Consider the following 134,413-nt stretch of genomic DNA (forward strand, 5'->3'; position numbering starts at 1 on the left):
AAAGTGCAGAAGTAATATTACAATTATCAATTAGAGTTGTAGAATTCCGGATGACTACTAGAGATAGGTAACTCCTTCCTCATCCATGTCTTTCACACGATCTAATGATCAGATGGATTATTGCAGATCAGATCTGATAATCTGCTAAAATAGATAAAATATCTATATCTGGTTAATCTGATAGTCCTGTTCTGGAACAAGTGTAGTTTCCAGACCATGTTTAAAAAGGATCCCATATAAAAGACACTGAGATGGTTCCATTGTATTAACATACAGTTCCATGCTAGAGTGTCCCTATATTTTTTCCCCTTTGGAAATTGTCTTTTTTTCATCTATTCCTTCCCTTTTATGCAGAATCCACACCATCTTATTGTTACTCTCTTGCAGTTTCATTTCTCTAAATATTTTTCCTTTGTTGTTTCAGTCTTTATTTGTAGCAATCTTTTTGTGATAAGATACAGCTGCAGCTGCAACCTATGCTGAGATTTTCAAGGCTCATGTCATTGTGATTTCAAATCAAGCACTTCTTATTTTCAAGTTCACAGCCCATGCATTATTTGCTGCTGATCCTAGTAAGGTGAACTAGTGGTGATTTGCCCCTGAAAAGTCTTTTTATTGTCACAATGTCAGTGGCAGTTATGGTGGTGGCAGCTGCTTTAATTACTGACTTATTTTCCTTTCCCCCTTTTTAATGGCAAAATAGTGTCATAAAAACAGTAAATAACTATCTTAAAGGAAAACAGTGAGAGGAAATGATTAATTTCGCCTCCCTGCTAGGAAGAAAATCTGGATGAGACAATTTGCAGGTGGCAAATGAGAGGCTATTTCTCATTCATTCTCTAATTCTCACCTGATCAAGGGAAGAAATAAAAAAAGGACTGAATCACAAACAAGAAGCTTTCATTTAGCATTTGAAAGGATATTTACTGAATAGAAGGGCATTTACTGAGAAGACATTAAGAATCTTAGGTGGTTAGAGGGAAGCAAGGCTGGATAAAATTGAAGAGATTAAGAGCTGTATAAGCCATCCATTTAGATTCTACTTGGACCTAAGTGGGAAAAATTGCACAGACTGCTAGTAAAACTGAAGGTAGAAAGCCACAGTGCAAAATGCTTGAACAATATCTGAAGTTGTGATGTTACACAGTTAACTGAATGAGTACTTGTTACAGGTCTTCCCATTTTTTTTCCAGCACAATGGCAGTGTTTCTAAGAGTATTTATCATACAGTGCAATTTCAAATCTGAATTTCCCCCCAACTCTGACTACGTGAACTTTGAATGGAAACCTCTTGAAATAAATGTGAAACGCCCACTTACAAGTCTAAGGAGCTTGGTTCTTAAAGCAGCAAAATCTATACAGAAAAACCAAGCTTTCCTAAAAATACATTTTCAAGGCTGTTTCAAAATATTTCTGACTGAGACAAAAAACAAAATGTTGCTTTCTCTCTCATTTCACAAAAGCAACTGCTGTGGTAGCTGAATCTTAGTTCAATCCTGAGGATAGGAAGATATTCTTTAATGTATCATATTTGAAGGTAGCAGATGCAGTTGAGTTGCAGGAGTTGAGTATGAATTTGCCTGTCACATCTTGTTCAGACATCAGCTATCTGCTTCTAATGCGGTGTTTCTCAAAGTTGGCTACTTTAAGATACATGGACCAGGGGTGAAATCCAGCAGGTTCTGACAAGTTCTGGAGAACCGGGAATGGAAATTTTGAGCAGTTCGGAGAACAGGTATTGGAAATTTTGAGTAGTTCAGAGAACCGGCAAATACCACTCCTGGCTGGCCCCAGAGTGAGGAGGAAATGGGGATTTTGCAGTATCCTTCCCCTGGAGTGGGGTGGGAATGGAGATTTTGCAGTATCCTTCCCCTGCCATGACCACCAAGCCACACCCACCAAGCCATGCCCACAGAGCCAGTAGTAAAAAAAATTGGATTTCACCCTGATGTGGACAATGCTAGCTGGGGAATTCTGGGAGTTGAAATCTTCATATCTTGACTTAAAAGTTGCCAGGGTTGAGAAACACTGCTCTAATGAATGAAATGCTTTGATAGCCAAATAATTATAAAAATAAAAGCCAGTCATTCAGAATATTATGATTCCCCATCTTAAAGTATATACTCTGGAGGTCTGATGTGTAATTTTACTGATTGGTAAAATCAGTAAAATCAAATGGTTTGATGGTGGCCTCATACCTGGCCCACAATTGTATAGAGAAGCTATGTATGTACAGTGTGAACATTCTTTTTTACAATATTGTCTTTTTAGAAGATATTGAGCCCAGACAGTTTTCTGCCTCTTGGTTTATTTTATTTTTTTGTCACAAACTGAATCTGAAAATACTTTCCATTTCCTTCAGTTTCCAGTCTAGCAGCAAATATTCGGTCACTTTAAATACGCATTTTAAATAAAATATCTACATTGGAAATAGTAAACATATATATTAGACCTTGGTGCTCTCTGAGCTTGTTTGCTTGCAGATGATTCATTACCAACTAGGTAACATCATCAGTGCTGGTAAGAGTGGGATTTGTTCTCTGTTTATGTACATATGCTAGGCAGGGAAACTAAAAGTGACATGAGAAATTGTACAAAGTAGTTTCTTAATAGACAGAATCTTGCCAGACTAAATCGCATTCTGCATAAATATCTGATAAGTGATGTGAAGAATTAGGGAGGATCCTTTCTATGTCTCTTCCTGCATAGCAATGATTCAAGGCTGATGTGTCTCTTTGATCCTCCCTCCCATAACTAAGCACCAGATTCCACCACACTATATACTTATAGAATATAGAAATGTATAGCTATATACCTATACACATGTATATTCACAGTAGTTTTCCCAGTCAGTGTTGGTGGGGATGTGGTTTTCTCCTTGGTGATTTCTTAATCAGGGTATTATTTTTTGCTTGATTGTTTGTCTGGAATTAATCTATGTTTATCTAGGTGTTGATTGCTGAAGGCATACCCTCTACAATTCCAACCAGCTCCTCAGAGATTAAAATCAAGGAAAAGCTTCCTTAGATCGCAGGAAGAATTTGATAAATTTAAAAGTGGGGTGGACTTATGGAAAGCTACAAAAGATCAATACTGGATGAATCCTGCAGAGGAGCTGGCACCTGGCCATGAAGAAAACTGGGAAGTTTGGCAATCACTAAATAGACTGTGGATAGGTACAGCAAGATCAAGAGATATCTTGAATAAATGGGGTTACTTGGTGACTTCTGCCTACTGTGAATGTGCAGGCCTGCAGACAGACTACTACACACATGTACACCTGACCCCTTGAGGACCTTATGACCACACAACAGAATGCAATCAAAGTTGCATGCTTCTGGGCAAGCACTACTTTAGGCTTTTATATATTTTAAATTTTATGTTTGTATGTTTGTATTTATACTTAACACATAAAATTTAATAATGTGCTTCTAACACAAATAAATAATACATAAATAAATTGCTGAGGTTGATATGTTTTTGTGTTTTTTGTATGCAACAGGAATAAGGAAATATATATATATATATGTATGTATGTATTTCTCTTTAGCCAGAAGGAAAAAAAAGCCCAGAAACTAGTGAATTCTGATTTCACTGAACTAGGGCTGCATAATATCTTAGTTTACGTAGGTAGAACCTGGCTAAAGAGAAATACACATAAAACCTACGAAAAATAAAGGAAAAACAAACAAATATATATATGTTAGTTTTCTTTTAAATATTATATATGATACGTTTTTCTATTTTATGATTTCTTGATTTTTTTAAATTGATAAGTATAATGTTTGGAGTCAGGCAACCTCTAAATTGTATATAACAAAGAAACACCATAAGGTATTTGTTCCTTTCTTCAAAGGACTGCTCTATTTAGTTATTTGACATCTTTAATTGAGGTGAGGATGTGGAGAGATAGTATCATGAATTCACTCCAATCTAGCCAAAGGTCTCAGACAAGTAACCAGAGAGAGCTACAGTATTTCCATGTGGTCAGCTAAATTGTCCATATTTCTGGGGGAGGGAGGTGCTAACTTCTCTGCCAGCCAGGAGGAGAGAAAATGACCTAGATAGGACCTACAAAAATGGAGTCTCTCTAGGCATCTCATTTCCGTGGCTATTTTTATTGTGAGCGTCTGTAGCTAGGGGACGAGGGTGGGGGAGAGGCAGAAACTGGTAGAAATGGACAAACCCCATACCTGTTTTTTCCTAGTAGAAGAATGTGAGAAAGGATCCAGTCTCTGAGCCTTCTCTATGGCAGTTGGGAGGACCTTAAAGAGGATATTGTCTCAAAGCATTTACCAATAGGCCAATTTGATTCACTCTTTTCTTATCCTTTACTCTGAAAGATACTTTTGGATTTAGAATAGAATAGAATAGAATAGAATAGAATAGAATAGAATAGAATAGAATAGAATAGAAGAATTGGAAGGGACCTTGGAGGTCTTCTAGTCCAACCCCCTGTTTAGGCAGAAAATCCTATACCATTTTAGACAAATGGTTATCCAATCTCTTTAGACTTAAATAGGGCTGAACACAATTGGGACATCTTTGATAGTGCCAGTGCATGGAAGTGAGATAAAAAAAAGTTGGGAAAAATGAAATATCTTCATCACTTGTGTCATGTCAACTTCTATAAAGGCATAAAAACATTTCCTATTACATATTTCTATCCATTTCTATTCAGTTTCTAGTTTCATTTTTTTGTCTGCATTCATGATTCCCACTCTGTCAAATATTAGTTACTTTTACTAAAAGAAGAATGTGCTTCATTGGCATAACCACATTTTTCACCTTTATTAGAATTGTGCCGCTTTGAAACTCTTTAAATAAAGTATGGACTTTATTTCAGCAGTTCATGTAGGTTGGTGAGATTAGAGAAAGGGGCTCTTAAATTTAACCACAACCACGTTTGCTGAGTAGTAGAAAAAAATCATCTCACTATTAACCCTATTATGTTTTTATGATTACCTAGTTATGAAGTGCCAGTGTTTGCAACTGGTTGTGGATTGCAGGAAGAGCATTTGCTTATTGGTTTTCAAATTTTGTAGTAAGAGAGCAGGGAATTCCTCATAAGCAACCAAGCAGTTTCCTGATGAAAAGAAATGATAATCATGCTTTTTCGAAAGGCTTGTCTACCATTCTTGATCTTTTCCATTACATGTATTTCAAATCTCCCTGCTATTCATTGTGAGGATTTCTCTTCATTCTGTTACCTTGACGAAGATGCATTCATAAAACTGCATTTTCTGAAATAGAAACTGGATTCACATTCTATGCTAAACGTAAGTATCTCTTACAAGCCATGGGGATGTCCTGCACATCATCATGCTATTGCAGGTGTGTCAAACTCACGGCTGTGGGCCAGATCCAGCCCTTGGAGTGCTTAGATCTTGCCTGCGGGGCTGCCCTGGAAACAGCGGACTGGCCCGCAGTGCCTCTGCCAGCAAAAACGGAGTTCAGCAGGGCCACATTCTCTGTTTTCGGCTGCAACAGCCTCCTGCAGCACTCTGCCAGCGAAAACAGAGCTCCTGAGGGATGCGCTCGGCCCTCCCAGACTCTGTTTTCCCTGGCAGAGTGCTAGTAAAACAAACTACTAGCAAAAGTGGCATTTGATCCCGAGTGATGTGAGCTGGCGATGCCCACCCTGGCGAAGCCCACTTCAGCCCCCCAAGGTCAAACACAACCCTTATGCGGCCCTCAATGAAATCGAGTTTGACATCCCTGTGCTATTGTATAATTAATGTGAGTTTAGTAATTGGCATCATTTTCTTGAGATTTTAACATGCATGATGTTACTTGCGCTGCCCCCTCACCCATATGGTAAGTTATAATATGATTTTGTTGGTTTTGACTTAGTGTGTTGTAGAATCCCAGCCTTTGTGATTAGAAAACTATGCCTTATAACTTCAGCTGTGCTCACATGATATTTTTAAGTCAAGATTTATTTGATCGTTGGTTTATTAAAAAAACAACAACCCATAGTTAGCTGCGTTCATACAACATACTAAGTCAAACCAAGCACTATCTCATTATTGCTTGCTTTTGTGTGTAAACCCAATCAATTACGACTTGCTCACTAAACTGATTAAACAAACCTGTCAGTATAAAACAGTATTATATGTCTCATTTATGTGAAGGCGACATTGGAGAGACATCTTTGGATTCTCCTGGTTTATTGCTTTCTGTTTAGTTTTTATTGGCTTTTATAATTTTAACTGCTTTGACGTTTTAGGCTGTAAATTGATGGAAGTCATTTTTGTTAAATCTGGTAGTATAGAAACAAAATACTCTGAAGGTCATTTTATCCAGTTTATTTCAGATTCTGTATCTTGACAAAAAGAAACATTCCATATAATAATGTGTTATAACTAACTTTAAGGCCTGGTATGTATATTCATGCCATACCATAATGCAATGTAGTTGTCCTGTCTTGCAGAGTGAATACACCTATTGAAACGTTATTTATGATTTAGAATTTTGTCTGAAGGCGTTGATTTATTTAAAATATTTATTCATATTAACTGTATATCCTCCCTAAAGGTGCTTATAGCAGTGTCCATGGAGAAAATAAAAAACCCTCAAAATGGCAGCCACAACCATGTGAATGAAACTCTGCATGTTTTACATGCATGACAATCGTGGCATGGTTGTGGCTGCCATTTTGAGGGGTTTTTTTTAACCCCCTTTTGAAAAACAAGCCATCTTAGTGGCTTACAAAAAATAATTGTAATATGTTCAATAAACCAGGGTTAAAGGGGTAGTATAAGGTATGAGTCCAGTCCACCTGCAGCATTCAGCATATAAAAGCTCTTTTCCTAGCCTAAAAACACAAAGACCTCTGACAAGCATTAGCATTCTGCAGTAAAGTCAGGCTGCTGAGCGGCCAACATCACTGACACTGCCAGCCTTGCTCTTCTTCTTTTCCCTTGCAAATTCTTCACATTTTATCAAATTTTTCTATAGTGGAGAGATAAAATAAACGATGAATGTATATTTCTAAAAATGAATGCATGTTCCCATGCTGCTTTAAAACATTTATAAAGAGGTAGACAATACATGGCTAAGATTCAATATTGTCAGCATTTTGGGACTTTCGTTTATATCCAAGTACATGTGTGAGATAAATGGTGAAGTTGGATTGGCAATCCTGTAACAAAATATTCCCCAGTGTTGTTAAAAGCTACTTTTTTATTTATCTTGCTCAAATAACATACATTTTGACCAGCATATTTACTTTAGTTCATAGCCTCAGAGTTGTGTTTTGGGTCTGTACTGGCAGAGAAGGCCTGAAGCAAATAATCTATCTAGCCTTGCTACAGAACTAACTTTATGAAGAAACAACAAAAACAACAAGACGCTCTGACTTCATGTGATCAGCACTTAATTCATCAGACTGCCGTGTGACCAGTGTTTGAGATGCCATGGAGTGCATACATGCTTTTCAAGATTTAAATTTAAAAAGATAGAACGTATTTCATCTTGGCCTTTTGGCTGGGCCTATAACCATATCTTGGCAAGAACAATTGTTGTGCTTTATTACATGTTACACAAGAACTAACTGATTTTAAAAACAAGAATTATGATGATATCCTTCTTATAGAAGTATTATTCTGTGTTTCATGCATGCATGGTATCAGGTTGCTCCAATAAAATAGTCATCCCATATGGTAGCCAAAAGATTACAAATATATAGGTTGAATTTGGTGGCTTTAAAGGCAGAGGGCTAAATCTTTGTTATGAGGGTCAAAAGTAGAAAGGTGAGAATGATGACTGTGTGTGCAGTGAGATTCAGAAAAATATTCCCGTTGTTGTAATCAAAATTTCATTATTCTAATATCCCTCTCATGATTAATTGCTTATTTATGACTTTTTGTTTCCATTACAGTTTTATACAAAAATGCAATTTTTCCTAGGTGTTCTGTTTAATACGTTTGTTGTTAGTATTCAGCTAAGTTCCTCAACAGTAATTTTGAATCCCATGTTTGTGGACATAAAAATCTCATATATAACATACAAAATTCTTGCTTAGGCCTATTTTTTTCCTTCCAAGAAGACCTGGGAAGGAATGGGATATATGTCCAGAATTAGTAGACCATGAATGACCAAGTTTCTTCATAGTCCAAATGGCTGGATTTACATGAGGTTTTAAAGCACTTTCTAACACAGGGGTCCCCAAATCCAGGCCACAGCCCACTACCGGGCCTTGACCTGTTCAGAAACAGGCCGCGGAAGTCAGGGGTGGGTTCTACTTTCCTTTACTACCGGTTCACAATGGGATCGTGCGCACGCATATTTTGCGTGCGCGCATGTTCAGATCGCTTCTGATGACGTTGGGGTCAGTGGGTGGAGCCTCCCGCCGGTTTTACTACTGGTTCTATAGAATCGGTCCGAATCGGGGGCAACCCACCACTGGCGGAAGTGGTGGGCAAGTGCAAGGTGGATGCATGTGCCCACCGCTTGAGCAAATGGAGCTGTACGTGTGCGCGCACTTGCCCGCCACTCACACAGAACCATCCTCTCTCCTTCCCCTCAAGCCAGTCCATCATATCTTGTGTGAACCCAGTTAAAGGAGTCTGGGGAATGAATTTGAAGCAATGTATGTTTTAGGGATTTTTACATATAGTACTAAGTACAGGTAGTCTTCGATTTACAACTATTAGTTTAGTGACTGAAGTTACAATGGCCCTGAAAAAAAGTGACTTATGACTGTTTTTCACACTTACAACCATTGCAGCATCCCCATGGTCATGTGATCAAAATCCGGATCAAAATTCGGCAACTGACTCATATTTATGATGGTTGCAGTGTTCTGGGGTCACGTGATCACCTTTTGCGACCTTCTGATAAGCAAAGTCAATAAGGAAGTCATATTCACTCAACAACAGTATTACTAACTTAACTGCAGTGATTCACTTAACTGTGGCAAGAAAGCTCATAAAATGGGGCAAAATTGACTTAACAACTGTCTTGTTTAGCAATGGAAATTTTGGGCTCAATTATGACCATGAGTCAAGACTACCTATATGCCTTTTTGCAAAGGTTATTAATATGTGGCATCATGCACTAAAATGAATAGATTTTTAAATTTTTTACAATAATTTAAATATGAGTTTATTTGTGTGCACACATTCACATAATTTGGCAATGTGTTAAATATATTTCTTAATGACAAACATTTAAACGTACAGTTATTATATAGAGATAGTTTTTCATACTTTCAACATTCTGGCATTTCTGTTTATGCTTTTTAAATCAGATACAGTAGTGACAGTCTGCACTGATATAATCTTTGATGAGAAGATTAATAATAACTCTGATTCTGCTGTGTCTAGAAATAAATCATGCTATTAAAACTCCACCCATTATTTCTAGGAAACAGTGTTTTGATCCTTTTTTCTTTGATGCTACGGAGTAATTCAGATTTCAGATCTAATAAATAACTTATTACATGGAAAATTTAGATGGAAGGTAGGATTTATACTTTGGATCAAATAGTAGGTGAAAATGTTATTTTTTATCCTTTTCCACTATAAAGGACAAATATTATTTGCCTGGTATGGCACAGTATAGTAATTGTACATCTACTACAACTAATTCTTGATTTATAACAATTCATTTAGTGACCATTTGAAGTTACAATGGCACTGAAAAAAGTGATTTATGACTATTTTTCACACTTATGACCATTGCAGCATCCCCATGGTCACGTGATTTACATTCAGACACTTGACAACTAGTTCATATTTATGACGGTTGCAGTGTCCTGGGGTCACGAGATCCCCTTTTGCGACCTTCTGACAAGCAAAATCAATTGGGAAGCCAGAATCACTTAACAACCATGTTACTAATTTAACCACCGCAGTGATTCACTTACCAACTGGCAAGAAAAGTCATAAAATGGGGCAAAACGTACTTAACAAATTTCTCACTTAGCAACATAAATTCTGGGCTCCTTTGTGATGGTAAGTTGAGGACTATCTGATATTGCTATCCCAGTTTGGACATGTCATTTTCAACCTCAGAAACATCTAATCTACCTCAATTGATGATGAAATCCAATGGTACAACATTTCGTACAAATTACTCTTTATAAAATTCTGTTGGCATCCAATCATTTTAGTATGAAAAGTTTAATGGCAAAATGGAATAGAGAGTTAGATTCTGTTTTGTCTAGACTCTAGACAATGAGAACAGTTAATTTTAATAGCAAGAATTGAAGAAGATCTTAGAATGTGTCTTACTTAACAAAAATAGTGTTTTGAATTTATTGGGCACTGCCTATGTAGAAAAGACACATGAAAAGTGTTCTTTGAAGATGCAGTGAAATTGATGTTTCTTTTAAACATCTTGATAGTGTACTATTAGAGTTCCATTTTGGGAGGAAGTTATTACATATATAACCTTTGAAACAAGGTTTAGCATTTTCACATGTTTAGATTTTACTGCATGAAAACTGACATCTGAACAAAAAAAAAAAGTGGATTCTCCATGCTGAATTCATAGATAAAACAATTATTCTTCAGCCCAAGAAAGACATGAACCCAAGTACACAATGGATTGTAGAGTCAATGTCATTCATACGTGTTTGAGTTGCCGTTTGGGGGAAAATAGGGACTATTATGTTCATTTGCGGCCTTGAGTTAATTATAAAGTAATAAAGACAGGATAAAAAAAAAATCTAAGAAAGAAATAAAGAGTGTAATTAAATATGGCTAGGACTTTTTATGTAGTTCAGGAATACGTGCTCCATTTTTTTTTTATTTGTCTGGTTTTTGTTTTTCTTGCTTTTTTCTTTCTAACTTTATGGGACTGTTTGCTTTTCTTCCTCTTTTTTGGGGGGGGAGGGGAGGGGGTGGAAGGTATCCAATCAATACAAGCAAAATAAATAAATAAATAATGCAATCCACCGCTCCAAACTGCGGGAGAGGGAGTTCAAGGCTGCCTTGCCCCTCCGACGTTTTCCCCTCTTGTTTGCTCTTCCACGGGTTTCCATTCTATCGCTATTGCTCCCGACGCACCTTTGAAGATGGTGATCTTGGCGGATCGGAGCGGCGACGCGGTGAGGGGGAAGGGGAAAAAAAGAAGAAGAAAAAAAAACAACCCACCCAAGATTACGGCTATCGCCCGCCTGCCTGCCTGCCTGCCTGCCTTTCCCAGAGTCTGAGACATAAAAGCGAAGGGAAGAAAAGCCACTCCGGCGGCGGCAGCAGCGGCAGCAGCAGCAACAGCGGCAGCAGCAGCAGTTTCCCCTTTCCCCAGCCCTGACTCTACGGGCGCATGCTCACTTGCGCCCGCAGCCCTGGACCATATTTGTCAGGACTACTCGAGAGACGGAGAAAAAAAATAAAGAGAGAGAGAGAGAGAGGATTTGGGGGGGTAAGGAAGCGGCTGGTTCGGATCCGATTGCTAACCCATTAACTGCAATTGCACAATGCTCAGGATGGCTTTAAAAAATTGCTTCCGTTCCTTCGCTGGGGATGAAAGTTGAGAGAGAGAGAGAGAGGGAGAAGGAGATAAAGGAAGGCAAGCGCACCTCCTCTACCTCCCTCATGAAACGGGCGGTTTTTTTTATTATTATTATTATTCTTATTCTTATTTAAGGAATTGGGAGGGAAGGCTCCCCTCCCTTCCACACACCAAGCGAAGGAAATGGAAGTAATCTGGGGAAAGTGGCCAGATGACTCTGAAGTGGCCGAGGAGTGGGTGGGTGGGTCGCGGGGAGGGGGGGGGAAATCTTTCCTAAAATCCTAAGTGCGTGAGAGTGAAAGAGGAACAAAAGAGCGAGCGAAGGAAGAGGGTGCCTTCGCCTTCTGCGCCCCCCCCCTCCTCCTTCCCCGCCCGGGCTCTGCTTTTTCCCCCGCCCGAATTCTTGACGGGCATCGGGAGCGGAAGGGGGCAGAAGTGGCCGGGAAATAAGGAATCGGGCAATCCACACTCGCCCACATATTGATGTTGTAGGGGTGGGTGAGCGATTTGCGGCGTCCTGCCCTACCGCTGGTGAGCCGGGGCCAGGGAATTCTTGACACTTCCCCAGGAATGCCGGGGAGGGGGGGAGGGGAAAAAAGGGGGTGCCGCCACAAAGATTTGGGGTGTCGGGCGAGAGGGGACGGACGGGGATCCTGCATCCCAGCGCTCACTCTGTTTTGTTTCAGGGGATCCCTCGGGAGAGAGAGAGAGAGAGAGGATAATGGCTTGGGAAGGAAGCACCCAGGTTCGGCTTGCCCGTGGGATATACCGGTTGAATGTGTAGCATGTGTTGTGTCTCCTTTTGCAGAAGGGAGGGAAGGGGGAGGGAGGGAGGAGAAAAAAAAAAAAAGGCCTGTTCCGATCAGCGCGTAGCAGCCGCCGCCGCCGCCGCCGCCAGCTTCGGAAGGGAGGATTTGTCCGCGAATTAGGGGGTAATTTCGCTTCCTTGTCTCCCTTGTGCAGCTTATGGACTTTGTGGCGTTGGGAGTGCGCGCGTGGCGGTGCACCCGTGTGCGCGTGTCTCGGGCTATAGAAATATAATACCGAGCTCCCCAATTCCGCCATTTTGGGCAAACTTTGCACACGCACGCACACACCACACGCGCAGAGAGAGAGAGAGAGAGAGAGACGCGCCTAGCAGTTTGTAGTGAGAGGGAGGCGCGCGCGGGAGCGCGCGCGCGGAGCGGGCGTGTGGGGGGGGGGGAGGAGAGGGAAAGCCTCTTGATTCCTGTGCATGTCTTTCGCTAAGTGTAAACATGTGTATATGTGTGTGTGGTGGGGAGCGGGGCTCTTCCCGAGGGAGAAGAGTGCAATTCGAAGGTTGTCAGCAAACACACACACACACACACACAAACCCGGCCGGTGAAAGATACGGCGGATCGCTGCGTAATTTTCGAGGCAGCGGGAAGATGCCTCGTGTGAATTCCGCTTTGCCACTCGCACCTGGGTGCCCCTCGCGCTCTCCAACTTTGCTTGCCCGCCTCGCCTTTAAAAGCGTCTGCGCTTCCTGGGAAGCCTATGAATGAAGCGGGAGCCGGAGACTCGCGTTGCACACTTGTTCGCCGCTCGTTGCGGGGGTGAGTGGGTGGGTGGGTGGCTTTCCTTCTGAAGCTCGCTGCGAGGGTGTGAGAGAACCCGGGCCCGATGTGGGGCGCGCAAGGATAAGAGAAAATAACAGAAATGCGTGCGTCTTTATGCGTGGGCGCTCCTGCGGCCCCTTCTGTTTTCTTCCTAGTCGCTTATATGGCAAGAGGAGGGAGGAGGGTGACGGGAAAAGTTTGAAAGGAGTCAGCGGTCCCCAGAGGGAAGACCCCTCTGTCCGCCCTCTTTTCCCGGCCTCAGGTTTGAGGCCAGGCTAAGGAGACCGGGGAGTGCGAGCCGTCTCCCGGAGGGGGAATTTGGAGTCCGCCCAGGAGAAGCCTGTATCAAGTGAGGGGGGGGGAGAGAAAAAAGCCTTGACCCCCTTTTTTCTCCTTGGAGTCGAAGAGGGACCTGGGTTCCCCCCCTCCCCACTCCCCAGGATGTGGGGAACGTGGAAGGGTGTTTCCAAAATGAGGAGGGGACAAAGGGCTTCTTGAGCTTGCTCTCGGCAGCCTCCCCTTCCCGGTTTCCGTCGCAGCCGCCGTAAGAAAAACGGGACTCGATTAACAAACAAGAGCCTTTCATTATGCAACTTCCTCAGTCCAGCGCCCGGTTTCTCTCCTCTCACTCCTGCCCCGCGTACACCTTTTTCTCCCCCCCCCCCCACATACTTTTCGCCCGCCGTGCAACAATCGAGTCTCCCTTTCGGGCATTTCCCTGAAGATGGGAAGGAGGCCGATCGTAAAAAGTTATTTCGGGCGTCCCAGGGCGAGCTGATCCGAGCTACTTTTCATTTCTAAGGAGAGGGAGGGAAGGAAGACAGATCCCGCTGCAGCCTGAAGGTAGGCTTGCGCGGGTGTGGGTGGGTGGAGGAAGACACTTGGGGAAGATGCAGGCAAAAGACGACTCTTTTTCGACTTTCCCCCTCCCCCCGCCGCTCTTAATTTTAGAAAAAGTCGGGGTGGGGGGAGGATCTGACGGGCTGATCGCAATATTTCTTCAGGAAAGTTTCAAGTGCAGCAAAAATGTAGTTCAAAACTGGCCAAGGAGGGACCCCTACTGGTCAGACGTAGGCATTCACCTTGGGGAGCAAAGTTCAAATTTAATCCTCAAGTTTTTACAGACTGTTTTTTTTCGCTGGGTATGAACCGGCAGAGAACTAGGCAAACAGTTTGAAAAGCATGTCTTTATCTTCTCTTCCTAACTCTTGTTTCCACAGTTTCTGTTTTGTATTTCAAGTATTAAAAGTAAGGAAGAGTGATTGCTATTTAAGAACTTGCAACTGCTAAAGGCTTAACAGGTAAATTTATTTTGCAGTTAGATACAATTGTAGCTACCAGCTTCTATTCTCTATTTAGGTTCCTTGTTAGTACTGGTCAATTTCACCCTTGTTTCTAATGCTAATAGTGATAGAAGACACCCCTAAAACAGTTTTGTTTTGTTCATTAATATAAATTTAGGCAATATTATGAGATGCTCATTGCAAATGCACAAAGTTATTTATCAATTGAAATTTAGATTTCCTTATAAAAGTTGGAAGTACGGTAAAAGTTATGTCTTCTGTATAGTTTGAAAGTGGCATTGGTAGAAATGCTGAAACTAAAAGCTGGTTTGGCAAAAAGCTTAGGCAATGAAATTCTGTAAGGTAGAAAATTAAAAAATTGATGGAATATTTGTGACAAATCTAATCGTGTGGATTGTAACTCTTTAAAAGGCCTATTCTATGGATATAATGCGAAGAAGCTGTTCTCAGGCCATTTCCCTAGTAACTTAGTACCTTCAAGCACCATTCCAGCTATCTTTGACATAATATAAAGCCTGTTTATACTGAGGATACTGACTTTACTCAACTAGTTGATTAAAGCTAGCTGTTTAGATGGTGTTGAAATGAAGAAATTTTGTGAGATTGTTGTAAAATGCCAGAATCATAAAAAACATTTAGTCTCTGTTCTTCCTATAATATTATTCACCATCCTTCCAGTTGTTCATTTTACTAAACAGAGTTTGTTTCATTCTATTTGGGCATTTCCAGTAATTGTACATGTGAAAAATCTGATGGGATAGTGGAAAATGGGGCCACTGAATGAATATTCCCAGGAGATGGCACTACAGACCTGCTGCTTGCCCCTTGGCCATTATGGGATTCTGGCCTTTATGCTTTTAGCATCTTTTTAAAGCTGATTTAGGAGGTCACTTGGTTCATGTCACTATAGCTGATCATGCCTAGGTCTAGTCTTCTTTCAACCAATGCTCTGTTGACCACTGAAATCTTGAAAATGCTAAATGGACTATTGAAGATGAGTTCAGGTGAGACTATTATTTCCATTGATAGACCAAAAAGAGATTGAAGGAACATTTTGCTTTAGTTGGAAAGGTTCTACGTAGTTCATGCTTTGGGAAGGAAGGAATGATTGTTGTGTCTACCAATGCCATGGTTGGTGCAGAAGTTGAAGAAGAAAATTGAGGCTGACAAGGGTTGATTTTAGCAATATAGGGGTCCATGGCACAATACTGTAATCTTTTGTGACGCTGCGGTTGATGAGTTACATAAAGTGCAGTTACTATCAATATATAATTCCTATTGCAACCAATTATATGAACATGACTAGTTTAAATTTTGCTTCATATTCTATTGTATATTTCATTGTGAAGAAATCTAGTTAGTGGGGACATAAAAGAAGGCCTTTTCAATGGCTGCAATTAATTTGTGGAGTTATGTCTGTAAAGAGTACAGATTGCCTCATTTTTGTTTGGTTTTGTGTGTATGCCTAAGGATTTCCTCTTTTCAGTGATTCAGTGATTTCAGATATGATTAGTTCTACTCTTTGATAATGATTATTTTTTTTGCTGTTGTTTTTTGGGAGGATATTTTAAACACCTTTAAACTGAATATTGTCTTGGGAGCTTTTTGGTGAAAAAGGGCAAGTCTTAAATAATTAATAAATTAATATAAAATGTTTGAAACATTTCAAATTTGGTTATTAGAAGGCCTTTTTTAACAAATTTCTCCAGATGCATTTATTTATTTAAATTTATATGCTACTCTAAGCCAAACAATGCTATAAGCAGCTAATGATCCAGAGTTAGTAATCTCCTCATTTTTCACCTATTCATTCTTAATTGGGAGAGATAGCCTTTCAATTGTAAGGATGGTATATTCTCATGAGGATGATACAATATAGGGAGATTTCCTTCCTCTTATTTCCATGAGATGCATTTTAGCTCATTGTAACTCTTGACAGTGCTGGGAATATTGCTAGTCCCTGACAAGTAGTATGACTTAATTTACTCTCCATTTAGCTCATTACTAAATCAATTAAATAAATTACATTAGGATAGCTTTTTCACATAGACCGATGTATGTATTAGGAAGTTTCATGGCATAGTTGTTATTTTAAAATTTGTTTCATTGAATCACTCTGATTCAAACAGTACATTTCAACAGTATATTAAGTTGCGATCAGTTTTGGAAACGAGATTACTTGAATGCAAGATAGTGTTTATTATGTTTTATTTAAGAGCTTGGCCTTGAGCTGTTCTTGAGTTGAAATGAACAGGCTTCTCCTGATGCATGTTGACAAAAACAGTTTTCTGATTGATAATAAGAATGTATTTCTTTCTACACATTGCTTATTTTACCTTCTCAGAATAGTCTGAATAGTGCTATTGCAAAACATATGTATTGATTAATGTTGAAAGGTTAAGCAATACTATCTCATTTAAAACTTGAGGAACAAGCTAATTGGCTGTAGAACAAATCTGTAAGTGTAAGTAATTCGGTAAATTAGATGCTTAAGAACAAAATAACTAATGCCAGAATTATTTTATCAATTTATTTCCAAATAAACTGTCTTTAGAATGAATTTATAAGATTTATGCTGAACACCAGACCAATGTAGCAGAATGGGATAACTAACTGAAGGATTCTATACGTAACAGTGTGATTCCATAGCATAATATATGATCTATGAAAAAAAATGTTATTTTTTTTATTAGTCATATTTCTATGCCGCCCACTCTCCGAGGACTCTGGGCGGCTTACACAAAGACAGTATACTAAATAGCATATTGCCCCTAACAATCTGGGTCCTTGATTGTTCATTGAGGATCTTTTGTTTTTTCTTTTTCCAAATGTGAATTTTCAGTCTTGTGATTGCTGTTACATACTGTCCTAAACTCCTGTCCATAGCTTGAGGGACTATCTAGTTAACTGTATTTTTGCGCTAGGATGAATTGGATTGTGTATTAGCTGGCTTGCTGAACTGAAATTGTTATTGCAGCGGAGACCTTTGTTCAGCTTCAGAATCAAATATATTTCTGCTACAGTATAAGTGCTATGAAAATGTTTTTATGAATCCGTAGTTAATTTCTGATTTGATTATTGTTAGTTATCCATAGTATGCTATAAGCAAATCTATTCATCTCCCCCCCCCTTTATCTTAACAATATATATAAACAAAGGAAAGAGAAGAGATTAGCCAATACTCTTCTCTACAACTCAGAGGAGTTCCTTGATTACCTAACACAAACCTTAGGCATGCAGGATACAGTGAAAAGAAAATGAATGGCATTTATACTGAAGCCAAATATACTGAAGGCTCTGAGGGCTGGAAGTATTCCAGACTAAAATGGGGCAGCTTGCACTGTTGACATGCTTTCAGGTGAAAGAGTTATATCTGTGAGTGACAGCTTCTCAGTTGACTATCTAGGACCAAAAGTTTTGGATTGTGTGTACAGCGTGATTCTGTGCAGACTGCTTTGAAAGTAAATACAGGTAATCCTCCAGTTACAACAATTCATTTAATCATCGTTCAAAGTTACAATGGCGCTGAAACAAGTGACTTATGACCATTTCTCACAGTTACAACCTTTGTAGCATCCCCATGATCATGTGATTAAAATTCAGATGCTTGGCAACTGGTTCATACTTGGAACCGTTGCTGTATCCTGGAGTCACGTGATCTCCTTTTGCGATCTTCTGACAAGCAAAGTCAATGGGGAAGCCTGATTCACTTAACCACCAAGTTATTAACTGATCAACTGCAATTATTCACTTAACAACTGTGGCAGGAAAGGTCGTAAAATGAGTCAGAACTCGCTTAACAAATGTCTCAATTAACAACAGAAATTTTGGGCTCAGTTGTGGTCGTAAGTCGAGGATTACATGTACCACTGAATGACATTCATCTTATTGCTAAACAAATAGTTGTAAGCGCTTGCCTAAAATAGATTGCCAAAAATAATGAAACTAATTATGACTATGCGCCATCAACTTCTGCGACGATGTACTGGTAGATCCCTTTTCTCCAGGATGATTGTTCCCAATCTGGTCTTTCTAACCTTCCAACAGCGTACACATTGCTGCTGTAATTGAGTTCTCTTGCTTGCCCTCTTGTTCATGTTCATTCTGCCTTTCCCAGATTTAGAGAGAGACAAGAAAATTAGGTCTCTGCCTAATGTGTCCAAATATGATAATTTGAGCCTGTTCATTTGTGCCTCAAGTCAGAACCCTGGGTTGATTTGTTTAATGATTCATCTGTTTGTTTTGTTGACTTCACCGCAGTTTCAAAACATCAATACTGTTTCTTCAAAGTCCAACTTTCATAGAGTGTCCCACGCAAAACCTCTGCCTGCACAGTTCTAATCTTTATAGGTATAGACCTAGGTCAGCTACACTGTGTATAATATATCACATCAAAAAAGTAACTCCAAAGCATGGTTAAAAGTACTTTATTATATTGCCAATAGTAACAAAATCTCTGTGCTTTATTTCTGCAATCCCCAATCCCCTGCAGTGCTGTGAAACGGAGGAGGTTTTGTTAGAGTTGTTTCCTTCTTTCTTCAGATTGTTATGGACTTGAGCTTTTTGCCTCATTCCATTAGGAACAGATCAGGATTGAACGGTTTGAAGATTGAAGATCAAGTACGGTTGAGCCAGTACAGGAACTGGCTTTGTCTAGTTTAATGAGAAGAAGAACTAGGGGAGACATGATAGCAATGTTCCAAATATCTCAGGGGCTGCCACAAAGAAGAGGGTGTCAAGCTATTCTCCAAAGCACCTGAAGGCAGGACAAGAAGCAATGGGTGGAAACTAATCAAGGAGAGAAGCAGCCTAGAACTAAGGAGAAATTTCCTGACAGTTAGAACAATTAATCAGTGGAACAACTTGCCTCCAGAAGTTGTGAGTACTCCAACACTGGAAGTTTTTAAGAAGAGATTGGATAACCATTTGTCTGAAGTGGTGTAGGGTTTCCTGCCTAAGCAAGGGCTGGACTAGAAGACCTCCAAAGTACCTTCCAACTCTGTTATTCTATTTCTTTTTTTCAAGCAATCAAGGTAATAGACATTACCACATGTTATGGCAATAATTTCCAGATACTATGGTAGATATGCCCTTTGTGAAGGATCATCTTTACTTTCTACATCATCATGATATCTCTTTTTCAAGGCCATTGAACATCTGAGGCTTATTTCTTGACTGCTGGGTCTTTGATTGTTGACAGTCAGCCTGAAAAGCAGGAGCTATCTATACTTCATCATTAGTTCTGGCTGCTTATATCTGTTCTCTATTAGTTTGATCTTTTTACTGTGTGATTTTAGCCCCATGTTTTCACTTTGCTCCTTGACTTTCAGTACTAGATCCGGCAGTTCCTTTACAGCTATGAGCATAGTACAGTTTAATGTTAAGTCATGCTCTTCTTTTTTGAGTCCAGCCTCCATCAGGTTGAATAAACAGGGGGAGAACTCATAGCCTTGTCTCACTCCTTTTCTGATCTGGAGCCAGGTCGTATTGCCATTTTCCATCTGGAGTCAGGCTTCCTATCCTACATACAGGGTTTTACACAATGATAATGAGATGTTCTGGGACTCCCATACACACATACACATCTATAGACATTCTAAAGCTTGACATGGTTGACACAAAGGCCTTTCTATAATCAGTGAAGCACATAATTGACTTATTTTTTCTTTTTCTTTTATTGAATTCTGAGTTATCCCAGTCTGAATCAGCAATCATATCTTTTATTCCTTGCCTTTTCTAAAGCCAGCTTGAACATCTGGCACTTCCCTTCCCATTTAGGACTTTAATCTGCATTGAATGATCCTGAGCATTATTTTACTAACATGTGACACTAAGGAATATTGTATGACAGTCTGCACACACTTTTAAATCTATCTTTTATATTGGTGCCTTCAGATGTCTTCAGATCTTTTAGCTGTTATATTGTTCTACAGATTTGCTTCCATAGTTCGAATAGAATTTTACAGATTCTTCTTTTGTGACTTGCCACAAATTTCTACTCCGTCAATTCCTGTAGTCTTATGACAGTAATTATTATCTAACTGATCAAATTTCATTTTCTAGTACTAGAGGTTATTGTAAATACTGTAGGGATTATCTGCTAAGGTATTTGGGAGGTGGATATTTCTATTGTACAGAATGTCAGTATATTTGTTACACTTTTGCTTTGTCTTGTTTGAATCAGTTACTATCTGTCCTATCCTATAGCATACAATTTGAAGTTGGAATTCTTTCTGAGATCAGAGATAGTTTGGAAGACACCCCCCCATCTATTTCCATCCTTGATGTTTTTATAGATGCCATTGTAATGCTGCATGTTGTCTCTTCCAATAACTCTCTGAAATTTCTTTGTCTTTCTTGGCTTGGACTTCTTTCTTCATCTTAGCAATGTCCACCCTTTATTCCTGAAATCTAGTTTTCTGTTCTGTTCTTTGGCAGTCTCTTTTTCACATCTATCCTTATCAATTTCGTTGATTTCATTCCATAATTTTGGTCCCCTCTCTACCCCTGTAGTGATAAAATGAAGGACAAAGGCCTATGGTTGAAAGGTTGATTGAATTAAAACTCTTATTTATTGCTGATTATCTTGAATTAAGAAGAAAGGAATAATTCTACGAGAAATCTGCAAGACAATCAATACTGGGAGGTTTTTTTTATAATTGCCTGTGGACTAAGCAGACAGTATAAAAACCTGACTTTTGAACCAGCCTGTAAGGGAAGGAAAAATAAAAGAGATGAGATTTTTTTTATCCATCTAAAGTTGAGATCATTCAAGGGAAACTAGTAGTTGGGAGTCCAGCTCTGAGCTTTCATCCTTCTGGCAAGCTTTTCTTTATGCCAGGAAACTTTTCTGAGCAATCAGAAAAGCTATATCTCTGTAACAGACTGGACTTGAGCCTGGCGAGTTTGACCATGAAGTGGGCAGTTGGACTTGCAATTAAACTTAAAGAAGGTAATTGGGCCATGGAGGATTAAAGTTAGGTCTTCCTATAAATTACTATTTTAGCCCTGAGAAACACAATGGGATTATACAGCCTTGTTGCTTGCAGTTTTTTTTGCTAAATTTCTATAACAATGAGAAAACCAGATTATTTTTGTCCAAATATTTAATTATACAATCAATTATATTATAATATATGTATCTTCCCATAGTGGAACAGGTCACGAAGTTGTCATGTGCCAGTTGTCACTTGAAGCAAAAATGACCAGGCTCAAATTATTCTACTTCAGACACATTACGCTAACATCTAAGACCTAATAAGGCTCTAAATTGGAAAGAGAAGAGGACAATCAGCAGTAAAATAAATGAACTCGGTTACAATGGTGATGGATACATAGTTTGAAAATCTGAAGAATCGGTTAGTGGATTGTCATGGAGGAAATCTATGTACAGGTAGCCCTTGATTTATAACCACAGTGGAGCCCTAAATTTTTGTTGCTAAGTGAAACAGTTAAGTGAGGTTTGCCCTATTTTACAGCCTTTCTTGCCATAGTTATTAAGCGAGTCGCTGTAGTTAAGTTAGTATCAGTGTTGTTAAGTGAATCTGGCTCCCCCATTGACTTACCTTGTCAGAAAGTTGCGAAAGGTGATCACATGACCCCGGAACAGTGCAGTCATTGTAACTATGAGTCACAGTAGTCAAGTGTCTGAATTTTGGTCAGGTGACCATGGGGATATTGCGACAGTCATAAGTGTGGAAAAATGGTCATAACTTACTTTTTTCAGTGCCGTTGTAAACTTCGAATGGTCACTAAATGAACTGTTATAAGTTGAAGATTACCTGTATTTAGGTGGTTGCTAACAGTCAACACTGACTGGATAACACATAATTTACTTGTATGGAAGTTGTTTTTAACTCAGTGGTTCTTTTGATGAACAGGTTGCTAGAGCAATTAGTTAATTTTATATCTTTGTTTTCAGTTCAAGCCCAGTCATTTCTTGGAGATAAAATTGTGCCACGGCAACGCAATTTTTTTGTATGTGTGCATACACATACATACTTGTATGTGGAATTGCACTGGAAAACAGTGTGAAATTGCGACTAAGTGTAACTATTGCTATGAATCCCCTTATGTGAATAACATTTCGCAAATATGTTTGAGTGATTTTTGTTATACACAGGGCAGATAACCAACATAGTTCTAGACTTAATTCAGGTTATTGGTGTAATCCTATACAGGTAGTCCTTGATGTACAACCACAATGAAACTCAACATTTCCACTGCTAAACAAGACGGTTGTTAAGTGAGTTGTGCCCCATTTTATGACCCTTTTTGCCACAAGTGAATCATGTGGTTCTTAAGTGAATCTGGCTTCCCCCATTGACTTTGCTTGTCGGAAGTCGGTTGGAAAGGTTACAAATGGTGACCACATGATCCTGGGATTCTGTAGCCATTATAAATAATGTCTGTTGCCAAGCATCCAAATTTTGATCACGTGACCACAGGGATGGTGCAGTGGTCGTAAGTATGAAAACTGGTGTTAAGTCACTGTTTTCAGTCCTGTTGTAATTTTGAACAGTCACTAAACAAATGGTTGTAAATCAAGGACTACCTGTAATGTCTTTCATCATCTGGTTCTCAAATATTTTGAAGAATAACTATCACTCTTGTTTTACTTGTCTTCTTAAACTTACCTTCCAGTCTTATCTTTAGGCAAAATAAAATAGTGGTGAGCAAATGGCTTTCATCTCAATCAGTTCATGGCCTTGGATCAGATCCAGATTCTACACTATATTGGCCCTATGGAGGATGTACTTTGGCTTGACCCTTTAATTCAGCTGTTTACTGATTTTAGGGGTGTGTTTTTATTCATACATTTTTATTGACTTACATTGTTTACTTACAATGCTTTTATTCTATGACAGTCCTGGGAACCTTCAAGACCAGGAGTGTCAAACTCAAGGCCCAGGGCCCAGATCTGGCCCGCTGGAGCTTAGATCTGGCCCGCAGGGCCACCTTGAAAACATTGAAGGACCAGCCTGCAGTGCCTCTGCCAGCAAAAATGGAGTTCAGGAGGACCGCCCGCCACCTTCCCGAGCTCTGTTTTCGCTGGCAGATCGCTGCAGGAGGCCGTCGCAGCCAAAAATGGAGCTCGGGACTGAGGGGTCCCAGTGCTCTGGGAGCTTAAGGGCCAGGCTGGGTGCTTGCCCACTGCTTCCTAGGGCTCTGAACAGTCTGCGCCGCCATCCAGGGTCCTCCACATGGCCTGAGAGGGAGAGGGAGGCTCCTCTGGAGGACAAGGGTTTGGCACTGTCCCTGGTCTTGCCTTCCTCCGCTGGAGACAGTGGATTCCCCCAGCCCCGCCCAGGCCACCAGAGCCCCCCCCCCCACATGAGTGACATTGAGCTGGCCACGCTCACCCTGGCCATGCCCACCCGGTCCCCTGAGGCCAAACACAACCCTAATGTGGCCCTCAATGAAATTGAGTTTGACACCCCTGTTCAAGACAGTTAGGGAATAGATTAAATACAGTTTTAGCCAAGGAATCCTTTAGATGGTGATGCTAACAAAATTCTTCACCTATTCTGTGTAGCAAGTATTAAATAATATGCTTGACCGTATCAGAGACATATTATCTAGTAAGCGAGATTTGCTTTCATACATAAGGATGGCACTGTCTCTCCACTTTTCTGCCTTGATCTTGAAGATATGGCTAGTCCAGTGTGCCATAATTGATCTGATTCACACCACTGAGGTTTTGTTTCAGATGGTCTTTTTCTTTAAGCTTAAATATTTAATGTTTAAGTATTTAAACATTATGTTTAAGTATTTAAACTCTAAGACATAATAGCACTGGCTGAAATTGATGAGATCTTGGCTAATGAGGATGGCTTTTCAGTCATTGGAACCCTATTCCTTGGTAATAACACTATATTGCCGTATCTCACTTGGGAATCTCATTCTTTTCATACTGAGTTTTTGAAGTTGGCATATTAAAACAACCTTACCCATTGGGGAAGACGCATTGGACTATGAGTCCCAGAATTCCCACTTCATTGTTAATGAGCCTTGCTGGTACAGTGGTCTAAGCACCCTGTTATTAACACAGCTGCCTGCAATTTACTGCTGGTTTGAATCTCTCCAAGGCTCAAGGTTGACTCAGCCTTCCATCCTTTCTAAGGTAGGTGAAATGAGGACCCAGTTTGTGGGGGCAATAAGCTGACTTTGTATAAATATACAAAAGTATGAAGGCTATTGCTTAATGCATTGTAAGCCGCCCTGAGTCTCCGGAGAAGGGCGGCATATAAATCAAATTTTTTAAAAAAATTGATACGGAATTTCTCTTTGTTTTCTGGATACTTCTAAACAAATGGCACCAGAATTCTGCATTTGCAATCATGCTTAGCTCACCTGTTCAGGACACAAGTAACTTGTTTACTGTAATCATTTGCATCCATAATTAATGCAACTATATAACTTAGCAAGAAATGCCAATTTGGTGCATGATCTTTAAAGAGCAAATGCTTTGGTTGACAAATCTATTTCATTATTTTATATTTGTGGGATACTTATTATTTACTGTATCTGTATTTACTCATCTGAGCATACGACAGCAGCCAAATTATGTAATTTATTATCTTTAACATTTTTGTAGTTTGTAATATTTTAGAATATGTGTCCCTTACAGATATTTCTTTCATTTACTCAATGTTTTATACATATGTTTTTGGAATGAAGCTTGGCAACTATTTAGCGCATCACAAAATTCAGATGACTCCCATACCACAATGTAAGAATAAAACGAAAGTACAATTTAAAATCAAAATGGAACCAACATGGATAGTTTAGGTAGGCCATATGGTTCATTGGGGGCACCATTATGTCCCATGGACAGCAGTATGTCCCATGACCTACTTCCCTTGGTACTTATTACTTTATATTGAAATTTTGAAGAGCATCAAAAGGGACATAAATATGGTACATGTTTTTGATTATTGTATTTAAGCACATTTGATTTTAGGTATGCCTGTGTATCTTTAAACAGCGGGGGGGGGGGGAGTAGGTGATAGAGAGCATCTGTAATGGCCAGAAACAGTGACACTATTATCTCATTCACAATGAAAACAACTTGCATAGCTTTTAAGAATTGTTGATTTTGAACTACTGGACTTTAAGTGTTGCAGGAAGTTATTATGAGCCCTGATGGTGTAGTGGTTAGAATGTAGTATTGTAGCCTGACTCTGCCCACAGCCTGAAGTTTGAACCTGATGGGGCTGAAAGTTGACTCGGCCTTCCATCTTTCCAAGGTCACTAAAATGAGAACCCAGATTGTTGGGGGCAATATGCCAACATTATAAACTGCCCCAAGAGTGCTGTAAAGCACTAAGGGACAGTATATAAGTCTAAGTGCTATTGATACTTTATTGCTATTATATATAGTATATACAGAAATGATACTAAACTGAAGAATGATTTTTTTAAAAAATAAATATTTTACAGTAGGCATTTGTTAGAACATAATTGGGTTGGATGCACATACTGTATATATGGATTCACCTTCTGCTGTTTATACCTGTAATTATACAGAGTGCGTTCCTCATCTTAAAGCCTGGGCCCAAAATTTGAGAACATAGAAGGGAATTAGGGTACCACAGATTTTCAAGGCAGGAACTAATTCTTATTCACATCCACTTATGATATTGATCCAGACTATTAGGTCAAACTGTTTCTATGCACTGTATTAGCCATTATGATACAGACCTAAAACACCAATCACAGAAAAGTGATTGGGAGAGCGAGCTTTTGTGTGTTAATAGTTTGGCTGGATGTCATATTTTGTCTGTTGGTAATGAAAGAAATGTGAAAGGTCATTAACTTAAATGATTTGTTCTTGTGAATTATTGATATCTTTTTGGAACAATATTTTAATGTATATATGTTTTTAATTAGAGGGAAAATAGGAGGGAGGAATACTATATTAGATAAGTTTGTGTGTGTGTGTGTGTGTGTGAGAGAGAGAGAGAGATTGTAGATGGATGGGATAAAAATGTAATAATCTCTTAATATTACAGATGTTAATTTTATGTGGAATACTCTTAGTTTCTTTTGGGTTGTTAGTCTAAAACTAGTGTTATACATGCACCTGTACGTGAGATAAAAAACACTTTGAAAACAGAATCTTGGACTGACAGTATTTTGATCTGATGCAGTTTTTTTTCTCTAGATATTAAGGTTTATTTTCCTGCAAGTGTCGTTAGTTTCCCTACTGTAAGAGCCAATTGATATTGTTTTGAAGGGTGATAGATCCTTTTTTTTTTTTTTTTTTGGCAAATTGCTTCATGGAGGTAAATCTGGTCAATCATATAATTAATTATGACAAGTTCTATAATTTAGAGTTAGTTTTAATTTTAAATGTTCGAAATCATGGCACGCTGAAGTTTTCAAGATCATTGCTTTTGTGATCATACAACAGAATAAATATTTGACTATGATTTGGATTGTAAACATCAATAAACATTTAATTTGGTTTATGTAATTATCATAAATACCTTCAATTTTGAAACTGTATCCTAGATTTTAAAAAACCTATATTTTTGTACTTGTTGAAACCAATGAATTCATTATAATGATGAGTTCATAGCTAAAGGATATGTCCTGTTAAATTCTTGGTGAAATCTTTCTTACAAGGAAGAAATATTGTATCTCAGTTCATTATCTATATCTAAATCTATATCTTTTGGATCTGACTGAAATAAAAATAAAATAGATTAAATCTATATTTATGTCTCTTGTTCTTACAACATCTGAAATTATAAATTAAGCAGTTGCATAATTAGTATCCTCTACTTACGAGGCAAAAGTTAAAATGGAGATTTTGGAATTAAGAATATTGGCTAGGATTGATGATGTTTTTTAAAAAAATTCTTTTAAATATTTTTATAGCACTTCTCATGCCAAGCATCTGCCAGCTTTCTGTGCATTAAAATACTGTGTTTGCAATAAAACTCATAAAACCATTTAAAAATTTATACTTTGTAAAGTATATAAAGCTATTATTGTAGCAGTGTTATTAGAAGGCATCAAATGCCAGGGTAAATGTTTTTATCGTTTAAAAAATATCCCCAAATAATATTAGGTAGGTTCAGGACTTCTGGGGAAGAAACAGCAAAACGAAGAGAGAACGGAGCCAATGACTATGGCAAAATGAAGAGCTGGTGAGTGAACCAGCTCTTCAGAATATTTTTACAGTCGGGGAGATGACTTGGGATTGCACAAAAGTGTTCCTTATGAGGAATAAACTGCAAAAGAGCGATCAATTTTGAAAAATTACAAATGGACTAAGTTGACATGGATTTGAAATAAAACTTTGGAATTAATTATATGAGTGCTTCTCATGGGGAAAAAGCTATTGTTTTGAATTCTTTAAAAAAAAGATGGAACTTTCAAAGTTAGATGCACGCAGGGGAACTAAAGATAAGTAAAGATTACAATAAAGGACGAGAATATTTAAATTTGGTTTACTAAAACAGAATGGAGCAAAATACTTCAACGTTGGATGTATTGTGAGATATTGGAAATAATGGACCCAGAAGTTAATTTCAAGAGTATTTGCCATTGCAAACAAACAGTGTTTTAAAAAAAGTCATGAAAGAAAAAGTTTTACTGGACAAGTAAATGACAGGTTATAACTATGATATAGGAAAGATTCTGCAGTGGATATACAAACCAGGTGATATCTTAAAAATTAAAAATTAATAACAAACCTAAAGAGTGATCTAGATAACTTTCCAAAATTGGATTTCCAATAGAGACTAGTTATAGTTTTGAAGAGTTTTGTGAGAAAGCATATAGAAAAAATAAAAATAAGTCAACTTCGAAGACATTAAAGATCAAAATTGTAAAAAAGTAAAACAAAGGAATATAAAGCAGTTTATTTGATCAAGCTTGAAATAGATACGTTATCTCTGGTAACTGTTAAGGGACTTTGGCTCATCAGGACTGAACAACCAGGTTTTAAGGATTTCTTTACAGATAAGGGATGAAATATAGTAAGAAGAGATTTCCTGTTTTACTTTAAGATAAAGTGATAAGTTACTAAAATGTTTATATTTGTGATAAAGGGAGAATTTCTTTCTTTTCTTTTTCTTTCTTTTCTATTCTTTATATTTCTTAATTTTTGGCACTTTCTATTTTTTCTTTTTATTCTTTTTCTTAGTTTGCATTTTTTCTTTTTAATTGAAATGTTTAATAAAATTATAATTAAAAAATAATAACAATAGCTTGGTCCACTAGGCTGTTTACAATTCTTTATGTGTTTTATTAAGTTGTTTCTTATAATGAGCCGTGGTGGTACAGTGGTTAGAATGCAGTATTGTAGGCTAATTCACTGTTCACTTCCAGGAGTTCGATCTTGACTGGCTGAAGGTTGACTCAGGCTTCCATCCTTCCGAGGTCGGTAAAATGAGGGCTTAGATTGTTGGGGGCTATATACTGACTCTGGAAACTGCTCAGAATGGGCTGTAAAGCACTGTAAAGTGATATATAAGTCTAAATGCTATTGCTATTCATAATACTTGGTTTCCGGCTTTTAAAAAAAATCAGATTCCTTGATAAATTAGCAGTTTTTATATCAGTAAAGTTGGAAATTAATTTTAATTGTTATATTGAATCATTCTGCGTAATGATCAAGGTAGTTTTTTTATATCTTGAAAATATACACATGGATATGATTTATTGGGTTAGGGATTTTCTGTTTCCACTGTGAGTTGTATTGTGTTGGGGGTGTGTGCACTGAGGGAGCTCCACCAATCCCATTGTACATATGTTGTGCAGTGACAATAAAGGTTATTATTATTATAATGTTAAGGTCTTTATTCTAGCAGTGATAGGTAAATTTAACTTTTGGATAATTTCCATTAAACTCAGTGGGGCTTACTTCTGAGTAAGTATGCATGTTCTATCTTCTTTGCATTATGTTTTGACAGTCTCTGTGAATACAGACTTTTCCCAGGCACTCAATTGGATTAGTATCCAAGATGGTGAAGAATCTTAGTCAACTGAGAAGTTTCAAACTGTGACATTTTCCTGGCTTCTAAAGGGGTTTTGTGAATTTTGGAATCATGTAAAACTTGTTATTAAATAATATCGAACAGATGATTTTTTTTTTAAAAAAATCTGATAATGCAGTTTTTAGATAAAAAAATATGAAATTGAATTAAAGATATAACCTTCCTGGTTTATTTTACAGGGAATCCACCATGAATGAACCAGCTTGTAGTGGAAATGGGCAAGATTTTGATGTATTTAGTGTAATGGACTGGAAGGATGGAATTGGTACCTTGCCTGGAAGTGATTTGAAGGTACTGTAATTGCAGAGATGTACAATGCTTTATTAAAAGGTGTGATTATTTTAATTAGAGAACAAAAAAGTATGTTTAATTGTAAAATATTACGTAACAGTAAAATAACAGTAAAGGGAACAGTGCATAATATAAAAAAAGCAAACAAATCATCTAGTAAAAACAAGAACAGCATATTAAACTTAAGTCTTAACTTTAGCATCTTAATTTCAAAGTGTTAAAAGTAACAAGCTTTGGAAAGAAACTCGTCTGATAGTTGGACTATCCCCACACAACTACAACTGTCCCAGCATATCTACTGCAGCATCCTGGACTCATATGATCTCCATTTGCAACTTTCCCAGTCTGCTTCCGACAAGCAAAGTCAAATGCGGGAAGCTAGATTTGCGTCATGACCATCACTTAACAATTGCAGTGATTTGCTAACTAACTGTGGCAAAAGTCATAAAATTGGGTGTGATGATTCATCTAATAACTGTCTTGCTTAGCCATGGAAATTCTGTGGTTGTAAGTTAAGGACTCCCTGTAAGGATGTCACATTCAAAACAAATTGAACACCATTTCTTATTCCTTCAAATCATCACAGTTTCTCAACTGTGAATGATTTTCAGCTTATATAGTTGAGTTTGCTTCCTGGAGTTTTATTAAGATGTTGCATAATATGGAGCACAAAGAAGGCTCTGTGACTTTCTCATCCATTGGACAATACAAAAGCTGCATGAATTCCTAATTCTTGACCCTTGTAGCTGATCTCAAAAGATAGCATGGATTCTTTAAAAAAAAAAAACTTTTATGAAATTTCTATACATATTAGTTAAGGATATTGAAAACTGGTAGAATTGAGGCAAATTGCCCATGAGGTATCCCTTCCTTCTTGCCATTTATTTTATATAATTTAGCTGCTTTAAGTGCTCTCTATTTAGAAAGCATTATATGAGATTAATTAAGATATTTTCATCAACAGCATCATCTTTCAATCATATCACACAGAAATTTGTGTGATATTAGTCAGCACTTCAATAAAGGAGGTTAAAATCTGGAAGATACTGTTTTGAAAATTTTTGATAGCTTCTTTGTGTGTGAATTTTCTCCCTTTCCTCCAGTGATGGAAGATGATTTTGATTTTGTACTGGCTTCAGGTTGTTCTTTCTCCTTCCTCTAATTAGATAATTGTGCTAGTACTTCTGATACAAAAATGAATATTCCTCTCTTTGATTTATGCTTTGATTTATGCCTCTCTTCCGTTTTATGCTTTAGAAGCATTTCTAGTATGTTAAAATAAAATCAAAATTGTATCTTTCTAATAAATTCCTATAATAAAATATACATTGGAAAGTGCACATCTATGCATCTATGAACCACCTCATAGAAAGTTTGCTGGCCCAGTAACATGAGCATGATTTTTTAAGATTGAATTGCAATTATATGCAAGCTCCAACCAAACCATAAAGACATTCATTGTTATTTCATGGATTAAGGAACTGTTATATGAATGAAAATATTGAACAGGTACTCATTGGGAAAATGATGATAAATGGGATTGTAAAATGACATGGTTGTAAAACACAATGTCACATGACTGCTGACTTTTGACAGCAATTCTGAAGTTCCAGTTGCAGTCGTTAGGTGAATCCTGCATGGTCATGAGATGTGATGTCACGGGATTGCTATTTGCAGTCTCCTGCCAGCTTTCTAACTGATTTTGTTCATTGGAAGATGGCAGTAAAGGTTGCAAAAGGTGATCATGTGACCAGGGGACACTTGCAACCCTTGAAATTGAAAGCCAGTTGCCAAGGAATTGAATCACAGTCACATGACTGCAACATTGAGTCATGTGGCTGCAACATTGAGGATTGGCCATAGATCTCATTTAGTGTCATCATAATTTCTAATGGTTGCTGAACAAATGATAGTTAACTGAGGGCTAAACCCTAGAAGTCACATCTCTGTATGCTGATATAAAGAATCATCTCCAATAAACACTGCAAAGAGAGTAACTTGTCAAATGTATCTTTTGATCACAAACAGTAATAAAGAAATACATTTGTTTCATATTTATCTGGGGGTATATACAAAGATATAGTGCTTAAAACAATTCCAGTGAATAGCTGGATAGAGATTTGATTCCAAATTGTCTCCTCAGCTCTAATTCTACTTCTAGACTGCTGTACAACATTTCCATGCTCAGCGTTCAGAATGTTTAATTGAGGGAAATGAAATGTGTCCTATTAAGTTTTCAAGGATCATGCTGTTTTGCCTCTGGTGCTTTCATCTTCTCTCCTTCCATTTCTTGTTCTCTTCTTTCTAAGCTGAAACTTAAGTTTAGTGTTAGTCCTTTTGAATTTCTGAACAAATAAAGAGGATGTTTCACATCTATGTTTTATTCTTTTAAGTAAGATGTAGGTGTGTGTTTGAGAAAAAAGCTTGGGCTCACCAGCTTCTTCCTGTTCAGAAAGGGCACATTTTAAAGACAGATTTTAACTTTCTGTTCTTTGTTGCCTTCCTTGTGCTGTGGAAATGACTTCTTCCTTCTATCTGCTTGCTTACATTTTGGAAAGGGGCTTTCTAACTAAAATGACTTGGGGTTTCCATTGGAAAAGGGATCAATGCAGCTATAATGCCAGAAGATTTTGTTATTAATTTATTATTTCTCCAAGTTGTTTTAAAACGTGACCAAGTCTAAATGTAGACCAAATGCACATTTTTTTTCTCGGAACACCCCTCCCACACATTCAATGCATAGAAAATATCTTACTTAAGCATTAGAATTTTTTGATTTTTCTACAGCACCTACAGTTTGTCATTGCTCATTCTTCTCTGGCTCCAGAATTTGTATTCAACTTCTTCTTCCCACCTAAATACACTTCGTACTTTACTCATACTGTACTAATCATGCACAACGCCTCTCTTATATTAATATCAGGTTTCTTTAACTAGGAAGATGTGGGAGAAACTCTCCTGCTTTCGAATAACAATAGTTTGGGAAAATCTTATTAGTAATGATATTAGATGAAAGATGTTACCCCTTGTTCAGCGGTAAAGGTATCATTACTTACAATACTCAAGGAAGTGGATCAATTTTATTTGGATTGCCCCACATTGCAAAATGCCAGGGCAGTTTTCAGGATAGAACTTTAAAAATGAATAGTTTGGAGAGGATCTTTTTTTTTAAAGCTTTCTATCAAAGCTAGAGGCTCTTTTATTTTGAATATTTTATTTATACATTTTTATAAACAAAAAGTTCAATGTCTACATGAACATTGTGTTGTCTGAGTACAGTTAATTTTGAGAAATAGTAATAATAGTAACAATCTTCATAACAGTCACATATTTGCTTATCCATTTCAATAGACCTTCCTTATATAATTAATCATTCTCTTTAAAATTCCAACTTCTGTTTCTGTTAGTTAGCCATTGATAAAATGAATCCCATGTTTAAAAATATTCTGTTTCTTCTTTCTCCTTAATTTTAAGTGTTAATCTATCCATTTCTACACATGCTAGTATTTTTTTTAAATTACACTTTCTTCTGTAGTTTGGAGAGGATCTTAAGGCAATTCTATGAACTTTAAATCCTTAACTTGATTCACAACAGATTGCTTTTGATAATTGAAATAGTGAATTAAGATTTGTATTAAGTGAGAAGGCTTAGAATCACACCAACAACAATCCTAGTTGGTATATGCAAATTTTTCCTAACCACAAAAGAAAAGAGATCAAACAGAGGGTCATTCCAGAAAAAATATTTATTAGTAGTACATTAAAATACAGGTCCCTTGAATTATCTAAAGCAATTCACACTGCACTATTGTTTTTCTTATTTTTAGTATAAAAGGGTGGATTATTTTTAGAAAGCAATTTCATACATGAGCCATTTTTTACAAGTGAAGACTGCCTGCAAGAAAATTGGTCTTTCATTCATTATTCAGATTTGTTTCAAACATTGTATGTTACAAAATATTTCAACATCCAAACTTGTTTACTAAAACATTCAGACAAAATGAAATAAAAATGCTGCAGCAGCCTGGCATTTAATGCAATAAGTAACTTTCATCTGCCGTGGAGTTTCAAGGCTTGGGACTTTTCCATTTGTCAAGCAAAGCAGTATGTTCAAATCAGAAACACTTCAGCATATTAAAATCGCTGTAAACTGTGTAGAGAACTTAAAAGTTGATACCTTCCAAACTGAAGGGCATATATAAAAGTGAAGGACCCTGCTTTTCTGAATCACTCTGATGAGTACATACAATCACCTTTGGATTCAAGTGCTCCAATCAAATTGGATAAGCTGCAATAATTTAAAATTGCTTCCTGGTGAAGTAGCAGTATGTGGAACACTTTTTTAAAAAAAATAATTGTGCTTGTGTGTTTTTCAAGTGCCCTGTTTTCAAAGTGACGTTACAAGTATGCCTGGTACATTGTTATTGCTAACTAAACAAGTGAATGCATCTATTTTAAAAAGCATTCTGAAAATAGATATAGCTGAGCCTGGGAATACATTCAGAAAGGATGTGTGCCAGAACCTAATGGCCAAATAGAGCTAGCCAGGAATAAATCTATTATCAAATCTGGTTTGTAACAGTCTGAAAGTGCCTTAAATTATTCCATTTCCTTACTTGGAATCTGTATTCCATTTACAAGCAGTTCCCATTGTCATTGTGTGATGCAGGGGTGTCAGAGATTTAAGGCTTGGAGGTGCTATTTTGATTATATGTAGAACCTAAGGTGGCAAACAGGAACCAGCTGCAAAAAACAATGCCCTTAGAATGCTGACCCCCAGAGGATTCTGCCCCTCAAAGCAAATATCGGAGGATGGATCCTCTTCAGGATCACAGCAGGAGAGAAAATAATTAAATTCTCCCATCTATTTCTGCAGCTGTCTTAATCCACTCTCCCAGCTGCTGCTATTTCCATTTTTAACCACCTGCATGTTAAGTGCAGTTGTCACAGATATGCCTTGCTTTGAGAGTCCACTTTCAAAGTAATTTTTGCACATGAACAGAAGCAGGTAAAGGCACCAGTTTGAGGACGACTAGCCTCTTATCCATGCTTTGCAACTCACAAAGCAAGACTTCTCTTTATGAAACACTGAAATGGAGTGGGTCTGCTTTCCATATCCCTAGAAACACACATTTAATTTCATTTGGATCTGTCTTAAGAGCATAAAGTCAATGCAAGTAGAAATTTATCAGGAAAGCAATAAAATTTGGCACAATAGTGAAGAAACATATCAAAAATGTTTATGTAATCTAGCATTGGCTGAAATGACACTAATACCAAACCAATTTTTATATCTACGATGTTGATATTATGCGTAACATGAGCGAATAGCACATAAAAGATTTTCAAACTTTTTGAATACCGTTCATTCTTGAACTACATAAAAGTGTTAGTATGTATGTACAGAGCAGAAAATAGCCTCTAGCTCTAAGGCAGGGGTGTCAAACTTGATGTCACTGAGGGCTGCATCCAGGTTGTGTTTGACCTAAGGGGGCCAGGGTGGGTGTAGCTAGTTCAATGTCACTCATGTCGGGAGCACCTGTGGGCACCTCCCAAGCTCCATTTTCGGCTGTGATGGCCTCCTGCAACCCTCTACCAGCGAAACGGATCTTGGGAGGGACGCGGGTGGCCCTCCCGAGCTTCGTTTTTGCTGACACAGGCCGGTTCTTCAGCCCTGCGGGCCAAATTTAAGCACCCTCCCAGGCCGGATCTGGCCCCTGGGCCTTGAGTTTGACACTCCTGCTCTAAGGTTTTTATTATCAAAAATTCACTGCAGGGGAAACAAAAGGGAAAGGAAAGGGTAGCAGAGACAGGAGTTTACAGTATGTACTTGTCTTTGAAAAAGTGCTGGTACAGTATCTTGAAAAATTGTTGTATTTTTTGTTGTTGAAAAATGAAACTGCATAAAACCATTCAGTCCCATTCAGAAAGTTCATTTTCAAAGGTATTTTCAATGGAATTATACGTGACCACTAGATGGTACTGGCATTCTACTCTTTTTTTCTTTCAATAGCCTTCCTTAATTTTACTACCATTTAATTATATAGCTTTGTTTATTTTATGTTCATACTTTCTGTAATTTTCCCCAACACTTTCATCTTTGATATGCGTGCTATCCTGAGAATTCTGGTCCTTGTTCAGTCTAAAATTGAAACAAACGTTTAAAGAATAAATAGAAAACAGCTCAGGAATACGTTCACTGAGACAGATGCACTCAGGGATAAGCAGGCTTTGCCTATTATTTCAATTCATGTGGATGAGACTGTTATTTTTAAAATTCAAAAGATAATATAAAAATTAGATACCGAATGGGGTACAGCAACATAGATGAATCAGTCAGTACCTCCATTAATTTTGCTTGCGGGAAGACAGCTTGTAAGTTGCAAATGGCAATCAAATCTCACTACTCAAGGTTGATTCAGCCTTCCATCCTTCCGAAGTGGGTTAAATGAGGACCTAGATTGTTGGGGCAATATGTTGACTCTGTAAACCGCTTAGAGAGGGCTGTAAAAGCACTATGAAGTGGTATATAAACCTAAGTGCTATTGCTATTGCTATGGAACACCAGAATGCTACAACCATTGTAAATATGTACCAGTTGCCAAGTGTCTGAATTTTGAACATGTGACCATAAGGATGCAGCAATAGAAGTAAGGGTGAGAATCAATTGTAAGTCACTGTTTTCAGTGCTGTTGAAATTTGACTGGTTGGTAAACAATGGCTATAAGTCAAAGACTGTCTGTATATGTAGCAATATAAAAGCTACTTCTTATTTTATTGTCTAAAATCAAATCCATTGGCAATTAAAATAAGTAATGAGATAATTAAGGAGCCAATATGATGAAGAATAAATATCACTTTTTGTGTGTGTGTGTATTTGTGTAAAATATACAAATTATAATTGATGCTAAAACTTTTCATATTATTTTTTCACATTTTAAAATCAGTTTTGTGTGAATGAATTTGGAGCTCTGGAAGTGATCACTGATGTAACAGAGATGGAAAGTGTTAAGAAGGCTACAGCTACCACAACTTGGATGGTGCCAACTGTCCAAGAAGGTCAGTACGGTTATTTTAATTTTGTTTCTTGGCATCACAATTTCATATGGATATCAGTATGTCTAGCTGTCGTAAGCAAGGTTATAATTTTTGTTGTGCATACATTTTAAATAAGAGGTGGCATCTGAGCAGAATTGTTCTACAAATACTCTAAAATTTGTGTTAAAGAATGAATCACGATGTTAGTGTAATTTCCCACTTTTAAAACAGTTTGGGGTAGCAAGTAATGGGGGGGGGGAAGGGGGAAGTGAAGCTCGAGACCAGAGATATGCATTTGGTGCAGGACTGTCTTAATGCGTGGGCCTGATGGGTACTTGCCCGTGGGTCCCACGAGCATAGGGTTCCCATACTAATCTGTGTGTGTTAACCCTTCAATGCACCTTGTATCGTATAAATACAGCAACATATTTATTACATTTTACTGCATTTTTTATTAATACTAACATGAAAATATATGTTTAATTTTATTGACCATTTACATTTTTATTCCTGTGAGTAGTTGTTGTATGGGCCCCAGTAAACTGCTTTGCCTGGGGCCCATAATGATGTTAAAACGGCCCTAATTTGGCATAATCCAAGCATTCTTCCTAAAAAAACCCCATGCTGTTCTACCTTCCCTGCTATTGCCACAAGGGAAAGAAAGGACTAGACCTGTTTGTCTGCTAGATGGGCCCCCAATCTTGATCAAGTGCTTGCTCTCGTAGCCTGGAAACAATAGTCATGTTAAATGCAGTTAAAACATTCACATAAACGTTGGTGCTAAATCAACAGGATTTTTATTAAAAATTAAAAAAAGTTACTGTTAACGGATTTTGCTTAGAAGAAGGTTGTAGCTTCTGCTTTCTTGTAATATACAACACTCTCTCTTCGCTCACAGAATCACATTTTGTCTCTTGAAGTTAAGCCATAATCCGAAGACTGAACTAAAAATAAAAGTGGCACCAGATAAAAGGATCAGAGAAGGCAGTTCCATAGATTGTTTAAAGTTTTTGTGGTTCCTATATATTTGTCTGTGGTGAAGCTAAAACACAATCATCTTCTTCTTAAGCCCATGGAAAACTAATAAGAACCAATTAAGAACTAGGTGATAGGATTCTAGATATTTCAGAAAAGATCTGCTGCTGAATTAAATTGTGTTCTGGGCTGAACAGTTTCTAGCCTCAGGGATGTATAAGGCTGTGTGGGAAGCCCTGGAAATGGTATTGTAAGCCCCAAAGTGGCCTTAACTCAATTTAGGAAAAAAGACAAATTACTGTAGTTGACTTAAGCTCTGCCCACTCATTTCCCTGCTCACTATGGTTTCACCCTCCCCCAAATTTTATATTTGATTCCCCAATAACGAGAAGATTGCCCATTCCTGCTCTAAATGCTGGATATATACAGCCTTATGCTTCCAGGAAAAGGAGCTTATCTTTCATTTATGAAAGAGACCAGGTTCAGCAAAATCTTACCAATAGAGAAAGTCTAAAGGAGATTTAATTTGTGAATTCTCTTGTTGCCTTGCGGCCGTCATGCTGCTCCACAGTCCTCTGGAGCATCTCTGCAGGAAAATGGCAAATTCATCAAAAATCACTTGTCCTTATTTCTCTTGTGAGTTCCAGTGAGCAGAATTTTGCTCATCTGGGATCCAGTCCAATAGCTTTTATATATTGAAATCTGTTTGATAGAATATTTTTTCCAAAGTTCTTAAGCTTGCAAACCACTTGATATAAGTTGTAATTTAAATGTTGGCTAGTAAGAACTTAAGAAGTGTCTTACTGGATTAGACAGTTGGTCAATCTGTGTAATTCATCTATCTGTCTTCTCAGTGGCCAACCAGTTACACAAGAAAGAATTCTTCCGTGAATTTGGCCAACCCTTTTTTGAATCCAGCTAAGTTGGTAGCCACTATTATATCTCATAGCTCCAAATTCCAAAGTTTAATTATTGATGGTGTAAAAATACTTTGTTTTGTCTTGCTGGATTCTTCCAAGATTCAGTTTCATAAACATCTGCGTCTAGTATTTTGGGAAGGGAAAAACAGCTTCTCCTTATCCATATCATGTACAGTTTTGTACATCTTATTCATGTCCTCTTTTGTTGGCTTTCTTTCTAAAATAAACATCCCCCAAACTTGCAACAGTTCCTTGTAAGATGCAGTCCTTTGATCAACTTACCGGTAGTTTCTTTCCTCTGAACTTTCTCTAGTTCCACTATTTTTAAGATGTGGTAACCAAAACTACACACTATAATCTAGATGTGGCTGCAACATTGATTTATATAAGATCTTTATTTATTTATTAATCTGTTTCTTTATATATTAAAGTTTTATGCCACCCATCTCCACTGTAAGACAACTTTGGAACTATTAAAACTATACAGATTAAAAAATTTAAACTACACAAAAACCAAAACTATGGTTTTATGATATTGGCTTCTCTACTTTCAGTACAAATTCTTATTATCCTTGACATGCAGTTGACTTTTACAGCAAATGCACACTCTATTGAAATCTTTATTGAATTGTTCACCATCATTCAGAGAAATAAACTTGTTGTTGAATAAATGGTTTAGATGAAGCCTGTAAGATTTTGCTAAAGTGTCAGCACTGATAGCTTGTGGGAAGCCTGTGCACAACTGATAAATGTGCATTAGTAATTAAAGAGGTGCAGGAGGTTGAACTCAAAAGCAAAAAGATGCTTTGCAGCATGAAAGTTCTAACGCATCAGCTAAATATGTTTTCTGTCTATAGATTGTTCTACAGCTGCAAAAGCAGCCACACAATCCTGGGTAAAGATATAGCTGCTTTAAGGAATGGCAGACATGTGCTAGATGTGTTTCCCAGCTGAAACTCTTGGTCATTTTGTTTGACATAATTCATTAATATCTTTTTTTCCCCACCTGTATGTCATCCTGAGAATTCACTGCTTTCTTTCTTCTGTGTAGCATTCTCAGAAAAAACAGAAGTACCACCAAAATTGAAGGAAACCACAAAGGCAGATGGGCTTCATTTTTGTGAAAATTGTTTTCAGTCTGGAACATCGGTGGAGTTTGTAGCTGGAGAAAGAAATTGCAGCCAAAAATGTGCCCATCTGTTTAAAAACAAGTAAGAGTTAATATAATACATATAACACAATATCATGGCAAGTACAAATTCTGTTGTCGCCTAAGGGAACACTGGATAAAAATACTTGCTGAGCTGTCAGCTGATTTTTTAAAAATGGAATTATGTTGTATTATTGTTGCTAATTACTGCTGGGTTTGTGAAGCAAAGGAGAAAAAGTACGGGGATATTAGAGACAGGTGCCATCAGGCAATCCTCTATAGTAGTTGCAGGTGAAACCATCCACCCTTAACAAATTACAGGGTTAGAACAAAGGTGATCTCACAAGAATTCAAACATGTATTTATTAAGAATGCTTCTGTGTGACTTCTATAATGCCATTTGGGGATATTGTACATAGGTAGAGCTTTTGATACCGCATTATTGACCCCTATTCAGTTATATAAAACAAGGCAAATGCTTTTGCAATTATTTAAATAAGTTTATAAATAAAAGAATCCTCAAGAGCTTGAAACAGTATTGACCTTACACATCTCAGAGAAGCCATATTTTTCTCGGTAATTACCACTGTTGGTTTGTGAGCATAATATAAATCTGCCAGAATAGTCATGCGTTTGATTACCATTCAGTATAATTCATAGCTAAGTGTCAACAGGATGCAGTCTTGGGTGCAATCTTGTGTACATTAGGGCAGTCATATTCTTTGAAAGAGAACAGGAGCATAAGATATTCAGAAGCAGTCTTAAAAGAAGCAGCTGAAGTAAACCTGCAAAAGAAAAACACATGGCTGTCAAAGATAGCTGCTTCATTCACATTCCTGAGTGCTATAAGAATTTGAACAGTTCTGATACATATCTATTAAAAAATAAATCCCAGTAAGTTTGACTTCTAGTTAAAGATTGCAGCACCAGTATTTATTCATAGAATTTTACTTAGTATATGAGCATATGATAAAAAAAGTTTGCATTATTCACTTTGATTTTATAAAAGTTCAATTTAAATGTAATCCAGTATATTGGAATTTATGGCAGGAAAGTCATGTATTTTTGTTCAGGACCATGCATTAACTTAAAAAGGGAAAGACTGTATATTTTCTGTTTTCTTCTCTGTTAGTAATAGTGTAGTTCAATTTATCACTAATGCAAATAATTATTGCACCGTTGCTTTTACTGTGCTCATTTGAGAAATTTATTTTACTGTCTTACATACTGATCTCTTCAAACTTTCAATGGATGGCAGTCTTTCTATTATTCCACTTGACAGCATTCAAATTTGCTATTTCTTTTCTTTTAAAATGCCCTTTTAAAGTATGCGCTTTGAGGAGAAATAGGAAAGGAAAGTTTTGAAAGATGCAAAGTCTTGTTTTGTGAATCATAACTTTTTCCTTGTGATAATTAATGCAATTTAATTCTCCTTCTAGGGAATCAAAGGAGGAAAAAGATGTGTCAGAATGCAGTGACGAAGACTATTCTAAGGGCATTCAAAAGAGAAAAAGCAAACTGCCATCCAAAGGAGAGGTTATTGAAGAAAAAGATAAAGAAACAGTTAGTATTTTTCAGTTCTAGATTAGACCATTTCTTGTAGTTTTAGTACTGTTCAGTAGTCCCTGCTTGTAAAACTTGTGCATTTTAAGCCTGTTGCCAATCATAATTTGTTCAGTGGTTGATTGAACAAACCATAAATGGAGTGGTACATTTAAATTTAAATTTAACTGATTTGCCCCAATCTCATGAGATTTCTGGACTATGTGATATTTCAGCAGTCTCAAATAACTCCCCTTCCCCGAATTTTATAAACTTGATTTTTTATTAGAAATCTTATAAGATATAAGAATATTGAAATCTTGTAAAATTCAGCAATATCATGGCATTCCAATTATTTGATTGATAGAGAAACAATCATTTAATTTTGTTATTGACAAATGTTGTGAATGCCCAATTAGATGTTGGGAGTTGGGGTTGGGCTGGTGTTAAAGAAATATATACCATTCTTCTGACTGTTGCATTTATTTTCATGTAGATAGAATGAGAATAGTAAATTATATATCTGGTCTACAGTGTAGTCATTTTCTTAAAGAGTCTTACAGAGAGCCTATTGCTATTCTTCTCTTTTGTATTGAGAGAATAATTAGGAAAGTCCTGTATTGTAGTTCACTGTTAATATTGCAAATCAAAATTGATTCATACATCTTGTTTCAGGTGTACTTAAGTTGTTCATAATACTATCTTCCTAGTTTAATCAAACACCACTCTGCAGGTTGGAACTTCATTCTCCATTGATTTTTACATGAACTGAATTCATATTTAAATATTCAAAATACTGTCAGAACAGGAAGTTCTTTGTTTGATAATCATAAATGATAATTATGCCAGTCACAATATTTAATTTTGCAATTTAGGAAGAGAACTCTGAAGGAAGAATACTGAGAGTATCTCAAAGAGCCACACGGAAAAGGAAACGAGAGGTGGCAATTTTAAAACAAAGTAAGTTTCATTTTTCATTTTTTTCATTTTATTAAATTTGTATACCGCCCTACTCCCGAAGGACTCAGGGCGGTGAACAGCCATGAAATAAAACATATAGATACAAAATTTAAAATAGAGATAAAACTAATTAAATAAATTTGGCTGAACCATTTTAAAACCCCAATAAATTAAAACCAAATTTAAAATTCCATTTAAAAAGAGGAAAAGTTTAGGTCAGGCCAGCTTGATGGAATAAGAACGTCTTAAGCGCGTGACGGAAGGTATGCAGAAGTTGATTTATAATACTTTATAATACTTAGCAGAATAAAGTTTTCCTTCAGTTCCTCAAAAAACTTAAAATATGTCTTGAGGTAAATGGATGGATTAAGTGTACAATCATAAGTGAGCAACCATATTATATGAATCTGTGAATTTTACATATTTATACTGTTTGCAAATATATTCTGGTCATTGATTTTTCATAATGCCATAATGAGCATTCCCATTGTATGTTTGGTTGATAAAATTGACGTAGCCCCCACCTTCTGGAACATCATTCCCCCCCCGCCTCGCCCCTGAGGTGAAATTGAACCCAATTCTGTTAGTTTTCCAGCAAGCTCTTAAAACAAGGGAGGGCAACTATGGTAACTTTATGACCTGTGGACTTCAACTCCCCTGATGGCTTAGAAATTCTGGGAGTTGAAGTCCACTGAAGTCCACAAGTTGTAAAAGTTGTCATAATTGTCCAACCCTGCCTTCCAACCTAGCTTTATCAACTAGCTTAGTGATGCTATGATACAGTGGAGCCTCTTAGATGGTTATATGACAGTTAATGGATTCACTCTGTTTTATGTCATTGCTTTTTTAAATTTGATTTATTTTGTTTTTATTTTAATTTAAATTGATTGTTTTCAATCAGTTTTTATACATTCTTAATTATTAGGTATGCTGCCCAGAGTCACTAAAGTTGGATAGATGGCTATACAAATATTAAATTAATTAATTAAAAGAATATACTATTATATTTAGTCAATGGTATCACTTTATTATAATAACTATGCTGTACATAGCAAAACATTCAGTACTTTGTAAAAGCAAAAATTGAACAGCATCGCCCTTCAAGTGCTTACATTTTATTGTTTTATTAAAAGCTTCAAATATTCTGTCTCTAATGTTTCCCATTCCATAGGAAAGTTTAAAGTAGAAGTATAAATGAAATTAAGATTATTCTCTTTCCTGAACACTGATGGGGATTTCTATTCCACATAGGTGAAATTGTTCAACTAATTTTTGGGAACCTGTAGAAAATTAAGTGTTAAATACTTTAAAAAGTGACAAATCCAAAATATTAACTAAGTAGTAAAATGCTATTACTGTGGAGTCAGTTTCCTAAAAGAGTGAATATGCTTCTTTAAGGAAAATAATAAGATTAGGCAGTTTTAGTTACCTGTAAACTGATCTATAATTTTCACCTTGATGGAAATCATCTATTATTCCTGCTGTCTTAATTAACAGCAAGCTGTTGTTGTGCTGTTCACACAAATACAGATAGTCCTGGATTTACAACCACAATTGAGCCCAAAATTTCTGTTGGTTTGACACTTGTTAAGTGAGTTTTCCCCATTTTAAGACCTTTCTTGCCACAGTTATTAAGTGAATCACCACAGCTGACAAGTTAGTAACAGGGTTGTTAAGTGAATATGGCATCCCCATTGATTTTGTTTGTCAAAAGGTTGCAAAAGTTGATCACCTGACCTTGGAACACAGTGAAGGTCATTACTGTGAGTCAGTTGCCAAACGTCTGAATTTTGATCTCATGATCATGGGGATGCTACAAAGGTGAGTGAAAACTGCATAAGTCACTTTTTTTAGTGCCGTTGTAACTTTGAATGGTCACTAAATGAAGTACTGTAAGTCAAGGTGTCAGGGTTCCAAGTAACGGGAACATAGGAAATCAAGGCAGGGTTCCTCAAAAGTATAGATTTATTAGGCATGTCATAATTTTATGATTACCTGTTTGGTAACTTTGCTTTACTAGTTTTGAAGTATATAGGATGATGTTACCATATTTACCCAATAGTAATACAAGATTTTTCACCATAGATTATTATCTATGAATGGGGCAGGGAAGAGAATCATCCTATACTTGGTGATAAGATGCTTTTCAGGAGTTTGAAAGCAAAACATGGACAGTTACCTGAGTAACTGAGCTTACACATGTCTTCTGAGAATAGATTTTATTTTCTAATTGTTTGATTTCTAATTTCAGCTTTAATGTCAAAGGGAAAGAAAGCATGGAGTTGGTCTTCATATTTGGAAGAAGAAAAGGCTACAGCAGCACCTCCTAAGATTTTTAAAGAGGTAAGCTCTCCTGTAAAATCCTAATTAATTGGTTTGAATATACTTTGCTAGATAATTGTCTTAAATAAAGGTGAATTTAAAATTTTGACATGACTGATAAGGTTATGTTAGTCCCCTTACTTACGAAAGGCAGTTCACAGATGTTACTATGTTTATATGTAATAACTGATGTAGAGGAGATCATCCCAGGTGTTGTTTTGTTATAGGTAACCCGCATATAAGTGGGCAGGTTTTCATAGTGACACCATAGTTCTGGAGTTCTAGTTGTATTGTATTTAACTCTTCTAAACATTTTGTAACAGCAGCTGAAAACCTGTTTTTTTCCCAGCAGGCTTTAAATGTTGATGTTGATTTAGCTAAGCAAGCTGTTGTCTCCGTTTAAAACCATTATGCATAATGTTTGAATTGTTATTTCATACTTCCTTATATTTTTGTACTGATCGATGTATTTAAAATTATTTCTGTGTGCAACTAAGTGCCCAATTCCAAAACATTGCAATAAGAATTCATTGGTGTTATTACTGCTGGCAGCCTGAAGTTAGAAGCTAGGTGTATGCATTTGTGCTTGGTTTTGGTTTGTACACTGGTGAAGATAAGTTTTTAACTTATTTTAACCTGTTTTCCCTACCCCAAATTCTGAGATAGGTTAGCTATGTCCATTTGGAATACATTGTTCCTTTTTTAATAGTTTTTTTTGGTTCACCCATTATGTTTATTCTCTTTTGCTTTATTTTAGCAATTGTGTGGGGTTTTTTAAACGCATGCAGCTTAGAGTCAGTAATGAGTTGGAGGAGGGGCTTATATATCTAAATTATGCATTTAAAAAAAATTGGAGCGCATAGTGTGAACAATCCTGAATAGAAAAGAAACATTTCAATAGTTGTAATAGTTAGATAATAGTTAATGACTTTTTAAATGGACATTATATAGAATATTTTTGTATAGACTAAAATAAAGATTGTGTCAGAAAATCAATAAACATAAATCTCATAATTTTATAGTTAAAGAATTCTCGATTATATCATTTTGGCATTCAAAAACAATACTCTTTATATGCAACATTTCTCTGCCTCTTTTTTTTCATACTGTATCCATTCCCAGTATTCTTCTAATGCATATATAGATGCTGTTATTATTATACATACAATTTTGGTTCTGTGAAAATAGTAATTTATTATGGAGCAAATTTAGTAAGAATTACAAGAAGGACTGTACAACCATAGCAATAGCAATACTTTAAGTTGAATGCATGTGGATCCTGTGTATTTTGACAGGATCAATGGTTACAGCCTTGATAACCAGAAACCTTTGGTGAGAAGCTTCAATTGAGGTAGCTGTACATCAATAATTTGATGGAAGTAATCCTAATTAACCACAGTTAATGCCATTAAAATAGACAAAAAGGAGTGGTGAGACTTGGGCTCCTAGGAAAGGATTAACAGAAAGTTGTATATAATCTTGTGGGCACCTCCCCTGCCTCCACCCACAGACACACATAGACACACATTGTTTCTTAATTGTGATTTCTTTTGCCTGGACCATTGACTTGTTTTGCTATATGTCAGTCAGTTTCAAAGAGCGAAACAATAATGCCTGTCGGAAATTTGCAAGTCCATTCATTCTTACACTCATTTTAGTACAAGCAGTAATGCAAAATTCTGCTTGTAAAATTCTTTAAAGTAAATTGATTTTTGCATGGTTATATCTTCATTCGATAACTAGAAAAATCATTGTGGAAGAAGCAGCTACTTTTCACAATTTATTTCAGCATTTATTTAACTTCATATAAGAAATTTTGCAAAATCTTAGTATTAAAATTAGCTTTAGCACTGTGGTAGAAAAACTTCGGCAATAAATACCAATCACTGGAGAGGATCCAAAGAGTCATTTATTTTTCAAAGCTAGCAGGTTACTACTGGCAGTCATTAGAGTTTTTTTTTTTACCCAGATGAACCAAGAATAAGAACTACTAGGTTACATAAGTCTTAAAGAGAATGTTGATCACAGACAATTTGACAATGTGTATACATTAATAGGAGGTGCCAGTAGAATTATTTTACAATGGTTAAAGAAAATGATAACAGAAAGGAAGACATGAGTATCTTTCATTGTATGAAAACATAGAGATGCATTTTTTGAAAGGCAGCTTACTTATATATATGGCTTATACGAAATCTTTTAATTATTATTCCGGCAAGCAGTTCCTGGGCTTTGCTGCAGAGAGAGATAAGGAAACACAGCTCTACTCATCCTTGTATTTACTATCTCTGCTTAAGGCACAAACTTTAAAATCAATTAGAAACTAAAAAGCATAACTGACACAGTAAAGAAAACCCCATTCTTAAAGGTCATGCAGACATATATGCAATATTGTATTGCATAATGAAGCATATGATGACATAATTACTTAACCTAAGTTCAAAATATAACTCGCACAGCAGGAATGTAAAAGATGAGAGAGGCAGAGCCATTAATCCGGAAATATATTAACATATTTATTACTTAGGAAATGCATAATGTACTTTATCCTGAAGATTTTGATCTAGTCCGTATAGTTGCTTTTTTTTTTTTTTTTTAAATGGAGGTGGGGAAAAAAGTTTCATTAGCTGGTATCAGTGTGGAAGATCTGGATTTTCTTCTTAACGGAGAAAAATAAGATATCTATCTTGGCGTATTTTAGAAATACTTATGTTAAATAAAACTTGACATTTTACTTCTAGTACCAGTCCTTCCCATACAACAAAAATGGATTCAAAGTTGGAATGAAACTAGAAGGAGTGGATCCTGAGCATCAGTCAATGTACTGTGTGCTTACAATAGCAGAGGTGAGTGCCAGAATGATAAAACAATAAACTTGATTTTAGCAATATTATCTATACATTTCTCTGTATTAAAAACAAGTTATAGCAGGCAGTGAGAAAATAACACCATCCCATCATTTAGAGCCAGGTAACAGAATTATAAGCTATAAATAAGAATGTAAGAAGAGCTTTGTTGCAAAGTCATACTTTCTGGCATTTCTGTAAAGCCTTTTAATTATTCTAAGTTTCTAAATTTATCTAAATTTGTAACCAGTACATCTTTTATTAAATGTTGTATGATTCAACATACAGATTATGCAATCTAAAGTTTGTTTGAGAATTGTTCCCCTATTCAATAATTGACTCTTAAGGCCCATGAGGAGATGCACTTCTACTCATATGTATATTTTTATATACTCTGATTTTAGATTTGTGGCTATAGAATTAAACTTCATTTTGATGAATACCCAGATTGTTATGATTTTTGGCTGAATGCTGATTCTTCAGATATTCACCCTGTTGGGTGGTGTGAGAAAACTGGGCATAAACTTCATCCACCAAAAGGTACTATGTTATACATAAACAATTTATGACCTTTTTTTAAAAATTGTGTTAAGGCAGCATAGGTAGACTTTTATAGTGAGAGACTTAGGAATCTACAAGTAAAATTGTATACTGGCTATAGTAAAAAAAAGTGGTACATATTTTCTTTTCATGTTTTCTTACATTATAAAATATAAGTGAATTCTGAAAAATTTAAATTCCAGGATCTGAAAATGTCGACTGTATATTTTTTATGTTCAAAGACAGAAATTATCCTTTGACCAATGCTTTAATGATTGAACAGCTAACAAATGAATTACACAGTACTCTCAAAAGAAAGCTTCCTGATGAAGTTTTAATAACTACATCAGTTTAACATTAGGATGCTTGATGAGGATATCATTAGTTCCAAAAAGGTATAAACTTAAATATTTGTCTCTTCCTTAGAAGGAAGAAGAAAAAAGAAATAATACATAGTTGAAAGCATTGCATCTTCATTATTATCAATGTGCATCAGATTCTGGTTTGTGCCTACCCTGAATCTGTAGCAGATGAGATTTTGGAGAAAGTCTTCCCCTGCTGCACATGCTCACAGACAAAATTCTGGTATCAACTTCTCAGAACATTCAAAAGTTACCAAAAAGAATCTTTGTCCACTGATGCTTAGGCAATCCATAGATGGGATAAGAAGACCGAAAAGCTAAAGGATACCAGGACACAAAAGAATTACTGTTCAGAAAAATAAATGGGTTGAAATCATCTTTTATCAATGTCTTCTGCTGTTCTTGGGCCCATGGTGCCCTAGTTAATTAGATCAGTGTATCCTTTTTCTTACAGTACTGCTGTCTACTCTTATGTAAGCTTTCTGATTCCAAAGGTCTCGAACCAACCTCAGAGGGTAGCATAAGGGACCTCTCTGTGTTACATGGAGTGGAATTTTTCTGATCAGTTGATGAGATTCAGGGGAACGTTGATCACATTTATCTCTTTTCTCTTCTCTGAGTCCATCCATATTCCTTCATAAATACATGAACACTGATCAAAATAAAATCTGGTTATATTACCAGGTTAATGATTATTTTCCTTACAAATATTTATGTGCTTCCCAGCCAGCAGGACAATTAGCAGAAAAGTATTTGAAGTCAAATCAATCTCCTTCAAAGGAAAGGGAAAAAGACTTTTATTTTCTGTATTACTTTGTGTTGAGAAATATGGAGGAATATGATCTGTTTTGGATCTTCAAAATATTTGTTCACTTCAAAAGTGAACAATTGCATCCAGTTCAAATCAAACCTTTATAATCAATGCACAACATGTGTACAATGAGATAAAATGAGCCTCCCTTGGTGCAGCCCTCCTGTAACATGGAATACATCTTAATAACTCAATAAGTAAAAGAAAAAGAAATCCCTAAACTCAAATAAGTAATAATTAGCACACATTCCCATATACACATATGTATATAACATTATATTATATTACACTGGTATGAACATGTTGAACGTTGCGCTGGCCCTACAAATCTATCATATTAAACCTAATTGTGCTGTTATGTTGTGTTCAGAAGTCTGATGGCCCATGGATAAAAGCTATTTTTCAGCCTATTCATTCAGCTGGCTATACTCCTATATCTCCTGGCCGATGGTAGGAGAGTAAAGAAGTGCTGACCAGGATGTGAATCCTCCCTGAGGATTTTCCTCACTCTGCTAAGGCAATTTCGTCCAATGAGGTCAGAAGGCAGCCCATGATTTTTTCTGCTGTGCTCATCACCCTCTGTAATGCTTTTCTGTCTGCGGATGTCAAGCCAGCATATCATACCGTAGCACAATATGTGAGAACGCTTGCTATTGTAGACCGATAAAAGGAAGTCAGTTGTTGTTCCACTTGATTTTTTTGCAAGACCCTAAAGAAATGGAGTCTCTGTTGAGTCTTCCTGACCACCTGGAACATGTTATTTTTCCAGGTAAGATCTTGGCTAAGGTGGACTCCCAGGAATTTGAAAGAGGAGACCCTCTCCACACAGCCCCCTCTTTATGTAGAGTGGTTGTAGGACAGGTTCCTCTCTTTGCTTCCAGAAGTCTAGCACCATCTCTTTTGTCTTGCTGGTGTTTAGATGCAAGTTGTTTTCTGAGCACCATGTAGATAACTTCTGGACTTCTTCTCTGTATGCTAATTTGTTTCCTCCTGTAATAAGACCCAATGCGGTGGTATCATCTACAAACTTTATTACCACGTTAGATGGATCAGAAGATATGCAGTCATATGTGTACAACTAGTACAGGTAGGGACTGAGCACACAGCCTTGAGGAGAGCCAGTGTTGAGTTTCAGGGAGGAGGATGTGAAAGACCCAGCCCTCACTGTTTGTGACCGGTCCATCAGAAAGTCTTTAATCCAATCATAGGTGAGAGAGGGGAAATTCAAGTCAGTCAACTTTTCGAAGAGAATGCCTGGCAAAATGGTGTTAAAAGCCAAGCTATAGTCTATGAAAAGCATTCTGACGTAGTTGCCAGTTTTCTCTAGATGACTCACTACAGAATGTAGGGCAGTAGCAATGGCATCACCTATCGACCTATTTCCTCTGTAGGCAAATTGATATTGGTCAAAGTTTGATGGAAGGCAAGACCTGAGGTGTTGAAGAACCAGTCTCTCAAAGCATTTCATCACTACAGACGTTAGTGCAATGGGTTTGTAATCCTTCAGGCTGTTTATTGCTGTTTTCTTCAGGACTGGAATGATAGTGGCTGCTTTCAGACATGATGGAACACTGGCATTTTGCAGGGACATGTTAAAAATCCTTGTTAGGACCTCTGATAGTTGGTCAGCACAGGTTTTTAGCACTAATCCCCAGCACCCCATCTGGACCTGCAGCTTTATTGGAATTCACAGTCTTCAATACAGCTCTCACTTGGTGTTCATGCAGGGTGAGTGGCTGGGAGTTGGAGGGCCAGCAGGCTGGGGCTACAGGGTTAGGTCTCTTGACCTCATAGCAGGCGAAGAAGGTGTTCAACTCCTCTACCAACGAGGCATCGGAGTTTTTTTTTTATTATTTTTTTTTTATTAATTTAATTTGTATACCGCCCTTCTCCCAGAAGGGACTCAGGGCGGTGAACAGCCAAAATTAAAAAACATACAAATGCAAAAGTTAAGATAATTAAAAGAATTAAATCATTGGCTACCCAAATTTAAAACCCCAAATCCATAAAATTTAAAATCCCAATTAAAAAACCATTTAGGCTAGGCCGGCTTGATGAAATAAAAACGTCTTCAGGACTTTACGGAAGGTCCGGAGGTCCGGGATCAATTGTATTCCAGGAGGCAGCTCATTCCACAGGGCGGGTGCCCCCACAGAGAAGGCTCGCCCCCTGGGGGCCGCCAGCCGACATTGCCTGACCGACGGCACCCCGAGGAGGCCCTCTCTGTGAGAGCGTATTGGCCGGTGGGAGGTTATCGGTAGCAGCAGGCGGTCTCGCAAATACCCTGGCCCTAAGCCATGGAGCGCTTTAAAGATGAGAACCAACACCTTAAAGCGCACCCGGAAGACCACCGGGAGCCAATGCAGCTCGCGCAGGAGAGGTGTTACGTGGGAGCGCCACGTCGCTCCCATAATCACCCGCGCAGCCGCATTCTGCACCAGCTGGAGCCTCCGGGTGCTCCTCAGGGGGAGCCCCATGTAGAGAGCGTTACAGTAGTCCAGGCGTGACGTAACCAAGGCATGAGTGACTGTGCACAAGGAGTCCCGATCCAGAAAGGGGCGCAACTGGCGTATCAGGCGAACCTGATAAAAAGCCCCCCTGGCCACGGCCGTCATATGCTCTTCTAAAGACAGCTGTGTGTCCAGGAGGACGCCCAAGTTGCGAGCCCCCTCTGTGGGGGTCAGTGACTCGCCCCCAATAGCCAGCGATGGCACCAGCTGGCTATACCGGGACGCCGGCATCCACAGCCACTCGGTCTTGGAAGGGTTGAGCCGAAGCCTGTTCCTCCCCATCCAGACCCGCACGGCCTCCAGACACTGGGACATCACTTCGAGGGCATCATTGGGGTGGTCTGGGGTGGAAATGTACAGCTGAGTGTCATCAGCGTACAGATGGCATCGCACCCCAAAACCACGGATGATCTCACCCAGCGGCTTCACATAAATGTTGAACAGGAGCGGCGAGAGGACCGACCCTTGCGGCACCCCGCAAGCAAGGCGCCTCGAGGTCGACCTCTGCCCCCCTGCCAACACAGACTGCGACCGGTCAGAGAGATAGGAGGAGAACCACCGCAACACGGTGCCTCCCACCCCCAGTCCCTCCAGCCGGCGCAGCATGATACTATGGTCGATGGTATCAAAAACTGCTGAGAGGTCTAACAGGACCAGAACAGAGGAACAACCCCTGTCCCGAGCCCTCCAGAGATCATCCACCAATGCGACCAATGCCGTCTCCGTGCTGTACCCAGGCCTGAAGCTGGACTGGCACGGATCTAGATAGACGGTTTCATCCAGGAACTGTGGGAGCTGTCGCGCAACCACACTCTCCACAACCTTCGCAACAAAGCGAAGGTTGGAGACCGGACGATAGCTTGCCAAAATGGCCGGGTCCAGAGAAGGCTTCTTGAGGAGGGGCCTCACCACCGCCTCTTTCAAGGCGGGAGGCAAGAAACCCTCTCTCAGAGAAGCATTTATGATCCTCTGGAGCCAGCCTCGTGTTACCTCCCGGGTGGCCAGTACCAGCCAGGAGGGGCACGGGTCCAATAAACATGTGGTTGCGTTTAATCTCCCCAGGATGTTGACTGTCTTCATCACATTGCCCTTATAGTTGGTTAGGTGCTGCAGTCCCTGCCACACCTGCCTCACGTTGTTGTCTGCTAGATGGTTCTTTATCTTTCGTTTATATTTTTGTTTAGCTACCTTGATGCCTCTCTGTAGATTTGCCCTGGCCTTAAAGATGGCATTCTGGACTCTCAGAAGTATCTGTACCTCTGCTGACATACAGGGTTTACAATTCCCATAGAGTCTGATGCACTTGTTCACTGTTACATTATCTGGGCACATTTTGATATATGAGAGTACAATGTCAGTGTATTCATGCAATTCTAGGGGTTAAAATATGCTCCACTCAGTGGTTTCAAAGCAATCCTGTAACTGACTGAGTTCACCCTCTGGCCAGATTTTAACAGTTTTCATGAATGGCTGTGTTCTTTTCCTAAGAGGGACGTACTTTGGGCATAACAGCAGAGAGAGATGGTCGGACATGCCCAGGTGGGAGAGGGGAATTGCTCTGTATGCCTGTTTTAAGTTTGAGTACATAGGGTCTAAAGTGATCTTCCCTCTGGTTGGGCACTGCACATACTGCACAAACTTAGGAAGAACAGTCTTTAGACAAGCTTGGTTAAAGCTTGGTTCAGAAATTCCAAATAATGGTTCTACAGAATATCTTGGCATTATTCCATTAATAGGAGTGTTTTGTTTCCATAGATCTCAAAGATGTGATGTTCAACCTCACTCAGGGATTCACCTTCATTTCCCTCCCAAATAGTCACCACAGATTGGTCAGTGAACTGTACCATTGTAATATTTTGGCCATAGAATTGCCAAGAGTCATCTCTATATTAGCTGCCCATTTTTTTTCACTATTCTGAACATCATCTAAGCTTTTGAATCCAATTCTTTGCAATCAGATCTTACAGGTTGAGTTGAAGAGTATCATTATGGTGTGTTCAACATCAACAAGCAAAGGAATACTGCTATGCTTTGTAATTTGAGAATTACCTAACATTTTTTTTCCTTTTCTGATTCATGTTGAGATGGATCTTCTAAACTGTGATCATAAAAGACTCATTTAATGAATGCTTTATCACGGAATGACTCTCTTCAATTTTTAGCACCCAATTCTAGCATTGTTAGCAATTCTATTTTCTTGTGCTACTGCAAGAGATATTTTCTGAGGTATATTTCTATTATTGATATAATCCCCTGTTCCTGCTTGGTATTGCTTTCATTTTAACAGAAAAATATTTGTGTGTATCTGTATACATACAAATTCTGTATAAATAACACACACACACGGGTTTTTTTTGGTGGCACTCTTCTCTTTGTATAGATCCTATGTTTTATCTCAAGAAGGTAGGCCTGCCTTGTGACCTCATCTTGCTCCCTAAAGTAGCATCTGACTTTTGCCTCAGTGAAACTATTCTCTTTCTCTCTTATTCTATACTGAAGTTGGAATTGAATTGTTCTTTTCACTTCTGTTTGTCACATCTTGGCTTTTTGTGTACTCACAGTAACTTCCCACACAACATTGTACTTATTTTTTTTACTCTAGGAAAAAGAAAGATTTCTACTTCCTCTTAGCAATTTGATCACTGGATTAGGGACACCAGTGATTAACTGGCAACCCTCTTGCTTGTTAATGTTTATGGAGTCACTATTATCCATCCTGGTTGGAGAGTGAGGCATGGGCCCCTTACTTACAGCAAAGTAAGGTTTGCTGTACAGTTGCTTATCTGTAACTGCCATCCCTAAAAAATACTCTGGATTCACAGCATGCTTGAACCATCCTTTCTGCAGGAATATTCATGGATATTCCTAAACCCAGTATTGGATGGGAACGCAGATGTCTCTGTGCAGATTTCCACCAACATTTTTATAGTTGTAGAAGGTTCTAGAGAAGGCTGCAGCACAGGAATAACACCCATAGAATTCATTTAAGAAACCACAGTCAGGGGTAAGCAATTGGTTCTTTGTACATCACTTCCATTGGAGATGTTATGGGACAAAATTTAGTTTTTTCAAGTAATATCCAAAAAAAGTTTGGATTTAATTGAGGGAAATAAGCGTATAAAATGCAATGTCATCTTTAGTAAAAGGGCAACTTCAACTTTGAATACATTTGGTCCACACTTCCATTCTGGTAGAAGATACTTCTTTATTTATCTCGATGCAAAACATGTTTCTCTGGGACAGACCACAAAATCAAAACAAGAAAAATAGAGGGGCATTTGGTAACAGCCGAAGCTTTTGATCTTTAAAAATGGTTTAGATACCATAGGTTTCTTTACATGTAATGTTTAAGCCATGCTTTGTTACAATGTTCAACTTTGCACTAATTAAGTTTTCTTGGCACACTGTTTTTCATTTATTTATTTATTTGCCTTTGTAGACATAGTTACAATGAAATCATCAACTATAGTTCATATTGTACGTTTATACCAGGGGTGGGTTCTACTTACCTTTACTACTGGTTCGCAACAGGGCTGCGTGTGTGTGCTTGCTTTGTTCATGCGCAGAAGCGTTTTGATGACATCGCGTCGGTGGGCGGAGCCTTCCGCTGGTTTTACTACCAGTTCTACAGAACCGGTGTGAACCGGGGGCAACCCACTACTGGTTTATACCAGGATTATAAACTTTTGCTATTTTCACTTCACAAAATGATAAAATGCTGGACTTGTTAGTTACAAGAACTAGACAGACTTTCAATGCGTATCATCTGCAAATACTGCATTTGTACCTTACCTCTGTTAGAAAAGATATATGTGTGATTTCTGAAGACAAGCTGGTGCTTTTGGAGTTTTCAGGAGAAAAGATATTACTGACTGGTCTTGTTTTAAATTATATGGTGCCTATAATTATATTCTCAAGGGGCTTTTAAAAGTTAAATGTTTTCAGTTTGTCCTTGAAATGGACAGTTTGGCAGACACTGAATGGTGATACTGACAGAAACAGCTGCAATTAAAGTAAGTGCACCTCAAACTAAAAGAATATTTGTTTTATTCTTCTTTATGGTTTCCAGGATATAAAGAAGATGAATTTAATTGGCCTGCATATCTGAAGAAATGTAAGGCTCAAGCTGCTCCTAAATCTTTGTTTGAAAACCAAAACACAGTAAGTTTTTTCCTTATATTTATCTGTGTTCACATTAGCATTTTGATGTGCCCAATCTAGTTGAAAATGTAATGGATTTTATCAATGTAATAAATCAACTTCTTACAGTAAATTTATATAATAAATCTGTACATGTACACTACCTATGTATTTACTTATCTTCAGGAGGTATTTTTTAAAAAAATTTCTACATCTTTTTTCTGTGCCACTTGATATTAATTCAATTACTTGAAAGTGTGTTTTAAAAGCTTTAAATTTTCATTTAAAACATTTTTAAAAAGCATTAGAATAGTATTTTCCTATATGGGTATAGGAAGGCAGCCATTAAATTCTGCTTTGCATGCCTTTTGTACTATAAATGCAAATTTTATTAACGTTTTAAAAAGAATATGAAATCTAAGAAGAACTATTACAAAGTAAAGGAAAGAAAGAAAAAAAGAGAAAAGTCCAGAATTTGCCCGTTTGATGTAAGGTTCCAACTTAGAAAACAGAGACTGCGAGTTCTAGTCCTGCCTTAGGTATGAAAGTGGCTAGGTGGATAAATTTAATAATTATTAAAATAATAATTGAATTTATATCAAGCCTGAGTAAGAATTAATGTGACCTTGTAAGATTTACATGAGGTTTTTCCAACATCCTTTTTTGACTGGCTGACACCCACTGTCCCCTCTTTCAATATCCAAGTAAATTAAATATAAAAGAAGATGATGTAGGGGATTACAAAATGGATGAGACTGAAATAAAAGAAGTCTGAATTCATTTTTTTCAAAATAATCCAACTATTTGATTTAGGAAATAAGAGTTTATCTTATTCCCAAGACAATGTGATATAAATTATAAGATACAGACATCTTTAAGACATGGTCACCCACAGTGGTGGGATTCAAATAATTTAACAACTAGTTCTCTCTGCCCTAATGACCGGCTGGATGGGTGTGACCATAGTGGGCATGGCCAAGGGGTGTGACAGGCAGCACTCGGCCTCCTGCACTCCCCTGAGAGCAAAAACAGGGTGTGAGGGAGGGGGCGCAGCGCCCCCCCCCCTCACACCCCATTTTGGGCCTAGTAGGCCTCTCTGTAGACTCCTGGGAGCAAAAACGGGCGCCCTGTTTAGGGCCTAGTAGGTCTCCCTGCAGCCTCCTGGGAGCAAAAGCGGGCCACAGGAGGGTGCCGCACCCCTGTGCGCCCTGTTTTGGGCCTAGTAGACCTCCCTGCACTTACCTGCAAGCCAAAATGGGGCATGTGAGGACTCCTGGAAGGGGTGGGGCCAGCCAGCAATTTAACTACCGATTCGTCTGAACCGGCTGAATCCCACCACTGGTCACACACCTCATTGACTTCACTTAAGTCCTAATTTGTCTGAGTGATTACATATTCACTGTCAGGTGCAAGAAGCCAGGAACAAGAATAGAGTTCAAAGCACAAAACATTTATTTCATTCTACCTGTACACAAGAACCTGATCTACTAACAATCAAGCCAATTTGGCTCTAGATAAAGATCAGCAGAATTCACAGGAGTCTGGATTTAGCTCCCCTGTGGGAATGTAATGACTGTATGTTTTATTTCATAACAAACTAGGAAAGACAATTTTATTTTGAAAAGTCTATGAAAGGTTACACAGTTTTAAAAGTATACCATGTAGAAAGATAGGCAGTCAATAAAATAAAATAATAAAATAAAACAGTTAATTTAGAACTTTTTTTAAAAAAAAATCAAGATTATGTAAAGTCAGAAGAAATTGAAGATGTAGAGCAGAGTTCCCCAACCTTTCCAGCTTTGTGGACTGATGGTGGGGGGGGAGGGGAGGAGAGAGGATGGTTATACATGAGTGGCTGGCAAGCACACACAAATGGAGCACTCACTTGCGCAGATGGGGATGAGTACACTTCCGTGGCCCGATTCCGAATGGCTCATGGCCCAGTAGTGGGCCACAGTCCAGGGATTGGGGATCCCTGATGTAGATTCTTTTTTTAAAAATTAATTTGCAGTGTTATGTTTGATGTATGTCTTTTTATTGATCTGCAGCTTTCTGTCTTATTTTTGCTTTGTGCTGTCTTGCTTTATGTGGTTCAATAGCCAACCTTCTACTCAACATTATTTTTGAACCTCTCTTTGATTAGACTGTGATCCCATCAGGATTTCGAGTAGGGATGAAGCTTGAAGCAGTAGACAAAAAGAATCCTGCTTTCATATGTGTTGCTACAGTAACTGACATGGTGGACAACCGTTTCCTGGTTCATTTTGACAACTGGGATGAAAGCTACGACTACTGGTACAAGTGTTTTGATGATAGAATTTTAGAGATGCTATCATTTCTCTCTCTCCCCCCCCCCCGCCTTTATATTGTCTTATATTGTCATTTTTCTATTTAATTAGGATGGTTAGTTTTTTTTTAAAATCACTTCTCTTCTAGAATAATTTTATATGTTACAGACCCCCTTAAAGAGATGTAGGTGTTGGTAGCAGTGTAAATAATAAAGGCCTAATAAATGTGAAAGTCGGAAAGAAAATAATCTGAAAGTTGGAAAAAAATACAGGCTAGAATACAAGAAAATATACTTGAAGTCATAGGAAAGTTTTTGAAAACTTTTATGTGGTCGTCCTAGGGTTAAGAAGTGGATGTGGAAAGGCAGAAACACACAAATAATGAAGCTGCTAACTTTTTGCAGTCTGCTGATGAAGCCTGGTGCGTTGTTAAGCGAAAAGGGTTGAGAGACACAGGGCACTTTTTGAACCTGATGGGTAGACAGTCTGTAGAGATTCTCAGTCATCCAGGTCATGGTTGATGGGTAGACAACAATTGAGAGTTGTTTCTGCCTCAGTTCAGATGGTTTCCTTCTTTACTTCCATCTCCTGCATACACCATCCAGTAAGAATTCTAGGAAGGGCCTTTTCAGGACACAAGGAACTGCTAGGAACCCCAACCACATTACAGGTAGTCCTCAACTTATAACAGTTCATTTAATTACAGCATCACTGACAAAAATGACTTACAATATTTTTTTACACTTACGACCATTGTAGCATCCCCATGGTTACGGGATTTACATTCGGATGCTTGACAACTGACTCACATTTATGACAGTTGCAGTGTCTAGGAGTCATGCAATCCCCTTTTGCAACCTTCTGACAAGCAAAGTCAGTGTGGGAAACCAGATTCAATTAACAACCATGTCTTTAATTTAACTACTGCAGTGATTCACTTAAGAAATTTGGCAAGAAAAGCCGTAAAATGAGGCAAAACTCACTTAACAAATTTCTTACTTAACAACACAATTTTTTGGCTCAGTTGTAGTCATAAGTTGAGGACTATCTGTATGTACAATGATTGCAATGGTAGATTTGAATGGATTTGCCAAGGGGATTGCTTTCCCATTGATTCACTCCATGGAATGGCTTTAATTTATAAAAGAGGCACCTGGTAACTCATGGGTTGGCAGAGTCTCAGAAGTCCTTAATATGACATTGTGACAGCTGGAGAACTTTTGAGATGCTTCCAAGGCAAAGCTTTGAAAGGGCAAAGTCTATGACTCCCTGGAAAACTATATTATAATTCAAAAAATACAAACAACCAGCCTATAATTTAAAGATTAATCCCAGCACCCTTCATAAAATGAGGACAGAAATTGCAAGAGCCAATTAAAATCTAAGGTAAATAGGGTCACACTTATTTCTTTAACAGAACCCCATTATGGCAGTAAAACTGATAAGCTGGCTCTTTAAAAGCTGCGATGGCACCATTAAATGAACTCCACAGAAAATATTCATCTTGTGCTATTAATGCTTAAATTTCTATTTGTGAATAGCCTTCCTATCCTCTTCTTCACATTCTTCTCCCTATCTACAAGTACTTTTGTTTTTTGTTTACCTTTGGGAGATAAAAGGTGGACTGCTAACAAAACGGCTTCCTTTAACACAAAACATGTATAGCTTGTAAAGTTTCTCCTCTGAACACAAGATGGGGCTATAAGATGATCTGTATATTTTAAGGGTATCCTTTAAATATAAACCAACAAAAATATTTACTTGATAATATTTATGAACTATCCTAATTTAAAAAATGAACAATAGGATGGGTAAGAGAAAAACACAGGCAGAAATTGCATTGTTTTTGTTTACTAATGCTGTAATAACTTTTTTAAAAAAGCAAACTATTAAAACTAGTATTTTGTATATAGTTTACTATTTTATTGTATTTATTTCTACATTTCATTATCTTCCTAACTTGTACTTACCTATGACACAGCTTTTTATAGAACAAAGACGTGTAATATAATGCAATTTTAATATTCATTTTTCACTTCTCTGTATACTTAAGTGTACTAGTGTACTAGTGTCTAAAAAGATGTTTATGAAATATAATAAATACAATAAGAAAATTCAGTAACAATAAAATAAATTAGTTTCAAGTAATAAAAATATTCAGCTGCATCCAATGATGTGTGAAGCATCCATATAGGGCATTCTTTCTGGATTAGAAACTTTAGAAGTATAATATTGTTTGTTAGATTGCCTTAAATCAAATGTTTTTATTTTTCAAGCTTTCCTAAATATGTGTACACACTCTCTCTCTCTGAAAAAGCATTCCAATATCATAATTAATTCATTCAGTGTCCCCATTTAACAGGCAGTCCAGATGTTCATGTGTGCCCCACTGGCCTTGAACTATAATAGGAAAAAAATCTTAATTGCAATTAAGATATTTATAGGAAAGGTGCACAATTAATACAATATTTTTTCCTGCAGGTGTGAAGCAGCTAGTCCACATATTCATCCAGTTGGATGGTGCAAAGAACATAGAAAAACACTTGTAATTCCTCCAGGTCTGTATAATACATAACTACATATTTATTTCACTTGTTTAACATTTTTAATGAGAAATTATTAGAGTGCCAAAATTTAAAAATATCTCAATTTAAGAGTGAGCTATATTATGATTGGATAAGCTAGTTTCACATGCATTTTGGATAATGGTTCAGTAAAAAGGAAAAGATTTTAATTCCATGCAGAACTTACATGAATGAGAAGTTCATATGAGCAAATGATATATGAAAAAAGTGAAAAAGTTACCAGGAAAGCACTAATAATTAGAAATAAACCGTATAAATTACAAATAACATTTTGTAGTTATAAAATTAGAATGCAAATCCACTTATCGAACAACCTTTACATAAGCTATAAATATTTAACCTGTAAGTGAATTAATTGTAGTTTCTCAGGAACAAACTCTGTAATTTAGCCCACACATATCAATGGTGTAATTCATTGCCATAGTATGAGTCACTTGGAAAGGTGATACATTGAAAATTGTTACCTATTAACAGGACACGTTTTATCAACACAGGAAACTTGAAATAGGCCTACTAGCATTAACAACTTTTCTCCCATTATAGCATTTAATATAAAACTTATATTAACGTTTATATACAGTCTTCACAGAAATTTTGTTTAGTTGAGCTTTGCTAAGAAATGGCTTTCCCTGTGAATATCTATACCTGTATTTCTCCGAAAATAAGACCCTGTCTTATTTTTTTTTGCCACCAAAAAAGGCACCAGGTCTTATTTTGGGGGAGGGGGGGGTCTACTGACTCACCTCACTTGCGTGCATCACCCCCAGCTGCCTTTTTGCTGTCGGAAGCCTTCAGGAACTGTTGTGGCCCGCCAGCGGCCAGCAGAGCTGGCAGCAGAGTCGGACAGTTGAGAAGGTTGGGGAGGAACTTGGGCCAGTCCTGCGGGCTGGGGAAAGCTTGATGAGGCCTCTGCATCAGAGGCAGAGAGGGAGATAGACAGCTGTGAGGCAGAGGAACAGCTGGAGCCCGTTTCCAGTGTGCGCATGCGCAGAGGTGCCAGAAGACAAGATCAAAGAGTGAAAGAGGTATTTATCTCTCAAGATGTGAGAGTTCCTGGAACAACTTCTGGAACTTAAACTGTTTCAGACTAGTAGATCTAGAGGGATTTTTTGGGAACTGTCTAATGGTTGTACAGAATTTTGCAGTCCAGATTTGGTAAATTGATTCCACTAAAGAAAACTCTTTGTAGAATACTTTGCAGTCAGAATAACATCCCTGCAGATGTTAGTGAATGGCAATTGAATACATCCAGTGCATGATATATTTAAATTTTGTATCATTATTTATCAATTAGACTACCCTCATGGCAAACATTTTTCTTGGGAAAAATATTTGGAAGAAACCAGTTCTTTACCTGCACCTGCTAGAGCTTTTAAAGTGGTAAGAAACATCTATTGTTTTTTTCATACTTATTCTGCTTATTATATACCACCACTATTGCTGCTGTGATCAATATTAATATCTAACCTTATGACCTTGTTGCTTTGACTTTAGATAATATTTTCCCCATGTTTAGAATTCAGCAGTAATTGGTCTTCAGCCAGATCCAACACCCTGACAATATCTGGATATATATATATATATTTTATTTATATGCCACCCTTCTCCGGAGACTCAGGGCGGTTTACAATGCGTTAAGCAATAGCCTTCATACTTTTGTATATTTTATACAAAGTCAGCTTATTGCCCCCACAAACCGGGTTCTCATTTTACCTACCTTAGAAAGGATGGAAGGCTGAGTCAACCTTGAGCCTGGTGAGAATTGAACTCGCTGTAATTGCAGGCAGCTGGAAGTTAAATACTACCTTTAACAGTAGCATTAGTCTGCTGCGCCACTCAGGCTCTATTTAAGATATTAAGACAATATCTTAACTTTTCTTTCTTCACTTTTTATCCTTTAATGATATTTCATGAAAGGAGAATGGAGGAAATGCACTACCTAAACATGGCTTATTTTCAGTCGATAGGTAGTTCTTGATTATGACCACAATTCATCCCCAAATTTCTGTTGCTAAGCAAAACAGTTATTAAGTGAGGTTTGCCCCACTTTATGACCTTTCTTATCACTGTTGTTAAGTGAACCATTACAATTGTTAAGTTAGTAATGGTTGTTAAGTGAATCTGACTTCCCCATTGACTTTGCTTGTCAGAAAGTTGTAAAAGGTGATCACATGACCCCGGGACACAGCAACTGTCATAAATACATGCCAATTGTACATGCCAATAATTGGTTACATGCCAATTGTAACCATGGGGATTCTGCAACAGTCATAAGTGTGGAAAACAGTCATAAGTCACTTTTTTCATTGTCATAACTTTGTCACTAAATGAATGGTTGTAAGTTGAAGATTACTTCTACCACTTTGCTTCCTGAACCAACACAAGAAAAAAGAGGATTTGTTAACTACTAGATACATGGCTTATTTTATTTTTATTTATTTATTTTATTTTTATTTATTTACTGGATTAAAAGCAATATATCTAAATAAGGTTTTTTTAAAAAATGTATATTATATTTACATAAATGTTAACATAAAACCGGGAGAAATATTCAAAAGAATAAAACAATTTCTTACTTGGGAGGGATAATTACAGTGAACCAATTTCAATGGTTTGATAGACAATCAAAATTTTCACTAATTTCCTGAAAGCCATGAGAGAGTGGCTACTTTGGTGTTGGAGCTGATATTCATTGATGGAAGAGGGCAACAACTGAGAAGGCATAATTTCATGGTCCCTGAAGATGGCAGTCTTTGATAGAGGGACACAACCTCCTACATCTTATCAGACGGACAGATGTTGCTAGGAGAAGATGATTCTGCAGAAACCCAAACCTTGAATCATATCAGATTTTTAAATGTGATAGGTAGCAACCGGAAGCTAACCAGTGTAACTCCTAGGCTAAAGGTGTTATGTGGGTACCATGAAATGCACATATAATTGCTTGACTTACTGTATTTTGGAACAATTGTAGCATCCAAATGCCCTTCAAGGGCCATGTAGAGTGTATTCCAATATTATAGTCCAATTAAGAAATCACTAATGCATGAGTGACAATGAGTAAGTGCCAGGGCCCTGTTGGCCACAGTTACTACCTGTTTTTTAAGAGTCCAAGGGATCCCAAATTGTCAATCAACTCAATAATGATTTTATACAGTTAATTAATATTTTATAGAATATCATCATCATTGGTTCCTTTCTCGTGAAGCACATAGAACAGCAAGCTTCTTCCAGTGAATCTTATCCTTGGCATAGAACATTGTGGTATAAATAATAGATACAAATTAAACTAAAAGTACTTTCCTCTGTTGTAGAAACTTTCTCATGGATTTCAGAAGAATATGAAACTTGAAGCTGTTGACAAGAGGAATCCTGCGCTTATCAGAGTAGCTACTGTGGTTGAAACAGAAGATCACAGAATTAAAGTAATTTATATTCTTTTTTTTTAATCTTTTGATTTTTAAACAGGAGCATCTATTACCTGCTGAACAATTATAAATGATAATACCTTATTACAATACTACTCTGATTTCTCTATTTACTTCATTGAATAGGAGGAACGTAGCTTCATCCTGTTGAATTTGTCCCCATTTTGATAAAGTCTATAACAATTTTAAGTTCCATGATTAGATATGAAAGTGGTTTTTTTTATTTGTGGTGGACTGATCTCAGATATATTACTCACCAGTTTTAACTCATCACCATGTGATGAGACATGATGCTCTCGCACATTCACAAGGCACCCTATAAATTTGCACTCTAAATCTCCAATAAACACATAAGCAAGACAAAAGCACTTTCTTTCTGTCTTTGTCAGTTTGCATGGATTGTGAGGTTTGCATCCTGTGGTGATACCATATTACACTTCACTCCTAATTGCACTGTTAATTTGTGCTGTCAGTAGTTGAAGAAAGAATCAACTGTTTTCAGTGTTAATCCAAATGTGATTGTACCAGCTGTTTCCACTGTTATACTAACGTGAAGGAAATGACCCCTTAGTTTGCTAATTTGGTAAATTAACCATGGTTTGTGATTTCAGACCTACCAAGCTAATCAACATCATCATGACTTTTATCCAGAATTTAATCTCTTTTGAGTTATATTCTTAGCTCATAATTACTAAGTATTATGATTAGGATAAATCATAATGACAAATGACAGTGATTAGGATAAAGGGATTTCAGGATCTAAACATTTGATGCTTTGCTTTGGAATAGTTTGAGTACAATTTGGAACAATTTAGTTAAGAGAAATTTCAAGTAGTCTCAACTTACCACTGGTTGCTTAGTCACTGTTCAAAATTACAACTGACCACCCAAAAGGTACTTATGATTGGGTATGGGTGGGGGGGGGAGTACCTGTATTTATAGCCATTTGCAGCATCCTTCAGTCACATGACCATATTTTACTATGTTTTTGCCAAAAACGGGCATTTACTGCTGGGTTTTGGCCGAAGCACCCCATAGCAAACCTTATACCATTTCTGACATTTGTTATAACCTATTCCAATTCTGATGAGCATTTGGCAGGCTTCAGAAAAAAAATGGGCTGAGCTGCATTTAGCATTGGGAACCAAACATAATTGAAGACTGAATTTGGAAACATCTGAAAACTTTAAACTCATGCATTAAAAATTTAAAGGGTTTGTTAAAATATAACTGGAATTGTTATCTTGGCAAAATAAATATAAAGCCATAATAATTAGTACAAACACAATTTTGTGTCATTTTTTCTTTATAAAGCTTTAATATAAAAATAAATAACCTAATTTTTATATAAAAAAGAAAGTAGTCCCTAACTACAAGGATCTCAACATTCTATATCTTTCTGTTTTAGATCCACTTTGATGGCTGGGATAGTATTTATGACTATTGGATTGATGCAGATAACCCAGACATACATCCTGCAGGCTGGTGTGCAAAAACAGGACATCCTCTTCAGCCCCCTCTTAGTAAGACAATAAAAATGCAAAAATACAATAAATATTTACCAGTCTGTTTTCTTCTGCCTTGACAAAATAATGTGCTGTGACAGAGCCAAGTTGTGTACTAAATCATTCATAGAGTGATTGCAAAGTCTATGGAAATCAGTGGATATCTTGCAAAACACTTGATAATTGAATTTAATATTTGTGGGTATTCTGATTTTCAAGAAGAGAAAATGTATACATGTTTACTAACCCATGATAAGAATTCCAGGTGGATTTCTTCAAAGTCATAGAAATCATTCTTTTATCTATACTCAGATGATTTGATTGAATAGGCAGTCCCATTGTTGCAATGTAATTCAAATATTTTATGTTCACTTGGACTCTCTTTAGCATTTAAAAAGAGATCAAAGTTTTTTTTTTCCCCCATCATTTATATTCTCTTGTAGACTTGGGCATTTTATGGCCCACATCCAACCCTTCACTAGGGAAGGAGGGGCAGGATGACGGTCCTCCACAACCGGGCCGTTTCTCATGTGTCACCATCGGAAAATTAATTGCCCACCCCTGTGTTTTGTGTAAATATGAAGCTAATGTTGAAGTTGGTTTTTGTATTGTTTGTCTAGGTCCACTGGAATTAGTAGAAGCTTTAGAACAAGGAGGGTGCCCTACAGCAGGCTGCAGGGGAGTTGGACATATAAAAAGAGCCAGGCATATGGGCCATCACAGGTATGTATTATGAAGAACTGGTGTTTCAGTAGCTCAGCAAGAGGTGCCCCATTAGAATAAGGCTGTGAATTTGATTTAATTGCTGTCCATGAGACAAGATGTTATTGCAAAAAAAAAGGACAATCAAGTACTCATTTATTTAGATTGCTATGATGATCTTCACTCAATTGCATGACTTCATTGTGACCAGAATATAAAACCTGATTAAGTGAATGCTCACCATAGATCAATGATGTTTTAACTAATATGATGTTCCCTAGTAAGAGATTTCTCCTTAACATTCAGTTAGGTTTATTTGCCTCTTGAATATGGTCCTTATTTTGGGTGGAGCTGTTAGTTTGATTCCTTAATGAAAATCAAAATCTCAGTATGTATTGGCATTAAAGCTTTAATCTGGTAGCCTCACAATATAGTATTTTTTTTCATAATTTTATTCTAAGTTATAAACCAAATATTTGAAGTCTATAGGTTATTATAAGTCAAAGTTCAACAAAATGTTTCAGCTGTATTGAAATTGATCAGTAAATATTATGCATTTGTCATTTGACTAAATCACAATTCCAGTATTTATCCAGTTTCAATATTTTACAATGAATATGAAAACTAATACTCTTCTTTAGCCTTCAGTTTTTCAGATCCTCTCATCTTTATGGGATATCAGAAAGAATACCTTTTTAAAAATTCTATCTGCATTTGCTTTTCGGTCAGGGCTGCCCCTTCCCCTTGGATGGGTCTTGACTAGAATACAGATTTTACCTTTTGCCTAAATACATGTTTATTTGTATTTGAATCATGAATGCCTGTAGACCAATAACCAAGAAAAATACATTCAATGACCAGGCATTATATTGATTCTAACTAACCCACTTGGCTAAATTAGTAGTTTTGAAGAATTAGGGTTACTGGGTTTCATTTTTGCCTCTTAATAAATTGTGGGCTTAAATATTTTCCTTAAGATGGAGTGGAAAATAGCATGTGTAGAGGGAGTCAATAAATACATACTACATTTATTATTGTATTTTTTGATTATCAGTTCTAGGAAATAAGAGCAGAAGGGTGCTATTATCTTATGGGCTTCCTGTCAGCAACTAGATGGCTACTATGACTAAGAATAAGGAACTAAACTATTAAAAGCATGCTTTTATTTAAACCACAAAAATAGTTGTAATAACTTGTATTTTCTGCTACTGTGGTTTGTAATTTAAAATGGTTACAAATTTGCTATACAAAAAGCATTGAAATATAAGAATGTAAGTAGCACTCAGGGAACTAACATAATATTGATATCTCTCCCTGAGCAAATCCATTTTGTCCCTGAACTCTCAAATCGAAATTCCATTTGAATTAACAGAGGAGGATAAAATGGGTATAGTCATTCACATCAGGCTTCAGTCCACTCTTTTTTTAAAAAAAATCTCTGTTGAAACTTTTACTTAAATATACTTTTGGAAATGTTCATGACAAGGTGCATTTATGTTGTCAAGTAAATGTCTGAAAGCAGGTTGATCAGTCATTTTCTGATAGCACAATGCTTAAGTTGGATGAAAATGTGCAATGACAAAGCATGACAGGGCTAAAATGAATGTCTTTTTAAATGCAAATGTTAATTGGGACCTCGGGGTTCTATAGTAATAAAAAAGATTCAGATTTGCATACAAATGAATTACTCAATATCTTGTGTTTCTTTATGAGAACTCCATATTATATGCTATATGGAGTAGAGTAGACGTGCCAATTGTTTTGTAACTTAAGTTACTAAAGTTATTTAATAAGTTATTGTCAAGTTATTATCCAAGTTATTAAACTACATACAAATTATCCACAAAGACAAAACGACAAAAATAAGAATATTTTCAATTGTCTGGGCCTACCAGTAGTTAGCAATAGCATATACAAGAGCCAACATGCAAGATGGAATATAGGTAACCCTTGTATTGAGCTCAGAATTTTGGTCATAAGTCATTTGAATTGTAGATCAAGTCGCCATATGACCAGACTAAACTTTACAACCATCTTTACAATGGTTGTTAAACAAGTCATGTGGTTGTCGCTCCAAATCCAACTCATCCGATAATTTTTTCCCCCCAAAAAAAAATCTATCCAAAAAGCTATCCAAGGAGCCTGGATAGCTCTGCAGACAAGGCACTGTAATTTAACACCAGCTGTCTGCAATTAAACTAAGTTTGGCTCAAGGTTGATTCAGCCTTCCATCCTTTCTAAGGTAGGTAAATTGAGGACCCAGTTTGTGGGGGCAATAAGCTGACTTTGTATAAAATATACAAAAGTATGAACGTTATTGCTTAACGCATTGTAAGCTGCCCTGAGTCTCAGGAGAAGGGCGGCATATAAATCAAATTAAAACAAACAAACAAACAAAAAAAAAAAAAAAACCCAAGCCTGTAAAACTCCCCATAAAATGTGATTGCAGGATGCTGCAATTGGTTGGAAATGCTAGCTAGGTGCTAAGTGCCTCAAATATGATCCCATGACCACAAGGTCATATGGCAATCAATAGCTTTGAGTCCAGGTCATAAATACAATTTTTCAAGTCTGTCATAACTTAAACAGTTGTTAAGCAACCAGTTGTAAGTCAGTGATTACCTGTATCGCATAATTTAAAATATTTGGGAGAAAAAATGGGCCATATCATGGATAACAAATTACCTTCTCTTGGGAGGACATTCCACATTTAAGCTTCATTATTAAACATTATTTTAACTGCAATTTTCCATATTTGATGAGGGTATGTGGGAAAAGGACACTCACTGAACATTGCTTGAGATTTCAGCAAGACATAACCGCAGATAGTCTTTAATTATATAATTTGTCTTCTGAGTTTTCAGACTCATACTGGAGCCCATCCTCAGGGAATTTCTCCCAAAAGAGTGGGTGCTTGACTATTCTGTATTCTGTGGATATGAATACTACACACAGAATAGCCCAAAGCACACACTCTACTAGAGAGAAATTCCCTGTGGATGGGCTTCAGTATAAGTTTGAAAGATCAGACGATTAAACTTCCAGTCCCGGTGGTTGACTCAGATTGGATCCTGCTATAATATTGATTTTTATTTTTCTCATTATCCTCTCCCAATTTCTCATTTTGATCCTATTCCTGTATTATGTTTTAAGGGAATCCCCCAACAGTAAACTAGCAGAGTGTGAATAGCTTCCGTGTTTTCCCCAAAATAAGGCCTAACCGGAAAATAAGCCTTAGCATGATTTTTCAGGATGCTTGTAATATAAACCCTACCCCCAAAATAAGCCTGTTAAGATCATCAGCCAAACAGATGCATTTAGTACCTGTATTTCCCTGAAAATAAGACCTAATGGGAAATTAACCTTAATGTGTCTTTTGGAGCAAAAATTAATATAAAACCCGAACTTATTTTCAGGGAAACACAGTATAACAAGACTTCATTTGGTAGACTTCTAGATATTCTATTAATCTGAGTAAATCAAAATCTGTGCATCAGGTTGCAAGAATCTTTCAAAATGCAAATATAACCTTTTAGAAGAAAGCCATTCAATCCAAAGCGGCCAGATAATGGACAAAGCACTATAATCAATATCTCTACAATAGTAGTGGGTTGATTTCTTTTCTTTTTGTCCTCCATCCATCTGAGTGTAATCAACATATTGGTGACCTCTTAACATAATGAATAGAAATAGGAATAAGAATAGAATAGAATAGAATACTTTACTGTCACTAATTGGCATACATTAAAATTAAATTATGTTGCATACACTAGAAATCTCTCAATAATTTCATGTAGATGTTGAAATTTCACTTTGTTTTGAGAAATTAAGTCTCCATTTCAGGGAGGTTGGATGGGTCAGGAATAAGTATGGGAGAAAGGCTGATGCACAAGATTCTATTACAGTTGTTAAGAGGTTTTTCCCTCACATTTGTTCCTATCACTCTATTTTTATTTGGAAGGATTAATCCATTCATTCCCCATTTTTCTAGTATTTCTTAGTTTTGCTTAGTGCTCTTAGAAATGTACAGTGTATGTACACTGCAATAAAGTTATCAAAGAGTTAATACAGAAATACTGTTGTTTCTTTTGCTTTGTATTGCATTGAAACTAGGTGATAACATTAAGAGCTCTATTATTCTATTAAGCATGCTTACGATCTGTGTAGTACTTACTTAAATTTAAATCCTAAAAGCCTGAAAAATCCCTTCTTTAGCAAAATTGCTGTCAAGCGAATTGTATAACTCTTATTCTTCACAAACATCCAATGTTCATGTTTTACTTGAAGGGGATATCCAATCCCATTGTGTTCAAAGGCTCTGCTTCAATTTATGGAGTAAATCAATTCACATTCACTCATTAATAAAAGGCTTGTTATATAGAAGCTTGGAGCCTGTCTTTACTCACTGTTTTTAAAAAAACTGTTGGCTTCAAAGGATAGACAGAATGGAAAATGGTGGTTGATGGCTAATAGTCCATTGAGCTAATAGCCAGGGATTAAGATAAGTGAAGTCAATAGTAGATGGAACTAATTAATTCTACTTTTCTTTCCATTCTGCATCATTGCAAAATCATTAAGAACTTTTCTATGTATACGCAATCAAAACTGAAGGTCTTTATTTCAAATGTTGCTTCTATCCTACAGGGCTGCAAATTTATATATAATAAAATGAACGTAATTCTCTTGTTCACAATGAGGCTTTTATCTTTAATACAATAGAAAGGATTGAAAAAATAGCATATTAACTGTGTGAGGAAAATCCCAGGCTAAGCATCATAATGGAGACAGAAAACCTACTGCACATGCACGGGTCAGCAGGGAACTATGGAAGAAAGAAATAATAGAACTTTTATACTGCTTGGCTAATTGAAGCCCATCACATAATGCATATTATATTATAGCAGGGACTATAATACCCTGGTCTCAGGGTATGTATATTCAAGACTGCATACATGTTTGTGCATATAGACATGTGACTCCCATGCAACTACATACACATATTGGGCTGAGTTGCTGTATTTATGTTTATCATGTTGATTTTACACCTCATGAAGAAAGCTAGTTCAGTAGAACAAAGGCAGTTCCCAAAGTCCTAAGTCTAGTCTTTATCCCTTCCAGACTTGTGGTACAATACTGATTTTATTTGGCATGAATTTAGTTGCTTGCCCTTCCTTCCTTCCTTCCTTCCTTCCTTCCTTCCTTCCTTCCTTCCTTCCTACCTACCTACCTACCTACCTACCTACCTACCTACCTACCTACCTTGCTTACTTACTTACTTACTTACTTACTTACTTACTTACTTACTTACTTAAATTTATATGGCAACCTACTCTGGTTGGCTTATAAGCAGAAAAACACAGTATAAAAAAATAAAAAACGATAATATCTCCCCCCTCCCCTCCCAGAACAACACACAGTCAAATGAGCCACTTGATAGGCTCCATCCCACTTTGGGTTCCCAAGTCTTCAACGCCTTTTGAAATAGTGTCAAAGTGGGAGCTAGTCTAATTTCGTGAAGGGATGATGTGCCAAAGGAAGGGAGCCACCACTTTATGAGTCTTTAGCAACACAGGCCTGCTGACTTAGGAGTCTAAGAATTTAACATCTGACTTTCTGCATGCAACTATTTATCACAGTTATTTCCATGCTCTCATTCCAGGGGTGCTATTCAGCAGGTTCTGACAGGTTCTGGAGAACCGGTAGCGGAAATTTTGAGTAGTTCGGAGAACCAGCAAATACCACCTCTGGCTGGTCAAAATGAAGATTTTGCAATATTCTTCCCCCAGGAGTGGGGAGGGAATGGAGATTTTGCAGTATCCTTCCCCTGCCACGCCCACCAAGCCACGCCTTACTACAGAACCTGTAGTAAAAAAATGAATTCCACCACTGCCTCATTCATATTATTGAACTTGAATAAATGGGCATGCCTCTTTTGAGCATAAAATGATCAGGATGAAAAGGATCCACTGACTTGTAAGAAAGTGACAAAATATATTGACTCTTTGTGGATGATGAAAGTCAGTGAAATGATAAATATGTCTTCTTTGAAAAGAAGGCATAATGCTTAAATCTTCAAATAATTGCAGAAAAATGGTATGAGCAAAAATAGATTAATATGAGAATGAAGGTTTTCTTGAATGCACAGCTTTAATTTAAACCTCAAAAAGCATAGTGTTATGGACTATTAAAAATGAGCTAAACATTACACAAACTAGACTGCTTTTGTGGCTAACGTTTCATAATGAATAGGCATTTGGTTAGAACTCTCAAGATAATTTTGTCACAATGAGTGAAATGTGAGATAGTTTGTGGAAAAATGTCAATGGCTTTGGGAGAAAAAGAAACAGCAGATAAAATGTTAGGATTTTTTTAAAAAAAAACTTATATGAAGAAAGGCCTTCTTGGGTGGAAAAGAATTAACATATTTCATGAAATCAAGTGCTTCAGTTTATTGTCTAAGAAAAACCTTACTGAAATGTTTAATAAACCCAGTAAAAACTAATGCAAACTAAACTGGGAAAAGGTCCAGAAAAAAGAAAAGGAAAAGGATAAAAACAACAACAACAAAGACTATAATAAAGAATTGGCTTCCAACGTTTATGACACTGAGCATAAACTAATTTCTGCTCATTTTAATAATTTCCTGACTTCAGAAAAGAATATTGAAGGAAGGCAAGTAGGCAACAGTAAAATCTTTGGATTCAGTAATATTATGGTATCTTTGCTGATTTCATAAACAGGGTTATCTTTTCAAAAGTTCGGGGAAAATAAAGCTGGCTGCTTTTATCCGAAGAAGCTAAATTGAGGAATAGAGATACTGAAGATTAGTATCTCATGGAACAATAGGATGGAGGTGAGATTTTTAAACTGTCTTTTGGGGAACCTTCAGATTCCTCGAGCAGTTAATGAGGTTCCATGAAAGACTAAAAAAATGTATTCCCTTGAAGATTGCCAGTTTTCTATTAAGAGCTTTGCCTCTTGATCAGATTAAAGTGGGTTTTTTTTTTAATGAACAGCTCCACAACCTGAAAGTTTGAAAAACCTGAGATAGACTGTGATCCTTACACTGATATTTGTAATTACTTTTCTTTCCTCTTAGGAGAACTTATAAAATGCAAGACATCTGTTTCATATATTTTTCTTGTCATGTGGTACAACAGGGCAATAACATTTAGCTAAAATAACAAGCTTCTCTCTCCCCTTCCCTCCTTTTCTCTCTCTTTCTGTGTATGTATGTACAGTGTGTATGTGTATGTGTGTATGTATGTGTGTGTGTGTACACACACACACATATATATACACACACACTCACTCAATAGTATTAATGGTCCAACAAAAAAGAAAGGAAAAGGAGAAACAACCAATTTGTATTCATAATTCTTGCTATCCTCTCAGAGTACTGCATTATTTTGCTCATTCCCTTAACCTATTGACCCTTGAGAATATGGCTTTCTTATTTCTAATAATAAAGAAAATATTTGTCTTTAAATTATAAATATCCATCACAAATATAATATGCTTCATAACAAGCTTCTCCGAAAATAAACATTGTATGCTTTAACATACTTGGCAGAAAGTGATGCTGCTGTTAGGAACACAAGGCATTTATTCCAAGTAATTGCAGAGAAATTGTAACCAGTATGATGTTTGTTTCAACTAGGAAGTTGCTTTAGTGTCTAATCTTCTGTTTTTTCTTCTCTGTCTCTAATTTTCAGTGTGATCAACTGCCCATATTCTGAAATAAACCTGAACAAAGAGCATACTCTGTCGGACCGTTTAAGTGGGGAGACCCCTCTAAATAATCCACCTATGCATTGGAATCGAAAGTCAGAAATAAATGAAAGATCAGCCTCTCCTATAATCAAGTAATTGTCAATGAAATTATGCTCAAATTATTTATTGTACTGTATGTGTTTTACTGTGGCAGAACCTGAAGCACATATGTCGTCTTGTGTGGTGTTTGTTTCAGGATGCAGAGACAAACTCAAAAGGCCGTAACTGATATTTTTTTAAAAATGTGAATTATTTAAGTAAGTTCATTTTGTACTTGTGAGAACAACTTGGAAGTTCTTTTGATTCATCAGTATATATTTCTAAAACTGAAATTTAGAGAAGTGCTTTAGGTCTCTTGTAAGGCTCTAGTTATTCCCAGGGGATTTCGGTTTTTTTCTTCCTCTTGAGCAGCTTAATCCCATATGTCATCAGAACATGTGTTTGAATCTTTCTACATTTCGAAAAGAAAAACCATGGGGAATTGCTGTTCAAGAAATAACAACCCCAAATTCCATTGGGCATTGGGAACAAATTGCAGTGATTTCAATCCTGATAAGTATAAATGTCTTTTGTTGATGGCATATACCGATTATACACATGCTTATATTTATAATGCATGGTTTTATTGAAGACAAATCCTTCACCCAGAGGCACCCAAAGCTGGGGAATTGAGTTACACATTTTCTCTTTTTGTGAGAGTAAATGTATATGTTAAGGCAGTAGTTCTTCACCATGGATCCCCTTTAAATACCTTTCGTGGCCATGGTCCATGGCCATGGACCACCAAGACACTTAACTCAAGAGCTAAATGATAACATTTCTTTAAGTCTTTGTGAACCCTCTGTGATGACATCGCAGACCCCCCAGGAATCCACAGACCACAAGTTGAGAACCATTGTGTTAAAATAGACAATCAATAGAGCAGAGCCATGCATGGAGGTGCAGTGGTTAGAATGCAGTATTGCAGGCTAATTCTGGCGACTGTTGGCAGTTTGATTCTTACTGGCTCAAGGCTGACTCAGTCTTCCATCTTTCTGAGGTTGGTAAAATGAGGACCCAGATTTATTATTTGCTTTAACATTCAGTTGACGGGCATTTCTTAATTATCATTGAATTTTCTTTTATTACTTGCACTTGTTTTTAAATAAAATAGATTTGAGATGCGAATGAATACGTAGAAAATGATACGTAAGGCTTTGAAAATCTGACTATGTGGACCAGCCTAGATCCCTAAGTGTGTAAAGGACCCTATTTTCTGCTTATAGCGCCATAAATGAATTATATCTCCTGGCTGCTATATGTATTTAATTTCTGTTTTTGCATTGTGTTTTAACTTTTTTATTGTTTGTATGATTGTTTGCTACCCAGAGTCATTGGTTTGATATGGGTAGCTATACAAAATGAATGAATGAATGAAATACTAGGTCAGTTTCTGAGATCTTGGATTTATAAATGCTTTTTAAAAATAGTCAGGTTTATGCTAATTATATTTAATTAATAAATAAGAGATACTCAGTAATATTCAGCTTTATTTTCCAGTTTAAGTTTTGCATCAATGCATGATTTTAAATAATTGCTCTTTTTTATATATATAACAGTAACAGAAAATGTCCCAGTCCCAGTCACACAGGAGTAAAGCCTGCACCTCATTTACAATCTTCAAAGGAAGAAGATACAGATGTGAAACTTCTTTGCAAAAATCCTTTAATATGTGACATCAAAGAAGAAAACTACAGGTATCTATCTGTTTCTCCCCCACCCCCACCCACCCCCATAATGTATACTTTGGCTCTGATCTATGTAATCTGTATACCATTATTTGCCGCTTCCCAGAACAAAATCTTTTATTCAGGACCTTAATTGTATCATGTAAATGATCCAACCTACAAATCCATTTGCTAATTTTTTGAAAGTCGTTCCTAAACGTTTTGTTGTAGGCTTATAAATGAGGATGGTATCATTCACTACTAGATATTGTAGTATTTCTAGTTAGTACATAAGGTTAAAGGATTTTGACTGGAGGGATCCAGGAAGAGAGCCTTTTCTGCCATTGCCTTTACCCCCAGAAGTGACCCCCATCCCCACCCCACCGGGCCTTCAGAAAGAGTTTTAAGGTCTGGCTCTGCCAATTGGCATGTGAGTCAAAGAGTGATGTGCAGCTATGGCGCTGTTGGTATGAGGATGTTCTCTCCACCTTTGTAACTGTAACTTTTAATATTTTAACTCTAATCTTTTTAACTCTGTTTTTAACTTTGTTCTTATTTATGCTTTTATATCATGATAGCTTTTTTATTGTAAACTGTCCAAGGTCACTTAGATGAGTTGGCTGGTGTAGAAATGCGATGGATAGATGGATAGTTGAATGAATGAATGAATGAATGAATGAATGAATGAATGAATGAATGAATATAAGGATAACTTATCAAATGCTTATCAAGTACTTAGGAGGCAAGGGCTTGGCAGAACAAGGAAACAACAGCCAATGCCTTAATAGCCAGCCATCAACATCCCAATTCATCATCTAAAAACCCACATACAGCAGGCACCATATCAATATCACACAAAGAATAGCCCAAAGCACACACTCTGCTAGAAAGAAGTTCTCTGAAGATGGGCTCCAATACCAGTCTGAAAACTCCGAAGGCCAAACCTCTGGTCCTGATGACCGACCCAGATTGAATCCTGGATATTCTGAAACCTTGACGAAAAGAATTCTTATATTTGCCATTTAAAATTATAAACACACAAACTAGTAACAACTTCATCAAGTTGTGTGCTTGTAGAAAGTCAGCTCCACAAATGACCTAATCCCTTAATCATTATAAAAAATGCAAGATGTAGTCAAACATATAGCATACGGGGGGAAAACCCTCTTTCCTAATATTAATCATTATGTGATGATAGAGTGCAGTGCAGTGCATTGAAGTGATGCAGGAAACCCTATAAAGACATTAGCAAGTTTTATGAATAACTATTTGTTAAAAATAGATAAAATTAGGCTCCTGATAATGTCTTTAACATCAGTCTAACTAGCAGGGGCAATCAGAGAGTGGATCCTAAAAGTCAAGGGTACAGCTGTGACCATTCAATCAATCGTATTGGCAAGAAGTCAGTTTGGTGTTTGTGACCTTATAATTTAAGCCTCATTCTATTTTATGTTCATTGCACATGTAATGCAACATCAAAAACAAACAAATAAACAAATAAACAAATAAAAGAGTGGGGCTTCACTTTCCAGGTTGACCACTTTGACTTAGTTGACCATGCCCTTTGCACTAAGTTTGAGCAATATTATCATGTATAAACGGGCATAGAATCAAGATCAAGTGAGGTATTAGTGCCGCTTTACAAAACCCTAGTAAGACCACACCTGGAATACTGCAACCGGGTTTGGTCACCATACTACAAAAAAGATGTTGAGACTTTGGAAAAAGTCCAGAGAAAAACAATTCAGGTGATCAAAGGCCTGGAGACTAAACCATCTGAAGAATGGCTGCAGGTTTTGGGTCTGGCTAGTCTAAAGAAAAGAAGAATTAGGGACGACATGCTAGCAGTATTCCAGTATTTGAGGGGCTGCCACAAAGAAGAGGGGGTCAAATTATTTTATAAAGCTCCAGAGGGCAGGACAAGAAACAATGGTTGGAAACTAATCAAGGAGAGAAGTAACTTGGAATTAAGGGGAAACTTCCTAACAATGAGAACAATTGACCAGTGGAACAGCTTGCCTTCAGAAATTGTGGGTGCTCCATCACTGGAGGTTTTTAAGAAGAGATTAGACAGTCACTTGTCTGAGATGGTATAGGTTCTCCTGCTTGAGCAGGGGGCTGGACTAGAAGACCTCCAAGGTCCCTTCCAGCTTCTATTCTATTTTTTTTTTTAATTTGATTTATATGCCGCCCTTCTCCGGAGACTCAGGGCGGCTTACAATGCGTTAAGCATTCTATTCTATTCTATTCTATTCTATTCTATTCTATTCTATTCTATTCTATTCTATTCTATTCTATTCTATTCTATTCTATTCTTAAAAGAAATGTATTGTAGTCCTTCATTTACCTATAGAAAGTCTTCTGCCTTTTTTTCTGCAGGTACAGAGGTTTATTGCTTTAATTTAAAAAAACAATTCTTTGTGTATGAAAGAAAAAACAAAATAATATCACAGCACTAATAGCAATAAAGACAGAGGAAAATCGCTGCTTGAGAATTTGATGTGGTTATTATGCTACAGATAGTATAATGAAATATCCCAGAGTTAATATTAAAATGTACTATATTCATAACATCCATAGTATTAACTAGTTATAACAACCTATGACTAGGGAGAAAGCATCGGGTTGGGAAAGTTAATTGCATGCAGTTCATATTTCACAGCACTGTCTGGATTACTGTAGCATCATATTTAATTAAAAAGCAATTCAATCCCTTGAAACCTGGATCAAATTATTTTCAGCAATTATAATGTCTAGAAGCTTATTTTTCAATATTAGTGTCCTCCTAGAAAGGAGAACAGAAGAACCAAAAATGAATATTCAGTCTTTTCCTAATTATTAGGAAATTCTGCAGATCAATGGCAAGTACTATCACAGAAATTCTGTGTTCATTTTAAAACTTCATTAAAAAGTGTCTTTACCATTTTAATGCTAATATTCTATTTATATCTTTCGTTTCTTTTTGCATTTCCATATTCAGAATGTAAAATATCTAATTCTTCCTGTCACATTTGTTTCTCAAGTCTAGACTATTTTTAAATGCACATCAAATATCTTTGAAAAAGGTGTAACATAGCTAGAAATAAGAAAAATATTAGGGATTAATTGGCACCTAAAGTAGTAGCACTTTTTAAAGTAATCAATAGCTTAACAATGACTACATTTTCCTGGAATAAGTGTCTTAGTCTCCAGAAGTCAGATGCTTCACAAATGTGAAGAAGTGCAACCCAAACACTTCTTTTTTATTAGTTGAACCAGCCAAACCTTTTGAGGATTTCATGTGCTGCTTAGAAAGTGAAGCTTCAGAAACTGAAGCAACCACGAGTCTTAAACCAGTGTTGGCTATTTTGAAGGGTTGAAGAGAGATGCTTTATTTGCGGTTCTCTGTCCTGCAAAGTCCAGAGAGCTGCAAATAAAGCAACTGCCCAGCCCTATTACATGGCTGGGTAGTACAGTTTTTAATGGTGATTCCAAATTGCCTTGCCCTTCCAAAGACACATGGATGCACTTAATCCCCTACATATATGCATAACCAGAAACTGCTTCCCTGAAACTGGTACATGTAAATGTTCACAGATGAACAGCCACTCAACGTTCACTCATACATCACATTAAATCATATTAGATCGTATTAAGCCATGCTTAAGAATTAGGTAGGGTCACAACACATTAAGTTACAAACAATGATTTATACTTCACAGGAGCCATATCGTCACCGCTACTGGCTCGGCCGAACCGGACCGAACCGGGAGGAACCCACCACTGAATCCGCCCTTTAATCATGCTTGTTTGTTTTTTTCACATAATTGCAGTTGCAAAAGGAGGTACTGTATAGCTAACCAGTTTTATTTTTACTTACAAACACAGGAAAATAAAGTAAATGAATCCAAGGAACAACATTTTTTTATACAAGGAGTTCATTTCTTAATGCATTTTATACTCCTTAGTCGCTTTTATCACAATTAACATTTAAAAATCAAAGAGATATTTCTGTTGCTAGCAAGCATGTCAAAAGTGAGTTGGTGAAGAGTCCTGCTGTTGTACAGCTGGATAGCCTGCTGTTGAGATAAAAACGTCTTCTTTTTCAGCACATTTAGTTTCATGCATTTCCACATTAAATGAAGGACACTTAGGGCACTTTCCTTTCAGGCTGAGCAGCAAATGGTTTCTTTATCTAGTGGCACCTTGCTATAGGCTCATATGTGGAGCTTGCAAATAAATATGATAGTTGCGCTGCTCACACAGCAATGCTAAGCCAAAATTGTTAAAGAAAAAATAATGGTTTGGTTCAGCTGTAACATAATTCCCCATGCTAATCTATAAAGATAAAAAATTGCTTTATGACTTAGTCTTGTGTGTCACCAGATCCATTGATAGCAAACACAGAATTCCAATATAACTTGCCTTTTTGCTTGATATGTTTGAATATAATTTTTTTCTCTCCCGATAAACATCTAAATGTACCACCTGCCAGCAGACTCTGGCAAGAAACTGCTTTTTGCCCACATTCTTACTTCATCTGCATGGCTAATTAAAAAGGAATGATGCTTCAGTATGAAACAGCTTATGGCTTGGCATAATTTCCTAGGCCTGAAAATAGTTCAGTCATTTTTCTGGAGTGTAATGGGATACTGTAAATTTAACTGGAGGATCTGAAATGTCTTACGTTTGACAGCTGTGCAGTAGAATATATCGTGTAAAGGTGGCAGGAAAATTATTATGTACAAATTATCCTGAAAAATGCTAGTTTTTCCTCACTTGTTTTCAAGGTTGTCAACTCTATGCATCTTTAGTAGTCATACACCAAAGTTTTCTGTTTGACATTACTTCGTTATGAAGTTACTCATTCAGAGAATGATAATGACTCCCCACTGTTCTTCAGTACTTCCTCTCTCTGAAATCAATTCCAGTTAGTAGTGATAGGGTGGAGAGACATCCAGCCCTAACTTTCTACTTTGTAGTGTGCCAGAGGAGTTGATTCTCCCCCTACTCCTGTTGTACATGTACATGAAACTGTCATCCATCAGGGTCATCCCTCAGCATGGGGATAAATGTCATCAGTACAATGATAATACTTAGTTGTACACCTCTATCCCAGATCATCCAAATGAGGTGTTTTCCTAATGCCTGGAGGAAGTATTTATTTATTTATATTTATTAATTTAATTTCTATACCGCCCTTCTCCCGAAGGACTCGGGGCGGTGTACAGCCAATTAAAACATAATATATATACATCGATTTAAAAACCAATTAAAAGTAAATAATTTTGGCTCAGAATTAAAACCTAATTAAAACACCCAATTTAAAATCATTCACAAAGATAGCCCAGCCCAGTAGAGTTTTAAGAGCGCAGCGAAATACACAGAGATCAGAAATCTTACGTATTTCCAGGGGCAGTTCGTTCCAAAGGGCAGGAGCACCCACAGAGAAGGCCCTCCCCCTGGGTGTCGCCAGCCAACATAACTTGGCCGATGGCACCCTGAGGAGCCCCTCTCTGTGGGAGCGAACTGGCCGGTGGGAGGCTACTGGCGGCAGAAGTCGGTCTCGGAGGTACCCAGGCCCTAAGCCATGGAGCGCTTTAAAGGTGGTAACCAACACCTTGAATCATACCCGGAAGACCACTGGGAGCCAGTGCAGCACGCGCAGGAGAGGTGTTATATGGGCGTAACGGGTCGCACCCATAACTACCCGCACGGCCGCATTCTGGACCAGTTGGAGCCTCTGAGTGCTCTTCAAGGGGAGCCCCATGTAGAGAGTCTGGGTCTGGTTGCGGAAATCTTGGCTTCAGATCAACCCTTGCTGTACAGTCCCTCAATTTGCCATCATTAAGTCTGAATAGGGATACACTGCCATAGGCAGAGTTGATGCACCGCGAGAGGTTTCTACCAGATTCATGACTCCAGCTTGAGGAGTTTTTGTATAAATACATATTATTCACATGTTGCATCTGTTCCTAAATTGAAAGGCATTGCTCGCAGCCACTCACATTTTAGATGTTTCTTGGAAAAACTGTTGCAATGTATTCCACGTGAGGCTGCCTTTGAAGACCACTTGGAAGTTTCAGCTGGTCCAGGACATAGCAACAGCTGTAATTTTGAGCGTATCATGGTATGTCCATATAACACTGGTACTATATGGATTCCACTGCTTCCCAGTAGGCTTCTGGCTAACGGTCACTTTTAAAGACCTACATGGCACGGGGCCAGACTCCCCAATTCCAGTGGTTTCTGCCCATCTCACAATATCTGGCACAGTGAGTGTGTTCTGGGTCCCCTAGTGAAGCAGTGTCACTGCTGGGTCCCAGAAAGTATGCTTTCTCTGTCATGGCAGCTGCCCAATGAAGCAGTTTCCCCTGATATGTGGTTGGTCTCTTTTAGAAGGCTGTGAAGCAGTGGTGAAATTCAATTTTTTTTACTATCGGTTCTGTGGGCATGGCGTGGTGTGGCTTGGTGGGCATGGCAGGGGAAGGATACTGCAAAATCCCCATTCCCTCCCCACTCCTGGGGGAAGGATATTGCAAAATCTCCATTTCCACCCCATTCTGGGACCAGCCAGAGGTGGTATTTGCCAGTTCTCTGAACTACTCAAAAATTCCGCTACCAGTTCTCCAGAACCTGCTGGATTTCACCCCTGCTGTGAAGACTCTTTCTCCAGGTATTGGGACAGGTTGTTAATTCTGGAGTTCTGGTGTGAATGTATGTGATAAATGGGAATTAAGATTTTTTATTGAAACCCCAATTGGTTTCTTTTTAGTTTTAATAGAATGTTAGATTTTACTTTGTTCACTGCCCAGAGGTTGTTGTTTTTTAGATGGATGGGAGGTCATATATATTGGATGGATGGATAAATTCCCTATAATTTCTAGATTAGGAATATACAACGCTTCTAGTTTTTGATTGTGGAAAACAGGTTTTTTTATTTTACATCTACAGCTCCCCACTTTTATTGAGTGACTTTCATCTTTTCAGATAGTTTCTCCAATGGCTTCAAATATAGTCATATTATCATTTGATGGCTTCAGGCTTTTTAAAATTTCTTACACGTTTGAGCAAGTAATATGATTTGTAGATCAGAAGGTGTTGTCAGTTCCATTTGCTAGAACTATGATATCACATCCTTGGGGTTTTATATGCCTGATATGCATTCTGTGGAATCAATTATCTTTGGACTCATCATTTAATACTTAATAAAATTGTAGAAGGAATTCAAAGTAACTTTATATGATGTTCCACTTTAAAGAAAACATCTTGCCTTCTAGAGATCTAAAGATATCATTGTTATAGAAGACAATGGAAATGGAAATATGTTGGTTTTTGGTTTTGTACCATTTTATATAGTAGCCAGCAAAATTGATTATGCAAGTTAATATTAGTTTATGAAACCAGACTTCTTGTTAATGTTTTGTCTTGAGAAATGATTTGATTTTGATTTCTATATTTTATTTTACATACAATACATTATAATTTGTATTATACATCTTATAAAATGTTTAGCTAGAAGTGAAAAAACCCTATATTATTATCATTACCAGATAACTAAATGTGAAGCTTTTTTATTACTTAGGGGAGAGCACACCAAGGAACTCACTGGGAAAGATGGCTGTGAAGAAAGAAAAATGGAAAATGAAGTATTATCTATAAATGAAACCAAAGGTAGCTGTTATTTCATGCTATATGTGCTGTACAAGAGTTTCACTAGTGACATAAATTAATAATTTTAATTGGCTTTATGGAATAATTTAATTTTTTTTCATTTATTTAGATTTATATGCCGCCCTTCTCCGGAGACTCAGGGCGGCTTACAATGCGCTAAGCAATAGCCTTCATTCTTTTGTATATTTATACAAAGTCAGCTTATTGCCCCCACAACTGGGTCCTCAATTTACCTACCTTAGAAAGGATGGAAAGGCTGAGTCAATCTTGAGCCTTGGCGAGATTCGAACCTGCAGTAATTGCAGGCAGCTGGTCTTAATAACCAGCTTAATAACAGGGTGCCTTAGACCACTGTACTACCAAGGCTCTTAATGAAGGATGCTTAATGAAGCATTTTATGAAAAATCAGAACCACACAAGGTTGCCTTCATAAGACTGTTTGGTTTTAGACTACCTTTAGGGGGTTCAGGCAATGTCCCTCTGAATTCTCCTACGGAGTTCACAATGGTAAAAAAAAAAAATCAAGATATAAGTAAACATAGAAATAATGATTAATACTAAGTGACTAAAGGTGGAATTTACTTACTTATTTTTTATTTTAAGACGTAGGATTATTTTAAATCCCAGGGTGGTGAAATCTGAATCAGTTTACTACCAATTTGCTGGCCGTGCATGTGTGCGCACATGCGTAATGCGCACCAAACGAGAGAAACGGTTGTAAAAAAATGCTAAAAAAGTAAAAAAAAAAAAAAAAGTTCTGACGATCGCATGTCGCTCAGCTGATCGTCAGAACTTTTTTTTTTTTAACGTTTTTTACTACCAGTTCGACGAACCAGTAGCATTTTTTACTACCGGTTCAGGCAAACCGGCCCGTACCAGTAGCATTTCACCCCTGCAGGGGACTCTAGGCAGTTTGCAAAATACAGATATGCTGACAAAGTGGATGTCATCGTCATCTTTATTATCATCAAATTAGTAATTGTAGACAAAGAAAGAATGCAGAATTCAGCCTGTAAAAATGGAAGGAAAAGCAGTCTCACATAGACGAAAGTAGAGGTAAAGCTTTCATTTGTGTTAGGTGAGTTGTGAGTGACCAGCTATAAGTTGCAGTGAATTGTTCAGCCAGGACTAGTGTGTGGTGGGTTTGTGAAACTGTCATTTATGGACAACCATAAAAAGGAGATAAATTGAAGAAAATATTATACTGGAGTGCCCAGTGAGAAATTTCAGGTTTAGGGTTAAGAAAACAACAACCAGTGACCATCACAGCATTTATATAGCTGCCCATCTTATAACAAATTCTGGGTGGCTTCAGAACAAAAATTAAAACAACACAAAAGCCATATTAAAACTATTAAAACCAAAAACAAAATCCTGGCACCAAGTCAAGCTTCCAATGTGCAGTCCCTTCATCCCAGTGTTTGTGGGTCCGCCCCAGATCCTTAATGCTTTACAGAAGACGAGGAGGGTAGATCTTCAGGAGGCAAAGTGTTCCATAGCGCAGGGGCTACCAAATGAAAAGACACACTTCCTAGTTCCCATAAGATGGCAATATTTAAGGGAAGGAACTAGGAGCATCCCACCTACCATTGGGAGCTGAAGCAATGATATAGTTTTTAAAAAATGTGGGGGGAAATTATGGCTGAACAGTTTCCATTGTTTTTCATGGCAGGTAAGTGCATAAGGTAGTTTAAACTGTGTTCAAGAAAATGTAGTTATGTATCTATCTCAGACATAATTAGTACAGATTAGAGTATTTCTTATACTCTATAGCAGGGGTCTGCAATAGGTCTGCGGCTCTGGAGCCGCATATGATTCTTTCATCCCTCTGCTGCAGCTCCCTGTCACTCAAAACATGCGTCACAACTGCCAATGTGCGACACCCGCTGGCACGCGATTTATTGAGCTTTTCGACCCATTTTTTTTTTTCAGAGTTCAAAATGTGTTTGTTGCATGCAGAAATAAAAAAAAATGTTTTCTCTGTAGCTGTTCATTGAGTACATAAATGCAACACACTATCATTTTTTTATACATAGCATAAAGGTAAGAAACGATATATGTAGTGTTATTTTCATTTTAGATGTCAAACGGTTTTTGTGGCTCCCGGTGTTTTCTTTTCTGTGGGAAACAGGTCCAAATGGCTCTTTGAGTGTTTAAGGTTGCCGACCCCTGCTCTATAGAGTATTCATTAATTAATGCCATTTAGTAATAATAAGTCAAATGGGCCAAATATGTTATACTGAACATACCTTTCCTTTACAAGTGTGGTCATATCACGCATACAATAATAAAACTTGTGTTATTATTGCTTGCAGACAGCAAGGAAACCAATAGCAGAAGTTCCCATCTGCAGCCAGTCATTTTATCTTCCAAGCTCACAATTCCTGCATTTCCATTGCGATGGGAACAGCACAGTAAGCTCCTTCCTACAGTGGCTGGGATTCCTGCCAGTAAAGTTTCTAAATGGAGCACAGATGAGGTATGACTGAAAATGGTATTTTCACTTTAAAAAACTGGAAAACTTTAATAGACTTTTTGCTAAAGAAAAAAAAACCCTGAAACAATGATTTATGGATTTAATTATTGAGACGAGTAAGAATTAAATAAGGGGATGAAGGGATTTCTGGAAGATTTAAGAGGCAGGGGAGACAGTGGGTTTGTTAATAACTTTTGAAAAGAAGGACAGAAGTCATCTATTTTAGTTTCCTTAGTTGTTTTCCTTCCTTCCTTTCCTCTTCTTCTCTTCTTTCTTGAATGTTTTTATATATTTCATAAAAATATTTTTAAAAATGGAATTTTCATTCACCATCAGCTAATGTTGCTTGATAGAGTTCTATTAGAATAGAATATAACATAATCTATTGTGATGATATATTCATTGTATATTTCTATTTCAATTTTGCCTTTATATTTATATTAAGAGGTGATGCTATTATCTATCATAATAAAGTAGGCTAGTGAAAGTGAATACTGATCTGTTTATAGGGTATTTTTTCTACTTTTGTCGGGAGAAAGGTATTTTGTATTGTCCTTTTTATTGATTTGCTAGATTTACTTCCCACCTGTTAGTCAGCACTCAAGATAGCATACAAAGCATTCCCCCTATTTTTTTTCCATTCAGATACAGCCTAGTGAAATAGGTCAGGCTCAGAGTGAGAGAGCACATCAACTCCACTACTGACCTTCTATATCAAACTCTTTATTTCATTGAGAGTCGCATTAGGGTTGTGTTTGACCTCAGGGTGCTGTGGTGGGTGTGGCTCTCCTTTTCCCTTTCTTCTTTCTCCTCTTCTCTCCTCTCCGCTCTTCTCCCTTCCGCTCTTTCTACTCCTTCCCTTCTCTCCTGTTATTTCCCTTTTCAGTTCAATCTAAATTGGTATTCGAGGATGTGCTTGCTTTTCTTAAATTCCATGTTTCCACCACAGTATTTTGCAGCTTTGAATTTTCTTTTCCTGGATGTTGGCATCAGCAACTAGAGTCCTGAAGGCTTTATTCTAGCTGTTTACTAATCAACATTAAGTCTTGAAAAGATTGTCAATAATGTATTGAGGGACGCCCAACCTGGGAGGCCATCAGTCCGCATTATCTCATCAATCACTTTTATTTTGTGTATCAATTTAATATTCTTGGTAAAATATAGGTTGGTCTATCATTGCTTTCTCCCATTCACTATGATTTTGCTATTGTCACTGAAGTGAGCCTCCCATCTCCAATATCTTCCTATATTGCTGTTAACTTGATATAGGTGCCTGTTTGTCTTAGCTGGGCAGCAGAGATGACCTTCTTGGCTTGACTGATCCCACTAGAACAGGGCTGTCAAGCTCCTGGCCCATGGGCTGGATGCGTCACATGCTGGCCATGTCCACGCCTGGTTTAGCGAAGGTGGAAAAAATCCCAAAAGCCATGTGATGCCGCTGTGACGACATGAGTTTGACACCCCTGCACTAGAATTATTTACTTTTAAGATATACTCCCACTGTTCTTTGCTCATTCGTCCCAGGAATACCACTATGCTTCAGTGAAGCAGCATAGATGGAGTGGGATGGGGCTTAGAGTCTAAATGCTAAGCAATCTTACTTCATCAACATCAGTCAGTAAAATTGAAGAGACAGAATATATGACTTGTAGACGAAATGCTGTTACAGATAGTACAGCTACAGCTACAGCTCCCCAATTATGGTTATAAGTAACGACCTACGACCAAAATTGAGCCCAAAATTTCTGTTACTAAGCAAAGTAGTGGTGTCCCATTTTATGAACTTTTTGCCACAAGTAAGTGAATCATGCAATCATTAAGTGAATTTGGCTTCCTTATTAACTTGGCTTGTCAAAAGCCAGCTGAGAAGGTTGCAAATGGTGATCCCGGGACTGTCATAAATACATGCCAGTTGCCAACCAAATCTTGATCACATGACCATGAAGATGCTACAGTGGTCAAAAGTGACAAAACCCGCCACAAGTCACTTTTTTCAGTGCCATTGTAACTTCAAAGGGTCACTAAGATAAAGGTTCCCCTCGCACATATATGCTAGTTGTTCCCGACTCTAGGGAAATAGGTGGTCCCTATTTTTCTACTTGCATTTTTTACGTGCTTTCGAACTGCTAGGTTGGCAGAAGCTAACCCCGGGAGCTCACCCCGTTAACGTGGCACTAGGGATTCGAACCGCTGAACTGCCAACCTTTTGATCGACAAGCTCAGCGTCTTAGCTAGTGAGCCACTGTGTCCCTAAAGGGTCATTAAAAATAGTTATAAATCAAGAACTTAAAACAGGACTAAAAAAGGTTGTCAGCGTTCCGAGTAACGCACCCATTGAAAGCAGAACTTTGAGGCAGGTAGATTCCTCAAAGAACATGTTTATTTGATACATCATATCAGCACAGCCGATGAAAACCAACTCTGAAAGTTCCTGCAGTTTTCACCTAATTGAAAGAGTAAAAATCCCCCCTTCCTGGTGTCACTGGTCACATTGTCCAATGAATAGAGCTGGCAGGCTCCTCTCCTCCTTCAACAGCCACATGTTACGATGACTTTGGTTTTGTAACATGTGGCTGAAAACAGCTAACCTTTTTGTTTTGACTGTTAGCCAGGCTATCTACTTCCTCCCTCCCTTCCGCCTCTCAGGCTTTGTGGCAACTATAAGGCAGCACAAGATGGCTTCAGCCAGGTTCACGTCAGAGTTGACAAAGGTTAAGTGGAATATAGGGTTTAGACAGCTTGACCATTGCTGTTTATAAAATTGGAAGAAGGCATTGTACCTTTGCCATCTTTTGAAACAAGCATTTGCTGATTTTTTTTCCCTAGTTCCTATCACTTAGAAGCAAAATGAAGAGATAGACAGTTATTCTATTATTCTTACTCCTTTATTTTGTTAAAATTGATTGGCAGGTCTCAGAGTTCATTCGGAGTTTGCCAGGTTGTGAGGAGCATGGCAAAGTATTCAAAGATGAGGTGAGTATAATAGATCAGTCCTTTGGTGATCAAGGGTTTCATATAATGTTTAATTGGCAAAAGATAACATGTCTACATTAAATCAGCCCTGTTTTAATTTCATTTCTGAAGACAGTCTCTCAGCATGGTTTTCATCAAATTGTCTTAAAACTGACTTCAGTGAAATTAAATGTGTAATTAATTTTGCCCTAGAAATTCAAGTGGAATTGTAGTTCTTTCTCGAATCAAGAAAGGCATTGTTCGATCGAATATTTAAAATGTTACTTTAAATTACGTGACAATGTTATATGCATGTGGCAATGTCTAATGCAAGTTCAAAGTTTCAGTGTGACATACATTTCAGGGAGTGTAATTATTCTTCAAAGCGAGGCGTTCAGTAAAAAGAAATTGGGCATTGATACTAACCTCCTTTTTTAATCAATTATGTCCATTTAATATATTGGGATGTTATTTACTGCATGGATAACAGACTTGTGAATTTTTAAATGTTGCTAATCTAGTTCCAGTCCAAGCAGCATGGTAAGCAGTGCTCAACGATGCCCTTGAAGTGATGTCCCAGTGCCTGGAGGCCGTACGGATCTGGATGGGGAGAAACGGGCTCAGACTCAACCCATCCAAGACCGAGTGGCTGTGGTTTCCGACGTCCCGATATAGTCAGCTGACGCCATCGCTGGCTATTGGGGGCGAATCACTGGCCCCCACGGAAGGGGCTCGCAACTTGGGCGTCCTCCTGGATTCACGGCTGTCTTTAGAAGAACACCTGACGGCCGTGACCGGGAGGATTTTTCATCAGGTTCGCCTGATTCGCCAGTTGCGTCCCTTTCTAGATCGGGACTCGTTACGCACAGTCACTCATGCCCTCGTCACCTCTCGTCTGGACTATTGTAACGCTCTCTACATGGGGCTCCCCTTGAGGTGCACCCGGAGGCTCCAACTGGCGCAGAGTGCGGCCGCGCGGGTGGTTATGGGAGCAACATGGAGCTCCCATGTAACACCTCTCCTGCGCGAGCTGCACTGGCTCCCGGTGGTCTTCCGGGTGCGCTTCAAGGTGTTGGTTACCACCTTTAAAGCGCTCCATGGCTTAGGACCTGGTTACTTACGGGACCGCCTACTACCATCAACAGCCTCCCACCGACCAGTACGCTCCCACAGAGAGGGGCTCCTCCAGGTGCCGTCGGCCAAACAGTGTCGGCTGTCGGCCCCTAGGGGGAGAGCCTTCTCTGTGGGGGCCCCGACGATCTGGAATGAGCTCCCCCCAGAGATACGGAGGATTCCGGATCTGCGCACCTTCCGCCGCGAGTTGAAGACGCTTTTATTTCATCAAGCCGGCCTCGCCTAATTCTTCTCCCTTTAAACTGTAAATTTTAAATTTTTAAACGTATTTTAAAATAATGGGTTTTTAATCAGTATTAATTTCAGCCAAATTTATTTAATTCATTTTACTTGATCTTAAATTTTGTATATTTATGTGTTTTATCTCATGGCTGTGCACCGCCCTGAGTCCTTCGGGAGTAGGGCGGTATAGAAATTCAAATTAAATAAATAAATAAATAAATCATAATTGTATTTCAGTGTTATCAGGAAAACGTCAAGTTTTCCATCCCTATTTATTGCTTGCAAAGTAATGAAAAAAAGGGGAAGACTAAACTAACCCAGTGGCTTTGATGCTACTGTGGTCTTGATTAATATAAAGAGAACGTTTAGGAAAACAAAAATATTTCTATACCACCGTAATTTAAAATACCAGGATTTCTTTAAAGGGATATAATATAATAACTTTACTATGGATACTATTTAAACCCAACTAGTGACTTATAGTTGGTATGCAGGAATTTGCATATAATCATTGTGACAGATTTCCAAAGCTACATATGAAGGCTGTGATAATCCTTTGAAAAGAGGCTTTGGAACCAACACAAATATCTCATCTTGAATTTGCTGGAAGTGATTATGTCCTTGTACACATGCAGAAGAAATTACAGACAGCTTCAGCAGCAGTGATGCAACTTTTTTGAAGACTGCGTAAAGAGCTTTGTACATCTTCCAGCATATTTCAGGGCACTTCTGAAGCCTTTTCACAAACCACCTACATACAGCAAACAACATGCTTCTGGCTTGCTTCTGTATTTTAGGAGATAAATCATTCCTATTAGCTTCACATCCCTTTAATCCTTTGACACAAGTTAAAAGAAACTTGAGCTGAACAGGTGCTCAAAGAATCCTGGAATAGATTTTTGTTTTGTTTTTTCTACGAAACCCATCCTGACCTCTGTTCTTATAGCTGAATCACTTATGCTAACTAAAGAGGCAGAAGAGATGGCAGTCTTGGAGGGGAAAGTTGATAAGCACCACTGAGGAATATTTCTCATGCAATAAAAAAGGGAGAATTCAATTCACTTTTAAGATTAACAAATTTCATTTCACTATATCTGTAGTGAATAGTTTGGTCCCGTTTTAAATTATTGTTATAGAGTTGAGAGTACATTCATAACTGTGTGGAGTCATTAACATGTAGATTTTTTTTTCCTTTCAGCAAATCGATGGGGAAGCTTTTCTTCTAATGACTCAAGCAGACATTGTCAAAATAATGAGTATTAAACTGGGACCAGCCCTAAAAATCTTCAATTCCATCCTGATGTTCAAAGCTGCTGATAAAAACTCTCATAATGAACTCTGATAAAAGGTCTACAAGACAACTTCTGCACTCCAGCCAATGTTTTACCCAAAGCACAAAGATACCGAAAGATAACCTAGGATGAACATTTCAAAGGGAAAAAGTCTTAAGTGCATGAAATAAAGATATTTTCCCAAAACTAGGGCAACTGTACACTTCTGAGAAGTGCTTAAGGTTTTTAGCAAGATAAAAATTTAGTAGAGCAGGTACGTAAAGTTTGCCAACCTGGTGGTTTTAATTTTCCTACAATTAGCCACCTTAATTTAATTGGGGAACCAGTAACTACGGGAACATATTAAAATCATGGTTATATTAGCCTTTTTAAAGGAGTCACAAAATATATACTTTGTGAATTTACCCATTGGGTTTAGTTAATCTCTTTGTCCTATTTGACCATTTTCATAAGAAATTGTTAACAATTTAAAAATATTTGAGGTGCAATTAGTTAATGGAAATGGTTAACTCTTTAATTTTGCACTACACTGAAAACTGCTGTGGACTCTGGTTGGTTTATTCTAAGAAAACATTGCTGAAGATCAGTGCTGTTTTTTTTAATTATTTTTGCATGGTTAAAAGAAAAAGAAATACTTCCAGTACTGGTAGCATATTTGGTATGAAATTATTAATAAGAACTACAAAAGGTTAATGTAATTATATTTCATGTTGCATTATATTACTTTACTTCATTCTATTAAAAGAGATACAAATTAAATGTGCATATGCAGAATAAAAATCCTGCATATAAAAAAAACACCTTTTTATAAAGAATTAAATTGGTTGAACAGGAATATTAACTCAATCTAAAAATAGCAGTGAGGGAAAAGTTAAAACAGTTCTATCCAATTTGTAAAAGTTAGGTCACTTGACTTTAACATGTGCAATAGAAAACAATGTGAAACAAGATCATCAAGGGTTATATTGCATTGTTCTGTTCAGTCTTTTTTATAAATGTTGCATCTTTTATATTTTGTTCTGACTTTTTACACTTAAATTTGCATTTAAAATTGTTATGCTTCATAACTGCCAAAATGTGGAAGAACTTTTGTATGACTCATTTTTCATGCAGTTGGTTTGTATCAATATTAGTACAGTCATATTTTTTCCACTTGTCTTAGTTTTCACTGAAGGTTGTGGTGAACAGTTTGCTTCAAAGATAAGAAAAGCCAAAGCATTTAAGTGAGTTTCAGAGTTTTTGGGAAAATTGAATTCCAAAGACCAGTTGGAAGCAAGAAGACCAGCATGAGCTATGGCTCAGCTTCTCCCAAAGAACATTTACTTACACAGCGTGCACACACATATATTAAATGGACATTATATTTCTAGCGCTGCTTTTCCACACTTTCACCTGGTTTAGAAAAGCATCCGTAAACATCTGCTTACACAAATCCTGACATGACTCGCATAAATGAAAAATTATGAACGTCACCATTTTCTCAAGTCATCATTCGAGAGCATCATTTCTCTTGGCAGAGAAATAGTGGCCCTACCCCTCCTTTAGCCCATGTTGTTTACTTTGTGAGTCTGCCTGCAAGGATATGTGAATTGGTCGTAGCTTTCTCCCACCATGCTCTCTGGAAAATTCCTGGCATGAGATGGTTCAGGGCAAGGAGAATAGCATGAAGATAGCCGTTTTGCCAATTTTCAGCCTACAAAAACAGGCAGCAGGTTCAGCACCCAACCTTTATCCCCCTAATTAATTTATCAACTGTGTGTGTGTATGCCTTGAGTCAGTTTTAACTCCTGACAACCTGCACTTTTTCATGGCAACATTTTCAGAAAGAGTTTGCTCTTGCCTTCTTCCCAGGGCTGAGAACTCATATTCATCCAATTTCTAGCCTGATACTATCAATCGTTACACTAAACTGACTCTTTATGATCTTTCTTTTGGAGGGGGGGGGTACCTTTGAGTCAGTGTTGACCCCTACAGTTTTCCTGACGAGGTTTCTCAGGAATGGTTTGTCCTTGCTTGCTTTCTAGGGTTGAGAATGAATGTCTGGCCCAAGGTCACCCAACTGGCTGTGTGCCTAAAGCTGGACTAGAACTCAGTCTCTCCCAATTTCTAGCATTGTGCCTTAAGCACCGTTAGAAGAAAGTTCTGGATTCAGATCTAGGCCAGGTCCTCCATAGAACACAGAGGCCAAGTTACTTGGAACAGAGGCAGATGTTATTTCAACAGGGTAAAGTGCAAAATAACAGTCAAAAGATTAGCTAGGAACTTAAAGGTTTGTGGTAATTACCTTTATAGTGAATCCTTTCTTTTGCTCCTTCCAGGATTAGCATCTGACCTCTAGGAATTGATAAAGGAGAATATTTGAAGCTCAAGGTTGAAATGAGGGGGCTTTGCTCAAAGCAAGGACCCTTCTAAGAAATATTGGAAACTAATTAGCTGGATTGACAAATGGGGTGCTTGGTTAGACACCCTGTTGAGCTTGTGTGGGTTTTTTCACTCATTTACCCTATCAACTAGCTTCCTGCTTAATTAACATTGCAGCTGGAGGTGGCAGTCACATAGAGGCAAGGATCTTTTGTTTTTAAATGGGTATAATTTCTGGTATCCTGAAAGAAATGTTTACCTGAGTGGACTGTCACCTTGGCCAGTTTTATCATCTTTGTATGGCTTGTGTTGGATCTTGGGTGATGGATCCAGGTTTGGGGAATCTTACTATGTTTGTAAAGGATTTCCATATCCTAAGGAGATTTCTTAGGATTTGGTTGACTTACTGATGCCTGCCAACTTCCTATCAGTTTTCTCCAAAACATCAAACTTGACTTAAAGGCTCAGTGGTTATTTAAGTTTGTGAGTTGGATTTTCCTGGAGGCAGGCATGGTCAAGATTACAGTGTTATTTGCATACCTGTCCCTATCTGGCCCACCCTTGGGCTAAAAAGCGTAATGGAAGCTTTTACCTTCTAACAGTACAATTCCATAAATTCTAACAGCAACTGACTCTCTTTACAAGTATTTGGCACTTTGTATTGAACTATTACTACCCCTGAGAGAACAATTACATTCTGAAATGTCAGAAGCAAAAGCAGTCTTTATGTCAGAAAAAGCAGCTCTTTCCTTGGTGCTTATCATTTAACCCAGGAATGACAGCTCAAGAATTCAAATTGAAAAAGCAGGCTAAGTAATAAGATTATTACCAAACAGGAGACTGAACTGCTGACTCTCGTATTTAATACTAAGCAATTAATTATTGCTTAGAATTTCAGAAAGGTAACTGTCAAAGAGCATATAAGGAAAACAATCTCCACATATTTGCAGTGATTTAATGACCAATATCATTCCCCAAAGATGTTATCTAAGAAAAAAAAATAGTGTATTGTTCTCTGGGCCAAGGGTCCCCAACCCCCTAGGGCCACAGACCAGAATTGGGCCACACAATTGGAGGTGAGTGGCAAGTGAGTGAAGTTTCATCTAAATTTTCAACTTCTCCCCAGCATTAGCATCACTGCCTCAGCTCCACCTCAGATCATTAGGCATTAGATTAAATTAAAAGCACGAAGCCTACTATAAACGGCACAAATATGCAAGGGATCTAGGTTGCAAACTCCCTGCTTCCTGGTCTGTGGAAAAATTGTCTTCCACAAAACTGGTCCCTAGTGCCAAAAAGGTTACGAATCTGCTCTAGGCTACCCACCAAATATTCAGCTCTACATATCTCCTCGTTAATACCAGGTCAGAAAAGCAACTTTTTCCCCAATACATTAGAAGTGAAGGCATGCCTGTCATTTTCATATCTGGCAAATATTTTTTTGTGGGGGAGGGTGAGAAATTATTCCAGGATTACATCAGTACTCAAAAACGTTCAAGAATAAGTGTGGTCATAGCAGAATAAATTTGGAAATTTTCCTTAGTGCTTAATATAATAAGATGGGAAATTGTTTTCATATTGTTAACGTGACATATCTTTAGAATGAAAAATTACACTTTTTTTTTCCCAAATTCTATAGAATCAAGGTTTTTCAGATTTGGCAACTTTTAAGATGTTTGGATCTCAATTCCCAGAATGCCATAGCCAGCATTCTGGGAGTTTTAAGTCCACACATCTTAAAAGTTGCCAAGTTTGAAAACCACTGGTTTAGAGTTTACTTTTTCAATTCAACCTTTATTGTCAAGTTGCACAACATGTGTACAATGAGATTGGCTGAGCTTCCCTTTGTGCACCCCACCCCAACATACATATCAATAACTCACAGTGAAAGAAAGAAAAACCCTAACCCAATAAATTATACTAATAACACACAATCCTCTACACCAGAGATGGGTTTCAGCAGGTTCTGACGAATTCTGAGTAGTTCAGAGAACCAGTAGTAAAAATTCTGACTGGCCCCACCCCCATCTATTCTTTGCCTCCCAAGTCCCAGCTGATAGGGAGGAAATGGGGATTTTGCAGTAACCTTACCTGGATTGGGGAGGGAATGGAGATTTTACAGTATCGCTCCCCTGCTACGCCCACCAAGCCACACCTACCAAGCCATGCCACACCCACCAAGCCACATCCACAGAACCGGTAGTAAAAATTTTTGAAACCCACCACTGCTCTATACATATATATGTGTAACATTACATTATAATATATTGCCCCAATATGAACCTGTTGCGCCGGCCCTGCAAGTTTATCATACTACATGCTTATGATGTTATGTTGCATTCAGGAGTCTGCCAGCCCATGGATAACAGCTGTTCTTCAGCCTGTTCATACGACTGGCTATGTTTCATATCTCCTACCCGATGGTAGGAGAGTAAAAAAGTGCTGACCAGGGTATGAATCATCCCTGAGGATTTTCCTCACTTTACTTAGAATCCAATATAATGAATCTGGGATGAAAAGCTATTCCCCAATGCCCTTTTGGAGGTGAAGTTAATTTTAGATTTCTAAAATTATGATTGAATGTTGTTCATTTAAAGTTTTAAATTCCAAACTGCTATACCATTTCCAAATGACTTCATACATTTCCAAATGTATTATTTCAGACTTGTTTTTTGTTTTGTTTTTTTACATAGAACAACATCAATTTGAATGTTCCTCACCCAGTGTGTTGTTAATTGTGTTCTCTGCATATAGTTCCAAATTCTCAAGGGCTTTCTTATAAATACCCTGGGACATTAGAAACTTGAAACTCTGTAAATAGTTAAAGGGAGGGAGGAAGAGGGCATAATTCAGAAAAAGGGTTTTAAGAAAGTTTCCCTATTCAAGAAAAAGGCAAGCTTAAAGATTCACTCTTCAGTTACTGTTTTAAGCAGCAGGCACAACCTGAATGTCAGCTGAGAGGCCACAAAAAGAAATTATATAAGGATCACTATCTTGGCAGGATAACATAACAAGAAATACAAGGTAGGATGAAGTGTATAGCACCAAGTTTTTTTGTTATCCAAAAAGCCCAGAAATAGATGGTGTGGCCAATACAGTGTGATAACGATAGTGGCGTAGAGATCTAGTTATTTTTGCACTACATTAATCAATGGGAAGTGGGAAGCAATGGTCAGTGACCCAAACCATTTAAATTGCCAACAATAAAATGCTAGGGCAACAAATTTGACTTCTGCTAGAAAAATCACACTTGAAGTGTACATTATTCTAATAAGCACAAAAGATTTGTAATAAACATGCTGAAGCATGAACTGTACAGTAATAATTAGGAAAGGAAGGGGGCCTTGCAGAATTCTTGAAGTTGGAATTCTCTGAGGATTTTTCATTTTTCCCTAGCCATTTTATTATTCTATCCTTCTCTCATCCCATGAATTTCAAATCAAGCCTTCATTTATCCCAGTGTCAGATTCCTCACTGTGAACATTGTTAATTTACCGAACTGTGCATTAGTTAATTTTACCAAAATGCATTTTTTTTTGAGAGTGGTCCCAAGTGGGAAAATAGCAATGTAACCCTAAATCAAAGGCGGCTTTACTATTAAATGAAATGAAGTGTTACTGCGGCTCTAAGCAATGGAGAGGGATAGGTGCTAAAGTAGGATCCTGCCCCCACCAACTCTCCTTCCAATCCACCATTTGGGTATGTATTTATGTATTTATCAGATTTACATGTTGCCCATCTCACAGAAACATGACTGGGCAATGTGCAATAAAATAAAATAATAATTAGAAAATATTAAAACATAAACATTATTGTAATTAAAAAAACCTAAAAGGTATGGATAGCATCAGGGGTGGGTTCTAAATTTTTTTACTACCGGTTCTGTGGGCGTGGCTTATTTTGTGGGTGTGGCTTGGAGGTCATGTGACTAGGTGGGTGTGGCTAGCTGGTCAGAGTCATTTCTGGAAGGTCCTCGCACTTACGACCAGTCCTCGCACTTACGACCCAACTCATTTGTTTGCTTTTAACACTGACCAGCTGTAGGATGGCCCTTTGAAGCCCCGCGGCAAGAGTTTAAACAGTTTTTTTCCCTCTAGTCATCAGCTGGGACTCAGGAGGCAGCAATAGATTGGGGGTGGGACCAAATAAAAGGTAAGAATAACGTGGGGGGGGAGAACCGGTTCGGTGACGTCATATCACCGCTACCGGCTCGGCCGAACCGGACTGAACCGGGAGGAACCCACTACTGGATAGCATAGATGTTACAATCAATGTAGCCATTTCATTAAACCCCCATTTTGGTGAAACCTCCAAGTCTATTGCTGAGCACATTGTAAGCCGCCCTGAATCTTCGGAGAAGGGCGGCATATAAATTAAATCAAATTAAAAAAAAAAAAAAGTCTGTTGACATAACCAAGTTTTAAAGGACTTCCAGAAGGACATCAAGGAGGGTGTCAGTCTCACTGGGGAAGCAATGGGCTGGCACAATCACCTGGGTCCTGCCAAATGTAGATTTTTAGCAGACAAAGGCATCTTTTTGTAAGCATTTTTCTATCCATAATATCACTGGAAAACTGAAGCCCTTAAGTACATTCCAGAGAATTAAAAACTCTACTTATTTATCATTATCTCCTGGACCAGAAATGCCTTATTTGATGCCAATTTGGTGCCTATTTAGTTATGCATTTAATTATCTGGAGAAAGAATCCCTCCTAATCACCACAATTAAGTAATTTAAACATTGGTTTGAGCAATTGATAAATCTACTAAAAAGATTATTACAGTGTTACTAACTAAAGCTAATCTCACCAGTAACTACAGGATAATACAACTAGCAATTATCAAGAGTAGCTTTAAAACTGAATTAGCATACATGAAAAACACAGGATTAAGTTTCTTAAAACTTAAAACTATGTACTTTTTTTTAAAAGATAAACTAAGACTGTAGGTAGATTCTTAGAGTACACTGCAACCAATCAAATGTATTAAGACCAACATTTCATTCAAAACTAATATGATTAACTCCAGTTTCCTTATAGCTTTCTTTGTATAAATCAAATTGCAAAAAGAAAAAAGATACATTGGTAATATTTTAGCACAATCTGGGTATCTTCCAGATGGAGATTGTAATTTCCAGAATTCTCTGTTATTTTAGCCATTGTGGAAGTACTTCCAAAACCTGGATAATTTATCCAAAATTTGGTACAAACCCATTACGTAATCATAACAGGGATATTTAAATTCATAAAGTGTTTTACCTACATTGGGTAAAGGGGATTTTCTAATAAACAGTTTTGGATTATAAAGGAAAATGTTTGGGAAGCACTGTATTCAACACACCTGGAAATTATCAGGTAGAGGAAGGCTAGGCTGTCTTCTATTCATTAATTCCAGGACTATATTCCATAGAATATCTTTCTATGAAAGTGCTATCATTTCTAAGCATTCAAACTTTGGTTGCATTGGCACCTCATCCCTCAGCTCAGAGCTATTCTATTCATCACACACTTCCCTTATTTGCACATATGCCAATAAAATGAAGTCACACAAAGGCATTGATATATAAATGACTATCTACTAGAAAACATCTAAGAGTCCCAGAATGTGGCAACACCTGCTAGATCTTGTCTGAGCTTGAAACTAAGCAGAGTCTGGCTTTGTTGGTGTTTGAGTGGGAATTCTCTAGAAAATACCAGGATGTAAGATATATTGGGAAGTTGAAAAACATGCTGGGAAAGGCCCATGGCAAATCACTGTGACCAAGGAAACTCTGTGGCTGTGTCCAATAACAGCATTTACCAAGGAAAAATTCAACTCTTCAGAACAACCGAGAGACATATCTTCAATTACTGTCCATGCAGAATTAATTAAGAATGTTGAAAACATTAAGGTCAAGTTTATGGAACAGAATGTCCTCTTCTTTTTGAGGTCCTCCCCCTTCTCCTGCATTCTCTCACAAAATAAAATTGGGAGTACTGGAATGGCATATACTGGGGTGGGAAGAAATAATGATTCCAAATCTAATATGGATCAAAAAATGTAATTTCATTTAAATACATTTATGGAAGAAATGAGAGGGACATGGTGGCTCATTGGTTAAGTGTTGTGGTCCGCCAGCAGCCTGCAGAGCTGGCAGTGGAGTCAGAGAGCGATGAGGCTGAGGAAGAACATGAGCCAGTCCTGGAGGCTAGGGAAGGCCCGGATAAGGGCTCTGCGTCAGAGGCATAGATGGGGCCAGGGCCATCGGGGAGCATGGACTCCAGAGCCTCCAGAGACTGATAGTAGTGAAGCAGAGGAACAGGAGGAGCCTGTTCCTAATGCACGCATGAGAAGAGCTGCCAGAAGGCAAGAGCAGCTCAAGCAAAGAGGACAACTTGGGAGTAGGGCCAAGAAATGATTGGCCCCTCCCATAAGGCTTAAAACAGACCACCAACGGCGTTTGGGCTTTGCCGGAAAACAATGTTGGTAGCTTCATCTTCTTCTTTGTTTACATCTTGTATTTATTTTTGTATCTGTGACTTCTGAACGTTTGCCAAGAAAGGCCTTTGGCAGTTTGCCTATTGGACTAAGGTTTGCGATAGGACTGAGGAATTTGTGTTGGGAGGAATTTGCTTTAATTTAGTTGAACAACACTGGGAATGAAGTAATTCTCAGCTGTTCAAATAAAGTTTGTTTGTTTTTTCACTGATTGATTTTCCTACTACTTACTTGGGCCTGGGTCACAACACTAAGATGCTGAGTTTGTCAATCGAAAAATCGGCAGTTCAGTGGTTTGAATTCCTAGTGCTGTATAACGGGGTGAGCTCCCGTTTACTTGTCCCAGCTTCTGCCAACCTAGCAGTTTGAAAGCATGTAAAAAATGCAAGTAGAAAAATAGGGACCACCTTTGGTGGGAAGGTAACAGCGCTCCATGGGCCTTTAGCATTTAGTCATGCCGGCCACATGACTACGGAGACGTCTTCGGACAGTGCTGGTACTTCGGCTTTGAAACAGAGATGAGCATCGCCCCCTAGAGTCAGGAACGACTAGCACATATGTGCAAGGGGAACCTTTACCTTTACCTTATGGAAGAAATATGATCAAATTTCCTCCTACCTCTGAAGTCGCTCTGTATCCATCTCTTTTCATTTAAGAAGGTTTTCCTTCCTGAGTTTTAAGTCATTATTAGAAAGATGATCCACTGAAATCAATGAAATTTTAGAATTCAATCTTAAATTCCTTTTTGGAAATCAAAAGAAGACTCATCATTCTCAATTGAGTAAAATGGCTGCTTTGGTTGGAGGTGGGTTTTTATTTGGTTCAATAAAAAAAAGATCCAGCCTTTTCCTTCTCCAGCACAGACAGCAAAAATGGGTCTGACCATTAGTACTTTCTATTTTCTGACCCCCTCATAAAATGGATGAGAAGAGCAAGATGTCTTCCCAATTCCCACCATTATCTTCTCATTTACTTCTGAGACTCCTTCTTACTAAGACGAGAGAGCAAGATACAGTAGAGGCATTAGTTTTGTGGTTCACACATAGTACTGTATCCTCAGGATCCATTCTAGGCATTCAACAGAACCTAAGCAGATTAACTTCAATTATTCTACTCAATTCCAGTAGAGCAGGGGTGTCAAACTAAGGGTGCCATGGTGGCATCATGTGATGTATCAGGTCTTTTTCCCGGTTTGCTAATCTGGGCATGGGCGTGGCCAGCGCATGATGCATCCAGCCTGTGGGTCGGGAGTTTGACAGCCCTAGCAACAGAGCTTCTACTCAACTCCAGGTTAAGGGTTGACAAAAATCTAGAAAAGGCTAAAGTACTTTTTTTAAAAGAATGTAATTCCAGCCCATGAACAAACTACTAGATTGTTTCCTACATTTAGTGTATCCCAATTTTAAAACTGAAGGTTAATGTAGAACGTGTGTGGGAAGGGGGAGTTTATAAATGAATAAATGAAAACCCAGTCTATTGCATCTCTTCCATAAAAATGTAATCGCCTATTTAATTCAAGAGAATAACCATAAAAGAGAACTGCATTCATTTTAATATTCAGAAATCCATTTTTGTCGTTATCAAGGAAAGAGTATGCCTGCAGCAAACAAATCACTACATTGCTCTACTGCTAAATGATAGGATGTACTGTATATGTTCATCTTGTGTGCACAGACAAGTCAACTTGTTTAAAATTCTTTATTTTTTTAACTTCAATTTATTTAAATTTCTTAAATGCAAAAGAAAAAAGAAAAAGAGAAATGGCATTAAAATCAATGTTTTTTTTGGCTGGCTTTCTATCTGAACCAGTTGCCAGGAAAACTGCAGGAACACTTATCCAGGCAGCCTCTGAGACATTATTGAACAGAAAGAATATATATAGTATATGTACCTTATATGTATATATAGAAAAGCAGACTATTTGATTCTTTTAAAATCTATTGCTTAAGTATTGATTTAGCTTCTGCTTTCAGAGGGTCCTCTAGTCAGAATAAATTATCTAAGCACCCAGGCTACATCTATCAGAAGTAAGTAAAAAAAACCCTCTTATCTCTAAGTTTTCTTTATTTGTTGTAAAGTAATCTTCTGAAATACTCTTAAGGTAGCTTTCGGACATGTTGAAATACATTTCTTACAATTCATGCCATCCAGCAGGTCTGGAGAATAGCAGATGGTGAAAGTTATCATAAAAAAATAAAAAGTTATAGAAAAGTTATCATAATATAATATGAGACCATCTTCTCATGTTTCCTACATGTTAAACTTATCTCATTATCTCACTATTTCTAATAATAGATTATGTTTCCTCTACCAAACAGCTCCATCCCAGTTGATAGCAGGTATCTTTCAATTCACCTGATTGCTGGTCACATCAGGGATGCATCTGGGCAAAAGTGGTTTGCCATTACTTCTTCCAGGATGATTCTTTTACTTCCTGGTCTAATCTGCAACATCAGTATTCCCTAATTATCTTCTATCCAAGTCCTTACTACCCTGCTTAGATTCTAGATTTCCAGATAAATTTGGGTAGGGCAATGTTGTCAACCTCAGCTGATTTTGGCTCGGGAATTCTGGGAGTTAAAGTCAATATATCTTAAAAGTAGCTGAGAAACATTGGGCTAAGGGGTACTACCTATGGTTCATTTGGTATCAACTGAAACACCTGTGAATAAAATTTGTTATCACTGAACTTTCAATATGATATTGACTATCAGGCTGCACATCTTTGATGTGATGCCAGGTGTTACTTAGGAAATATTTTGGATACTACCCATCAGCTTTCTTCTTCATGCCTTATTACTAAAGTTAATTTAAAATCTTGCAAATTGGCAACATTTGCAGAATGTTATGCAGGCTGCCAATTAGCTCAACATCTGCGATAAATACTGGTTAGGTCATTCTTCTGTTCTTCCTGGCTATCAGCTTGATATCTTTACCCTAAAGGAAGGGACCCTGTTAGAATTTGAGTTTACAGTACATATTTAGCACTATTAAACTTATGTTCCTCATGTTTCTATATTATTCTTAGTATGCTATATTACTCAAAGCATATAGCATAAATGAACAAATGAAACAAAATCTAAACACAATTGTCTCATGTTGGGAGTTAGCAGTCAGGTCCCTATTCTGGACTACAAACAAATCCCTCGTATGTTTGAAGTTCAGCACTTCCAAAAGAGAATCGCTGCTGTTTGATCATCCTGCAAAGCAGTTGAGAACTTCCTTCATGCCTTTATTTGTTTGTTTGTTTGTTTGTCAAACATGTACAAGATAGCAGGTATGAATATGAACATGGACAAGGAAATGAATACAAATAAATGGAGACCGTAGGACAGGGACGGTAGGCACGCCCCCTTTACAGACCTCTTAGGAATGGGGTGAGGTCCACAGTAGACAGTTTGAGGTTGAAGCTGTGAGGGTTTGAGGATGTAACAACAGAGTTGGGTAGAGCATTCCAGGTGTTGACCACTCTGTTGCTAAAGTTGCATTTTCTGCAATCCAGTTTGGAGCGGTTTACCTTGAAGTTTGTATCTATTGTTTGCCCATGTATTATTGAGATTGAAGCTGAAGAGTTGTTGACAGGTAAAACGTTGGAGCAGACAATTTTGTGTACTATGCTTAGATTAGACGACAGGCGGCACAGTTCCAGATTGCCAAGCCCGAAATTTCAAGCCTGGTGGCATAAGGGATTCTATTGTAAGCAGAGGAGTGGAGTACTCTTCTCGTGAAATACCTCTGGACCCGCTCAATCATATTAATGTCTGATATACAGTGTCCTTTAATCATTCCCCTCTCCAATCCAACTGCTGTAAAAATTGGCACTTGTAAGGTTATACATGCTTTCTCTACCATAGTGGCAGAAATTACATTATACTTACAAATTGGAAATAAAATAAAATTTAGTTTCATGATTGTATATGATAATACAATGGTGTTATTTTAAAGAATAAGATGCAGTCATTCATCTTCCCATTTCCAAAGAAAGAGTATATATTCTACCTGATCTGGAATTGATCTGGAACTCTTAAGTTTAATCTTTCTCCGTTTATTACATCTTGCTGATTTGTACCACAGACAAACCAAATCTATTCACCACTGTTGTGGCTCCGTTACCTGAGCCTGTGTCATTGGCAGGAGAGGACTCTGAGAGTGAAGGAGAGGAGTTGGCAAGGCCTCCCTCTCCAGGACCCTCCTCTTTGGCAATGCCTTTGGTGTCCGCCGAAGGGCAAGAGATAGGGCCGGGGCCAAGCACGTCCACGCAGCCACAGGTGGACAGTGATGAGAGTAATGAGTCTTGGCTGGATCCACGCCAGTGTCGCAGAGATAAGCACGAACAGAAGAAAAGGCGTGCCCAAGATTAGGCTGAGTCACTGGATCACACCCCACAGGGTATAAAAGGGAGCGTGGTGGCCAGTCAAACCTTGTGACGAACAAAGCTGAAAGCTTCCACGCCATTCTGCATTGCCAGACTTTTGCTATAGACTTTGCTGGATTATCTTTGGACTTGATTGACTCTGTAATTATTGAGCTGTTTCCTTTGATGTACCAGAAGCGGGGAGAAGTTATCTCTCCTCTTCGTAAGTAATAAACTCCTGGCAGGCAGCCACTAGGTTGTTGCCAAATTCCGTTATCATAAGGAAAAGGATTTTGCCGGCTGGTTTGGTCTTTAATTCTTGAACATCTGTTGGTGTGTGTGCGTGTGGGACGGGGACAGAACAACCACATTGTTAGAGGCAAATACCTTTTGACCTTCCTAGGAATAGCGCCTATATCTTATCTTGACTTCCACTTTACAGGTGAAGAAAAACATTATGTTTTTCCTACCTTCTTTCTAGCCCAGGACATATAATCCTGTTTCTCCTCTCCAATGTACATTGATGACTAGGAAGTTAAACCAAAATTTGTAGGCCATCATCCCCAGAATTTACCAAGTGGCTTTGCAAAAGAACAGAAGTAACAAATCAGTTAGATCCTGGCTCTCCTTCAGGCTTCCCCATTTGATTCCAGTTTCTTGCATTAATTACATCTTACCTCCAAGCCTCTTTCAAGATAAAGTTCACAGGCAAAGATCAATTTATTATCATCCTTATAGAAATTCACCTCACATCAGGCTTCTCCCACAAGGCAGAATGTTAAAAACAGCTATACAGTACTTACAGCAATCCATCACAGTACTTCATCATGTCAGCTTGCAAGAATTCAATTATCCAAATTCCCATATTATGGTCAGGGTAGTTCCCCTCTGCTAATATATTTGACATCATAAGGAAACACGGGCAGAATATGTGAATGGGTTCAGTGTAATACTTGCTATCTTGCTAAAACATGTTTCATGATTTTCTTTTTTCTATTAAGGGAAGAGGACACAACTCTTAATAGCTGTTTCATTGCTAACAGCCTGGGGATTTTTAAAAACTACTCCTGTCAGTTGCTTCTTTATAATCAAGGACAAACCAACCTTGATTATAAAACCAGGTCTTTACGTATGTTACCATAATTTGTTCTGCAGAAAGGTAAGGTGCATCTAATATTATTCCACAGATTCTACCCAGTCATCTGTATACAACGATGAGTTTCTTTTTCAAATTAATGTTATTTATAAAAAATAATGCTTTCCTGTCATGCAAAGTTTGGACATGAAGTTATTAAAGCACTGTGCATTCATATTATGGATTCTGCAGGGTATTCAGCAGAAGGTCAAAATATAATCTAATTCAATAAAGCCATTAGTGCAGAGTTAAAGTCAGGTGTAGAGATGGCCTTAATTTCCAACATTTGTATTATGTTAAATGAATGCTCTTTCAGGCCTGTTCCTTACAACCTATATATCTATTTATTCAAGGCACAATGTCTTTTTTCTCCACCTTTTTCATCCCCAAAATATGTGTATAAATATTTCATTCTGTTGGGGCCTTCCTTAGGGTAAGATGTCTTAAGAGTCAAAAAGTCACTATTCAATGATCAGCAACAACATATTAGTTTAAAATAGTTTAAACATAAGGTCTTATGCTAATCCTCTTGACAATATTACAAATATTCAAATACTTTTACCTACTTTTATGTAGAATCAGCAGATTTTTCTCATTAATTCAGTTTTGTTTAAGAAGTTTGGTGTTTTGTTGTTTTCATTAATAAGGAATGTATTCCTTTCTCTACAGCTGGCTGAATGCCAAGAGTCCTATGATAAAATCAAATATTGTTTATAACTTCTAGTTAAGCACAGTGATGTAATTAAGTTAATTATTTTATGGTGAGGAAGGCTAACCTCTGTCCTTATACCTTTTTTTATCCAGTAATATCTTTTTTCCCCCAAATCATTTAATATGTCCCTATATCTCATTATTTTAGTCCAATCTATTAAATTTGGATGCATTAATGTTTCGTTGGGGGAGATCCAAAACGGTATTCTTATATAGTGTTGCTTTTTGATTTTATTCCAAATTAATAATAATGAGTTTCTAATTATATCTTCTAAAATATCCATGGGTTTTATGTTTTTTACCCCATAAGAATGCATGCCATCCTATCTGTAAATCGTGACCTTCTATTGTTAATATTCTCTCTCTCTTTTTTTAATCCAGTAATATCATCACAAGTACAATTTTAGTAACTTATCACCTTCTCTTAAAGTACAACAGATAATTTCTTCTTCCCGTAGCCCATCTTTTATCAGTAAACAAATGCATAAAACCTCATCATTTCAGTCTTGATGTCAACAAAAGTTCCATTATGTGTTGCCAGAGAGAACAACATATCTATTCTAACCTTGATTAAATAAACCAACTTTATATTCCTTGTAGATAAAACTTTCAAAGTTCAGAAAACTTATGACTCTGAAATTATCAGTAAATGGAAGCTTAATTTAACAATTCTGTTATTCTATTGTTCTGTTATATGTCAGGGCATTTTTCTATTTGGAAGATAATAAATGATATGCATTTCTGGCAATTTTATCAAGGAATTGTTATTAAATTATTTGTCAGAAAACTACCAATGTCCTTTAGAGTTAATCAAATTTTATCATTAAATTTCTCATAAGAATATATCTGCCAAGCTGGAGGCCGATCAACATGTTTTGAACAATGCAAATGAAGAGAACTGCAAAAGGGAAGAGCATATTAAAAGGTATGTGGACTTTAGAATGCTAGGATTCCTCCAATAGAGAAAGGTAAACATTTAATTTTGCTGCCATTTAATGAATAAACATCAAGAAGTAGATGTAGGTATATATATATAGATAAATTCATTAGTTTTATTGAGTGGCATATGTGCTGGCTCTGATCTAGGTACAGGATCTAGGCCAGGAGTATGCTGGGAGTCAATTAAACTGGAGTTCATCTAAAGTAATTCTCCCACAATACTGACAAAGCAATACTAAAGTACCTTATAAAACAAAGAAGCTTTTTAAAGCTTTTTTTTCTATTTTCAAGTACATCAAGCAAAGAATATTCATTACATGTTTCACTAAGCTTTCAAACATATGGCTTTGGGAGGATTCTGTGAATGCAAATGAATGAGCATTACAATCCAGAAGTGATTTGCCTGCGGTGCCATTATTTCAGCTACTTTTTATAAGAAACTTCCCCACTAGTTGTTCCTGGTGACTCAGGAGAAAGCTGCTCAGAGAGAAGAGCCAGCAGCCTTCCCACCTCTGTTCGTTGCCTGTTGTTTTAATCATATCCATTGGCAATGCCTTCTTGACCAGCTCTTGGATCACCCTATCACTGAATGCCAAGATAACACCTCTGCTCCCATCTTCCCTTGAGGAAAGAATCAAGTAATAATTACTCTTCTATTCCCTTTCACTTCTAGTAGGCAGATGTTTCAGACCAAAAGGCATTAAGAGTCTTTTTGCAGCAATTCAGAAACAGTGCTCTGTAAACTTTGCAATAAGCAATTGCTTGGGAACCACATATTGTTTCCATTTCATTACGTCAGAGGACTAATCAATGTTCTTATAGTTATTAGCTTTTAGATCCAGTGAGCATAATTGCCAACATTTGCCAGGAATCTGGCAAAGGTCCCGTTTTGTATTTGCAGAACTCTTTCCTCCAATTCATAATCACTAAGCTCCACTTATCTAAAGAAAGTGAGAGTATATGAAGTGTCAATGTCCGAGACAGCGCACTGTTCAAAGTGGCCACATTGTGCAGTTTCGGAGTTGCCACACAGGCATAGGGGGGAGGGGAATGTATGGTGCCACAGATAGGTGTTGGGTGATGGGACTCACACTGGGAGAGAAGCCAGGAAGGCAAGCCAGCTGCGGTCCGTTCAGAAGCCATCCAGCCTCTGAAGAGTACTTGCTGGAGTTAGCCAGAGAGCAACCGTGCTCGAAGAGCGCTTGCTGGAGCTGGGCCAAAAAAAGTACTTGCTGGAGCCAGCTGGGAACAACCAGGAACAGGAGAGTGGAGCATGCTGAGTCTTTATAACCAGCTGGCTAGCAGAAGTATTAACTGGAAGTAGCTGGCTAGCAGAGCAGGGGTGAAATCCAGCAGGTTCTGACAGGTTCTGGAGAACCGGTAGCGGAAATTTTGAATAGTTCAAAGAACTGGCAAGTATCACCTCTGGCTGGCCCCAGAGTAGGGTGGGAATGGGGATTTTGCAGTATCCCTCCCCAGCCACGCCCACAGGACCGGTAGTAAAAAAAAATTGATTTCACCACTGTAGCAGAGTAGCTGGCTAGCAGAGCTAGTAATGCTGGCTAAAAAACTCTTTTACTCTGTTGTTCACCATGTGCCAAGCTGAGATTCCAGGAAGGAGACTGTTCTCACAGTGTGTCTGGCCTCTTCTTTTGCTGGCTTGGTGTGGACCGTGACATGAAGATGAATACTATGTTTACACTAACTTCAAATATTTTATGACTGAGCCTTGGCAAATGAAAAAAGGTTTTGGGATAACTTCTTCGCTTACTTCACCGTTCAAGTTTGGAAGCACAAATGTCTTTCCCAGACTCAGAAACCAACTCTCGCAGCGGAAGAGCTATATTTACTTACCAAATGAATAATTTCAAATAGGGTTATAAACAATGGACGCAGTGGCTGAGACGCTGAACTTGTTGATCGAAAGGTCGGCAGTTCAGTGGTTCGAATCCCTAGTGCCCCGTAAAAGGGTGAGCTCCCATTACCTGTCCCAGCTTCTGCCAACCTAGCAGTTTGAAAGTACAAAATGCAAGCAGAAAAATAGGGACCACCTTTGGTGGGAAGGTAACAGCGATCCGTGTGCCTTTGGTGTTTAGTCATGCCGGCCACATGACCACGGAGACGTCTTCGGACAGCGCTGGCTCTTCATGTTTGAAACGGAGATGAGCATACCATCCCCCTAGAGTCAGGAACGACTAGCACATGTATGAGGGGAACCTTTACCTTTACCTCTATACAATGGATCATTCAATATATATGACACTTATTTTATTGAACTCCTTGATTTATAGATGAAAACATATATATATACTTTTTATGTATTCTAGAATAAGTACAAGCTTACAAAGAGAAAGAAATATACCCTATTTCTTGGAAATTGATCGCCATTACCAATGATAGGGTATACCAATCTACCTGTCAGGTTTATCCTAGTGCTGACACTACCATTTAATTTAGGAACCAGGTCTCCCAAATTCATCTCATTGCAGACTTGGGAAACAGTAATCAATTTCCATCTTCAGATAGTTTTCACGGTAGCTTGAAGAAAAATATATATTATTTTGAGTATCTCAGTTCCCCAAACGATCTGCATAGGAACTCTTTTTTGCAAGGCTAATCAAAACTTCTATTCCACAACATCAACATAATTCATGCCATTCATTTTTACATAGTATAATCATGCCTATTGAAAGCAGCTGGTTTCATGATGCTTTTTTCACTTTCTCTTAATATTCCAATCTTGTTTTTGTCTGTTCTAGACAGGAAGCATAATACTTCATACAGAGCACTCCCAAAGCCCACACCATTAACACTCTGGCTTCTATGAGTAATGAGAAACATGTGAAATTCACCATCACTACCATACTCATTAGGAAATGGCTGACATTTTGCAGAAGAGAGAGAGAGAGAGCACACACACACAAAGAAGAATCTTTCAAGTACAGTAGTTATTTATAACAAGTTTAGCACAGTAACCCTGTCTGCTCCATAAAAAAAGCTAGTCAAGTCAATTCTTTGGTCTAGAACAGGGGTGTCAAACTCAATTTCATTGAGGGCTGCATCAGGGTTGTGTTTGACCTTGGGGGGCTCTGGTGGGGGTGAACACAGTTGGCATGGCCAGCTCAACATCACTCGTGTCGGGGATACCTGTGGCGGCCTGAATGCTCTACCAGAGAAAATGAGCTCCCGAGCTCAATTTTCGCCTGCGATGCCCTCCTGCAACCCTCTGCCATCAAAACGGAGCTCGGCAGAGGCACCGTGGGCTGGTCCTTCTCTGTTTACAGGGCAACCCCGCAGGCCAGATCTAACACCCCCTGGGCTAGATCCAGCCCCTGGCCTTCAGTTTGACACCCCTGGTCTAGAGAGAAAACACAATGAGTGACGTATGGTTTTTCTGAAATCTTCAGCATATGTTTCAAAAAACCAAGGATCTTTGTGGGCAATCATTCTTCTCCTTAAAGGACTGAGCTGTTGGGGCCCAGTTCTCCCCATGCCACCATTTCGAGGAACAGTCCAGAGGAGTCAGAGAAAGAAAGAGGCAGTTGTCTCTCCTGTGACCAGCTGTCCAAAGACAGTCAACAAATATACAGTGGTATCTTTGGTCTTTGGTATGCAGGAAGTATTCTTAGCCTAATTCTTTTTGGTTTGATAATGTAGAAAAGGAGAGCATAACAAGGTAGCAGTAGATTCTTATCTGGTTTGTAGCTCAGAAGAGTTGTTACTATAGAGAGATTTTTAAGATGAAGAACTGTAAAGCTGTAAAGTTGTTTTGGTTGGCACCAAAAGCAAAATAAAAATATCAACTACCAAATTTTATCAGTTCTTGAAAAGCTATAATTGGAATATTTGGGGGGTGGGGAAGGATCCATGCTGCTGCTCTTATTTTGATAAAAGAGCATCCAATTTATTTAAAAGATTTTTATGGCTGCCCATTGCTGCATGTCATGACTACCAGGCATCCTCACTCTACCACTGATTAAAAACCAGATATTCATAACCTTTCAGGAAGCTTAAAGTAAGGGTGGATTGCTTGTTCAACAGGGGAGGATGTTCCACGAGATACGGCAGCTTAGAAAAATGCACGCTTCCGAGGTCCTACTAGATTGCAAAGGAAGGACTGAACTGCGTCTAATCTGCCCAATCTAGTAGAATGGGTAGATACCATCAAGAGGACATAGTCCTACAAATAACCTTTTCCTGTCCACTTAGGGCTTTCAAGGGAATAACCAGCACCTTGAGGAGCTAGTGCAGCTCATGCAACAAAGGTGTAATATGAGCAAATCTAAATGCACCAAGACCTGTGCACGTTGCTGCATTCTGGAGGGAATTGGAGCACAATAGTTGGCATGATGCTCTAATCCATAAAGTAATCCCATAGGTTAAGTTTGCAGAAACCATCAGGTAAACTATGATTAACTAGTCTGTTGTTCAGGATAACATGCAGCTCAGCCAAAGAAACATTAAATGAGATGTTCTCCAGAACCATCAGAAAAGATTACTTCCTTGCCAAGAGGTTTCCCCCTCCCCACCACCCTCCTTAAGTAATATATAGAAGAATTGCGATAGGAACTCAATTTTTTTATTGTCATGAAAAAGAGGAACTACTAACACAAGGGGAGCAATCAATCTAGTTGAATTCAAGCAATTTAAGTTTGCTTACTTGTACATTTTAGTATATGTTGTCAGGCCTTGAAGAATCAAGAATGACACAAAGATGTCTCAAAATCAACTGGACTAGAAAAAGATGTTTCATCAATTCTGGATGGATGGGGGGGAATTGAACGATTAGTTCTGACCCTAATCCTTCCATGCCCCTCCCACCATCCAACCAGAAATGACAAAGCTTCTTGGATGAAAACTTCAACTTCAACAACTTCAACTTCAACTTCAACAACTTCAACTTCTTCTTCTTCTTCTTCTTCCTCCTCCTCCTCCTCCTCCTCCTCCTCCTCCTCCTCCTCCTCCTCCTTCTTCCTTCTTCCTCCTCCTCCTCCTCCTCCTCCTCCTCCTCCTCCTCCTCCTCCTCCTCCTCCTTGTCCAGAAGCTTCTTCAGCTCTGACTGGATGGTGGCAAATGGAAGAATTTATATTCCTTGCAGACAGCTGGTCATTTGCATTCTTTTAGACAGTAGTTGAGGCCACCTGGAGGTTTATCTGTGTCATCAAGGTCACCTGAGTAGTGCAAATGGATGTGGAGCTTTCTTGGAACTGTTGAAAGGACTGTGTAGTAGATCCTTCCATTCCCCACTATCCAGTCAGAGCTGAAGAAGCTTCTTGGATGAGAATGTCTTCAAAGAAAAACCAGAAAGTTCAGTTGCCTTTTGAAAAAGCACCTTTGAGACAACCATGACATGGATGATTGAAATTCTCCATAGACAATGACACAAGGAATTTCTTCAGAGTAGTTTCTTTATTGTTGCTTGCTCAGGAGAGAGAAATCTTGCCAGACCAAAGCACTCATCTGCATAACTACTAGGGATACCCTGTAAACTGCTAAGGAGGGTCTTCCTTTGCCCCTTTTCTGCATACAATACCAAAGATTCTAAGCTTCTTTGCCTCTTTACTTCCTGGGAAATAGCCCTTCCCTCTTGTGAACTCTGGTCTACATTCCACCAAGCTGTAATTTTATCCTGCTCCAGGGACTTTTCGAAATGAATGCCATTCCAAAGTGAAGTTGGCCAGTGGTGGGATTCAAGTAATTTAACAACCGGTTCTCTGCCCTAATAATTTCTTCCAACAGCCAGTTTGCCAAACTGCTCAGAAAGTTAACAACTGGTTCTACCGAAGTGGTGAGAACTGGCTGAATCCCACCACTGAAGTTGGCCCTCAGTATACAGACAACGTATATCCCTGATTTGTCATTACTACTTTATTTTATAAATCTAAAACAATGCAATATCTTTCTTTAAAATTGTGGCAGCATATCTGACTAGTTGGGACAACAGAAGCCAGCACTTGTCCTGCAAGGAACAAGCCATAGCAGGTGTGAGAAATCATTTGCTGAGAATGTTGGTGCAAATTAAAAAAATCACACCTCACTGTTATACTCCTGGGTTCCTTAAATAGATAATGATTTTAAAAAATCAAACCTAAATATAAAACAGCATTTAACTGGAAAGATAAAGTAAATAAAGATGAATGCCTACCGTCCCTGTCCTACTGTCCTACTGTTCCCAATTTTTTGTACTCATTTATTATGTATATACCAGGAGTGAAATGCTACCAGTTCGCACCGGTTCGGGCAAACTGGTAGCAGTGGCGGGTGGTTCGGAGAACCAGTAGCGATGGCAGCGCAAGGCTCTGCCCACCCGCCCAGACATTGTTATTTTAACCTGTTTTTTACCCCCTGCGCATGCGCAAAGGGTCCAAAATTGCATGGTGCGCGCACTTCCAAACCAGTAGGGAAGGTAAGTAGATTTCATGCCTGGTATATACTTATACCTGTTTATACTTTTATGTTTATATGTTATGTTCATACTTATACTTGTTTTCTTATACATGCTTGACAAACTAAATAAAATAAAATAAAATAAACAAATAAACAAATAAACAAATCTTATTATACTTCTATGTTAACAGAGTAAAAAACTCTATTGCTTTGAAATACCTATGTGGATATTTTAGTCCCTCATTCTTAAGACGTAGAATGACTAGATTTAATATTACAACAAAGATCCCAAAGATAGCAAAAGCTGAAGTCATAAGTGTACAGTATTTATTATTCTGCCATTGACAAATGCCATCAAACGGGTTTGCTCCATCCCCATGTTGCAAATATAACCTCTTAGCCATCTAGCACATTTTGGAAGTGTAACACTGCACCCAGTGCATTTCTAACTCATGCCTGTGGCAGTTTTGTCAGGCCTGCACACAGTCCTCACCTGATCAGTTGTGGCAACCACCTCAAGTGACAAATGCTAGGAGGCACAGCAGTAATTTGGTATGTATTTTTCTTCTGCATTTTCCTTTCTTGGAAGACTAGGTTGCATGTGACATGCTATCTGTTGTATGACTATTTAATTTAGCCTGTCACCTTTGAGAGTCTAATTCCATTGCTAATGTTGACCTATAATAAATAATAAACTGATATATTTGGAATGGAAAAGGGGCACTATTTTAACAAGGAACTCGGCTGACTGCTTTGAAGTATAGTTCAAATTCCTTTTATTTATACTTTAAATTTTACAGTTCCTGGACAATGACTGTGTTATCTGCCAGTGCCTTTATTTGTAATTACTGACAAAATAATTTGGAATGCCATATATCTGGATGCAAAGAAAAGCACTCCATAATCTCAAAATTCTGCTCATAATGCAAATTTACTTAAAAGCTGTACATTTTTCACATCAGTATCCTTCAAGTTAACTTTACATAGACTTCTTTTACTGTGCTTTTACAGTACAAAATTGGTGATATGGATACAGAGAAATACTTCATGTTTGTATTTCTAAAACAAGGTCTAAAATAAATATTACATCCTGCTATGTTTATCATATTTATGTTGACTTAAATATGTCTAGATCACCCCTAAAGGACCTCAGATCTGCAACTGTGCATGCATACACTTTAACCTACCATGTTATTCCATTTTGGGATGAACTTGTTATGCAGAATCCAGAAATAGTATAATTTTTTTAAGTTAAAGAAACGAAAGGCATGAAAGAATAATAAAAAAACATTGCTTAATAAACATGTATCAAAAGTGTTCACTATACCTCTCCATACTTTTCTATTCTTGCAAACCATCCTTGTTTCAATCACATTCCTATATTATTTCATGCATTGCCTATTCTAATTTCTTTTGTCTTTCTTAATGAAGATCTCATCAACTCCAACCAACTTATTAAGACTTTCTAGGTCTTTGACATTTTTTATCTATTTACTTTTCCTTCGTATATTTATTTTCCAATGCAATCCCTGTAGGAGACCTCGCTCACATCCTATTTGATTGTTGCCTGCATAAGAGGGTGAGAGAAAGGTACCTTGGTCTATATACCAAATAAATGATCCATTGGGATCTCCATATCAAAACAACTTACCTTATGTGAGGCCAGAATCTGAAAATAACATTTAACACAGCACAGTACTTAAGCAAAATGGTTAGGTTGAGATCGGCATATGTGGGACTGATTGAGGTAGATTGTAGGGGTAATACTGAAATATAATTTTATCATATTTTATTTATCTATATTGTATTTATGGTCACTAGCCACGGTCATCCCTATCTTCAAAAGGGAGACCCCAGCCTAGTTGAAAATTACAGACCAATTTCTTGTTGCCTCACCTGCAAAGTCATGGAATCAATCATCAACCTCATCAACCATTACCCTCCACCTAGAAACAAACAACCTACTCTCTAATAAACAATTTGGTTTCAGAAAAAAATTATCCTGTAATCTACATCTTCTACACTGCAAAAACATGGACTACAAATCTTGATCAGGGCAAAGCAATAGATGCAATTTACATAGACTTCTGTAAAGCCTTTGATTCAGTGGTACATGACAAACTACTTCTAAAACTAAAATCCTATAGCATCTCCAGACCCCTCCATAATTGGATAACTGCATTTCTGTCAAACAGACAAGTGGTCAAAATAGGGAGTGCCCTATCAAATCCTGCACCTGTTAATAGCGGTGTCCCCCAAAGCAGTGTTCTAGGACCAACACTCTTCATACTATACATAAATGACCTTTGTGATCATATTATAAGTAACTGTGTTCTCTTCACTGATGATGTTAAACTATTTAACACTACCAACAATGCTGCTACCCTTCAAAAAGACCTTGACTTTGTGTTGGAATGGTCAAAAAATTGGCAACTCCAAATCTCAACCAACAAATGCTCTGTCTTACACATTGGCAAAAAGAATCAGAACACTAAATATAAGTTGAGTGGATATGACCTTGTAGATGACCCTCACTCTGTCAAGGACCTTGGAGTACTCATATCAAATGATCTAAGTGCCAAAGCCCACTGTAACAACATCGCCAAAAAGGCATTAATGGTTGTAAACCTAATCTTACGTAGCTTCTTCTCCGGTAATATTACACTACTAAACAGAGCATAGAAAACATTTGCTAGACCAATTCTCGAATACAGCTCATCTATCTGGAACCCGCACTGCATATCGGACATTAATACAATTGAGCATGTCCAGAAATATTTCACAAGAAGAGTCCTCCACTCCTCTGCTCGTAACAAAATACCCTATGCCACCAGACTTGAAATTCTGGGTTTAGAAAATTTAGAACTACACTGCCTTTGGTATGACCTAAGCATAGCTCATAAAATCATCTGCTACAATGTCCTACCTGTCAATGACTACATCAGCTTCAACCACAACAATACACAAGCACACAATAGATACAAACTTAAAGTGAACCGCTCCAAACTCGATTGCAGAAAATATGACTTCAGTAACAGAGTTGTTAATGCCTGGAACGCACTACCAGACTCTGTGGTCTCATCCCAAAATCCCCAAAACTTTAACCTAAAACTGTCTACTGTTGACCTCACCCCATTCCTAAGAGGTCTGTAAGGGGCGTGCATAAGAGCATCAGCGTGCCTACCATCCCTGTCCTAATGTTCCCTTTAATTGTATTCATTTTATGTATCCAATTCATGCTTATCTATATATATTATCTAATATGTACTCGACAAAATAAAATAAACAAAATAAAATAAATAAATAAATAAATAAAAATACTCAATATTATCATTCATTTTTGTATTTGATCCACATTCATTCTGCATTCACCTTATCTCCGTTCTACTTCACCTTATCTCACGTTTTGGTACATAAATTTATCTTGTGCCACATTCCTATTAGTTCAACTTACTTTTATTTATCCTGAGGTATTCACTCTGATTTCCAAATAATAAGATGGGTAGAAGCAAGCTGGGGTTTTTCTTTTCTTTTTGCATGAATATGCATCATAAAGAATGCTGTGCAAGCTAATTACAGTTCCTTGGGGAATATAGATTCAGAAATCTTCCACAGCCAAATTTTACTGGGGAAGACAAATTGTTATCTTTTGCAGAAGTGAAATCTCTTTAGCTGATTTACCATTAAGAAACCCCTCATCAGCTCTGATGGCTCAAGAGGATTCTTCATAAGAGAATGTGAAAATCAGCATATTAAGACCACCTCCCCCCATCCCCCAATCTGTCTACCAGGAAGACTCTTGATACTGATTAAGTTATCTTCTGAGTAATTAGCTGTTCTGTGTTACTACAATTCCTGCAACAGTTGCTCTCAGGGTCTCTATTTTTCATTTTTCTGTTCCTGGGATTTGAGAACATTTTATAGTCTGATGAAAACCTGATAATTTCAGAAGAACAATTGTTCTTCTCTGAAGTTTAGAGGTTCCAGTAGGGCAATCAACATGCACATGCTATTCACTAAAAAATGGAATCGTGGGGGAAAATAAAAGTGGGAAACCTGCATTTATCATAAATATGTGGTTGGGAATATCAAATCACAATTGCATCTTGGAATCCTGAACAGCTGGTCTCTTTAAAAACAACAACAATATTAAGCATTTAAAAGCCATCCGAAAAATGTCCTCAATCAGCAATACATCGCAACATTTGTCATATACAGAAACATGCTATATGTGCTTACTATTTAGAAATAAATTCCATTGAATGTTGATGGACTTAACACATTTAAAAGTGGGCAGTGAAATGCATTGCATTATTTCACCTGAGTGAAGGCATCTGGGGTGACAATATGTCTTTACTGCCACCTGCAGCCAAGATAACAGAAGATAATCAGAAGAAGAAAAAATATTCCCGATCTTGAATTGGGAGGGAGAGACATTAACAAGGAAAGAAAATAGTAACTTTGACAACTAACTGGATAACTGATAATTGTAAGAAAATGTGCTAATTATTTACTCTTTGTGACATATTGTTTCTTACTCTGTTCAAAAAAAATCATATGTTATAGTTATAATGGGCTATGCTGCTTTCTTTTTGCAGATACTAATAATTTGGGCAAATAATGCTAGTTGGTTTCAGTTTCTAGTTCGTTCTGCTTTTCAGATATTTCACTCCATTGATTACTGATGCAGCCCTCAATGAAATTGAGTTTGACACTCCTGCCCTATGACTTCTGATTTTACTTCTGCTCCATATATATTTTTGCAGCCTTATGCCTGCTTGATGCAATTGCCATACAAGTAAGAGCATTAATAGCATCCCCCTTCAGCTTTTCCATTCCAGGGAGGTTGGAGACTAATTTATTTATTTATTTATTTATTTTATTAGGCTTATATGCCGCCCTATCTCCAACGGACTCAGGGCGGCTCACAACAATAAAAACCACAATAATCCATTATACAAAGTTAAAATGCCTAATTAAATCAGATAAAGTTAAAAACCCATATAAAACCCCATCAGTCCAGGCCAGGGGACTTAAATCACCAGGTTTTTAATTCACAGCGAAAGGTGCGAAGGTCAGGGGCCAACCGGAGCCCCAAGGGGAGTTGATTCCAGAGGGTGGGCGCGCCCACAGAGAAGGCTCTACCCCTGGGGGCCGCCAGCCGACATTGTCTCGCCGACGGCACCCTGAGCAGGCCCTCCCTATGGGCACGAACCGGGCGATGGGATGTTGTTGCTGGCTGCAGGTGGTCCGCCAAATTGTGAGACAACGGAAGTTGGTGGGACTTCTGAATAGTTAGGTTCAGAGCAGGGGTGGGTTCTACTTACCTTTACTACTGGTTCGCAATGGGAGCACGCATGCACACTTGCTTTGCTCGCACGCATGCACGTGCTTCTGCACATGTGCAGATTGCCAAATATGATGTCAGGGTGGGTGGGCGGAGCCTCCCGTCCCTTTTACTACCGATTCGCAAGAACTGGAGAGAACCAGGAGCAACCCACCACTGGTTCAGAGCTGTTTCTTTTAGGTTTTTTTTATTCTGTTTATGGAATTGGCCAGTAGTTCCTGCAGTTCTAAAATAAAGAACCTCAAATTGCATTTGACTCTTGGTGATTGCATCCATGTAATTTTCTTCAGAAGAATATAGAGATGATTTGTCACTGTGTTCTAGGGATTTTTAATTTTCCTGGTTAGGTTAACAGCCCTGGAATTCCTATGTCAACCACATCCAGACAGCCAGTTTGGGGTAGTGGGTAAGATGTTGGCTTAGAAACTAGAAGATTGAGAGATTTCTAGTCATGCCTTTGGCATGAAAGTTGTCTGGGAAACTTTGGACCTGTCACTCTCTCTCAACCAAACCCACCTCACAAGGTTGTTATTATGAGGAAAATAGGAGGAGGAAAGACTATTGGGTATGTTTGCCACCTTCAATTATTTATAAAAATAATAAAGATGGAATAAAAAATATAAAAATAAATCCAGATACTGGTGTATGCCGGCTTCCCTTCTGAGATGAAACATAGTCAGTAGGTGATGTATCTGTTAAGATATTATACTTAGAACTGCATTGCTTGTTGTCAAGATGCCTCATTGGGAATGAAATTAAAACAACTTCTTATGTATTATTTTATCTTCAGGGAAAAGTGCTTCTGATTTAGTGGAACTTATGACTCTTTTTAAGAGAATGTTTTGCAATCCATTTAGAAAATGGCAGTAAGAATAAGCGGTTAGCATTTCTGCAAATGACTTTTCAGAAAGAACTGTAGATGTAGGATAACCATGTTCTGATTTGGGATTGAGATGTGGGATATGGAAGAGTTAACCCAGAGTTTAACCCCCCCACCCCCAAATCACCCATTTAGTAATTTCAATGCAAACATTTTCATAAAGACCCAAAGGGGATTCAAAAGATATTAAAACATATTCTATGTGTTACCGCAAACATAATACTGAAATGGAATCTCAAACCTGGTTGTGATTTACATATTCCTAGCTATAAATCTATTTTATAAAGACACAGTTCAGCCAAGAATATTTATACCATATGATTTTGATGCTTCTGCAAATTGTGTTCCAAATAAATTAAATGGTGTCAGTTTTTTACTGAATTGTGGTCAATCTGTTCAAAACATTTTTGTATGGAAGGAGAATAATTACAAGTGGCTGTCAAACTGTTTATTCTGAAAAGAAGCTTTACAATTATTTATGCCAACAAATCCTTGGGATATTATCAGCCTCCATCATCAATAGATTTGCCTCAATTGATTAAGCACTAAAGCAATTTGCAGTAAATTTTGTAGATACGTTAGAACTAATGAAGATAAATGTCATGATTGCATCAATTTTTACTTGATTTCTTTTCTCAACATATTCTTGCTGAGCCATGAAAAAATGCATGCCACAATTACTTAGTGTACAAATAAATATAACAGAGGCATTATTTGCTAAAGCACTGAAAAGATGGAAATGTTTATACAATTTCAGATAAAAGTTTATGGGTATAAATTTTCATAATATCTTCTGATTGCAAAAAGAACTGAAATATTTATTGCTATAGATATTTAGGGAGGCAGCCAGGCAGACAGACAGATAGATCCATCATACTAATCCTGTTCAGGATAAGTAATATTATGCAAAATGAGAAAGAAATTGTGTCATAATTATCCATAAGAAGACCTTTGGAGCCTTTGAACATCCCACTGGTAGACCAGAGAGCATCCAAGGAAATTAGCTCACAGGTTGATAAAGTATTTCGGTGCCCATGGCAGCTATTTCATGAATAGTTGTCTTTATGAGAGAGATTTTTCAACATCAACATTTTCATTGTGGTATGGAAACTCCCTCTCTTTTTCCCATCCCCAAGAAAATTAGATCAGCCACTGATATTTGTTTTTAAGGCAAACTAAAAATGCAAAAAAATAAATGCAATGTTAAATTAGATATATGACTATAAAATACAATATATGTGAACAATGAATATAAAATGATATGGTGATGTACTTTTTTGTCATTCTTCCTGAAAAATCTCAGAACATCTACATTTCTAAGCACCGAGAAGCGGCTACAGTTTTTGCCTTACATTTACTTACAGATGCTATTATATGACAGGAAGCCCTTTTTGTATGTATAAAAACAAAAGGAGAGCATATCATTACAAAAACAGAAGCCATTCTGCTCCCAATGTCTTAAATGCTGATTTAATTTTCTCTGAGAGCTTTTCAGATAATGCAACGTCCCATATTCAATTCAACTATTATGATTAGAGAGACTGGAAGCCTTGTTGACTGCAATTTCCGTAGAAACAGCCATGTGCAAAACACAAAATCCATCTTCAAGCCTCGTGTTAAAAAAATATTATCTTTCCCAATGGATAGCAAAACCAAAGTTCCACACACATTATGGGTTGGGCTTAGAACTTAGTTCTGAGAATTGACCCAGATTGCTACATCGACCTATTTCTGGGTAAATGGTTTAGTCCGGTTTTTGTTTTTAATAGTTCACTGGTTCAATCCAAATGAACAGGCATTAATTCATTATTGGCTACCAACAGGCGTGCTTACATAAGAGGCCCTTGGCTATTAAGTTGGGTTGCTGGAGGCTACACCCCAAAAGAATATAGGTCAGGATCTAAAAGAAAAAAATTAACCACTAACAGATTTTTCAATTACTCATGCATTTATAACTTTCCTCATTGAACATTTGGGGACAATGTTTGGAGAGACTCTGGAACTTGCCACGCGGACATGTGGAACTCCCATTTGAAGCTGCAGCTAGGGTCCGTCTAGCTTAATAGTTGAAACACTGCTGAGAGTGTCTCTTAAGGTGGGACTGGAAAATTCTTCCAGTGCATTAAGACAGAGAACTCCAAACTTGGCAACTTTAAGACATGTGGACTTCAACTCCCAGAATTCATGCTGGCTGGGGAATTCTGGGAGTTGAAGTCCACATGTCTTAAAGTCTGCATTAAGAAACTTTTTGCAAAATATTGATAGCTAGCAGAAGGTGGAATATTAAGTGCATCTAAATATTAAGTTGTTCCTGCTCCTGGTAAACGAAAAGTATGACAGAGCAGCCACATGGAGTGCTCAGTCTTTCAGGTGCAAAAGTTCCACTAGATGGCAATCTAATTAGACTTTTGTTGTCTTCTCAGCAAAATTAAAGAAACCCTTGCTAAGGGTCTTTTAAAAAGACTTTTTAAAAAGTTTTTTTAAAGGTTAGATTCCTCCACCCACCCACCCACCCTTTCATTTTTGAAGGTTATAGTTACACTATTACTATCTAAGTCAGAATTGACTTGGCAGCGGTGAAATCTACTTACCTTCCCTACTGGTTTGGAACTGCGTGCTCTGCGTGTGCGTCACATGCGATTTTGGACCCTCTGCACATGCCAAAGCCTTCTGCGCATGCGCAGAGGGTCAAAAACAGGTTACTTCTTGGTTAAAACCAGGAAGTAACAATGCCCGGGTGGGTGGGTGGAGCCTTGTGCTACTGCCGCTATTGGGTCTCTGAACCACGTGCCGCCGCCGCTACCAGTTCACCCAAACCGGTGCGAACTGATAGCATTTCACCCCGCTTGGAGCTGATAAGACTAGGCAGATGTAACTGATAACTCTATTGTTGTATTACTGGTGGCGTCATATAACATATATAGCTATAGTTATAATTCTGGGTATAAATATCAATTATTGTGAAATCCTGTCCACACAGAACACCCTTCACGTGTCTCTTTAATTCTGCACTGGCTTTTAGGGCCGAAGCATATATTTATCAGGAACCTAAGTTAACTAGGTCAGTGGTTCTCAAAGGAGATAATTTGGGCACATCCTGGTGATAATAGAGCAATTTGTAAGTGCTTTGTTTCAGATCTAGTTTAGGACTGCCATGCCAAAAAAACAGCAGAGACCTCTTTTGGTGGGATAATGATAACTGGGGAAAGGGTCACTTTCCAAACAACCACTGAAATAGTGTCATGGCACCATTGGAATCTGAATCTGTGGGGGAAGATGAGCTGGAACAAGAGCCGAGAGAGATTGAGAGTGGGTTCTGTTGGCCTTGGAGGAAACTAGGGGAGGGTAAAGTCAGTCCAGGCCAGGCTTGTCTGAATTAGTAAGGTCTGAAGACAGGGAGGAGCAGGAGAGACAGAGCTCAGGAGAAGAGCAAGGACTATCCCCTCCTGATCCGAAAATAAGGAGGGAAGAGAGAAGGTAAAATCAAGATTGAGCCGGCTACTAGAGAAGAGAGTGCCCTGCCCCCTTTCACAAGGCACACCTGGGGACTGAAATGTAAGGAGATACTGGTGGGAGGGGCATTTGTCGGGAACAAGCGTTGAATCTGTGGAGCCTTGTGTGTGCTTGCCAATGCCTGGAGATTGCTGTACTTTGTCTTGTGGGACTTGCCCCGTTTGGCTGCTTCACTGAACTTCTTGTTCTGGTTTATATTTGGCTAACCTGTTTTATTGGATTGCTGGCCCTAGTTATTGTTTGGGCTAACCTGGCTTATTGGACTGCTGGCCCTGTTTGCTATTTGGTTAGCCTGGCTTACTGTGTGGCTAACCTTCAGAGACTTCTGAAGGTGCGTGTGAGAGCTTTGCTCCAGGACTTGTAGTGAATGTGGGGACATTTGGGGGCACAGTTGGAGCAATAAAGGGGAGTTAGACCTGTTCTCTGGTTGTGTTGCTTTCATGCCACGCCCCAGGTCATCACAAGTAAGTGCTACACAATTAATATGGAATGTTAAAGCCATAGGGGTAATTTAAAGAAAAATCTTTAGAATCTTGATTTACAAGCTCTGCGCTGCCATCTAGTTATCCTGCAGATTTTTTTCTATGCAACTCAGCACACACAAGCACATACACATGATGGACCAACATTCTGACCCTAAGCTGCAACCATAAATACTTAAGTGTTTGTTCCCATAATACTTGTCATGGCACTTAGGTGTATTTTGGCATCACATAAAACCATTGTTTTATCATTTGTTATTTGTTCAATTGTTGCTGAATGGTATGGTGGTCCAGTAGTGAAGATGCGTGCCTCCCACTAGAAAGGTTGAGAGTTAAATTCTAGATAGCAGCAGTTGTTTCTTTCCTAGGACACAAAGAAAAATTATCTGCTGTGAACTCCATGGGGTGTCAGGAAGGGCATCTGGCTGGTAAATGCTCAGCTCCACCCAGTTCCTCCAACTCTATCCTGAATTAAAGGATTATAGAGTCATAAAGGGAGAATTTTATTTGTTCAATTGTTGCTAGCCATCCAGAGTTACCCCATACAAACCTTATAAATACAAAATTAAAATCTGATTTTGCCATAGCTCAACACTTTGATCAGTATTGATGGCCAGGTTATTCATAGCACAGATTTTGATTAAAAAAGTTGTCTTTTTTTACATATACCTTTTTTTACATATACCTATGTAAAAAAATCTCCACTAAGACAACTTTTATTAATCAAAATCTGGGCTGTGAATAACCTGGCCATCAACACTGATCAAAGTTTGGTCTTATCACTTGAGAAAGGGTTCTCTCTACACAGATTTAGTATCAAATTTTCCTGTAGATTTGGAGTGAGTAGGAGAATCTAATCCTCTGGTTTAGAAGCCTTCCCATCAACCTCTCTTAACAATTGAGTTTCCCTTAACAATTGAGGATATTTTGAAAGCTTCATTGGCAACAATGGAAATTTCTTAAGGAACCAAATATGTGGTGTGCATATATAGTTCTGGGAATAGAAGTCATCTGATGAATTAGTTCCAGAGGTGGGTTTCAGCAAGTTCTGACCAGTTCTGGAGAACTGGTAGCGGAAATTTTGAGTAGTTTGGAGAACCGGTAGTAAAAATTCTGACTGGCCCCGCCCCCATCTATTCTTTGCCTCCCAAGTCCCAGCTGATCGGGAAGAAATGGGAATTTTGCAGTATCCTTCCCCTGGAGTGGAATGGGAATGGAGATTTTACAGTATCCTTCCCCTGCCATGCCCACCAAGCCATGCCACATCCACTAAGCCACACACACAGAACCAGTAATAAAAAAATTTGAAACCTATCACTGGTTAGTTCATCCTTCCCTTCCAGTGCCCCAGAATTATCTGATGCAATCTCTCCTGTATAGTACGTAAGCAAGATAGGACAGACATAAATGGAAGAGGAAATATTCAGGGAAATGGCAAGAGCTGGAAATAGAAAGAATCCTCCTTATGCCCTGTGGAAAGCTGGGAGTTGGTCCTTCCCACTTGAACCTCCCACTAAGTTTGGTTCCATCAGCAGTTGGTATTTTCCATTTCAAGTGAGCCCCGGAGAAAAAAATGCAATCTTCAGGCTAAAAAGGGTTTCTGCCTCTCTTGGAAGCACATTTTGTCCCTACTTACATTAAACATAATTCTAATACAATAACAACAAAACATCTTAAAGCAGTTTGGTTTCACAAAGGATATGTCCTTAGAAGAACCAAGTGCAGTGCTACCATGTTTGCCATGTAATTTTTCTGAATCCTTAAATTATTAATAATAGTTTTTAAGTACCATCTTGTCTGCATTAACATTCCCTCTTGTTACTCAGCAGTGTAATTACCTGATTTAATAGTCAGCCTGTAAACTCAGCTTGCTCTTGCTGCCTATTTCGCCAGACCTGCAATCAGCTAATAGTTATGTTTCTTATTAGTTAGCCCTTTGGTTTCATAAGAAGGCCTTTAGGCATGGAACAGAGCCATTGTCTTTTCCCATAAACACCAAATGTGCTTCTTGACCTTTTTTTAAATAACCCCCCACCCCCACAATGTTGTATGGGTTTTAAATATTCTGTTCGCATTTATTGCCTCTCTTGTACCTCCCTTTCATTATTAAAGAAACATTTTGGGGGTTAAATTCATTTCCCACACGATGTCTGGTCCTGCTATTTAATCATAGGGATTTGCTGCTGGTCACACATTATTTGAACTCTCCTCTCACAGTATATCATTTCAGCCAGATCTCCTGATTAAATTATGGTATTGCTCATTTGGGGATGATATATTCCTTTATCCTGCTAGGAAGCAAAATTGGATAAGGAAAGGTCTGTAATAGTGGCTTGTAAATAGCTTTGTTCATAATCGCAAGGGATACTGGCTCGCTCTTTGTTTATATAACTTCTTAATTCTATTTTATGTCTAGGAAGGCAAGCTACGTGTCATGTTTAGAGGATTCTGGTGTTTATTTAACATGGTTTTAAAATGTTGCAACTTTCAGGACATTTCAGACAAATACGTGGTTAAAACGGGAAAAAAGAAGAATACAGGTAGTCCTCTACTTATAACAGTTCATTTAGTGGTCATTTGAAGTTACAATGGCACTGAAAATAGTCACTTAGGACTGTTTTTCACATGACCATTGCAGCATTCCCAGGGTCATGTGATCAAAATCCAGACACTTGGCAACTGGTTCATGACGGTTGCATTGTCTCAGGGTCATTGACCCTGGACTTTGACCTTCTGACCAGCAAAGTCACTTAACCGTGTTACTAATTTAGCAACTGCAGTGATTCACTTAACAACAGAAAACAACCTTAACAACAGCAAGAAAACAACCTTAACAACAGCAAGAAAGGTCATAAAAAGGAGCAAAATTCATTTAACATCTGTCTCGCTTAGCAACAGAAATGTTGGACTCAATTGTGGTCATAAGTTGAGGACTACCTGTATTAAAATTACTGCGATGCCTGGTTAAAGCTACTTTAACGGAAGCTTGCTGAAAATCTGAAAGTACAAATCTCTTGCCATCTTCTTTACAGACTGAGAAATTAGGGAGGATCCCTTTTAAGCCTCTTTCCCCATCCTTTATGCAGCTGCAGGCGACGTCTTCTCTTATCTGACTGTTCCCTAGGCAGCATTTCTTTCCCCTGTATCCCAAGATTTTTCTAACATACCATTACTAGATTTTAGAAGTTATATGCCTGTCTCCAAGTTATTATGAAGCAGGCCAATAGGTCTCAGTGACAACAAAACATTCCTGTATAGAGTGCCAGCTGTAACACAATAAAAGAACAATAATTTACCTAAACAACTTATACAATCTATCAAATGAAACAAGTGATGTGCTGTACCAAAAAAATAAGTTTTTTTTCTTCCAATAAGGTAAGATGCTGAGCTGAACTGTTAGCACCAGCAAATTAAAATCACTGATGAAACCTTGCTGAGTGACACATAATTACCCAAAGAGTTTAAGCAGCAATCCAATGTCAATACACCAGTATTTGCCCAGGTGAGATGGTAAAGATTAGAAGGATGGCAGAGGTCACTAATCCATCAATTTCCAGGAAGAATTTTCCTCTGACAGTTAAAATAAGTGCTTTTTGGAGCTGACGCTTTTCCCACTTCTTGAAAAAAAAATAATGAGTGGTAAATTGGCACAAATGTCAGCTAGAATTGCAGCTCTGGCTATTAGAGTAAATGAGAGACTATTTAAGAAAGTTTCAGGGAGCACAAAATAAAGCCCTACTCTTCAACAACATATGGTCTCAGTAAAAACTTTGTACCTTGGGTGGATCACTTTTGAGAGGATCATAAATATGAGGAAGGGCTCAACCTTCTAAGCTTCCACATTGATAAATGAATGTAATTGTAAGAATTGTGGTTGGAATTATAACGTTTGCTTTCTGGTGAAAACAAGAGTGGGAAACTAATCCTTGGTAAAAAAAATGGTGAAGTTGACTTTTGGATATTTTCCAGGACTTTAGGGGGTTTAAGAATGGAAGTACTTTGCCTCTCAGTTTTATTTTTTATCTTTAAACTCCCCAAAAGCCCCTGCCCCAAAAGAATAAAAAATCATAACTTAACTGAAATCTTGGGGCATGTTTTGTTTTTGCTTAAGGATGGGAAAGAAAAGGAAACATGAAGAGTGATAAAATTCTCTGTTTCAGTTGCATCATTTATGGCCTTCCTGGACCATGACGCTCTTACAACAGTTCTCAATGCCCCCATTGTCTCATGCTTGACTACTGCCGTGCACTTTACATGGAGCTGCCTTTGAAGGCTACTCAGAAGCTGCACTTAGTACAAAACAAATAACAGCTGACAATGTCATATAACACTGATTGTCAAGAGACTTTCAATACAATTCAGTGTCTTATTTCATTCTATAAAGCCCTTTCATAGCAGGGAACCTGAGAATTTGAAAGACATCTCCTTCAGGGATATGCATTTGAAGTTCCTTCCCTGCCCACCCCCCCCAATAATCAGAGGAAGGAAGTCATTGTTTCTCATGCTTTATCTCCATTACTTTCCCTTTAAAATTTAAATGCCATCTTTCCTTATTATTTTTCATAAGACTATCAAGGCAGAATTTTCCTGGAGTGCTTTTGATGGCTCAGATTAATGATAGCTGTACAAAGTCAGAGTATAAATCATGTTATTTTGCTTCTTGTTTAATTGATTTTATTCTGGTATCGCGGTGTCTAAATATAATAAATGCAAACAACCATCCATTTTGCCATTGAATAATGTTGTGTGATTTCAGGATGCTGGGATACAATAAATAAGAATTCTGGCTGTGTTACATGAATCATGGCTCACCTATATCTATCCTATTGCAAAAAAAAAAAAAATGTTGGGCAAAGTAATTTCCTATTCTTTTGGCAAGTAATTTCCTTTATATAAACTATGCCCCAATATTCATTTCAGGTTAGCTACTTCATCCAAAACTTAAGAGATTTCCAAATGACAAATAGCAAAAAAAACATTGAAAATAACTAAATCTTCCGAAATGCCAATTTCTTTGACTGGTCTCCCTTATTTTAGTTGCTATTCTTCTTTTATACATTTAGAAAACTTATATTTTTCATCAAATAATTGATAGATGCTTCAGTATGTGCCCTTACACAAGGCTTTGCTGGTTTTAGCAAAAGTTGCTAGTTTAAATTTCAGAAGTCTGAAGGAAAAAAAAAAGATTTCAGAAAGATATCCTGTCAGCACATGACTAAAAAGATACTTTTCTTTCAGTTTTTAAAACTGACATACAAGACAGCATAAAGCTCTATAGACATATCACAGCAAAAGTAGAAGTTGAATCTTGAATCTGCCATATTTATTATTAAATTTATATGCCTCCTGTCTCATGGACTGATATTAAAAATCTCGCTTTCTATATAAAAATGGATATAGAACTTCATATAAAATTATATAAAAATAGATATAGAACTAGGGACGCAGTGACTCAGTGGCTAAGACGCTGAGCCTGTAGATCGAAAGGTCGACAGTTCAGCGGTTCGAATCCCTAGTGCCACATAACAGGGTGAGGTCCCGTTACTTGCCCCAGCTTCTGCCAACCTAGCAGTTCGAAAGCACATAAAAAATGCAAGTAGAAAAATAGGGACCACCTTTGGTGGGAAGGTAACAGCATTCTGTGTGCCTTTGGTGTTTAGTCATGCCGGCCACATGACCATGGAGACATCTTTGGACAGTGCTGGCTCTTCGGCTTTGAAATGGAGATGAGCACTGCCCCCTAGCATCGGGAACAACTAGCACATATGTGCGAGGGGAACCTTTACCTTTATCTTTATAGAACTTCAATGGCAGCACTGTCCCTAACATCCTAAAATTAATTCAATAATTACTATAGGAACTTTCCCAATCCTAGGAGCCAAACTAAATCTAGTTTTATCCAATAATCCAATTTATTTTAATCCTACTAGCCTGGACTGTACATGAAATGGCAGTTTTTCTGAAAATGTTTGAATACTTTCATACACTAGTGTTTCTATGATATTACTTAATATCCATGGCTTTTAACGAAAGTTTTGACTGATAAGTTCTGATCAATATTTGATCTGTAATTATTTGTGTCTTGGTGGTGAGGGGCAAATAACATGGGTTTTGTAATTTGTTAATAGTTACCTTGTATTTTAATCTGATTGATATTCTCTCTTTTAAAGTGATGTTCAGATTTATTAGCTTTTAACATTCCTAAACTGATAAACAAGCTGGAGACTACCTCCAGATAAGAAGAGTTTGTTAGTACAATTTGGGGTCTAGCTTATCTCTTTTGGGAACTCTAAACAACCTTTTTCCTTACAATTACACCCCTTCTGATGTCAGACCTCATTTAACGAACATGTGTGATATTATGGGATACAAATATGTAACATGTTTGACTACATGTAACTGATTTCCTATGCAAAGGGGAGGTTACTTTTATTCCGTCCAATCAACTTTCTTCTTGCATTTTCTTTGTGTTAACTATAAAAAGAAGCGAGAGAGAAAGATTTTCTCTCTTCCTTTTTCATAGAGAAACCCACTTTATCAGGGTACCCTAATAAACTGCTTTTAAATGATCTTCTGACACAGTTGCTTATTGGAAAGGTAAACTGAGGCAGAACCTAGAGCCAGATTTGGCTTTCAGTGGCCATCCTAAGTCAAAGTCACCAAATATAGGTTTCTTTCTCCACTTTCCTTAAGTCATGGAGTCTGATATCACAGACATCTTCTTATTTTCAGGTTGTATAGAGTTATCTTACTCCTGTGTTCCTGTTCTAAAGAGAAGTGATTAAGGATTTTTATTTTTAATTAATGTAAAGTTAAATAAAGAGAAGGGGTTATCCTTGGGAATAGTCAAACAAACTCACTTGCATGGGTATTTGGTTCTTTTTCTGAGATCGCACGCTAAGGCATATCTAGAACTCATCCTTCATTTGTGTTGTGGAGAAGGATACCAACTTGGAAAGATGGAAGATGACTAAATAGCAGCCTAGAAATTCTAGTGGGATTCAATGACAAATAAGTGAGGAGAGGTAAAGCTGTATGTACAAACACATCCTTTAGTTAGTTTCACAAACATTTTATTTTCATATGATGATGCTGTCGGTGAATGGTTAGAAGCAATGGCTGATTTGCCTATGTTGTTTACTGCTACAGGTAATACGTACTATATTAATATATTAATATCCTATGCCTTGGAATACTCATCAAAACAAACTATTACTTTGGGTTCAGCTATAGTCATAACACCACATTTGAGAATATGAATCTAATGACTTAATACTTCTTGTACTGAATACCAGCCACTGATACCAGCTACCACACTTGAACGGCTCTCTATGCACTCGCTTTAATGACCATTTCTGACAGGAAGACAAAGAGCATTAATATAACTCTAAGAATGGTTGACTTTTCAAAAAGTTTGTTCACAAGAGTTCAACATTTCCAGTTTGGTTCAGTTAATTATGCAAGTCCCTATGCGCAGTGATATTTGCTGGAGACCTATAGAGAGACCTTGTAAGAAAGAACTTAAAATCACTCCACACAAGTAGACATTTGTGATGCATCACCTCCCACATCGCTACTGTGTGGCATCACTGAAGGCCATCCTGGCAGGGTTTCAGTATTTTCTTTGGCACCACAAGGAAGAAAATTGCTGTGACTTCTTATATTTAGGGCTGTCAACAAATCAACACTATTAAAAATCTAATGAAGCACCATCATTCCAGCCTGGGGAAGGAAGGACGAGGAGGGTGAGTAGCAGATGGAATTAGATGCACAGCCCATGTTCCGGTGTTTTGGTTTTAAATACTCAGCAGCACATTATCTGACATTTATTGGATTTCTGATTCTCTTAAGGTAGTTCAAAAACAATAAATGAATTATTATTTCATATAATATATACAATATATTATAATTGTTATTATAATCTTTTTGAAGTTATCTCTCTCTCTCTCTCTCTCTCTTTTTTTTTTTGGTCCCAGTTCAACACATAAAGTTCTTCTTAGCCAACTACCACTGTATAAGCTTTCTCCCATATGATCCTATCTATATCCTAAGACAGTGTTTCTTAAATATTTTTCCCCCAAGCCCTCTTCTCAGTTTTAAAAATTATAGAGAATCCCAAAGAGCTCTTGCTTGTTTGGGTTATATTTATTAATATTTACCATATTAAAAATGACACATCTTCTGCTGCTACAACTTATCACAATTGTTTGAAGGAATATTAATATTTTATTATTTTTCAACATAGGCTGGCATATAGTTTTGATTTTGTGGGTCCTTGAGAGGGACTTTGGAAAGTCCAGGGGACTTTGAACCACACTTCAGAAACTCTATCCTAAAATGCTCTGTTTTGTGTCACTCCCAGACTGAGTATAGCGAACAGCTGGTGCTTCAGTTTTTAAATGTTTTTCAAAAAAAGCATTAAAAAACTGACACCAACTGGCTGGCTATCTTCTATCTACTCTCTGAAGCCTTTCGCTATATTAATATTGGATGCTTGGATGCTGGAGCAAAGCTTTTTAACAGATCTGTGCTGTCTATGCTTCTTCTGCTTCTCTATTATATCTTCAACCATTGTTTTAGTTTTACAACAATACATTTAAAATATTTTGCTATTACTATAGCAATTGATTTTAGAAGTAAATTTTAGAAGTACATAATCTATCTCTGTTGACTTCATACATTTTTGCTCTATTAAACTTATGGCAAATAGCATATATCTATACCTGTCTGCCCCAAATGTATTTGGATTTCCAATCCTAAAATATTCAGCCAGAAACAAACACATATACCCAAAACAGATGAAGTCATCAAAAGCATTTTCAGAATTGTGCCAGCAGGAGATTGGCCAATAAAACAGCACCACAGACTTTTAGCCTGTTCATGTAAAAATTAACAGAACAGTAGGATGATTGTGATCACAACATGCTTGTTCCCCCCTGATTAATCTCTATAATGAGCCAGGAGGCCTGAAAATGTTGTGTCTTGTCTACTGATCAAACAAAAGACACTATAATTTGGAGGAGGGTTTTTTTTCTTGGTTGTTTTGCTGAAACTTCTAAAATTAACTCCCTGGTGGCTATAAAAACTGCAAAATATTCAGACAAGCCAAGTTAATCAAGCAACAAATAGAGCCAGTTTGGGTCCAGTGGTTAAGGCATCAGGCTAGAAAGGCTATGAGCTCAAGTCCTTCCTTAGCCAATCCATGAAAGCCAGCTGGGTGACTTTGACCAAGTCACTTTCTCAATCCAACCCATTTCACAAGGTTGTTGTTGTACGGAAAATAGGAGGAGGAAGATGTGCTGGATTTGTTCACCACCTTGAATTGTTTGTAAAAATAATAAAGGCAGTTTACAAACAAACAAACAAACAAACTGCAATATCCGACATGCTTAATCAATTAACAATTATCCATTACTTTATAGAAGTTCTTTACTTGGGTTACACTTGTTTTCAAAAACAATTATGTCGTCGTCATCATCATCATCATCATCATCATCATCATCTTAGACATTTTCTATCCACTGCAGGATGAAGGCCTCTTCTGCATATTTCCAATCTATACAGTCCCGAGCTTTCTTTTGCCAATTGGGCCCACAAGACTTGCTGATGTCATCAATTCATCTTGTTTTAGGTCTCTTGCATGGACGCTTTTTATCAAGTGGGATCTATTCTATGTTTCAAACTGCCAAACTACTCTAGAACAAGGCCAATAAAGGGTAAATCTATTGGTTGGTATTTATTCTGTTGACAGAGATCTGGTGATTCATAGGAAATGAATAAGGAATTTGTTTATTAGTGGTTATAGTAGCAACAAATGATGAAACCATTGAAATAAAGAAAGCTTGCAATAATCAGAAATGGGTTTTGTGTAAAGGGATTGTGAGCGGTATTTGGTTCTTTTATTCCAAGCAAATGCCTAATACAAAATGCTTTCCTAATTTTGGTACCTCACTCTAATTTGTAGTTCTCAGTGTATGTTTTGTAAGGCTCAAATCAGCTGGTCTCCATTTTTTCAGGAAAACTTGTTTCTCGGTGGGATCTAGAATCATCCTGAGACTTCTTAGTGATGGTCAGATGAATGTGGAATGAATTGGGTAGAATGGGCTGCATCTGCAGTCATTCTCAAAGATCTTTGCATTGGGAGCTTCCTCATATGGCAGTAGTATCTTGTCCTTAAAAAGCTGCAAACCGTAGTGTTTTATTTCAAGAGGAGTATTTAGCTATAGGAAGTAATATTCATGGCAGCAACAACAAAAAAAGTCTTTTTCCGTCACAGCGCAGTTCTAAATCAGTGCCTAAAGTCAGCATTTCTCACTTTTAAAAAAAACTAACAATATGAATTATTT

At 37.7% G+C, this 134,413-nt stretch overlaps 1 protein-coding gene across 16 annotated transcripts; it reads left to right on the forward strand.

Moving 5' to 3' along the window:
- The first annotated feature begins 11,143 nt into the window (after positions 1–11,143).
- Positions 11,144–92,633, forward strand: L3MBTL3 (L3MBTL histone methyl-lysine binding protein 3). 16 transcript variants are annotated; one of them, XM_060692232.2, is made up of 24 exons: positions 12,587–13,040; positions 14,264–14,344; positions 29,538–29,649; positions 36,597–36,708; positions 39,634–39,793; positions 41,172–41,295; positions 42,150–42,234; positions 44,486–44,577; positions 47,298–47,402; positions 47,807–47,942; positions 55,695–55,786; positions 57,909–58,060; positions 60,535–60,611; positions 61,933–62,018; positions 63,953–64,063; positions 65,475–65,589; positions 66,192–66,294; positions 73,989–74,138; positions 75,645–75,782; positions 79,454–79,576; positions 83,317–83,405; positions 85,721–85,884; positions 88,792–88,854; positions 91,388–92,633. In XM_060692232.2, exons 3-24 carry the CDS (start codon positions 29,548–29,550, stop codon positions 91,529–91,531), a joined length of 2,523 nt encoding a protein of 840 aa, XP_060548215.2. In that variant the 5' UTR covers positions 12,587–13,040; positions 14,264–14,344; positions 29,538–29,547; the 3' UTR covers positions 91,532–92,633. The 16 variants fall into 16 exon arrangements, with proteins under 16 accessions (XP_087743080.1, XP_060548213.2, XP_087743090.1 ...); XM_060692229.2 differs by lacking the exon at positions 12,587–13,040 and adding an exon at positions 13,502–13,886; XM_060692230.2 differs by lacking the exons at positions 12,587–13,040; positions 14,264–14,344 and adding an exon at positions 11,193–11,373.
- Positions 92,634–134,413: the final 41,780 nt, after the last annotated feature.

Source organism: Pantherophis guttatus, chromosome 1 (genome assembly GCF_059756535.1).
Source record: "Pantherophis guttatus breed Tessera chromosome 1, ASM5975653v1, whole genome shotgun sequence".
NCBI classification, from domain to species: Eukaryota; Metazoa; Chordata; class Lepidosauria; order Squamata; family Colubridae; genus Pantherophis; species Pantherophis guttatus.

Coding starts and splice junctions, on each gene's coding strand:
- L3MBTL3 (XM_060692228.2), top strand. CDS start 12,982: ATGAATGAAGCGGGAGCCGGAGACTCGCGTTGCACACTTGTTCGCCGC. Junction 13,041..29,537: donor GTTCGCCGCTCGTTGCGGGG/GTGAGTGGGTGG, acceptor TTTATTTTACAG/GGAATCCACCATGAATGAAC. Junction 39,794..41,171: donor GCCCATCTGTTTAAAAACAA/GTAAGAGTTAAT, acceptor TTCTCCTTCTAG/GGAATCAAAGGAGGAAAAAG.